General features: G+C 43.0%; 2 long non-coding RNA genes, 33 other non-coding genes and 5 pseudogenes across 42 annotated transcripts; all 40 read right to left on the bottom strand.

Annotated features, from left to right (window-relative positions):
- Positions 1 to 51332: 51332 nt before the first annotated feature.
- Positions 51333 to 51404, bottom strand: LOC126509148 (small nucleolar RNA SNORD113/SNORD114 family). The gene has a single exon (XR_007594068.1). It is a non-coding gene; the product is annotated as a small nucleolar RNA SNORD113/SNORD114 family (small nucleolar RNA).
- A 1725-nt stretch (positions 51405 to 53129) lies between these two features.
- LOC126509176 (small nucleolar RNA SNORD113/SNORD114 family) lies at positions 53130 to 53202 on the bottom strand. Its single transcript, XR_007594093.1, has one exon. It is a non-coding gene; the product is annotated as a small nucleolar RNA SNORD113/SNORD114 family (small nucleolar RNA).
- A 2964-nt stretch (positions 53203 to 56166) lies between these two features.
- On the bottom strand, positions 56167 to 56241 carry LOC126509169 (small nucleolar RNA SNORD113/SNORD114 family). The gene has a single exon (XR_007594087.1). It is a non-coding gene; the product is annotated as a small nucleolar RNA SNORD113/SNORD114 family (small nucleolar RNA).
- Positions 56242 to 56862: 621 nt separating this feature from the next.
- LOC126509158 (uncharacterized) lies at positions 56863 to 56939 on the bottom strand (annotated as a pseudogene).
- Positions 56940 to 57671: 732 nt separating this feature from the next.
- On the bottom strand, positions 57672 to 57746 carry LOC126509177 (small nucleolar RNA SNORD113/SNORD114 family). Its single transcript, XR_007594094.1, has one exon. It is a non-coding gene; the product is annotated as a small nucleolar RNA SNORD113/SNORD114 family (small nucleolar RNA).
- Positions 57747 to 58344: 598 nt separating this feature from the next.
- On the bottom strand, positions 58345 to 58418 carry LOC126509152 (small nucleolar RNA SNORD113/SNORD114 family). Its single transcript, XR_007594072.1, has one exon. It is a non-coding gene; the product is annotated as a small nucleolar RNA SNORD113/SNORD114 family (small nucleolar RNA).
- Positions 58419 to 59098: 680 nt separating this feature from the next.
- LOC126509167 (small nucleolar RNA SNORD113/SNORD114 family) lies at positions 59099 to 59173 on the bottom strand. Its single transcript, XR_007594085.1, has one exon. It is a non-coding gene; the product is annotated as a small nucleolar RNA SNORD113/SNORD114 family (small nucleolar RNA).
- A 632-nt stretch (positions 59174 to 59805) lies between these two features.
- On the bottom strand, positions 59806 to 59879 carry LOC126509156 (small nucleolar RNA SNORD113/SNORD114 family). Its single transcript, XR_007594076.1, has one exon. It is a non-coding gene; the product is annotated as a small nucleolar RNA SNORD113/SNORD114 family (small nucleolar RNA).
- A 680-nt stretch (positions 59880 to 60559) lies between these two features.
- LOC126509166 (small nucleolar RNA SNORD113/SNORD114 family) lies at positions 60560 to 60634 on the bottom strand. The gene has a single exon (XR_007594084.1). It is a non-coding gene; the product is annotated as a small nucleolar RNA SNORD113/SNORD114 family (small nucleolar RNA).
- Positions 60635 to 61266: 632 nt separating this feature from the next.
- LOC126509155 (small nucleolar RNA SNORD113/SNORD114 family) lies at positions 61267 to 61340 on the bottom strand. The gene has a single exon (XR_007594075.1). It is a non-coding gene; the product is annotated as a small nucleolar RNA SNORD113/SNORD114 family (small nucleolar RNA).
- Positions 61341 to 62020: 680 nt separating this feature from the next.
- On the bottom strand, positions 62021 to 62095 carry LOC126509165 (small nucleolar RNA SNORD113/SNORD114 family). The gene has a single exon (XR_007594083.1). It is a non-coding gene; the product is annotated as a small nucleolar RNA SNORD113/SNORD114 family (small nucleolar RNA).
- A 632-nt stretch (positions 62096 to 62727) lies between these two features.
- On the bottom strand, positions 62728 to 62801 carry LOC126509154 (small nucleolar RNA SNORD113/SNORD114 family). Its single transcript, XR_007594074.1, has one exon. It is a non-coding gene; the product is annotated as a small nucleolar RNA SNORD113/SNORD114 family (small nucleolar RNA).
- A 680-nt stretch (positions 62802 to 63481) lies between these two features.
- On the bottom strand, positions 63482 to 63556 carry LOC126509163 (small nucleolar RNA SNORD113/SNORD114 family). Its single transcript, XR_007594081.1, has one exon. It is a non-coding gene; the product is annotated as a small nucleolar RNA SNORD113/SNORD114 family (small nucleolar RNA).
- Positions 63557 to 64182: 626 nt separating this feature from the next.
- On the bottom strand, positions 64183 to 64259 carry LOC126509159 (uncharacterized; annotated as a pseudogene).
- Positions 64260 to 64981: 722 nt separating this feature from the next.
- LOC126509171 (small nucleolar RNA SNORD113/SNORD114 family) lies at positions 64982 to 65056 on the bottom strand. The gene has a single exon (XR_007594089.1). It is a non-coding gene; the product is annotated as a small nucleolar RNA SNORD113/SNORD114 family (small nucleolar RNA).
- A 602-nt stretch (positions 65057 to 65658) lies between these two features.
- Positions 65659 to 65732, bottom strand: LOC126509149 (small nucleolar RNA SNORD113/SNORD114 family). Its single transcript, XR_007594069.1, has one exon. It is a non-coding gene; the product is annotated as a small nucleolar RNA SNORD113/SNORD114 family (small nucleolar RNA).
- Positions 65733 to 67814: 2082 nt separating this feature from the next.
- On the bottom strand, positions 67815 to 67888 carry LOC126509147 (small nucleolar RNA SNORD113/SNORD114 family). The gene has a single exon (XR_007594067.1). It is a non-coding gene; the product is annotated as a small nucleolar RNA SNORD113/SNORD114 family (small nucleolar RNA).
- A 551-nt stretch (positions 67889 to 68439) lies between these two features.
- Positions 68440 to 68514, bottom strand: LOC126509161 (small nucleolar RNA SNORD113/SNORD114 family). Its single transcript, XR_007594079.1, has one exon. It is a non-coding gene; the product is annotated as a small nucleolar RNA SNORD113/SNORD114 family (small nucleolar RNA).
- Positions 68515 to 69136: 622 nt separating this feature from the next.
- LOC126509174 (small nucleolar RNA SNORD113/SNORD114 family) lies at positions 69137 to 69210 on the bottom strand. Its single transcript, XR_007594091.1, has one exon. It is a non-coding gene; the product is annotated as a small nucleolar RNA SNORD113/SNORD114 family (small nucleolar RNA).
- A 680-nt stretch (positions 69211 to 69890) lies between these two features.
- On the bottom strand, positions 69891 to 69965 carry LOC126509162 (small nucleolar RNA SNORD113/SNORD114 family). The gene has a single exon (XR_007594080.1). It is a non-coding gene; the product is annotated as a small nucleolar RNA SNORD113/SNORD114 family (small nucleolar RNA).
- Positions 69966 to 70772: 807 nt separating this feature from the next.
- On the bottom strand, positions 70773 to 70846 carry LOC126509170 (small nucleolar RNA SNORD113/SNORD114 family). The gene has a single exon (XR_007594088.1). It is a non-coding gene; the product is annotated as a small nucleolar RNA SNORD113/SNORD114 family (small nucleolar RNA).
- A 728-nt stretch (positions 70847 to 71574) lies between these two features.
- LOC126509180 (small nucleolar RNA SNORD113/SNORD114 family) lies at positions 71575 to 71649 on the bottom strand. Its single transcript, XR_007594096.1, has one exon. It is a non-coding gene; the product is annotated as a small nucleolar RNA SNORD113/SNORD114 family (small nucleolar RNA).
- A 6858-nt stretch (positions 71650 to 78507) lies between these two features.
- LOC126509168 (small nucleolar RNA SNORD113/SNORD114 family) lies at positions 78508 to 78582 on the bottom strand. The gene has a single exon (XR_007594086.1). It is a non-coding gene; the product is annotated as a small nucleolar RNA SNORD113/SNORD114 family (small nucleolar RNA).
- Positions 78583 to 91133: 12551 nt separating this feature from the next.
- LOC126509125 (uncharacterized) lies at positions 91134 to 128719 on the bottom strand. 8 transcript variants are annotated; one of them, XR_007594057.1, is made up of 19 exons: positions 128656 to 128719; positions 125545 to 125615; positions 123730 to 123835; positions 115084 to 115149; positions 112331 to 112402; positions 107211 to 108096; positions 106503 to 106632; positions 106313 to 106397; positions 105545 to 105631; positions 103474 to 103662; positions 102775 to 102822; positions 102153 to 102235; positions 100848 to 100932; positions 97753 to 97837; positions 96732 to 96816; positions 94457 to 94507; positions 93617 to 93697; positions 92807 to 92891; positions 91134 to 91848 (listed from the first exon to the last, which is right to left on the bottom strand). It is a non-coding gene; the product is annotated as an uncharacterized lncRNA (long non-coding RNA). The 8 variants fall into 8 exon arrangements; XR_007594059.1 differs by lacking the exon at positions 106503 to 106632 and adding an exon at positions 99450 to 99538 and having other exon boundaries at positions 91379 to 91848; positions 100848 to 100927; XR_007594056.1 differs by lacking the exon at positions 106503 to 106632 and adding an exon at positions 99450 to 99538 and having other exon boundaries at positions 91381 to 91848.
- Positions 93302 to 93373, bottom strand: LOC126509143 (small nucleolar RNA SNORD113/SNORD114 family). The gene has a single exon (XR_007594064.1). It is a non-coding gene; the product is annotated as a small nucleolar RNA SNORD113/SNORD114 family (small nucleolar RNA).
- Positions 94131 to 94202, bottom strand: LOC126509146 (small nucleolar RNA SNORD113/SNORD114 family). The gene has a single exon (XR_007594066.1). It is a non-coding gene; the product is annotated as a small nucleolar RNA SNORD113/SNORD114 family (small nucleolar RNA).
- On the bottom strand, positions 97167 to 97238 carry LOC126509175 (small nucleolar RNA SNORD113/SNORD114 family). The gene has a single exon (XR_007594092.1). It is a non-coding gene; the product is annotated as a small nucleolar RNA SNORD113/SNORD114 family (small nucleolar RNA).
- LOC126509184 (small nucleolar RNA SNORD113/SNORD114 family) lies at positions 99063 to 99134 on the bottom strand. Its single transcript, XR_007594099.1, has one exon. It is a non-coding gene; the product is annotated as a small nucleolar RNA SNORD113/SNORD114 family (small nucleolar RNA).
- On the bottom strand, positions 100451 to 100518 carry LOC126509172 (uncharacterized; annotated as a pseudogene).
- On the bottom strand, positions 101327 to 101398 carry LOC126509160 (small nucleolar RNA SNORD113/SNORD114 family). The gene has a single exon (XR_007594078.1). It is a non-coding gene; the product is annotated as a small nucleolar RNA SNORD113/SNORD114 family (small nucleolar RNA).
- Positions 101753 to 101823, bottom strand: LOC126509157 (small nucleolar RNA SNORD113/SNORD114 family). Its single transcript, XR_007594077.1, has one exon. It is a non-coding gene; the product is annotated as a small nucleolar RNA SNORD113/SNORD114 family (small nucleolar RNA).
- LOC126509178 (uncharacterized) lies at positions 102611 to 102686 on the bottom strand (annotated as a pseudogene).
- LOC126509144 (small nucleolar RNA SNORD113/SNORD114 family) lies at positions 103207 to 103277 on the bottom strand. The gene has a single exon (XR_007594065.1). It is a non-coding gene; the product is annotated as a small nucleolar RNA SNORD113/SNORD114 family (small nucleolar RNA).
- LOC126509151 (small nucleolar RNA SNORD113/SNORD114 family) lies at positions 105148 to 105219 on the bottom strand. The gene has a single exon (XR_007594071.1). It is a non-coding gene; the product is annotated as a small nucleolar RNA SNORD113/SNORD114 family (small nucleolar RNA).
- On the bottom strand, positions 105971 to 106042 carry LOC126509142 (small nucleolar RNA SNORD113/SNORD114 family). Its single transcript, XR_007594063.1, has one exon. It is a non-coding gene; the product is annotated as a small nucleolar RNA SNORD113/SNORD114 family (small nucleolar RNA).
- Positions 106839 to 106910, bottom strand: LOC126509150 (small nucleolar RNA SNORD113/SNORD114 family). The gene has a single exon (XR_007594070.1). It is a non-coding gene; the product is annotated as a small nucleolar RNA SNORD113/SNORD114 family (small nucleolar RNA).
- On the bottom strand, positions 107774 to 107845 carry LOC126509179 (small nucleolar RNA SNORD113/SNORD114 family). The gene has a single exon (XR_007594095.1). It is a non-coding gene; the product is annotated as a small nucleolar RNA SNORD113/SNORD114 family (small nucleolar RNA).
- Positions 116392 to 116468, bottom strand: LOC126509181 (uncharacterized; annotated as a pseudogene).
- Positions 119865 to 119935, bottom strand: LOC126509173 (small nucleolar RNA SNORD113/SNORD114 family). Its single transcript, XR_007594090.1, has one exon. It is a non-coding gene; the product is annotated as a small nucleolar RNA SNORD113/SNORD114 family (small nucleolar RNA).
- Positions 128720 to 131997: 3278 nt separating the features above from the next.
- Positions 131998 to 137607, bottom strand: LOC126509053 (uncharacterized). Its single transcript, XR_007594039.1, has 3 exons — positions 137514 to 137607; positions 135234 to 135371; positions 131998 to 132086 (listed from the first exon to the last, which is right to left on the bottom strand). It is a non-coding gene; the product is annotated as an uncharacterized lncRNA (long non-coding RNA).
- Positions 137608 to 142399: the final 4792 nt, after the last annotated feature.

The raw sequence follows: 142399 nt of genomic DNA, 5'->3' as shown, positions 1-142399 counted from the left end.
CCCCTGGCTCATCAGCCCAAAATTAATGTCAACAGGGGGGTGACTTCCTGCCCTCGACTTGTCATGCAAGGTGTAGTAAGTCAAAGGTGGTGGAGCCACACCCACAGCAAAGCACAAGTTTGCAAAACAGGTTGTCCTGGGGCTGTTAGATGAACCCATGCTCCCATTTCAGAGACTTCACTTTAGGAATGGTATGACTACTGGTAAGTCAAGACAGGGTCACACCAAGTCCTGGCTCCCAGTCTACTCTATAACCTGAAAGTTAACTAACAAAAGCCCCTAGATGCTCCTCTGTGATATAATTAGGTACTGATAAAAACAGAAGCTAGCCAGTATATTTCAATATTTAAACAGAAAGAAACCTCCAACAGCCCTTGTGGCCTTTCTAAAAATCAGAGGGGTCTTAGGAAGTTGTCTTAGTGTTAGCTTGGACGCTGGGCTTCATGTGGGTGAAACATGTCAATGGAGGGAGAGCCTCATCAGCCACCAGAAACCCACCTTGGAAACAGCAGTGGCTCAGGAAGCTCTCAGAGGCAGAGTTTGACACTAAAAGAGAGGAGAGCCGTGTATGACTCGCTTAGATGAATCGAATCCATCACGGCCAGCCTCTCTTCAAGTATCAGACATGAACATCAGCAGAGAAGGCATCGGATCTCTCAAAAAGGTGACCGCATCCACTGTCCTGTGAAGAAGAGGAGGGACAGCATTGGGTAGTGGGCCGAGCCGAGTGACATACACCTACATTAAGTGCATGCTCACCCGAGGCACACTTACCTGAAGGGGATGCTGGTGACCTTGGAGCTGGGTCCAGGTTTAGATCTCCTGGACCAGAGAGGGCGCCATTCTACAGCTTCCATGAAAGGAGCACATATTCGAAGCTCCCATGGTAGTGTGGCGACAACTATGACTTCTCAAGGTTGGTATCTCACAGACGCTCCTGCAGAAAGACAGGATATTGGGGTTAGAGGACCAGATGACAGATATATCAGCTAAGTAAGGCACATGCTTAGTAAAGTGCAATTCAGTCACACACCCAGGAAAGAAGGGACTTCATGTCCCTCATGGGAAGTCAACATCATGTCCGCATCTGAAGCCAACACTTCAAGTAGGCTGTGATAGTGATGCAGCAGCCACCTTGGATGCCTCATGGCATCTTATGTAAACATACACCCCCAAGACTACAGTCCGTCCTGGTCCACTGAGCAGGCATAGCCATCCAGTCCATTGACACTTCCCCAAACTTGACAGGCTCTCTGGAGAGTCTTCTTTGAGTGGATTTGATGCTGAGGGTTGGTGACTAGGTGGCCCACAGGGTGAAGAGAGTGCACGCCCCTCTGGTCAACCAGTCACACACCCTGAATGGTGCTGGCACCAACATCTCTTCTGGAAGATGGCCTCTTTTCAAAGTCTTGTAAGGTGATTGATGCTGGTAGCAAAACCACAGCTGCCTCCCCAAGGTTGGCACGGCCGACTCAGGGGCCTACAGGTGGGCCAGATGCTCAGGTAACCAGAACAGGTGACTTACAGCTAGCTCAAGCAAACTGTCCATGGCCAAACATCCATATTTGGCTTCTCTACAAGCTTGACTGAAAGGCCATCTTTCTGCAAGTTGCCATCATGTCCAGGGAATCCTTAGAGGTAGCATTTGGTACTGAAAAAAGTGTTGTCCGTGAATGATTCGTCACAAGTAAAGCGAATCCACCACGAACAACTTCTCCTCAAGTACCACAGAAAAGCAGAGACAAGACAGACAAAGAGCCCCTTCCATTTCTCCAAGGGCTATGGTTTCCAACCACCAACCTGCGGGCAGATTGGATGCTGAGTGTTAGTGAGGTGGGGGACAAGTGTTGTGGAAGCACAGTGGAGTGGGGCAGTGGCGTCCACTCACCTCCCTTACAGCGATGCTGACAGTATTCCCTTTCTCTGAAGTCGAAACTTCCTTGGTTCCAGAGTCTGCACCGATCGATCAGCTTTCAAGATGAGGAGGGGAGGCCACTTGCTGCAGGTCAGCAGTCCTCTGCAGGTAGAGAGACCCAGGGTGTGTGAATGGGCCTTGCACTTCTCCATGGTGCACACAGTTAGCCACCAGACACATCAAGCTGCTGAGGGACCGCCGAAGTCCCACTGCAGAAGGGCCCATCCCAGGCTCCCAGCATCCTCAGGGGGATCAAGGGGAAGGTCACTGGGCTCTTGATCATCCCGGGAGATCTAGCGCTCCTATTTCTACTTCTTCAGCATTGTCTCACCTCGAAGACATCATCACTTTTAAGGACACTATCCCAAATGGCTTACCCACTTCCTAGAAGCACCCTTGGGCTAGTAGGACCACGAACCATTTCCTGATCCCAGTGGCTAGCCACTAGGAAGCTATCTATTCTTAGAGTAGCTTCCCCAAGCGCCAATCCATGTCCTACCTGACCCCATTGGTCCATAAGACATTCTACTAGCAAAGTCCCTCATGGCTTCACTTCTTTTCCACAGCTCTCCTCTGCACCCCGATGGAAACCTGGCTCTCCACTGAGGACACGGAAATTGTCCATCTCCTCATTTCCCACACTTCAGGCTAGGAGCGATGAATGCCTTAGCCCCCTTTTCTTCTTCTTTTCTTTGTAACAACCCATTTGTTGACACGTGATCTAACTCCCCTGTGTCAGTCCCATGACTTCCCCATTTTCAGCTACCCTCGCTTCCATCTCACAAGCCTTTCAAACCCCTGGGGTCCTTGCTTTAGCAGGGATAGCCACAGACTCTCTTGAGGACCATAGCTCTGAGACACCATGCCTGTACAACCTCTGGGTCCCCCTCTTCCTACCTGTTCACTCCTGATGTGGGGTCATCCAGACCCCACCTTGAGGGTACCCCGCAGTCTCCACACTTTCGCGTCAGGAAGACTTCTCATCCTGGAGATGTTTTTATCAGCTCTCCGCGATCTGCACAACAGCTCGTACGGATTCTCATCACTGTGCTTGCATTGGAGGGCTCTTCACAACGTTAACGACAAACTGCTCTCTGGTGCCTCCTTCCCCACAGCCTCGGTCTCTCTCAACACAAGAGCTCAGAAGTCTCCGAGGGCCAGCAACTTTGCCCAACTGTACTGCTCTTCTTGCTTTTCCTCATCAAGGATGCTGGAGGCATTTTCATGACCTATGCCGTCCTTCGAAAATGCTCTTGCCATAGATCTCCACCAGGTCCTCTTCCCACAAACATGGGGCTTAGTTCCAGTTAAGGAGCAGGCTGTGAAATAGGCTCTCCTGTATTTGGAGAAATAGCTGTGTCCCCTTGGCTGGGATTATACCTGCCAAGATGTGGCAGAAGGATCTCATGTGCCACTAGGGTAGCCTGGGTGCTGAGGGTCCGGGACAAAGCAGCCTGGGACTTTCACGGGCATGTCCTGTGGCCTTTGGTCCATCAGTTCTTCCTGGGCTTTGGGCTTCATTCCTGAGGGCTTCTTACATAGACTGGCCATCTAGTATGTGCATTTGGTGGCTGATGGTACTTCTCTCTGACAAAGAGAGGGAGCAAGGCTGGGAGCTGGAGCAATCTGACTGCAGAAGTGTTCTGTAGATGGGGTGGATGGGCTATAGGTCACAGGCATCCCTAGTGTCTGGGTTTACCGGGACTCACTCTACTCTCATGTACCTCGGACCAAGTCTGATGGGGCCCTTGTTTGAAGCTCGCATCCATCTCGAACCGATTCCAAACAAGGATTCAACAGGACTGGACATCGCAAGGGGAACTGTCATCTGGAAGGCGGGGGCTAGGCTTCCCATCAGGCATCAGTGTCATCCCTGAAAATGATAGGCCAAGAGAACAGTGACTTTTCTTAAAGCAGGGGTACAGGCCAACCTCCCTTTCCCAGAATCTAGGGTCCCCTCACCAGCTGGGTGTGATCTCCACTAGTAAGGAAGGAAAGGAATCTAGTCTCTCCCAGAGCCATGCAACAGGGCAGGAAGCTCCATCGGTGGTGGCGGTGACTGCACCTCTCTGTTGTCCATCAGAGGAGGAAGTGGATGCTGAGCACAGTGACCTCAGGGAGAAAGAAAGAACAGGGCCAAGTTGGCTGGCCTTTTTCTTACCTGAGGAGAGGTCAAGCCTGAATTCCTGGGGTGTTCTTGAGTGGGATGGAATCTTGCAGACCAGACTGTTCCCAGGGGAGTCTTTATAGAGGATGTGACCAGCTATCATGGCTTCTCCCCACTGCCTACCCACCATGAAAGGCATTTGCCCACATGTTCTGAACTAGGCAAGGGTTGCGGTCCTGGGGTCAGCTCACCCAGTGAGTGCATCCAAGCATTAAAGAATAGTGAAGCAGAATTGAGCAATGGTGATTGGAAACACACATCCACTGTAAGCAGGATCAAGTTCCCTGGAGCTCTTCCCCGTCAGCAAAATAGCCGAGAAGCGCCGTGAAGAAGGCACAGGGCTCTCTGGAGGCTCACACAAGGCGCGCCATCTCACATCTCTCATGAGGAAGAAGACCTTCAAAAAAGTTTGATATTCGAAGATTGATATTCAAAAGAAGTTTTTAACTGTGTATTACTCATGAAGAATAAACAAACATGACATTGATGACCTCAAATATCCTCAGAGAGCTCTAACAGGAAGACCAGGGCCTCTTGTCCACTGCCATCTTGGCTTCCAATAGATTCTTCCCATGATGAATTGGATTTCTAGCCAGAGAGGCGCATGCCCACAGCCTGTAAGAAAGCACGTGAGCTGACGTCAGCCACTCACTGCTACACATTGGTCCCAGGGCCAACATCTGGTCTACAGCAAGACTCATACCCACTGGAGCCATGTTCAGGAAGTTTCCTAATGTAGGCCAATTAAAAAGAAAAAAGAAAAAAGACACCGTCTCTGGTTCTCCCTGAGAGGTTAGTAGGATAACCAGAAGCCAGCAGCTGGAGGGGTATGTATTATAGCAGGACAATGCTAGCATAAATAATACCTCTTTTGATAATGTGGAGTGTTGCTGGTATCTGCAGCTAGGATTCCTCTGGGCCCAGCAGCTGTGGATCCAGGAACTGCTCCGTAGGATTGACTGGAAATGGAGGGTTGCAGTCATCAATAACACTCAAGTTTGTAAACCTGGGTCTGACAGATATTTCAGAGGGCTGACATGGGCAGCCCCTCCCTGAAGTAGCTCTGCTGTCTGGGAAGCCCACGGAGATATGATTTGATTTGAAAGATCAATCTTATGACATTTGTGCAGAAGGTGGCTTTTCACAACTGACCACAGTTTGATCACCCAAAGGTTGGCTCCAGGATGTTCACACATGATGGATGGTGTAGGGTACATGGGGAGATGGACCATACACACCACAATAACACACAGCACCACCTCCAGCCCCCAGTGGCTACACGTGTTGTCCACAGAGCAGCAGCATTGGCATCACTTGAGAGCTTGCTAAAAATGCAGAATCTTTGTCCCTCAATCAGAATCTGCTTTTTAACAAGATCCCTAGGTAATGAATATCTTAGCAGCACTGAGCAGTTGGAGAGACCCTACTCTAACCAACAATTTATACACCCATGCACACACTGTATGTACACACACACACACACACACACACACACACACACACGTCAGGTGCTGGAATGAGTTGAAAAGGTGTGCTATTGAACACAGTATCTTAGTCCAGATATGTCTAAGATAAGGTTAGCCCAAAAGAAGGCATGTTGTATCCACCACGAATAAGCCATAGGAACAGATAGAGTGACTTAACGCAGCAGTGGCAGGAAGTGTCCTCATTAACACCTCTATCTCCCACAGGAAGCCTGTGCTTAGAATGGATGCTAAGGAGAGTGGGTGCTGGACCTAGAAGCCCCTGGCCAAGCTCTGTCTAGAGAGATGCTTGACCCCAGTACCTCCCTCAAGGAGTTTTCTGAGCTGAGACTTAGCAACAAGAGCAGACAGGTGAGTTATCCCCAGTATCTTCCAGACCAAGCGTGAAGAACCAAGCCACCAAAGCTACCACCACCTCAAAGCTGTCATTGTGAGAGCACACAGGGAGGGGGTTGCATTCTGAGGTCATTGCATTTGATTAAAAAGCTGCCTTAATAAAGTCACCCTCGCCTGGTACAGGCACCGGTGTCCATGAGTTGAAGTCAGCACTGTGCTCTAGTACCTTCTGAAGCAAATTCAGAACAGTGACTGTCCGATATTCTCTAGGCGCCAGAGCATTGATACAACCTCAGTATCTCCTCCAAAGCCAGGGGCTCCTCTGGCATGATTTCCCACACGGTCCAGACCACACGGTTAGTTAGTGGGTCAGTGTCACTCAATGTGAGTTGAGCACATGCTTGTGGGGTCGGTCACACTCTCAGTAAAGAGGCAGGGGTCTGGCTCCAGTGGCTATCTCAGAGATGGATATCCATCTTTCTTTCATATCCAAAAGGTAAGATTTGCTAAGCCATGAAAGCAGGGTTATCTTACTATAGCCAAACCATGTAGGTGGCACCACCTAGAAGCCCCTGGATCCTTTGGTAAGGTCCTGAGGTGGGAGCCCAGTGCACCCTCTACACATGAGCTACGCATTCTCTTGCCCGCTACCCCTCCACCCAGGAATGGCTAACCCCACGCGCCTCTTCAGAGAACTACCGTGGCATCCAGGAAGTCACCGAGGTAGTATTTGATACTCAAAAAGAAATTGTCCTTGTATGATTCATCCAAGAAAGCGAACACACCAAGGATAATTTCTCTTCAAGTATGAAACAGTAGCACGGCAGGAGCACCAGCATCCATCGGCCTCCTGGGAGTGGCCACCGCTCCTAACACCTGGCTGCACACGACACACACATGCACCATGCGTGTGCTACCAGTGGCTCCGCTAAGCTCCTCCTCCCCACTCAGCAGGGCAACTTCATGTGAGTCTTCTAAGGGTGATGGTGGCTGGGGTCAAGTATCCAGATGCGGCCATCATAAGTGAAGCAAGTATTCTGGTGGCCTTCATGACCTCGCTGCATGGGGTCTCCCGTTCCAGAAGCCACAGTGGGAATGGCGCCACCACTGCGCACTATGTAAGGCCAGCAAAAAGTCTAAGCTCCAACACCCACTCGTGTACTGGACAGAGAACTTCTGTCTCAACATGGATTCCCAAACCCAAGGAGAGGTTTCGCTGACACCACCACAGCTGCCGCTAGTCAGCTCACGGCGTCCATGTTTTGGCTAACGCCTAAGAAGGGATGAGCCTGGGCGCTAAGCCTAGCCCTATGAGAGCCTGATCCAGTCGCCATATGCAGCAGACCCCACGTGGCCCCCAAGGGGCACAGCACGACGACGCCCTTGCCCAAGGGTGTGCGGTGGGGAGTGTCAGAGGCAGGGTCCAGGCGTAGGAAGCCAGGCTGCAGCGTCTGCGCACTTGATACTGAAAAAGTGGATGACCCTGTACGATTCGACATGAGTGAAACGAAGAGGACAGGGATAACCACTCTCCAAGTACCAAAGGTTGGCCTGGAAAGGAAGGCCACAGCCCTGGGTGGACTTGTTATTTCTTCCAGGTGGGGTCCTGGGGATGAATTAGATGCTGAGGGTTAGCGGACCATGACACACACACACCGAGCAAGAACATGCACACTCGGGTGCCACATCACGACGGAACATCAAAATAAATAAATAAATAATAAATAAATAACACCTGAAAACAAAACAAAACAAAACAAAAACCACAGCCCACACCAGCACAAACCTGACCATGAGCCTGGGCTGGGGACTGCCCACCTGGGAAGCAGGGACCAGGCTACACACACAGTGCATGCTTTGGATCCCACCCACACAGAACAAGGAAGGGGATGTTCCCAAGGTCTTTCCTGAAGTCATTACAACCACGAAGCCATCAGTGCAAAACGGAGACCCAGGAAGCAGTTTGTCACACACGAGATAGAACACACGGTCATGCACACACATACCACATCCCTCGCTGAGTGTGAACTGGATCCAAGATAAGGTTTGATACTCACAGAGAGCTTGCCCTTGTATATTCCATGTCAATAAACCGAATATACAAAGGGCAACCTCGCTTTAAGTACCAAACAATAGCATGGGGTGGGTTCCGCTCTAGCATTCACAGGGTGAGCCTCGTCGCCTGGGACTTAGCCTGGGGAGGGATGGGAGATTCAGAATCAGCCGACCAGGTGGCAAACACTATCTGCCAGATGTGTGCCCACTGGTCAGCTCTCCATCCAAGGAGCTTGGGCTGGGACATAATCGGGACCTTTCCTGAATCTCTCAGGAAATACAGAACTCAGTTTCTAGCTTTCTGAGGGAAGATCTGGCTAGAACCACAGTCTTTTCCTTAGCAATGGACCCTTAGCCTTCTTCCTCTATGTTGCCCACCTGGTAGTATACTACACACAGAGGACAGGAGGACTCAATGAATTTATAGAAGAAATAAAGTCAGGGTCCTTCCTGCCTTCCTAAGCATCGTGGCATCATTGTTATTCCCAGGACCAGACCCTGCCCCCTAACTTGGTCAGACACTGGTATGGGACAAAACTAGGAGAAAGTCAATACTATAGAAGAGTCAGACTGCATCCCAGTGAATGATGGAGGGAACCACCTTCCCTCTTTGGGATCTCTTCCCCAGAGAAGAACCGGCAGTGGCTGCCACAGGATCATGGCCAGGAAAAACACTCACTTTTCTTTGACAAGCTGGTCTGCTTCCTTAGGTGGCGGCTGTTTGTTACAAATGCCTCCTTCTGATATAGGCGCAGTCACAGAAGAGCCCTAGATAGGCGGCAGGTGACTGCAAACTTCAGTCTCTTCCCAAAGACAGACACCACATCCAGGAAGTCCCTACCGGGAGATTGGTAGATCAGGCCTAAAACCATCATAAATAAAAGCAGGTCCCCGTGACACTCACTCCATCACTTGGATCACAGTTGGGACTCCCCAACATCAGTTTTCCTTCTAAAGTTAATGCCATGAGCAGGAAGGCTCTGAAGATGGCTTGGTGCAGACAGACGGTATGTCTGGGTGCCATTGCCCTTTACAGAGAAAGCCACTGTTGGGCTGTGATACTCAATGCAGGTGCAACAGGCACAAGCACCCCCTCGCCCACTGTGCCAGCATGATGCAAACCTGAGGGTGTCCTCCAGAGGAGAAGAGTCAAACACCAAGGGAGCAAGGAGGACCTAAGACCAGTACTTCAGCTGTAGTTCCCACCCTATAACCAATGGAACGTACCTGGGAGAAGTCTAAAATCACACTGGAGCCAGAGACTGTCCCAAAGCTGGAGCAGGGCTGGAGTTTGATATGAAAATAAGTGTCTCTCCCTGCATATTCACCATCAATAAAGTGGAGGTACAGAGGGCATCTTCTCTTCAGGTACCACAGAGCAGGTCAGGAAGGCGGAGGACTGGGCCAGGGAAGAGCAGAGCAGAGGACTCCATCCGTATGCCTGGGGCTGAGCCCAGGGACTGGGAGAGCAAGCCTCAGCTGATTGACCCTAGAGCTGGCCCTGCACTCTGCACACTGGGACCCAGCCCTGAAGCTGGTGTACTTCTCAGCATCAGTCGAGACGGGATGGTCTTCCAGAAGATGGGGAAGTCCTGTGTAACTTGACAGAAAGCAATGGAGAATGATTGGCATTTCTGTTGAGCTTATAAAGCCACCCTGGGAAGAAAAGCTCCAGCTGTGCCCATAGCCGCGGCCTCCAGGAAGTCTTGCAGATGTTTAGAGAGAGAGCAGGATTAGAACCCACAGCGACATGCATCATTCGAGAGAGAAGAAGAATCAGGAAACGAGTTCTCTGAGAGCCTCCACCCCGCTCCCCAAATCAGAACGGTGCAGAGACCCCTGGCCCTTCTGCTGGTGCTGGAGAATTCAGAAAACCACAGTGGAGGTGAGTTATCCACCCAGTGCAAGGTTCAAAGGGAAATGAGACACCACCCCGCCCCCTCCCCCAACACCAACTTTCTTTAAAGAGCCTTATTTATTAGTAACTCATGCTGTGACACTATAGTGAGCGTAGACCCCTGGGGATGGAGTCCGCATGGCCTTGGTAGCACCTGGGGCCATCTTTACTTTGGATATCCACCAACCCTTCCCCTTAATTGGACAGGAAGCGCTAAAGGGGATTGTGGAGGGTAGGTAGGGCCTATGACCCTGACTAAATGGGCGCTGGCTTCCACCTGACACTTTCGCACTGAACAAGGAGCTGATACGCACATCACACTGGGAAGAGATGCCAGAAGGGGAGGCAGTTTTCTTGATAAGCTCAGCTTTGCCAAGAAAAGCCCATATGATCTCTCCAGTTGGCGTCTTTTTGAGAGAGTTCTCAGAAACATGCACGAGACCCCGAGAGTCAGATGCGGAGAGAGAGACCATGCGCAGTGGCCCACCATGCATCTACTCACCCTGAAGTGACAACGTCCTTCTGCTAGGCCCAAGCCGCCAGCCTTGCTTCCAGGCAGCATTTGCTCCTCGAAGAGAGCTTGCCCTTGCATATTCATTTCGCGTAAAGCAAACACACAAAGGATAACCTCTCTTCAAGTAGCAAACGATAAGGAGCGCTGGTGGCAGCGCTGGTCCGGAGACGGCGGGTGACGGTAGCGAGCCTGAGGTGGACAAATTCGGAGTTTAGCACTTACAGATGACACGCGTCCCTTTTCCCCTCATCCCCCAAAGGGTTAGTCCCAAGGTGCCCCTTACCCAAAATGATGGCCCACCTAGGCGTTCTCCAAGATACACTGGCTACAAAGAAAGAAGTCATTTCCAGAAAGCACATTACAGACATGAGGATCTTACAGAGAAACAACTTTGTTTGAGGTCAGGGAAGAGTTACTAAGAATACAATGGTCCCCAAATACATCATTGTGAGAGCTACCATATAAGCACACAGCACACAAAGCGCACACATCTAACTATCTATCCCTGCCGAGCCCAGAAGGGAGACGGATAGCATGCTTTCTTCCGTGATGAAGTCGTGTCCTCGATGGTTTCCCAAGCAGCATTTGATACTGAAAACGTGGATTTTCCTCTACGATTAGTCATTAATATTGTACTCATAGAAGGAGAATCTACCTTTTAAATATCAAAGAACGATTCGATCCAGGAATCTTCAAACTTGTGCTTGCGTCGATAGAAATGGAGGTCCCATTGGGCAGGCAGGCTGCCCTGAAGACACAGTATATTAGACCCCCATCAGTTGGCTTCTTGAGACCATTCCTGGCCACATCCCATTCCTTAGGAACTTGATGATATCTCCCCATCCCCCCCGCCAGACCCTACAGAATCTTCCAGAAACAGTTCCAGAGCGACATTTGATACTGAAAAAGTGGATGTTCCTCTATGATTATCCAGGAAGCACGTAACCATAGAAGGAATATCCACCTTTTAAATACCAAAGAATGACTGTGTTCCGGGAAGGACCAGCCATGGCGCATGGCTCCTCTGCAACAGATAGCAAGACAGAAAAGTTCCCATTGTCAGGCCCAAACATTACTGTGATAAGGAAACATCACCTCTTTGTCAGGCCGGCTCCACAGGCAAGGAGACCCTTCAAGGTGATGGCCAGCAGACATATGAAATGAGAAACACACATGTTCTGCAGCCCACCATCTTTCCACTTACCCGGAGGGCGCGGAGCCCAGCCTTACTTCCCTGGTGGATCATGGCTCCCGAGAGGCTGAAAACATGGCTGTCCCTCTCTCATTAACCAGCACTCACACAACCATAAAAGGAAAATCTACCTTTGCAATATCAAACAGGACTTCCTCCTGGGAGACGCGACCTAAGAACCACCTCTCTGCAACAGAAGGTGCACTATGGGAAAGAGACTCCCCAGCCTCGGGCCATGAGAGATTCTCTTCAAGATTGGCTGGTGGTCCTCAGGCACCTACAAGTCTGGCACATGCTCTGTGGATCACCAGTTTCCCACTTACCCTGGAAGGGGCAACTGTACTGTCACTGCCCTGATGGTGGCTTCAGTTCAGGCCCATTTCCCAGCAGCATTTGACACTGAAAACGTGAAATTTCCTCTATGTTTAATAATAAATACCATAAACATAGAAGGAATATCCACCTTTTAAATACCAAAAGGGTTTAGTCCTGAAGAGCAAGAGCCAAGGCCCAATCCGTCAGAAATGAAGAAGACAGCGGACAGGCGCCCTCGGCACGGCCCACAGAGGACACAGATTCCAGGACCAACCTTGCTGTGGAAAGCACAGGTTGTGGGATCCATCTCCCCTCAATCCCTAGGTAGGGGAAGAGGAGATAACTTGCTTTGTCCCTGGGCCACTTTGCATTCAGAAACAACCCAGGACAACTTGAGATACTGAAAATGTGGGTGTCGCCTCTATGATGAACCTGAGGCATAGAAGGAACACTCACCTTTTGAGTATCAGAAGTTGAACAGCTCTGGAGAACCCTGGCCTAGATGCAGCACCCTGACAACAGGAGAGTCCCAATGCCCACTTCACAGCTAAACATATTACCTGGGTGTCACGTGACCTGGTGGGGAGTCACCCTAAGCCCCCACCCACCTCCCACAGAGAGTTCATGACAAGGAGGTTGTCCCCTCATGATTCCCAAAACCAGTTCCATTTCCATTCAGCCCATCTTGGGCACCCACGGCGGAGATCCCATCAAAGTGTCTGCTGGAGCATCCATGCCCACGCCATGGAGCACTGGAGATATCAGGGAAGTTTTCTGAGAAGGGGGATGAGTCGGGAAGGCTCCAGTATATCAGTGTGCCGGACTGTTAGGGACAGACACAAAGGGTATTGATGCTCCTGAGTCCCTGTCACTACATTACCTCTCAACATTAGCTGAACTTCCTGGAAAATCCTTTTTGACCCAATCAGACACAGAGGCATTCCAGTATAGACACTGCAAATCTCTGATTGAAAGCCACGCCTCCCCAAAGCAAACAGGAAGCGCTGAGAACCTCAGCCCAGCCAACTGCCTCCAGAACTTTCCTCAACATAGCCTCAATGCTAAAAACAAATGGCCTAGGTGACCTTCCCCACACGAAGAACATGCATTCTAAGACCAGTCCTCCAATATCTGTCCAAAGAACTGGCCTCCAAGTTTGACCAGTTGAAAACAGTTGCTGTTCACTAAAGCAAAGAAACCATGGGTTCCTCAAAGATGGGTCACCAAAGGCAAGAGGGACAGACAATGCCTGATGGTGACCAGGAGCCAAGGCTCTTCTCTTGAATCTGCAGTTGGTTATAGAAGAACACATAATTCCTCATAAATTCCTTCAAGCTATACACATGGACATATATCCTTCACTTACCAGCAGACGGAAGCTGCTTCCCTGCATGGTACACCCTTCAAGAAGCCACAAAGCCCTAAGAAGAAACAAGAGAGTTGGTTAGGGGGATCTGAAGGTTGCATACAAATCTCTCCTGACCCAGGGGTAGCTGCTGACAATGGTGCTATGTGTGAACTGAGTTTGCTTTTGAGGAATAAATTCCAGCTAGGTTTAGGTTCATGTGTGTGTGTATGCCTGTGAACATGCGTTTTTGTGGGTGGGCTTGTTGTGTGTGCATGTAGCGGTCAGAGGTCAATGTCTGGTGTCTTCTGAAGATAGATACTTTCCATCTTTTTTCAAAAAGTGTGTGGGGGCATCTATCTGGTGACCAAGACGATGTAAGGAATGCATCAGGTTCCCGGTGCTGGGGTGGTAGCAACTATGAGCCACTCACCACAGGAGCTGAGATCTGAACCCTGGTCCTCTGCAAGAGCAACAGACACTTTTGAGTCGGTTATGCAAGCACATGCCTCTGGGGCAAGAATTTGGAAAGCAAAGACAGGAACATGAGAAGTTCAAAGTCAGCCTCAGCTACATAGTAAATTCAAGGCTGGCTTGGGGTTACATTGAGAACTTAATACAACCCCCCCAAAACAGAGTTATTAAAAAAAAGGAAATTACATAAGTTGTACAATAAATACCAGTTTGAGCATCACATACTCCTGAAAATTCCCACCTTCATCTTGGGATTCTTCTTGTCTTCAGGGTGTATTTGTTTGTGTCTGTCCATTCGTTCAGATCTTTGGGAACCTAGAAAGTGTAAAGTATATACTTTCAAATTCTCAAATTCTGAACAGCACGCTCGGCACGTTCCTGCTCATTTTCGTCAAATGGTTAAAAAGGAAGTGATGTGATGGGAACAAGAGTCTTACGTACAGATTTGCTCTGGGAAATTAGATTATAGCGTGATTCATTCAATAAGCTCTCCAGTCTCAAAATAAGAAAATAAACAAACAAAAACACTTGCCATCTGGCCAGCCACCTGCTCACACATCACCAATGATGTGCTCCTGAACCTGACACTGGGTACTGAAAGCCCTTCAAGGGAAGATTGTGTGCTCAAAAGAGGTCAACATCTAATTTCTTCCACTAACCGGCACCTTCAGGTGGACGCTGTCTCTTGGGGCCTCTCAGGCCAGCTGCTACTATCCTGTCCAGGCTCCTCCTGTGAAAGAGACAGGAGGTGAGGTATGTGTCCAGAGAGCATTCTACCCTCAAAGATAGAAGGCTCCCTCCAGGCCTCCACGTACCTGGGCTGGAGTGGTAAGAAATGGCATCCAGAATTCTGCCAGTAGAGCAAAGGATGGCTGGAAAGGGGACTGGAAAGTCAGGTTACCTTAGATGCCAAAACAGAGGCACAGCTGGGCAAATTCTCCTTTGCTTTCTTCAGATGAATTCGAGTCAGACTCCTCTCCAGACGCATGTGGGCCTAGGGGCCTTGGGCTGGGTGGCAGGTGTCACACATATAATGTATGGCGTGCTCACTGCTCCACCAGCTCCGAGGCCAGTACCCACTAGGTGGAAAGGAACTTTCAACCTAGGAAAATGGGATGACCATGCCTGTCCCATGCCCTATGTAGCCTTTCTCCATGGACGTAAAGGGGGAGTTGTTACTTCTACAGCGTTTCCGTCCTTTGCCGTCAGGACAGAGCACACAGGACAGGTAGAGCTATAGGAGGTTATATAAAGGTAGCACTGATCCATTGGAACCAAGAGCAAAGAGTGTGGCTGACGGTGGTATCTCTGCTAAAGTTGGTGCTGGGTTTTGATGATGGCTTACGACAGCAGCTATGTGTAAGCGTACCCAAAGCTTTTGTCGTAAATTAAGCAAAGAAAGAGAAATAACTTGTACCCTAGTACTCTAATAGTGTGGTCCTGGAGTGGTCCCATGACCCTTACTCTTGCTGAGACAACTTCAAGAAACGCATCCCCCCTCAGGGAAGGTGGATGCTGTCTAGATGATACCTTTCAACCACTCACAGAAGAGAGGCGCCAAGGGTTCACACTCAAAAAAAAAAAAAAAACCCACACACACTCAAAGGCAAATATGTTGCCTGGGGGAGGCTACCCGAGAACGTGAGCCACAAAGAAGAATCCACTGGGAAAAGGCTGTCTTCAATAGTGTCTCACACCCGCTCCAGAGGACAGCTCGCGGGGGGACTAACATCGGGGATCAGAGACAGACAGCAGTGGCTGATGACGGCTTGCTGTTCCCTGGTCCCGATCATAGCCAGCACCCACAGTCCTCAAGGCCTTGCTGATGGCATCAAAGACCACAGCCCGTGGAGAAAGGGCCGGATGCTGGAAAGGAACTGTGCTGGGCCCAGTCTCTTCTAGAGTCAGTGTGTGCGACACTCATCAAGGGACCTGTCTTGGTGTAGACGCCTGACACCTAGGCACTTGTCTCCAGAGGGAGTTGGTGGCTGGCTTGGGTTGGGTGTTTGATTATGTTGGCTGCCTGTGATTTTATTTTTATCGCTTTCTGGGCTTCATCCCCAAGAGAGCCTATGAGTGTGCTTCCTGGCTTCCCTTATCAACTATGCCTGCCCCAGGAGGTGGGTAGACAGACGCCAAGTATTCCTGAACAGCAATGTACAGAGCCAATGGGGTGAGGGAGGGGATGGAGTGGGGGGATGCTTCTTTGGGGCATCCCGTGTGCATGGAGAAAAGTATTAAGTGACCCTAAGACCCCTTGACACCTTCCTACTGGTCCATGGGGGAGCTCTCCAAGGTGACATTTGATATCGAAAAAGAAGTGCACCATGTTTGTTTCGTCACAAATACAAGCGAAAATAACACGGGCAACTTCTTTTCAGGTACCACAGATGAGCTCTTCCTTGCTCCTGCAGTGTGCCTGGGTGGGAAGGGATGCTGAGGGGCGGGTGGGCAGGAGGCATAGTGGGGGAGGCCGGAGGAGGGTATGGTAGGGTGGGTCCTGAGCAGAGGTGGACAGCACAGTGCTCATCATGGCCAGAGCAATCCCGTCCAGACCCCCTGTACCTCAGGATCCCAAAAGTCTCGCTGGGCAGAACTTGTCCATCAAGGTTGAGGACTCGGGAATGTCGGCTCCACCCCTGTCATTGTTCCTGGAGAGTATCACTCAAGGGCAATGGGATGGTGTCCAACTCCAAGCCAGACTCTCCTTCTTGAGTCCCATGGTTCCCTTCTAGAGCTAAGGAAAGAAGGACAGAACTGGGTGACAAATTCCAGGGCAGAACAAACCAGTTGTGTTTGTCCGCTGTGGTTCTGATTCCTAGGTCTCCCCACTAAGATGTCCCTCATCCTGGTTACCCTGAAGACAAGCTGCCCCTATACAGCAGTGACTTGTGATTTGACAAACACAGCAAACACCTTGTGGAGACATGGGAATCCCAGAGATGAGGTAGGAACAGTAGATTCTGGGATTTTGAGCTTGAGAGGTCTGGGAAGGTAATGCCTGTCCATCATCCTGCAGGTCTCCTGAAGAGGATGCATAGCGCCTCCCTGAAAATGAAAACACAGCAGAGTGTGTTAGTGTTAGTGCAGAGTTAAAGTATTAAGGCAATATATCTGAAGTACAGCTAGTAACTCCACAGAAGAAAGGAACCCTGTACCAACGACCTACCTTAGACAGGACTACAGGGAGCCAAGCAAGAGAACATGTCATTCAAAGGGTGCCAGTTACATTCACTAGTAACTCACTGAAGAGTCACACATTTCTCTCCCAGTAAGGTAAAATTCAAGCCAACTTACACAAAAACGAGGCATCCAGGCTCATATAACTTAAAGGTATAGAAACATGTTGAACTTCAGGGAAAGTTTTGACGGAGATCCCAGGTTGATGTTACCCAGATGTTTCTTGGTTCCTTTCTGCCTCTCCAATCCACCCCCATGACATAGTCCTGGTCGCCCACATCTATAAAAACCAGGGTACTGTCCTCTTGGATTCTAGCTGCCTTCAAACTCTCATTCACTACCACATCCAGTGGCTGAAGGGAACATGGAGGGTCCTTAGACATCTCTGATGGAAAGGAAGAACTATTCTCTCCCAGAAGCCTCCGCAAACATCTCCTTACATCTCATCAGTTATGTGGGCTAAGGGCTCATCTCTGAATCAACAGCAGCTGAAAGTGGAGGAATCAACTGATTCCTTTACAGCTGTGCTGTGGAGGAGGTGGGAAGGTCCAACCAACCCAAACCCATTCTTGAGACAAAAGCTCAGGAAACCATTCAAAAAGGGTGATTAACTCTCCTGCCAGCCCTCACTACATAGGCTAACATGGCTTTCCTGGAGTCAGCAGTTGTACCCCGAAGTCTTCAGTGTAGAACAGGATGCTGAAAAAGAAGTGCACCGCGAATGTTTCGTCACATATAAAGCGAAAAAAACACGGGCAACTTCTCATTAAGCACCGTTGGTCAGCAGCACGGGACCCTGCCGTTGGTGAAGTGTTCGCCGTCACTTTCTGTGCGTGAGCAGGCGATCACGCTGCAGCCCCGCTGTACTTAGGGGGCTCTCACAGCTGTGCCCGCTCCACGCAGGCAGAATGGGGATCTCGTAGGCAGCGTTTGGTTTAGTCAGCATTTGGGGGTTCTTTGGAGTCTCCTCAAATGTTGGAGAGAGATGATACAAGATTGACTTGGCTTCCCAAAGTCCAGCTGTGGATAAGACTGGAGGAATATCCCATGATCTCCTGGTGGATAGCAACCTGTGTACCATGGTGGAGCCCCAAGCCAAGCAGGTCTTCATGAGATGGGAAGCAAAAAGGTATCTGTGCTTATATCAGAACCAGGCAATGCTTTCTGGATGAAACTTTATGTAAATGGCATGGGATTCCACAGAACAGATTATGTTTAGCCTCAGCTTCCCAGGGAGAAATGGAAATGGAACATTCAACTATGAAAGGACACCAGTAAAGCTAGGTTTCTTAGGTGTTCTAGGTAGATGTTTGGTTGCCCATGCTTGCACGCATGTACCCAACATGACCTCTTGGGTGCCTGGCACCTCTCTACCTTTGGTCAATGAAACATGAGCTGAAACACAAGAGCCTCAGTCTTAGTCTGAGGGTCTTACTTTTTGTGTCTCTGCCATGGCTGTAGGAACAGAACCCCTTGCCAGGAACCTGGGTGAGGGGGCAAGGAAGCCACCTTCACCCCCAAGGTTGGTATGCATCAGGGATTTCTCCTAGGCATGGAAGGCATACCCAGCATTAGTAGGGTAGGACACATGTGGAAATAACATATATCCTTTCAGAACAAACACTCTGACTTACCTTTTCCAACGATGCTGACTCCGGTGTCCTTCCCCTAGGAGGCTCTCACTTCTGAAATACGTGTCCTAGGTAGGAACTTGTGTTGGGAAGCAGCCGATGGGTTTGATCCTCAGAAGACAAGCAAAATTGGACAATAGACGTGGTGATGAGCAAAGAGAGCAAAGCTTATTGACAGTTGTGGGCTTGATGCTGGGCTAAAATACCCACCCACCAGTTGTACGCTGGCACCAGTGCCCCTGTTTAGCTTATACAATCAGGAGGTCCTCCAGAATGGAGTACTTCACTGTGAAAATATGGACCATATGATACCAGTCACACCCACGGTAAGCTCACCACATGACTTTTCTTCAAGGACCACACAGGGCTGGGTACTGGCTCACACATACCACCCCCTGCCAACCCAAGGATTCAGTGAACCCATAGGAAGTACCACACAATCCTACATTAGCATCGTCTGGGGGGGGGGTCTTTCTGTGAGTACTGATATCAAATATCCCTTCTTGTAATTCATCTGTGGTCAGCCTTGCAGCCCCCTATGACAGGATCTGACATTACTGATTAATGAGTGGGAGGAAGAGGGGTTGGGGAGAAGAGATGACTCTTGCACAGAAGCACGAGGACCTGGTTTAAACATCAAAAGGCCAGGTATGTACACACCTGCAAACCCACAACCAGATTGGTAGAGACAAGCAAGAGCTCACTGGCCAGCCAGTCAATTGGGGAGCTTCAAGTTCAGCAAGGGACCCTGTCTCAAAAAACGAGGAGGACAGTGAAGACACCTGAAATTGGCTTCTATCCTACACACACACCTACACATACATACCAATGTGCCTATGGGCATGTGTGTGTGCATGCACGAGAGCATGCACGTACAAACATCATGTAAACACACAGTCACATGTACACATACAAGTAAAACAAGGATTCCCTTTAAAAGGTAACCCCACTTGAAATACTTCAGATTCCCACTGGCCTCAGCCCCACACATATCTTCTTCACAGCTGCCATGTGCACCAAGGGGTCATCCCACAGATGGTCTGGGTGCTGGTGGATAGCTAAACAGGTGACCTACATCATAAATGAAGTGTAGGTCACCGGTCTACCATCCTCACAGTCACCCTGGAAGCAGTATCGTCCCTTCAGTCATGTTGCTGGCCTGTCATCTAGCTACTTGGAGAAGGGCCTTGCTGAAAAGCTACCATATACCAAGAGTCATCACACAGTCCGAAGCCACAGGGAGCAGCCGCCCATCACCACTGGGACCCTGGCCCTTCTTCAAACCTGACTTCCCCTCCAGGGACGAGTCCTGAGCCCACAACCCCATGTCATACAGTCCAGGGTACAGAAGTCAAGTTCCCTTCCCTGAAGGCTTCATCAGGGACAGGAAGTGCCTCCAGGGTGGGATTTGATACTAAAAAAGAGGTTTCCCATGTATGTTTCATCATAAATAAAGAGAAGACAACACGGATTACCTCTCCTTCAAGTATCAATCAGCACTGGGCAGAAAGCAAACAAAGGCAAACAAAAAAATGGAACTGTCGCGTCTTCAGAGATGCAAGGCACCAGATGTCATAGGTCTTGGTAGGAGGGTCTGCCTTAAGTGTCTGGTTCAGTGGCCCCTTGAAATTAACCAAGAACCCTTTAAAATGTGACAGTTGGCAGCATCCTGAGAATAAATGCCACCACCACAGACTGTTTGCACCGCATTTCTCTTCAAGTTTAGGGGTTTGCAGAAGGGAACCAGGGCCTCCAGCAACGGTGCGAGCCTCAGGGAATACCCAGGGACTAGCAGCCTTCATCTTGAACAAAAGCAGTACATCGGGGGTGTTCAGGAACCATCCTCAGATTCAGGGTGCAAGAGGCAGGTGGGTGGTCTGAAGGAAGCCAGCCCCAAGTCCTATGTGGAAGCTGGCTGAGTCTGGGCAGATTCCAGGGATGGTGAGAGTCTAAAAACAGACACATTAGTGAGTGAGGTGAAGGAAAGGGAGTTCCTGTTGCCTCCTGCAGGCAGAGTGAAGCAGAGAAGAAGGCAGGAGTGGGCCGGGTAGCCACCCCCGAGATGGAGCCATACAGAAAGCTGTACTGCTGACCATGGAACTGAGTGGGATTTAGAAATAAAAACAAATGCCACTCTCTTCTCAGAGCGCACTCACCAAATGTGTGTGCCAACCCCAGGTTGACTTTTCTATTTCTAGAAAATGGCTGATCACAATTTTATCATTGCAAGGGGGGGGGGTCACTGTCAACAATCTGGTTAATCTTATCAGAACTGAGGAGAGAGGAGCCAAAAAACAAGGGACAGAAAGTTCCAAGTTGCTTCTTACCCACATGTGCCATTATGCCCTCTCTGTTGCCTTAAAGGGGCAAAGGAGAAAGACCCTGCTTGAGCCCAGCAGGGTGGCCTAGTGACGCTGGAAGAAAAGCACACCCTCCAGTCTCATGCTTCCAGCCTTTGGCCAGATGGAAGCAGCCAAGGAGATTATCTGCTGAACACACAGTGGGTTATGTTACCACACCGCCACCACATTGCTTCTGACCCAGAAACCTGGCTTCAAGTAGGAAGATCCTGGTCTTCCCCAGAACTTATTGCCTCTGTCGATACACATCATCCTCTCCTCAACAGCTAAGGATATAGCAGGAACCAGAGTCATGAACTACTGACTTGAGCCAAACAGACCAGATAGGGTCTGAAGGAGCTGAGAACCAGCCAACTGAGAACCACTGCCTCCTCCAGCAAGTTCTGCACACAAAAGATCCTGGTGTGTGTTCCAGCTACCATACAGAACACGAAAAAAGCCCTCGCCTCAGCTTGCTCACCCTGGCCTAGGGCTGGCAACCACTGTCTTGCCCAGGAAGCCTTCCAAGCAGGTATTTCCTACTGACAAGGGTCTGCCAGAATATTTGGCCCCAAGAGAAACACCACAAAGGAAATTTCCTGCTCATGTACTGGAAACCTACAGAAGTACAATTCTTCAATGCTAGCAGCGCCTCCTAAGAGCCTACTGGACACCACAGTCAACGGGCCACAGCCACTTATCAGTCAACACTCAACCCTTCCCAGATCAGGGATGAGGACAAAGAGTCTCTCCAGTCAGTTTAACATCAAGCATTTCTCTACAGCCAAAATAAGGACACTGTTGTATTCTGTTAGAAGTGGGGCCAACTTCGGCCACTCCCAGGGACGTCAAGGACCTTTTGATCTCAGAACCAGCTTTCATTCCCAAAGGTGTCACTGCATCCTGAGCATTTTTTTTTTCAGGATCATCCAGAGGCTGAAAGGCATGGGCATAGGCACCATCTGTCACAGCGGGTGTATTGTACAATAGACAATCCTGCATTGTGGGTTGGCTGATTGACAGCCCATCACAGTGCCTCCGAAGCACTCCAGATGTGCGTGGGTATGGCTGGGTCTAACCTGTTAGATGCGAGGTGAATGCAACCCACCTGTGGGATCCGGGGTAGAACTGCTTCACTGGGATCCTCTTCCCCAGATTTAGAATGCCATGTTGGTTGAGAAGTCCTCCTGAGAATGGACAAAATATTGAAGGTTAGTGGCACAGGCAACAGAAATCTGAGGTACGGGCTGGGCTCTGCCACTCTCACTTGTCTGAGACTATTTAGTCTATCCTCAGTGGAAGCTGAGGTATGGACTGTAAGTCTCCAAAGTAAGAGCTGAAGAGAAAGGAAGTTGACAAGGTGTGTTTCACACAGAGGAACCCCTCTCCGGCTTCCCCCGTTAACACTGACAAGGCTACCTCTTACACTTTCCCAAACTGGACCTTCAGACCTGGTAGGCCTATTAAATAGGCCTGGAAGGGTTAGAAGAGCAAAGGACACGAAATCACGATAATCCGCTGGCCTTGTGGCGAACCAGTTATTCCGGTCCCCTGGCTGGATGCTGACAGGACTATTCTTCCCCGAAACTGGGGTCTGGACCACGAAGCCTCCAAGATGGGATCTGATACTGAAAAAAAGGTTAGCTGGGTGTGTTTCATTCTCATCAAAGAAACAGAGACCCAGAAAACCTCTCTTCCGGTACCACCAATGAACACTGACAAGACTACCTCGGATACTTCCCCAACTTGACCTTCAGACCTGGCAGGCCTGTTGAATGCAGGGTCGCACACAGGATGTTAGTCAAAGTGCTCAAGCCATTAGTTGAATGCATATCTGACAGCCATTCCTTCACATGCCCCAGTAGAGCAGACCTCCATGGCATGATCCTGAAGTCGCATCACAACCAGAGAGCAGTGATGGCCACCATCTTGGGCCACCACAGAAAGGCACAGGTGCCCCAAACACAAGCAGATTCCACCCCTGGCTTTAGCATAGAAGTGTGCTAGGTCATGTGACCTATGACTTGTGCCATATATAAATTGCACACACTCTGGTCAGATGACAACATGATCTTTGCCTTGAACTTGGGTGGTCCCACATCAAGGAAGGACTCCAAGTAAAGAAACAGCATTGAAATCTCGTCCAACACCACCATATGAGGCACACGAGTCGCAAATGCTGAGGATGTTGTTTCCAAGTCTAGCAGAGTGCAGCTGGTATTTTGTCTCTGTCCCCAAAAGTTGACATCTCTTCCAGGAAGTTCTCCAAGGGAAGGTTAGATACTGAGGGTTAGTGGACCAGGTCACAAACGGCACAAATACAAGCGTGTGCTCTCTGGTCAACCACCTCACGTACCCACACATATGTCACATGCTGACGCCACTCTCCTCGTCTGCAAGTCACCCCTGCCCACGAAGCTGCCAAGCCAGAGAAGTTTGCTGAGAAGGAGGAGGCTGCCACGCAAGAGTTAGAGAGTCAGACACAAGAAAAGACAAACACGCCGGGTTGCACTGGCACAGACTGTCCCCACCCCACAGCTGGTGTTAGCTCCAGGAAAGCTCGCAAGGCGGGATTAGATACTGCAAAGAGGTCGACCGTGTAATGTGCGCCATAAATGAAGCGAACGCGCCACGGACCACCTCTCTCCAAGTACCAAGCAGCAGCAGTAGGGACACCGGGACACTGGCTCTTCCTCAAAGCAGATGTCACCTCCTGGAAGTCTTCCAAGACGAGATGTGATATTGAGAAGGAGTAGACCATGTGTCCTACGTCATAAATAAAGCGTACACACCATGGTCAACCACATCTTCAAATACCATGAGGTAACGCTGACCCCAACTCTCTTTTCTTAATTTGCTGCTACCTCTAAGAAGCCCTCACAGTGTGTGTCACAAACTATCCGCAGTTGGCAAGTGGGGCGATGACCACAAACTCATATTTAAGGCCACTATGACTTCCAGGATGCCCTGTAAGGCTGAGGCTATGTGTCAAGTACTGGGATTAAAAGACCAGGGTCATAGATAATGAACATGACCTGCAGTCAAGCCCTGGGAAATCTATGCTAGATCGTTCCTGCTGCCCAAGCCCTGTTCTCAAGTTGGTATGGCTTCTAGAAAGCCTCTGGAGACAGGCTGATGTTGAGATATGGTGGACCATGCTACACATGCCCTAAGCAATGTATACACTTAATAGGCTCCCCAAGTGCTGTGCTGAAGCCAGACCACGAGATCTCCCATGAAGTTATCTTGGTCTTTAGGAAACCCTCCACGATTGACTTTGATATTGAGAAGATGTGGACCATACTACATACGACACAGAGGTAGCGCATGTCCTATGGTCAACCATCTTTTCAGGTACCATGGAGAGAGGGTGCTGTAGGAACTGCTGTCTTTTCTCTCACGGCTATCACTTCCAGGAAGCCCACTGAGGCGAGATGCAGTGTTGAGAAGAGACCACCATGCATTGCCTGATGCAGATGCAGTGAACACAGCAGACAAGAGGCCCACAAGGACCTGAAGTGAAGACCCTGGAACTACTACTGTGCCTTCTAGGAAATATTACCCCCAAGAAGCGCCCAAGGTGCATTCGCCACTATGGGAAAGAGGACCAAACGGCATGCATTGTAAGTAAAGTGAGAAGCACGGTCAACTACTACCCCTAAGGTTAAGGTGACCTCATTGGAGAACTTCAAGGCTGAAGTTGATATTGAAAAGAGTAGGCCATGTTACACTTGCTGTTAACACTACACATGCAGTTTGGCTGAGCCCTCTTCAGGTACTGTGAGGTCACTGCTGATAGAAGAACCAGTGCCTGTCTCTGAGGCTGGCAGCATCTTCGGCAAGTTCTCAAAGGCTGAGTTGGAGGTAAGGAAAAGAAGGCCAAGCATCAGGTTTGACTTGAAAACCACACGGTGGGGGCACCAGGATATTCATGGAGGATCCAGGATGTGTCATCTTTCTTCAGATGGCTAGACTTGATACGGCACAAAGGGACTGTACACGAAGCATCCGTGGGAGGAAAAAAAAACAAGTGTATATCTTCATGTACCTAGCTTGGCACTGTGTCGTGCACACCTATCTGCCCTCCCCAGGGCAGAATGTCTTGAAGGTGTCTGAAGGCAACTTTGAAGACGATGAAAATATGCGGCATTCCTGGACCATGCGTGTTCGTGGAACCGATTAACACTTCTTCGAGCCTTGTGGAGGGAGGGGAATGCCCAGGTGGGATGTGGGACACCTTCCTGGTTGTCGTTGTTATCCTGAAGAAACCTTAAAATCTGCCCTGAAGCTGAGAGCAACACTGTGTTGCACAAAAAAAAAAAAAAAAGGACAGAAAAAAAGCACACAAAAAGCAGAGATGTTTGGCCAAGCAGCCCGATGTGGGGAGCGAGCTACAACAGGGCTTCTTCTCTCACTTGAGGCTCGCTCTGGGATGGTGTGGACTGGATGGCTGGGCTGGGTACCAAGAAGTGGTTTACCGTCCCACGTACATATTCAAAATGTATGTGGGGCGGTAAACCACTTCCTCAAGTACCACTGGATGGCAGGACAGCTGTAAGAAGGCTTGTGTCTGCCAGGGTGCCTCAGGACACCTCTTCAGGGCTGGTGTTGAGAAGCAGATCATGGAGTCTACTAACCAAGAGTTGCCTAGACACCCATGTCACTGAGGTCATGAATAACACTGATCCAAGCATTATGGTCTCCTCCCCAGAGGTGGCAAGAGTTCCCAAGGTGGCAGAGCTTGACAGAGGAAGAGGGAGATTACGTCATTTCCCATCATGCAGCAAAGAAAACATGCCATATGGAAACCATCTCTTCCAGTGTCATGGAGAAGCCCGGATGATGAGTCTAGTGGCATCTCCCCGAAGTCAGCGTCCTCTCCAGGAGCCTCGGGGATGGATTTGATACTGAGGGTTAGTGGACCGTGTTACATACGTCACAGATAAAGCGTACGCTATACGGTCTACTATCTCTCCAAGTACCACACAGAGACGCCGAGGACAAGGGCTGAGGGCACGTCCAGAAAGCCCTCAGGGCCACTGAGCTGGTGAAATGTCGAGTCTGGTTGGGCACAATGCATGCATCATGCAGCAGGCACACACAAGCCAGGAGTCTCATCTTCATGTCAGGATCGACACCAGCAATTCATCCCTGAAAAGGGCAACTCTTCCAAAAAGCCCATCGAGGCTGCAGACAAATGATGCTGTGTGCCCTATTGCAGTTTAAATGCCCACTGTGTGCTAGAGGGATGGGCAGCTGGACATAATGGGGGTAAGGGCATGCGCGGGGGGGAGGCTAATATGGGTGTGGAGGAGGGGTGCAAAATTAGGAAAGCCAATTGGCCTGTATGCAACCAAAAAGATAACCTAGCTAGTTAAAGTTGGCCACGCGAATGCATGAGGGCTTTTGCGGCCCTGTCCGATCTCCTTGGGAAACCCATTCGTAACCATAAGAAAAGGGAAATGGCACATCTGTTCCAACAAGGCAGTTCCAGGAGGCCCTCTGAGGTTTAGTGGGGAAAAGGTATTATTTGGGTCAACTACCTCTGTAAACTCCAAACCACTGTTTCATCCCCATACTCGGTACCGCCACTAAAAATCCCACTGATGCCGAACTTAAACTTGAGAAGAGTTTTGCACATTAGTGCAAAGGGGTAGCTTCACCAGGAACAGGGAGCATCTCTGCAAGGCTCAGAGAAGGTAGGCACATCACCCTCGGGGGAGAATCGTCTCCATGAAGCCTCCAGAACTGGCTGACTGGGAGATGTCCCACAGACATCTCGTGCATCTGTCACATGGAAAACCATGTCTTCGAGTACTATGACTGAAGGTACCAAGAGTTCCCCCAGAGGGCTCACTGAGTGCTCAGAAGATGGTCTTGCTGCAGGTCAGATATCAGCCATAATAACAGAAATCACACGGAGCGGTATGAGGATGAACCGATTCTCTTCCTCGATGTTGGTAACACCTCCGGGGTGCCCTCCGAGGATGGATTGGATACTGAGAGTTAGTGGACCATGTTACATAGGTCAAAAACATAACGCCTACGTTCCATAGTCTACCATCTCTTCAGGAACCATGGAATGGTGTTGACCCCTAGAAACCTGGGCCTCATCCCTGAAGCTGACGTCACTTCCAGAAAGCTTTTCTGAGGACTGATTTGGCAGTGGGAAGCAGGTGTGGTGAGAAACACACCATCCTTGATTGGTCGAGTGGTGCTGAAGGAGAGGCGTCATCTCTCCTAAGGTAGCAAATTCTACCAAAGCCATGCCAACTGGGAGAGGTGAACTGCTGTGCTAACCAGACTTTAAACTTTATGAGCTTTTGCTCAAACAAAAGCTAATGGTCAGCTCATCTTGACCAAAAGAGACACCAGAATGGCACAGATCACTATATGAAAGACTTCTAAGTGCTACCTGCCAGGCCCACCCACACTGTGGTCATCCTTGTCATGTAGACATAAGCTCGGGGCTCAAAGGCCCAGGATTTCACCAGCCCCTAGTAAAAGCCATCCCCTCTCAAGGTACCTCTGTTTATATAATCCTTCCACCATAATGTGGCTTGATCTTCTCCAGAGAAGGCCAAGTAGCTTCCTGTGCTTGACTACAGAATGTGCTTGATGACCATCCATCAAGGACTTGGAAGTCAGTGTCCACTGGGCCACAGCCCTGCATGCCTACTCTAAATGCTCAAGTCTTTAGGATGGTACTCAGGGCTCTGCTTTCTTCCCTGCTCCCAAATGGGTGAGGCAATTTTCTTCTATGCCATGTGGTCCTTTGGTCAGGCCACTCCTCAACACTGGCCAGACTATAGCTGCTTATATCATTCTCAAATCCAACAGTTGGCTGCCTTTCCAAGAGCTCTGTGTGATCCCATCAAATGCCTGCCTAGTGTCCTCCAGCTCATCCTATTGCCATACATCTATGCCTCTTCCTGACCCAATAACTTTCCATTTTGTTCTGTCTTGAAAATGAAACACCTATAGAATATGTAGTCAGGCCAAAAAGTCATGGCACTCTGCCTTCCTGCAGACTCCAGCTTAGCAGGGAAAACCCAGATGAAAATGAATTCTACAGAATGTAAATTTCAAGAGGCAAAGGCTGAAGAGTTACAAAGGGGCAGAGGATTCAACAAGACCTGGGAAGCTTCTTCCAAGTTTGGAGCAGCAGAGGCAGGTTGAAAGGATTCGGGGAGGAAGAGGAGATGAGAGTAGGCAGTGTAAGGAGGAAGCAGAGCCCTGAGTGGAGTGACAAGAAGAGAACAGAGCATGGGGCTGGTGGGTAGAGAACAAGAATCGAGAGTCTTTCTGTGATGGGAATGGGGTAGGTGGGACCAGAAGCCACCCTAATAGAGCACAGGTCATACAAAGCTTTGTAACAAAGGTAAAAACCTTGGTCTTTACCTTCAGACCAAAGGGAAGATATTACCAGTTAAGACCATAGTGAGTTTCATGTATCAAGGTTTCATGTATCAAGTTTCATGGTATCAAGGGCAGGTGCAGAGAGCAAGACCTCAAGAAGGAAAATGAAACCCAGGCTGCCAAGAGGGCACAGTGATGGAACAGAGAGAAGAGGCTTTGGATCACATGAAAAAAAGCCAGAGAGAAGTTGGCAGTACCCCAATGTAGGTGTGGAATGGCAGGCAGTAAGTTAGTGTCCACGAGCCACCCGCCTCTCACACACACACAAATTTTTGGCACAAGGCTGGTGGAGGGGCATCATGTTGAGCTGTGGCACTAGACAGTCAGGAGTGTCAGGTTGGGATTGACTTCACAGTGGGTGAAGCCTGACTCACAGGTGAGCATTCAGAAAAGAGTTACCAGGCTGCCCCTATGCAGAGGGGTCCAATTAGTGGGAGTGGTGGGCATGGAGCCACGGACACATGCGCTCTGCAAAGCTGCCAAGAGGAAAGGGAACTGTAGCAGGTTGGTGAGATGTCTAAGTGTAGAGGCACTCGCTAGAACATTGTAAGACGTGAATGGGTGGCTGACTCCAAAATAGAGAAGTAGAGGATGGTGTAGTAGGTTCTAGAAAAGAAGCGTGGGGAGGGGTGCAGGCTCAGAGCCTATGCCATTGGATGCTAAGCAGGAGGGACCAAGGGAAGGGGAAATATGGGATGGAATTGAAGTGGAAGATCTCAGGGGGCATTAGAGGGCAAGTCACTGGCATCTCTTCTACTTACTTTGGGGACTTTTCTGGTACAAGAAGGAGATGTATGGTCCTTAGATCAGCATCCCTTGTGCCAGGCACAGGGCACACACGCCACAGTGTAATACCAAAGAAAGAGCCAACTACAAACAACAGAGCCTAACTCTGAGCACTTCCTTGTCCTCCTAAGGTGACTGCAGAGCTGACATCCCACCACCCTGCTCACAACACTGTATCTTGTATTCTCCTTGGCCCTGAACATCTCCATCCAGCCTGGCTTCTCTTACCTCCCCAGGCTCAGTCTCTTCCCTTCTGGTCTCTCGTGAATCTCTGTTCCCCCAGGTACTCTTAACAATCCACTGTCACACATGATCACTAGTTGAGCTATTCTCATATGCGGATCATGTGTTCCTGGAGACTCTCAACTAGTGAGTGTGCAGTTCTAACCTGTGCTAGGCTGGCTCAGTGCTCCCACCTTATACCGGCATACAATGTAGATGAGGGAGAAGTGGGCGGGGTGGCGCCATTCCACACAGACAAGAGAACAGGAAGCATACCAGGATATAGCTAGAGGGCCATAGTATCTATAGTCTAGAAACAGGAACGAGATAATGCCCCTGTAGTAGGGCCAAGCTGCAGAAAGCAAGGTGGGACATTCACATCTCCCAAGAAAGCAGGGCGTGGGGCTGAAGAAAGGCAAGTGGAGAAACAAGCATAGATCCTATAGGACCCTGTCACTGGGGAGATGTGAAAGGCGTGGCTCCTAGCTACTTATCAGTCCACAGAAGAACAAATCAGGCAGACTATGTGTAACTAGGGACAAGTATGGTTTTGAAGATGCTGAACTCTAAGCCCACATAGATGCTGGAAGCTGGCTGAGAGCTTTCCGGATCAGCAGAGCAAAAGAAAAGAAAAATGTGGTTTTGGCGGTATAAGAAAAGATAGCGGAAGGAAAGAGGACAAAAGAAATAAGGCATCATTTTTTTTTAAAGCTCAAACATGACAATCAAGGGAAAAATGTAAATGGATTTATACACCCTCCAAGAGAAAGGGTTTTCAATTTGGATCAAAAGCCTCAAATCCAAACTATATGTTGTCAATTTAAGACAGATTATAAATAAACATAAAAAACTGCAAAGCCAAGAGATGGCCCAGAAAAATAGGAAGGCCTCAATTTTCCTGCATTCAACTCTGAGGCAGCCCACGCAGCATGCATCTCAAACATCAGGCAATTTAGTTAGCAGCTAACAGCCAGAAGTCAGTCTCTTCCAATGGCACCCTGGCTTGCCAGACACAGCAATGGGTTCAATTTGCTAGCGCAGTTGATGAAATAGTTAATCGCAGCCGTTTTCCAAGAACATTGAGGGGTTGACCCTCCCGCACACCCATTTCACTGTGAGCAATGTGCCCAGCACCCAACCCTCAGGGATATGCCCACCTCCAATCAAAACAGGATAGCTTGAACTTGGTCTCTTTCAGTGTTTGGGCCACAGGGTAACATTTGGTCCAAAGAAAGGTTTTAGCAACCCTTGCAAAATGTTACTGAATCATATTTTGCTTTTGTTTTTGCTATAAATATATGAAAGTGGAAAATAAATTGGCTGATTATTGGTGAGAGCCCTAATCGTGCAAAAATAAGAAGTCGATGAATATGGAAGTCACTGGACAGGTTCACAGCAGCCAATTTTGGTCGTTCATTTGAGACAGTTTAATTTTGTGGCTGAAGAGCGGAATGATGAAGCACCATGGGATATGAGGGACTACTTTGGTGGGTTCCCGAAGTACAAGCCTTCAGTTCAAATAGCATGTTGCCTTTGTTAGATGCTTCTAGAAGCAACTGTATGGAAAAGGCCACCTAACTTGGAAATGAAACAACAAAAGAAATTCTATAATCCCATGTCAGGTTGCAACACCTGTTAAACATGGAGGGGGCAGTCCATGACGGGGGCCTGGTACTCATGAATATCACACAAGGAAACATACGGCATCAAAATACGGAGAACAACATTATAGAAAACAGTTTTGAAAGCTTCTCAGTTCTAAGATCATCAGCTCGGCAGACACAAAAACAAAAAGAACAAATCCTCAAATCCAGAACCAACATCATATTTAACAGAAACTGAGAAATAAAAGATGCTCATTTCATCAATATTGGGTTTTCCTGCCCCAAGTGCTAAGCAATATAATAGAAAGATATTGCAAACTCCAAGAATAAGATTTAAACTCTGGTTATTTATAAAATTCAAATCCTTTCTAAGAAAATCCAAAAGAAACAAATGAAAACTAACAAGATTAAATTTCTTTACATCAAAACCTATATCCCATAAACAAGTAATACATCTTGCTTTAAGAGCCCACGAGACATTTACAAAGTTGATTATGGTATGCTTAAAAAGGTATCAACAAATTTCCCCAGAATAGAATTTATGTGCGCATTCTCTGGCCACAATAAAATATAATCACATTTGAAGGGAAAGCATGAAGAACACCACACAACCCAAATAAAGCAGAAGTGAGTTTAGAGGGAGCTCGAGTTTCACATTTCAGATAATCATCTAAGAACAAAAAAAAAAATCATAATTACAAATGTTCAAATTATTGAGGAGACTACATATTGAGGCATAGGACAGAAAGTCAAAGTTGCAACGAGAGGCAAATTCATACCATGAAATAGTTCAATAGTCAGAGAAGAGCAACAGTTAGGGATACACAGACAGACTGAACCAGCAAGAGGGAAGAGGAAAGCAGGGCTGGCAAAGATAAAGGCAGGTATCAGTGAACACGCTCTCACAAAACATTGACCTGAGAAAAATTATTCCAAGAACTGTGACTTTTTGAAGAAAAAAGTTACAGACATTTCTTTAGATCATATATTAAAGAGATAAAGTATGCACATATGAAATAAAGAGAAGGTAATAAAATCATAGAAATATAAAATTCATTGTAATATAACATTACTTGTGATTCTATACTAATAAAAAATTTAAATCTCAGAATGAATTATCTCCTGGGATTAGCGACACCGAAAGGGAACTGAGTGCTCACTGTGTCAGACACATGATCACATACTTTATCTCTTTATTATCTCAGTACCCCTTTTTAGGCTCTCATTTTAACCGCTTGACAAAGGAGGAAACTAAGAATCAGAAGGAGACAGTGTTCGCAAGAACTCCCCGAGAAAGAATGTAAGCTCAATATATCTCAAGGCTTAACTACTGTGATATATCAGAAAAAAAGGCAGAACTTTTAAAGATACAGAAAGTTAAAGACTCCAATAAATACAAAAGAAACAGAAAGCACTGTAAAAGATTTTAAGTTTTCATGGAAGTTGCACTCAAATGCTGTATGTATGGTACAGAATATAGAAAAAGATGAAGTGACACCTGATTCGTTTTACAAAGCCAACATAACTTTGACACTGAAAGCTGGCAACAAACACATTTGAGAAATCCTGAATTAAACACTTGCAAAGAAAATCTTATTTAAAGGACAACATACCACAATCAAGTAGAATTTGACCCAAAAATGCTTCACTGTTATGAAACATTATTATCATTCATTGTACTGACAGAGGGGAACAACACAAATATCTCTCAGACATAAAAAAAGCATTTCAGAAAATTCTAAATCCATTTCTGGATCATATATGAACTAGGAATACTGCATAAGGAAAAACAGAAAGAAAGAAAGAAAGAAAGAAAGAAAGAAAGAAAGAAAGAAAGAAAGAAAGAAAAGTCTAGTCTGAAAAATACTTTGTAATTGTACCGGACAATGAACAGAAGGCAGATTTCTATTACTAACAGTTTGTCTTAGAATCTGTAGCCAAAGCAATAAGATAAGAAAAAGTCATCAGCAAGACAACATGGAAGAGATAAACTATAAAGTTTTTGGAAAACAAGTGGCTCTACCTAGAGATTTAAAATCATTCAATGAAAAGCTTGTAGCATAAACAAAGTAATTCAATGATACAGATAGGAACAGGAAATATATAAAAGTTCCCAACATACCACTGACAAGGAGTTCAAAAATATGAAGAAAAGGGGCCAGATACACAACAGAGGTAACACAATTCTTTGAAATAATCTTGCTAACAAATTGCAAATACACCAAATTTGACAAGCAATTTATATATACATTTAAAACTGTAAAATAGCATGCAAAGAGTTTTTACTGTTTTATTGTTCATTCATTTCTTTTAGATAGGATTTCCCTATGTAGTCATTCTGGCCTTAAACTCATAATCCTTCTGGTTCATTCTCCCATTATAGACATGCATCACTATGCCCACCTTTAGTGGACAACTTTATAAAATTTCACAGAAAATCTACTATGCTGAAACTTCAAAGTATCACTAAAATTTACCTGAAAGAATAAACAAATGAGACTAACAAGAAAACGTTTCCAAAGAGAAAATGAAGGAAGATTATTATCCAGTGAACAGTGAGTCAATGTAGCATTAATACATGAATACCAAGTCCAGCTGGTCTAACATTTTAATAAGCCAAGGGAACTAGTGAAACTCAACACAAGAATCAAACCTATAGAGGTACATATGGGGGGGCTAGAAACATGACTCAGTAATTGAGAACATTTGCTGGTCTTGCAGAAGACCCGGGTTTGATTATCACCTTTAATTCTAGTTCCAGGTGAACCTATGCCCTCTCTGGTCACCATCAGCACTGCACACACATAGTGCACAGACACATGCAGCCAAAGCACTCACACGCATATTTAAAAATGATAAGCAAGGCAATAAATGTCAAAATTGGATATTTTTAATGATGGTTTAATGGGCTAAGCATTAAAATATAAAATATGAAATTACAAAAATCCTAGAAAAAAAACAAGTTGACTATATAAGTTTTATTTGGAAATACCTTTGTATCCAAATATTAAAAAAAAATTATAAGGGAAAAATGAATTCTATCATTCTATATAACATAACACTTTTTAGGAGTTATTTTAATATTTATGTGGGGGGGGACTGTGTGTGTGTGCATGTGTGTGTATACGTGTGTGTTTGCATGTGCTGGTGTGTGTGTGTGTGTTCCCTCCCATGTTCAGATGCAGCCAAGGCCAGAAAAGGGCATCAGATCCCCTGTAGCTGGAGATAGACTTTGTTGTTAGCTGCTCAGCATGGGGTGCTGGGAATCAAACCTTGGTCCTCTGTAAGAGAGTTGCAAGCTCTTAACTGCTGATCCATCTCTTCAGCCCCACTTTTTTTTTTAAATAAAAGGCTCCATGAACAAAATTGAATGAAAAGTGAAAAAAGGGAGGAGGCAGGAGAAAAAGCTAGTAGCATATGACAGAAAATTAAGAATGCAAAATTGAAGGGAAGACTTAGCAATATTATAGGATCAGTCAACGAGGCCCAATATATAACTTACGTACTCAGCAGAGGGGAAAAAGAGAGAGAAATTGGTTTATAAATTCAAAATAGTTTTTGGATCAAAAGAGTGAAAATGGATGAACATAAATCCAAATCAACATAGAAGCAATGAAATTCCCAGACAATGAGAGAAAACACAAAAATCCTACAAATTCCTGCTGGATTGAAGAATGACAAGGGCTTAAGGCTTTGTAAAACAGGCTAGCAGACAAGGCTTTGCATCCATTTTATTGGTTGGGGTCATATTCTCTCTCTCTCTCTCTCTCTCTCTCTCTCTCTCTCTCTCTCTCTCTCAATTTTGTATCCCCAGAATTTCTAAGCTCTTTTCTTTGTCATTGTTTTCCCATTTCTATGTCTATGTATCTCTGAAAATTGAAGGGGAAAATCTATAACTTAGACTTTTATACCCAACTGTTTTATACCAGTATCAATGCAGACATTTTCCTATTCAAATGTGAAAGGTCTCCAAAACTTTACTTCCCATGAACCATTTCTCTTGAAACTCTAGCAAAACAGAAAGTACCCCTCCCCCCCAAAACCAGATAATATGGTGTTTATAATAACCAGGGATCTATCTAGGGAGAAAAAACAAAGGGATCTATTCCCAGGAGGCGAAGATGGGAAAATCAAGAAGGTGGCATTTTAAAGTTAGCCCGTGAGAAGATAAGAAAGTTGACTCAAAATGAAACTCCAGCATGATATGCAAAGATCTTAAACAACTCGAGCTTGTATTATCCTGAGCCACACTTAAACCAAACCAAGACAAAACTGAACAACCAATTAGAAAGACACACTCTCTCTTTTTCCCGCTCCTTCTTTCTCTCTCTGCAGAAGAAAGGAGGAGATAAATACTCAGGATGCATTGTTCAGCATTGTGAACATGTTCATGCTCTTAGAGGGGTGTAAACTCTTGAATATTGATCAAAACAGTCTACTGGAAGGATAGCACAGGGGTGTGTGCACAGTGAAGACAAGGGTGGAGGGAAAAGAGGGTTAAGGCTTGTCTTCAACAATAGAACAATCAAAATGATGCTTAAGCTTAAAAATAAAAATCACATACACAAAGAAAATCAAGAAGTAAAAAAAACAAGACTGTTACTTAGCGTTATGGATGTAAATGTCAAGAGAATCAGTTAAAGTAGTTACAGGTAACGCATAATATTCGGGTGGAGCCGGGAGGGTGGGAAGGCTGATGCTTCCTTGACAATCTTGTAGAAGGATATGGCTCTTAAAATGATGTGTATGCATGAGTTTGACAAAAAAAAAAAAAAACACAAGAACTAAAGGAATAATGAAAAGTGCAAGGAGCCTGAGCTGGCAATTCATATACCAATACCCCACAAAGAGGGCGGAAAAGTGTTCTGTGCCACTGCGATAAAAGCTGTGGGGATGGAAATGGTGAAATGTCATGTTTTGACAAATCGGCAAAGGTTAAAAACTCTGATAATTCCCAGAGCAGCAGGCACTTTCTCAAACTAATTCTGAAAATGTAACGGGCAAAAAGTTTGCAGAGGGTAATTTGGCCACGTGCTCACGCCTCCTGACAGAGCCACTCTCTTGTACAAAGAACAGGAAGATAACGGTCAGAGCGGCAAAGGGATGGCACAGAGAGAAGCCTGCTAACATAGCTGGGCTAGGCTTTGCATCTATTTGTGGATGGCCACATGCAGACCAATTACGTCAATTAAAGTCACTAGACTCCTACGTGACCATTAAAAAAACCAAAGATGAGAAATTACTGAATGGCACCAGGCAGAGTTTAGGATACATAAGCAGATGAGAAAAAAATAGCAATGATGAGCTCAATTAAACACACACACACACACACACACACACACACACACACACACACACACACAAACACTGCATAGGAAAAACCAAACCAAACACTGTCAGCCAAATGTTGGCAGTGGTGTGGCTATAAAAATATTGTTTTTCTCCCCAACACTTTTGATGGTTTTCCAATGAACAGGAACTTCTTTTATTAATATTATATATTTTTAAATATCATATGATAAATGTGATTTCTTAGCTTAGTATGTTTTAGAGGGGAGTCACACATGGTTCCTGCTTTTGTGTTTCCTCTTGGTAGGCTGTAGTTATAAAATACAACTGTCTGAAGACCAGGCTAGCTGGAAACTCATAATCCTCCTGCCTCGGACTCTCCAGACCTGGGACCATAGGTGCATACTATGACACCTGGCTTGTTTGCATAAAATACTACAGGCAAGGGAACAGAATGGATCCTAGTATTGGAGTCATCTGTGATGACCAGAGATGTGGAAGTGGGTGACTTGTCTGACTGTTCCTGCCCTCCACTCAGAGAAGCCACAGCCAAGGGCAGCTAATGCTGGTAATACTCCAGGGGGAGCCAGTGTACCTGGCCTTCCTACAGGCTATACAGACACTCAGCTCAACTGAAATCTCATCTTTCAGTGCTTACAATCTAAGCCACCAAATCAAGCCTCATCCCTGACATACAGCATCGAGAGTAACCAGAGAAAGCAGAGCTTACCCAGGAAGACTGGTACTTCGCCCCTGGCATTTGTCTTCACAGGAAGCTGCAACAGGCGAGCCTTTAAAGGTTCTGTGTTGGGGGACCTTCCAAGACAAAGTGGGAACGTTATAAAACAAAAGCCAGCAGAGCATATTCCCAAACCTGTCTGCTTGGTAGACCCAGAGGAACTCTGCCCATTCTGAGCAAGGAGACTTGGGGAAAGGGGAACTGGGTCAGGCCCAGGTCCTATCTTCTAGGCTGTTCTTATGAGAGCTCCAAGGCTAACTCTGGGAATGGAGACAGAGGTATGAGTGGGAATGATGGGCCTCCCTGTAACCAGGAGATTGGAGCCCAAGTAGAAGGGGGAAGTGGAAAAGGCAGAAGGATATCCATGGAGTACTCATTGCTGTAGGATATGGGGGCAGCTGGCAGAAAGGTTAACAAGTAGGAGGACGTTATCCAGGTATTGCCTTGTGTATGTAGCTCAAAAGGTAGGGAGACTCAGGGGATGGAGGGATGCCTAGAACACAGCCTGGGTGAGACTTGGTGCAGGAGAGGAAGGACGGATGCATAGGCCTGTGGGCGGGGCTGGCCAACTACACCCTGCCTGAACTCCCGGTTCGTCCGCTGGCTTATTGCCACCATTACAACTTTTCTTCCTTGAACTCAGGCAAACAGAATTGCACAGGTGGGCGCTGTCGATGACATTAGTCAACCTTGGTCTATATTGCGTTCACTTAAGGTTTTAGGAATTCTAATAATGATCATCTTCAACCCCGTAGTAAGAATACTAACCGTGGCATGTCTGCAGAGTCCACTGCTTCCTGCACGGTCACCGTCCCATCTGCTTGCTGACCACCGTGGGTGCTTCCACAGGCACCTACATCTGGGACTTGAAGGCCAAGCAGCATGCATGGATGCTGGGAGCAGAACATTTCTCACCACATCACTTGTGGCCCAAGAGCTAAGCTCCATGGCTCTCATTGCTAGGGGAAAAAGCATGGGCTACTGTTAATGACAGGTGGGTACTCACAGACTCTGCCCTCATAGTCACAGAAGGAAGCATGGAGGAGCTGGTGAGAATCAATGGCCAAGCTTTGGGGTGGGGTAAGCTCAGAGAGGCAGAGTGGTATACAGGGTGGTTCTAATTCTACACAAAATAAAGACAAGAGAACCCTACTCTTGGGCTATGTGTGACCTGTGAGTGCTATGTCTTTAGAAAAATGCAACCTGGCAGGAAGGTTTGCTTCAGATGCTTCTTGGCATGGTTTTCATAGTGGTCACTAAACTAGGAGTAACCTAAGCTCTGTTATCCCAATGAGCAAATCATAAAATATGTTACAATACAAATGGGATGGAAGTTTCTAGAAAAATTGAGGCTCTGAGTAGAGACAGGAATATCCAGGCCCTGAACAAGATGACTACCTCAGAAGGTGGCTATGGGGAGAGGAGACACATCCCAGATGTGCACAGAGTGGGTTTCCCTCTGTGTATTTGAGCCTTTATTTTCCTCTTGGGGTGGGTGTGCCCATGTAGGCCACTGGTCTGTCACAGGTGGCTGCATTTACCCCCACCCCAAGCTGCAGGAAGGCTAGAGTCTTGTCAAACCCCTCCCTCCTTTCTGCCTTATAAATTGCTATTCTACCCGGTTGTACCCCTGAGAACTAGTCCATCCAGCGTAGCCTCATTTCCCTGCCAACCTTGCACCTGGCTGGTGCTTTTGTGTGACTTGACACAGCCAAGTTTGTAAGAAAAGGTTGAATGGAGGAAGAGCCCTAAGAGAAGCCGGAAGCCCTGCAATGAGAAGGCATCTGAACAGACTTCTCGAGCAGCCCGTTGGCATGACCATGTGACTTCAAAGGCCATGCTATGATCTCTAGGAATTGATCCTTCAGTGTACATGTCTAATGTGCCATCTCCATGTCCGATAAGCATCTACAGCTGAGGAAATAGTAGCAGGGTTCGCTGAGGTATTTAATATGTGGATGCACGGTGTCTATAGCGAGATAGGGTTCTTTGGAGGAAAGTGTGTACTATCTAGAGGGCCATGTAGAACAAGGTTAGGCATGAAAGAAGAGTGGGCCTAGACAGTGGAGTGATAGCAGGGAATTCTAAGAGGAAAACAATTGTTCAATTTTTTATTTTTTAAAAGAAGTCTGAGGTCTGACCTGTGGCTTTGGACTCCTCAGAGATCATAGGTAGATCCACCACTAAATGAAGCCAGGAGCTCAAATATACCCAATGCAGCCGAGTTGAAGGGACAGTTGGTAGAAAGGAGCCTGAGAGCCGGCAGGCAGAGAGCTACTGCTAACACTGTACTATGCTCAGAATGGGCTCTGGTAACGGCCAGGGATGACTTCTAAATAATCAGAAAAGACAATGATGGGGGAATGTGTGAGTGTAAGGGACCCCAAATTAAGAGCAAGCATATACAGGAGGGCCTGGAAGGATTGAAGGCAGTGAGTACGCACCTAAGTCTAGGCCAGGAGACGTGACCCTTAGCTTACGAGAGAGAGCTCATGTCACCATGGTGTCCCTGTTACATGTGGGGAAACTGAGGCAGGGCAGGCAATCACACGCACAGCTGAAGTCTCCAAAGGGAAGGGAAGCAATGTCTCCCTCTATAAAAGCCAAAGAAAAATGCTGAGGCATCCCGGGAGCTTGCGGGGGTGGGGAGTATGGGGGGTGGCAGCCTGCAGGAGCCAGGCAAAGGGGTCAGCACATTTCACTCCATCTGGAGGTAGAGACTTTCTTACATGTGCAGGCACAGGTGGCCTTGAAGTCTTGCAGGAGCTGGGAAAACATGCCTTCTCCCTGGCTAACTACTTATGGCAGTCTGCCAGGCAGAGCATGCCCACATGACATGGGGTAGGAGAAACACATGACCACGGGCTCACTGCGGCTTGCACACAGAGGCTTGAGCAGAACATTGAAAGAAAACCAGCTTTGTGCCTTAGAGCTGAGTTCTGGGACTTCTCCAAGTATGCACAAGGGTACCTCCCTGGGTGAGGAAAGAAAACACCTTTTCTACAGGTGGTCTCCTACCCAGCTTTAGAATAGTGAGGCCTTGGGACACAGTACATACTGGTCCCACCCTACACTCCACCCAGCCTGGGCCAAAATTCCACACCCAGCCTCATTCATGAGCTCTTAGTGTTTTAGGCTCAAGCTCCTTGCTGGTTAAGGGAAGATTGAGGCTTTTGCCAAAAGCTTGTAAGAAGAGCTAGGGAGGAGACAAGTCTCTCCCCAGTTCCATCAGAGAAACAAAACTAAACCCCAGGGGTTTTGTCCATAGGCTCCATGACAGGAGGGTTTGCTTCAGCCTTTGCTCCCTATCATTGGGAGGGGTCACAGCACATACATTCTCCCAAGTCAGACTCAGCTCTGGCCTGCGACCATGGGGTTTCAAATTTTGAAAGGCAAAATATTTGGGTTCCAAGCCGTAGTCTGATTGCCCGCATCCTGTCCAAACTTTGTGGGGGAGTGAGATTTATTTAAGCAGGGAATAAAATTCATGCCAGGCAATTTCAGGATTAGGGTTACACATCTCCGAACAAGGCACAGGCAAAGGCAGAGTGGATCTGGAGGAGGAGAGCAGGCCCTGGCAGTGAACAGCGACTATCTCTGTTTGGAGAATACAGGACCTGAGCTGGGCACATCCTCAGGATGGGCAGACAACTGTGTGTTTTGTCTTCATTAATCCTTCCCTTTCCTCAGAAATCCCCATACTTGAGATTTGTACCAAGTTCTGTCCTGGGCAGGGGAAGCCAGGGACCATCCAGTCCCTCAGCCAGGGTTGTCCGGGTCTGCTTGGGAGTGGTGCACACCCAACCAGTCATGCGTAACCAAGGTGGTGTCTGAATATGTGTCAAAGTCAAGGCCAAGAAAGAGGGCAGTACATAGGTGATGCATCTCAGGGCAAGATGAGTGAGAAGTCTCACTGCAATTGGCAGTGGCCATAGTATAATGGTGGCGGCGGTGGTGCAGTGTTACTGCTGTGTTGGTGGTGATGGTGGTGGTGGTAATGACGGTATGGTGGTGATGGTGGTAGCATAGGTTGTGTTCATAATGGTATGATTGGTGCTACTGGAGTTGACAGCATTGTTGGTAGTGGTGAGATGGTCATGATGGTTGCAGAGGTGACGGTGATGGTCGGGGTGGTGATTTGAGACTCAGATGTGAAAACTCTGCAAAGAGGGATTACCTGAGTTGGTCTGAAGTAGGATGGATAGTGGGAACTATTATCAAATCCTCATGGGCGAACCATATCCCATATTTAATCACTGGGCCCAAAGGGAGGATGCAGAATCGGGAATGAGGGCTGATGTCCAGGGTCAGGAACCACCATGGAAAGAAAGGAAGAAGAGCCCGAGACAAGCATATGGTGTTGCTAATCACAAACCAGTTCAAAGACAGGGAAGAAAAATGGAGGGAGGGGAGATAAGGAAGGACCATGGATGGTGGCTCTTAGGCAGGTGTCCCATACAGAATAAAAGTGTTACCAACGTACTTTTTAAGCCATCTGTGCTCTGGTAGAAGGGCATGCTGTGCCGTTTCTCAACAGGCTTGCTTTATTTGCTAACCCTCTTAGAACTTGGTTGGCCTTTCCAGTCTTCTAGGCTATGAGGATCTTGGGGAACACAAGCAAAGCTTTAGACAAACACAACTCAAAGAATCAAATAAATATAACCAGAACATGTTTTTTTTTTTTTTATTTTTAAGGGTAGCTCTTCCCTCCCAGGTGTGAAGCTACACACAGGAGATCCATAAAGTATCACTAACTACCCTACAATAAGCTCCTGCGGATGGTACAGATCCCTCATGAAGGAATCCTTGTCCTCCTGTAGCTAAGGCTGACTGTGGGAAGGTGCTTCTCGTTAAGCCCAAAGTCCCATGATTAGAAACAAGAGGAATTTGGTTTGCTTGGAAAGGCAAGGCATGTGCCCACTCAGCAGAGAGGCATAAAAACAAGCCTCGGTTATTTTTGATCTCCTGTTTTGGCAGAGGCAAGGCGAGCTTTCGGGAAGACCCAGGGCTTCTATTCCACCATGCCAAGCCAGAGTTACCCAAGGATGGGCCAGTGTCCCGGGCAGTCAGAACTGCCAGTATCCTGTCTCATTATCTGGCACATGAAGCCAGGCCCTGGCGAGAATCTGGTCTTGCAGGGAGGATGCCACGGACCATCTGACGCACGGCACTCCCTTCTAAAGAGCAGCTACCCGGCTGTACTGATTCCACAAAAGCACGTGTATTTTTAGTCCTTCACTCATTCATTCAGCAATAATTTCCTGGGCGTCTACCAGGCTCAAGGCTGGGCTGGGGTTATAAATAGAGAGAATTTGACCCAGTTCCCGGCCCTCAAGGCTCTCTCGCGTTTAGTGCTGACATGTCAACAGACGCCCATGATGGAGAAAACAGGGAGCCCTGGCTCAATATTTACAACTGGTGTGGAGCTGGGCGTGGCCACTCTCCTTGGAACAGTCAGAGAAAGAGTAGCTGTGAGTTCATTCATTGCCTCACGCCCAGGCAGCTGACTCATTCATATAGCAACTAACTCACTTGTTCCGTCACTCATTCACTACCACTCTACTTAGCCTTTAATTACATAACTGGCTGACTAATTCGCTCCCTAATCAATTTTCTATTCATTAACCATGATAAGGTCATTCATCTGTCTATTGACCTTTTTATTTACTTATCATTTCATCCAGTTACATGTTTATTATACAGTTATTATAATAGTTTTTCCTTTTATTGAGTCATACATTCTTGAGTGAGTCATTCATTCATTTTCTCATTCATTCATTCGTCCAGGTAAACAGTGACTTTTTTCTCGCATTAACAGAGCCAAACAATGACTCACTGTTTCATTTATTCATTCATTAGAAATGAAGGTGTATTTACCCATTCATTCATAAATCTGCTCAGGAGTCCATGGATTGACTGCTCCACTCACAACTGCGCATTCCCTTCTCCTGGGTTGACTCTCATTTCATTCATTCATTCACTGGACTCATCTTTCATCCCTCACTCCATGCTGACCTGCTTATTTATGTATCTACTCACAGATACACAAATCATGGACTCGTTCACTTTTTAACTCAGTTATTAGTTAGTGCATTTTCAATCTGCTCTTGGCACAATCCTTGACTGCCTTTCATGACGTCATTCCTTCCTTTAGAATCTTTCAGTCACTCGTTGGTTTATCCGTTCATTCTTTTTATCATCATTTATTTACCTACTCACCCAGTAAATATTTCATGCGCTCCTGGCACTGAGGTGAAGCTGTGAGGGACCTCACAGCATAGCAACGCCACCTCTCATAAAGCATCCAAAACTTGAAACTGAGCAGAGAGCTCTGCATCTCTGGACCACACTTATACTTGCGCAGTTGCATTGTGGGTGAGCTTGCACTGTCTAATCCCATAGAGTCACTGAATCAGGCTCCATGTTAGACACAAGCTCTGACATGGATGAAAGTGAAGTTACTGGGCAGAAATGACTACTTCTATACTAGTTCTCCTAGCATTCTCAGACGCTAAGTATCAGAAAAGAAAGACCATGGAGGATTAGAACCTTCTACCAAATCTGCAAACACAAAAGCCCACTAGAATTGGGGCTTGAGATAGGAAGACGATTTCACATCAGTATTGAGAAAGACTATTTAAAAACCCATCGTATTATATATAAAGTAAGCATCGTGTTCGATAAAAGCAAAGACTGGAGAGGCTAAAGTTCCTTTTGTAGATGTCAGTGGCTAAGAACTGTAATTTGAGTACTTAACACAAAACTTTTAAATCACTAGTCTCTGATTGATCCAGTTCTAATCTACTTTTTAAAGATTAGTTTACTAAATAATGATAACAACAGGTCCACAAACTCATGAAAGTGCCAAAAAAAAAAAAAAGCTTAGCATATTTAGCATTTGTTTTGGGATCCCTTGTACACAAAGTCAACAGATTAAATATTTTTGGTTAAATGGGTTTAAGAGAAAAAAAGAGTTAATCATGATTCTCATTTCATGGCAAAAGTTCTCAGGGGAGTAGCTCAATCATTTAAAATTTCTGGGTTGAAATTTTACTTATTAATTTAGTCACCCATTCAAAAAGAAAGTCAACAGAAAAGAATCTATAGTCAAACAGAACCGGGAGATTGGTTTTTCTATAGACTTCTTTAGCAAGCACATGACATGGCCCTTCTTAATCAAATCTTCCTTTTATTATACAGTTCCACAGTGGGTCCTGGGTGGAATACTGGTGGGTATTTCTATTTTTCTTTCTTAACAAGACCACCGTCTTTGGGCTGCAATTAGAATGTGATCTCTCTGTTCCAGAATGGAGTCCAAGCCTCCTGTGTATACGTCCCACTTGTCCACAGAGGACACCTGACGACTAGTATATGTGTGGTCCTCTGACTACATGATGCATAATGTCAGTTTGAAATAAACAGTGATGCCCTTGACCAAAATGAACAAGCAAGAACAGGAACTTTATCTGCTACTCACCCGGCTCTCTATTGCCCTTGGACATACAATCAATGTTGATACCTTTGTCCTGAGGTGGCGACGAAAGGAACCCATGTGCATCCATTCTACTGAGTACAGAGACGCACACAGAGAAGTCTGAGCCGGTTTCAGTGCCGCGCTCTGCTCCCCGCTCACTCCTTTAATTAACCTTCATCTATTTGCTCGACTTTTCCCATAACAAATTAAATACCAAGGAACCTTTAGCATTTCAAACTGAATGGACCAAGACATTTCAGAACTGAACTAATAATTCTTGCCTGAAAACTGGTCCTTAGACTGGGCTCATTTTCCTTCCTCATGAATATTTTTATCGTTTGAGACATTTATTCAATCTCTGTACGAAATCAATGCCCAAGAGCCCTCACAAGCTCCAAAGGTAGATTCGTAAACTTTACTGAACTCATTCACAGCACGTTTCCTCCTAATTCTTTCATGCTACGGACCTCAGTCGCTCAAAGTGGCCCTACTTTTCCCTCATATATATTCCGCTCTCACCATTGGTCCATTTGCACATTTGTTCACGCCGTCAATGTGAACAGGTACCCTGGAAGACTGTGCAGCTACAAGCCTAGCTCCCTAAGGGGCAGTCTCCATCCAGGAAGAAGTACTCAATTCAACTTTTAAAAATTAAAGCAAGAACCACTTTGTTCTTATACTTCATCTGTATTAAAACTGAATTAATGTAAGTTCATAGAACATTATCATCATCACAGACCATATAGAGCCCACTGCTCCTCGGCTTTCTTTTGTAATGACACAATAGAAACCACAAGACAATAGCCCAAACTGAGAAGTTCATTACCTACATTTTAGAATATTCTCTCTCCCCAGGGGGTGAAGGCAGAGATCTTCATATTAGGAAAAGATCAGCTGTAGTACAGTGTCCTGTAGAACAGAAAAGGTACATTTGGAAATGATATGGTTTAGGTGTGTGAGTATGGAGGGGGGGGGGTAAAAAAAATACAGTACATATATATGAAAATAAAAAATTAAAAGGTATTATATTAAATTCTCAGAGAATGAATAAAATGTTGAAATTTTTAAAATAGGAGAAAAATGGATAAATCATAACTATTACTTCAAGAAATGTTATTTCTGCACCTGATTTAGTGAACTGATTTTTATCCTTAGTCATTTATTCTTTAAGATGATAAACTCACTATTTTAAACACTTAAGACAGTATCAAAAGTAATGTAGCCACAGGGACAGTGCTCATTGCCAATGTGGCACAGACTCAGCTATGGACAGTTAATGACAGCAGTTAGTGGGCACTGGTATGAGTTCTGGACTCACAAGGAGAACTCTATGGTCACTCATGGTAATGATGGGACTCACATGTGATAAAATGAGGTCTGAACACGAGCACTTGGTGATCACTCACGGTAATGATGGGATTGTCGTGCGATAAAATGAGGTCTGAACTCACGATGAGCACTCGGTGGTCACTCATGGTAATGATGGGATTGTTATATGATAAAAGGAGTTCTGAACTCACGATGAACCCAGGGTAATAGTCTCCCCCAGCCATCAGCAGCTACTGATTCTTGGAAACAGAGCAAAGCCCATTGGTCCATTTACAACCCCTCCACATTCTATCAGTGTTCTTCTTTTGGCACATCAGTTAGGAGTTTGAGTGCAGCTATCCATCATATTTAATCCATTTCATTCTGCTCGCTGATTACCAAGGACTCATTTCTACTCAATATAAACACGAGATCCATGGATACATCTCAAGATCTTTCTATGGAATTTTTTCCCTAACATTCCTATTGTGTCAGAAGTTCATGTTCCAGATACTCTTCCTGGTCCACAACTCCTAACCATTATGGACTCAAGCTTGTCCTTGCATTCTTTATTCATGTTTACATGGTTTGATTGACAATGTAGCTGTATCAATAAGCTCACAACGAAAAACAAATCATGTAAAATCATCAAACCTTGTGATCCCTGAGCAGCGCTAACACCCTTCTGCGTAATTGCTCCCCAGAAGACCACCTCTCTTGCTAATTAACCTCAATGTTGCATACGTGCACAGCACAGTCAGTGTGACAACGCTTTGAATTAAGCCCATTATCACAATTGGGTCAAAGTGTCTTCTAAATGATTCTAATTCACACTTTTAAAAAATTAATTTTGTGTGAGTGACTTTAAAAAAAAAATCAAGAAAATCATTTCAACTGTCACTCTTCCTGGGGCTCTCCACACACATAGCCCATAGACACATCCACAGATCGCACCCAAGAAGAATGGCTCAACACAACAGTGTTATTTCAGGAAGACAGAGCAAAGAAGATCATTAGCAAGAATGAGACCTCATTTGCATTGGTTTTGTATTAGATCTTTCATTAGTCAGACATTTAGACAATTTGGGATGTCGTTCATTTGATTTCGTGTGTGTATAAACAAACAATATTCGCTGTGCCACAGACACAGACTCTGTTGTTGGTCCCCTACCTGGTGCACAGCAGTGTTGTCACTACATAGAAATGTCTTCCTGCCTTGCAAGATATTCTTAGAGTTGAGGAAGGCTCATTTGATTCCTTACTATCTATCCATTTGGTTACTGGCTCTTTCCTTGAACTACTTGCAGCATTAGATTGAAAAAGCATTTTAGCAAAAGCAAAAATGAAACTCTTATATCTTCCTGATCTCGTTCTACACTGTAACTTCAAGAGGGTGGGACTTGTATTTCTTCTATGATGGCCCTCAGCTCTGGACAGTTACCCATTCATCTTTCAGATGAGAGAGAGAGTTCTGCCAAAGCCAGGATGAATGCTGGTCTCTTTTCATTGCTCCCCTGGTTAATTGTTAACTCACTAATTCACCATTGGCAACTTTTAAGTAGTATGGCTCCCAGAAAGCCAAGAGGCTTGCCATTGGAGAATTGCCCTTGCTATAATCAATTATAGCTCATTCTCAAAATTCTGCTTCGCCATCACATTGCCCATCTTCTCCAACGTGTGCCCGCCAGTGGAATGCTTCATGCCCAGCCCACATTAGAAACTGACCTGCCCGTGACTTTCTGCCATTAAATAATGACACAGGATAATATCATGATATAAATACATTTGAATACATGTTTAAGAAAACAATACACGTTAAGAACAAGAATTTTTGTCTAATACTTACATTTGCCTTCGTGAGTGAATAAGCAGCTCTCCTTCCATTAGCCCACTCTAAGAGACAAAGAGCTGAAGCCATGACAAAGAAAATGCTATTTTCCTCTCCACTGAGCGTTGCTTTTCGGCTTTTAGTAACAATCACTGTTTAACAATCATTAATTGAGAGGACACTTATTTCATTTTCCACTGAGAGAAAAAAATGAAGAATTTTGAACTCCCCCTTAGCCTAGAAGTAGAAAACGTCTATAATTTATACTGCCGGTGTCACCATAGCCAAGGAGTTGTATGTACCAACGCATACGGATTTCAAAATCTACTGATGATAGTTTTGCTTCATTGTATATTTAAATTTAAAATTAACTACAGTTTTTATTTTGGTATAGCTTAATTTATGATTCTAATTTATTTGTTTATTATGTCTCACACTGGCCCAATAAAAGTAGAATAAAAAGCATAAATACAAACTATACAGTGTAATGTGTTCTAATCCCTGACACTTTATTGAGAGGAGAATTTGAAACAAAGAGTGCACTATTAATCTTTGGGATGGATCTGAGAATTCCACCTGTGGATTCATTCCTGACTCTCAGACCAGAGTGGTCGTCACTGATCATGGGCTAGCCTATGTTTCTCTAGTCATCTCCTGGCTGTTGGCTACGCCATCCTCTCGCCACCAATGTCATCTCTATGAATTGCACAAGATGGAGAAGAGCCCTTCTGGCCCGAATTTGCATACTTAAAAAAAATCAATCATCCTCCATGTTTCATGTCTGCCTTATCGTTGCAGACAACTTTGCATCAACCTCTACTGGCCACTTGCTACTGTTGGCCACTGTTACATTAAACACTTTATAGTAGTACAGTAATTGTCTTAAGCACATTACCCAAATCAAGAAAAGAATGTTGGCTTCAGCTCACATCCAGCAGGTATTTTTTCTTGGGAAAGGTACAGAGCCCTTGACCACGACAGATCCTTCCATCACATCACAGAGTTCCTTCACTCGGAGACAGAATATGGCAGAATTAAGGCAGCTCCACTATTACTCATCCTTGTTTTGTAGCTTTTGGACACATTCAATCACTACATGGAGTCATTTATTTTTTAAGAAAATAAATAATAATAATTTTAATAGCCATTGTAACAGTTTGAATACTTCCTAATCATACTGTCTGTATATCATTAACCACATAGGAAGGAGCAGTGACTTTCTCTTTGGCTTTTACTACTTCCCCTGCATATTCAGAATTCTCTAAACTTAACACATATTTTTATAACTATATTCATTGTTTTTGTTTATATATATTTGTTCATCCCCACATTGAACAATCAGGAAAATATATAAGCACAAAGATCAAAAAGAACTACATATTGTATATTCCTGGTATCTAGGTATGTGACCATATAATACAAACATAAATATACAAACACAGACAATGGGCTATGGGAACTTTGTAATAAAACTCATAATATGTAAATACATTCATCGTACTAACTACTATTCTACCAGCAGTCATCATTGATTCAAGGCTGATGATCTATTTCCCTGACTAATATTTGCCTTTTCATTGACGCACTGATGTTAGAAATAAATGTGAAGTCCTATGATTCACAAAACACCAAGAACCCACTTGATATTTTTAATCTATATTGAGAGCAATCTTAAAGTAATAGTAATTCATTCAGGCATCCATAAATGTATAATCAATAGAAAACTTAATTCCAGATCAATTAATGGGATTTGGTTGGTCATCAGGAATCATATACTTGTAAATAATGTATTGGTTATTCTTCTTTTGGGAGGCATGTTTTAAGACACAGTTTTACTGAGTAGGTCTAGCTATCTTAGAATTGGCTTGAATTAGCTTAGTATTGGCTTAGAATTGACCAAGTTGACCTTCTTTCTATTCAGAGTTCCACCTGCCTCTGTCTCTAGAATACTGGGATTAAAGGCATGTACCACTACACCTGGTGATATAAGGCATGGAATTTTCTTAAGAAAATCACTCAAAATAAAATAGCACTGGAAGATATCTCACACTCCTCAAGGCAGTGCCAACAGAACTCGCAGCCATGGAGGATGCTCCAATCACACAGTATGTCCATTTTGGGGAGTAGTGAGAAGAAAACAAAATTAACTATTTTTAGGGGGTTTCCTAGTTATGACATGTGCTTTTCACCTGTCATTGGCCTTCTGGGCAACCATTTTTGGAATATATTCAATATTATCTCTTAAAAAATGAAACTTTCAAGCTTGCTCAGAATGTGGGCATTGTCTGTAATTTACACTGTTAACATCATCATTAGCAAAAAATGTATCTTAAAGGTGGCATAATGTATTCTATAAATACTGATTTATTTATTGGTTCTCCTATTTTGAGAATTAGGCAATGCTCTATACATATTATTTCCACTTATTTTTAAGACTAATTGATTCTCACATTGCTACAATTAAAAGAATGGAATTTATAACATCATAGAAAAGTGAATACATTCTACAGTTCTAAAGAAGACTCGAAATGAAGGGGATAGAATATGTTTTATCTTTAGTAGATCTCAGAGTTCTAGAAATGTCATCATCAATGCGACTCAAGTGCTACCTGAGACCATTGTCCATCATGACTGCTCCTTTCTTTCTAACCACTACTCCTTCGTTGTTGCTAATTAGTTCAATAATTGACTAATAATAACTTGAGCACCCATCATTCAAAAAACCCTACAAAATCTTTGTGATTCCTAATCTATACGGAATTGTTCTTAGCTTAACAAGTGTCCTCAGCACTTCATATATAATTGACAGCTTTCCCTCACTCCAGGGGCTCTCACTGGTATGGAGCGGCAATTCCTGGTGCCACACTAGATTTTTCAGTCACACCTTGAGCTCTGCTAAGAAAATGAAAGAATCCTGACCATTGCTCACCGTGGTCTGTCTAGCCTCGCCCATGATGACAGGAGAGCTCCCAGCCAAGGAGGCGTCCACACGTCAGCAAAGGTTTAAGGAATGCAAAGCAGAAGAGATAAAGAGAAAATTAAGACACTGCTACTGACCTCTGACTTTCACTTACTCAGCCCTAGGTAATCATTCATAAGATAAGGATATCTATTTAATTAGCTCTTAAATAAATATTGGCACGCTTAGCAATGATGTGGACATTCATAATGTTAGGCTTTATGACTTTCGTCATTTGCTGAAAAGCAGGTGTGAAGGATTCTTATTGTCCTAAAAAGTCATTCTTCTCCATCAGGTAATTTTTAATTGGACCACACTTATTAATTTCTATTCGTATATTTATTGATTCTTGTACCGATCCAATTAAAAGAAGATTAGGAAAGGCATCTATATGAGGACAGAAGTTGAGGCCACCTCTACTGTTGACAACTGGACTTTATGATGGAACTCAGAGATGCAGTCTCTCTTTGCAACTCACATATGCCAACAAGGTCACCATCAGTTTCCATTGTGAATATAAATGTGTCTCCTTCGAGAACTCCCCTCCTTTTTATATGTAAGTATAATCTATCTGATATACTATTTTATACTAACTCCATGTATGTTCTTTCTTACACTTTGACCTAATGGAAACACCTTTCCCATCTTAGAAACACAGTGACTAACCTTCCACAAACCATCAAAACCATGACAAGAACGTTGGCCAGGTCTCACATCATCCAAGACACTGATGAGCTGGCAGCCATTAAAGATGAATAGATCCCCTTGGAAGACTCCATTCTAAGTAACACAGAATAAAACAGAGGGCAAAACAATGACAATGCTCCTAGCAATCTTTATGTCACCACGTATCTTCTGTGTTGGATCTTGGTGTTTCAGACACATAGTCATCATGTATGATTCAAATGCCACCGGTGGTCATCATCAAGCCAAGATTAGCTTCGTTTTCCTATTTATTTCTACTTTGCCTATTAATTAATTATAAGCCCTATGATTAGTAATCCCAACCCCCACAAAATAATCTTTTTATGGACTCTCTTTAATATATGCATCACATTAATAATATACACTAGTTACCACATTTGTATTAAGAATGACAATTTCAGGTAGTTCCCATATCTGCCACTGGTCTTCAGATAGCCATCACTAACTCTAGCATGCACTGTTTAAACACTATACTAAACCAGTCAAACAAGGACAAGGAGATTCTTGTAACTCACACTGGTCTGTTTTCCTCTACAGCAGGGTGCAAATGGAGCCCTTGACCTTTGGAGGATCCTCTAATTACATAGTTCATCCTAAGAACAGAAGGGAGATAGGAAGGGAGGGGGAAGGAGAGGAAATAAAGGAAGAGGAGGGGAAGAGATCATGATGAAATACTTACAAGAAGGCAGCAAAAGTGAAACACTGGAAACTGACATCTGTTACAGGCTCTATGAGAAGATACCAGCCAGCGCTGTTGACCATGGACAAACATGTCAGGCACTCAAGAATGTCCACTCCAAAATAGGGTTTTTGTTTGTTTGTTTGTTTGTTTCTTTGTTTTAAAAAGTCACATTTCTCCCTTTGTCTTCTATGATTAACTGACATTTGAACCATTCATGCCAGCCATCATAATTTTAAAATATTTATACGAGTGTCTTGTAAAATAATTATCTACAAACTTCCATCTAACCACGAAAAAAGATATTATCTGCTATTGACACTATTTCCTCTGTATACAAAAACAGTTATATGCTACTTGCTTCTCTTAGGATTACATATTTTCAATGTGCTAAGGGTTGTTTTTTGGCATTCAAACTCTGGTTTATAACTGAATAATGTTTCACACACTTATCTTGATTGTTTTCCATATTTATCAGATATTCAAGGAATTAAAAGAACAGTATGAAAGATATGAATACAGAAATCTCATCTGCTGCAGCATGAACCCCAGAGACAAGCACATGTACAACATCCTGTGTTCATCATCAATCCAGCTTGACTCCAGTAACCTCTGCTCACTTCCGTTTTGACTTCTGATTGAATCATTAATTCACTAGTAAAAATGGAAACTTTATTATTCCCCCAAACACTGAAATATACTAGATGTCATGCCTCTATAAGGAACAAATTTACCTCAAACTTTGGTGAGGAGCCAGGATTTATCAAGCAAGGCCAACACAATGTCCTATTTCATGTTAAGTCCATATATGTCATGGTTATACTTGGCATAATGCAATCATAGTTAAAACTTAATTTTTATTGAATATATTCACTCTCGTTTATGAGTGTGCATGCGAAGGACAAGTGCATAAAGGCCAGAGTCCAATATTTGGGAATCAGTTCTTTCCTCCCACCATGTGGATACTGGAGAACAAACTTAGGTAAATAGATTTGCAGCCACTGCTTCCTGCACTGAGCCATCTCATCAGCTCCTATTGTATTCTGTTCAATAACGAAGTAAGTAACCTTCAACAAACCACACAAAACACAAGGACACGAACTAGTACTCACGGCCTCCCAAGTACAATGCAGCCATAGAATGTTGTTCTGGTGACCATGAAAACTGGCGAAATCACCTCAGCAGCACCCATTCTGAGGAATAAAGAGCAGAACACAAGATAAAAAATGGCACTCTCCTTCAAGGATCCTGACTTGTCTACTTATCTGCGGTGTCGGACCTTAGAGTTTCAGACAGGTATTGTTCGTCATCTCTCTCATACCTTGGTAGCTGTCATCATTGGTCCAGCAAAAGCTTGATCTCTCCTCCTCATCATCATCACTGTTTACTGCCCAAGCCAATAGTTCACTAGTAATGCCTATCATGCACAGATGTACAACAGGAACACAGCTCGTATGTTTACATTGGAGCTCATATCAATGTGTGCACATGTACTACGATCCATGCTCAGACTACGTGCATGCTTAGGACACAAGCCCGTGTTCATTCCAAATGATGAGGTAAAAGGGGACTTATAAGGTTATATTTCATGCTTTGTAAAACTAAAATGTCTACCAAAATATAGAAAAGAGCTAAGGCTACCATCCAGACTTACCTTGATATAGTTAATACACATAGGGAATTACGCTGCCAGCTTATCCACACCCATTAGGGGAAAGCAGGGGAAAAAAAGAGAAGATAGATGATAGTTAAAGGCAGATAAAAGAATGGTTTTCAACTTTGATTTAAAGAGTGATATATCTAATCCTTAACTAAGTAATACAATTTATCTCTTAATAAGACAAGCAAATTTAATTGTGTCCACAGACTCAGAACATAAACTATGGCCATGAGATATTCCGTATGTACTATCCATAATGAAAGGACAGTACAGGATGGCTCCATACAAGTGGACTCAGTCCCATCAGGCATCAGTACAGGATGGTAAGGAGTTATGACTAATGCTATAGTCTGTGTGGACGTGCGGATGTCACAGGGACATAAGGGTACTTGTAATTTTAGCTAGTAGCAGCTGTGTTGGTACACAGGAACTTTGTTTTGGATTTTGAGCATCACTAGCTGTCCGTGCAATGTGTGTTATAAAAGTTTCTCTTAGAACCTAAGACCTAGAGCTTCTGTTGTACTTTGTCAACTTGATGACAGGCATTCTAAGCAGGTTAAGGTAATACGGGACTGTGGCTTGAAATTTAGAAGAGCCTAATATTCACCAATATGAATCAGAATATTGACACAAAAACATAAGTGTAAAAATGGAATATGAATATAAATAATAATTCACTGTTTGGGACATTTGTAAGTCTTCTTTTGAGAAAAGTCCACACAATATTATTGTTCATTTTATGCAAATGACTAGTTTGTATACTACTTTTATGTTGGGAAACTCTACAAGGTGGAGGTGTAAACGCTGTGTCAGATACTATTCGTCCACTATGAAGACTAAATGGAATAGGACTGTTCTAAACAAGAAGCACAGATAGAAATATGAGCATAGGAAAAAATGAGGGACAGAGGAGCAGGTAGAGTATGGCTGCACCTACTTGCAAGTGTCTAAAAGTGGTATCTGGAAAACGGAAAGAGGGATGCTGGTGACCCAAGTTTGGCATGTTCTTTGGAAGGCGGGAGGGACTTTGTGACCTGCACTGAGAAAGGTAGAAAAACTCTGGGGCAGAGCTACAGATGGGACAAAGGAGGCTAAAAGAGATGCAGCGATGTTCTAAAACAGGACAAAGAAATGGGGGGAATGTGAGGGGGGGTTGGCTGACTAGAATATAACCAAAACAGGATATCAACATTATGAAAGTTGGAAACTCTCTAGAAAAAAACAATTCTAAGAGTAAATATGATAACATTGATATGAAATACAAAGGCTATGAAATGATGTGAAAGTTGCATTGGGGCTTCAGTTTTCCAATGTGATGTCAAAATTATCACTACATTATCAATGTTTTACATGCTGCTTAGGAATAAAGGTATAACATTCCCAACATCTTACCACCATCTGGACAAAGTATGCGTCTAAATGGGGTATCAGTCACAGTGCTCGGTGGGTGTTAGGTGGGTGTCAACGTAACATCAGAGAAAGTCTCAATCACTGGAAGCTTCTCTGGTAAGCTCAGTAATTCAATCAGGCTGTCAGGAGAAAAGAAAGGAAACAATGAAAAGACATCTCCTGGATGGAAAACACAGCTATTAACCATGACAAAATGGAGCATGATTTCATTCTAAGAAATTGGGTACTTAGAGCCAATTTGGTGAGATTGTCTCAAATATTATATTGATTGAGAAAATGAAGACCAAGTTCTGTAATGGCTTGTACTGATTATGTTTCACAATTTTTAAGTATGAGATTCTTAGTATTACTATCAAATAGCTGCCCGGAAACCAAAGAGAAGTCCAAAAAGGACGGGCATGTGCCTATGGGCCTCCATCCACAGCTTAGCATGGTGAGGCAGGTATCCGGTTTTTCCTCAGACTTTTGGACACATGGTGTTCATCGAATATCACTCAAATACTAGAGGTCTCACCATGCATCGCAGATGGGCTCCTCTCTTCCTGACCGCCTAAAGGGCTGGACTTCAGAGGTGCGCAAGAGACCAAAGAATGGGAAAGAAGGGAACGTTGTTCAGCCTGGTGATCCCTAACAGGTTCCTGTGAAAACAAGTCATGACTCAATACTTTCTGGACTCAACTAATGTAGAAACACCTTACTGCCAATGCACACACCTCGAATCTAGTCGCAAAGGAAGGTCAGTCAGCAGGGCTCGGGCATCTCACAGTGGCCACAGTGGTTGGGGTGGGTGAGGGAGTCCTTGGTAACAGCACGCTGGCACCATAAGGTGTCTCAGTTCTTCTAAAGGGTACAGAGAAGAGAAGGGAGAGACAATATTGAGACCATGTAGGATACCACTTCGTGCCCTCTCTATTACCTAGGGTATACCTCTATAGTCTCCTAACGGGAACACTAATTTCCTGTCATGTTTAGGGAAAAAGGACTGGATCTTTTCGAACTTAGCACTGCTGACCTGTATTAGATTAGCTTCTCCCCTTCCCCAATACTTATCCAAACCCTACTTAAATACTAAGCTGTGATTTATTCACCTAGTCACAAGTCACATTACCAAGCAATTTACATCAAACTTGGTACCCAAATATCAGAGGAAAATGGGCATTAGTCTGGTAGTCCACCCAACCTTGTCTACTCTCTCTACCTGATATGGCTACAAGGACGGCCAAAGAAAGATAAGTCTGTGCCTGACCTCAGATATCTGTTTACATGGCTGTCATTGAGAAACACTCAGACGCCACCAGATCTCATCATCGGTCCCTGGTTGGCCGCTCAGTCCGGAGCCATCGGGATTGGCTCACTCACTGCTCAGTGTGGCAGCTCGGGAGGCCACACTAGAAGAACCTACTCTGCACTGGGAGACCTCACCACCTGCCCATACAGCCCACAGTGAGTTCACTGCTATTTTCTGTGCCCTGACATCCATAAGGCTATTTAATGTGACCGTACCTACCTGCCAGCAGGTGCCAACAAGAGGATCAATGAAGTTGCTGTCAGTCACCAGGGGCTTCTTTACTGACACCATGGCATGCTGGGATGTCACCATCATGGCCAAGTTCTACCATCACTTCTGAGGGTACAAGGCAGAGAAAGGAATAGAAATATTGAGACTTTCTCTTCCCATAGATTCACACTGTCTACCTATCAAGGGCTATAGCATACATCTTTCGCTCTAAGGAATTGGCCTTAACATTGCAATTTTTAAAATAGATGGTCAACCATAGGCTAGCAAAAATACAAGGCAGACCACAGGCTGCATGACCTTTGAGTCTAAGCAGTATTGTCACACTGCTATCCAGCCAAAAAATTCACAGTCCATAAGGGACAGGCATGTGCCTATGAGCCGCCATCCACAGCTTAGCACGTTAACACAGGCTTTGCAAATGACCTCAGAATTCTGGATACTTGGCATTCATCGAGAGTATCACTCCAATGCCACCAGATCTCATCATCGGTCATGGATGGGACCGCTCCCTCCCTGACCTCCTACAGGGCCGGATTTCATAGGTGCTCTGTGTAACACAGAGATCACAGAATTAGATGCATTTCTGTTGGTTCTTCTCAACAGGTTACCATCAAAGCCTGTCTTACTCATTCCTTTTTGGAATCTAGAATTATAAAACTAATTAATGCAACTGTACTTACCGTTAATCTGTGACCCAATGATCCTGAGATAGTTTCTTCTCATTCGTCAGGGCTCTAGGCTATCACAGTATCACAGTGGTTTGATTGGGGTCTCGATTTCATCGCATTGGTACCATCAGTTGGGTCAGTTTTCCTGAAGGGTACGAATCAGAGGATGGAGAGACCATGATGAGAATGTTGGTCATTAGACAATGCCCTCTTGTTTTCCTAGGCTGCATCTCTTAGGTCTCTTGACAGGGAGCACTGATTTCTAGGCGTTTCCAAGAGAAAATGACTGGTACTCTTCAAAGTAGAGTGTCCTGTCCTGCATCAAAACAGCACCTCATCTCCTGCACCTTTCACAAGGCCTGTGGAGACACATGGCCATGATTTTCTCCAGTCAGGAAATTTCTCTTTCCCAGGGACTTTTTTGTAATCTTGACTAACACCCAGTCATGGTCTCTTGGTCAATTACCTAGGAACTGATTACAGAATTGGTCTCGTTCATTCGTCCCAGACGAGTATCTTGGGTAGAGGCAAAGTTGGGTCAAGGTTGACTCCTCTGTGCCTGACCTCAGACATCTGTTCACATGGCTGTCATCGAGACACACTCAGATGCCGCCAGATCTCATTATCGGTCCCTGTTTGGCTGTTCTGTCTGGAGCCATCAGGATAGATCAGTGTGGCACCATGAGAAGCCGCACCAGAGGAACCTACTCTGCACTGGGGGACCTCACTACTTAAAGCCCGCAGTGAGTTCACTGCTATTTTCTATGTCCTGCCTTCTATAAGGCTCTTGATGTGACTGTTCCTACCTGTCATCAGGCGCCAAAAGGAAGATTAATGCTGCCAGCCACCATGGAATCGGTACTGAGACCATGTTATCCCAGGAAATGATGAAAATGTCCAACATCCGCCATTACTTCATCTCTGGAGGGGACAAGAGAGAAAAGGGAAGAGAATTATTGAGACTTTCTCTTCCAGAGACCCACAATGTCTACCTTTCAAGGGGAGTTGCATACAAACTTTCTCTCTAAAGTATGGGGCATATCGTCCTGCATATTAAAGATGTTCAACCTTAGGCTAACAAAAATACAAGGTAGACCACAGGTTGCATAGCTCTTCATTCTAAGTAAAATTTGCATATAACCATGCAACCCACAATCCACAGGTCCATAAGGAACGGGCATGTGCCAATGGGCCGTCATACACAGCTTAGTACATTATAGCGCGCATCAAGATTGACCTCAGATTTCCGGAACTAGGCATTCATCGAGTATCACTCAAAGGACACCAGATCTCATCATCGGTCGTGGATGGGCCCCCTCTTTCCCTGACCTCCTGCAGGGCTGGAATTCCTGGGTGCTCTGTTGAATGCAGTGATCACATAATGGGATACATTACTTTCTGAACTCTGTTAATGGAAAATCACCTAAGGTCAATGCACACACCTCTAATCTGGTTCCAAATGGAGGTCAGATGGTAGCCTCTCAGTCTTCAGGGTTCTGGGCTCCCAAAGGGACCACCATGGTTTGAATGGGTTCCCATCTCATCATGCTGGTACCTCAGAAGTGTTGTTCTTTCTGAAGGGTAGAGAAGAAAGGATCGAGAAATCCTGATAAGAATGTCAGCCATTATTCAATGTCCTCTTCTATACCTAAGGTGCACCTCTTTGGTTTCTTCACAGGGAACCTAATTGCTTGCCACTATCACAAGAAAATGGCTGGCACTTTTCTAAGTAAAGGGTGCTACCTGCATTGGGACAGCACCTTGTACCACTGCTTTGTTGCACGAGGCCTGTGGGAACTCCTGAAAGAGATTTTCTCCACTCAGGAACCCATAATGTACTACTTGTTTTCTTGCAAACCTGCCTAGCTGCCAGCCATATCCCTGAGCTAATGGGCTTAGACCTGATTCCAAATTAGCCCTGCTCTTTCCTCTTGAACAAGTACCTCAGGGACCACCATAGGCGGTCAAAGAAAGATTGTTCTGTGAATGACCTCAGATATCTGTTCACATGGCTGTCATTGAGAAACACTCAGACGCCACCAGATCTCATCATCGGTCCCTGGTTGGCAGCTCAGTCCGGAGCCATCGGGATTGGCTCACTCTCTGCTCAGTGTGGCAGCTCGGGAGGCCACACAAGAAGAACCTACTCTGCACTGGGTGACATCACCACCTGCCCTAAAAGCCTGCAGTGAGTTCACTGCCATTTTCTGTGTCCTGCCTGCCAGAAGTCTTTTGATGTGACTGTTCCTACCTGTCATCAGGTGCCATCGAGAGGATTAATGAAGCTGCTGTCTGTCACCAGGGGCTTCTTTCCTGACACCATGGCGTCCCGGGATATCATCATCATGGCCAAGTTCTGCCATCACTTTGGTTTCCATTCAGGAGGGGACAGGGCAGAGAAGGAAATAGAAATATTGAGACTTTCTCTTCCTGTATATCCAGACTGTCTACCTTTCAAGGGCTATAGCATACATCTTTCTCTCAATGGAATTGGCCTTTTCATTGAGAATATTAAAATACATGGTCAACCATAGGCCAACAAAAATACAAGGCAGACCACAGGCTGCATGGCCCTTGAGTCTAAGCAGTATTTTTGCACTGCCATATACCCCATAATCCACAGGTCCACAAGGAACGGGCATGTCCCTATGGGCCAACATCCACAGCTTAGTACATTATAGCGCGCATCGGGATTGACCTCAGATTTCTGGAACTTGGTATTCATCAAGTATCACTCAAAGGACGCCAGATCTCATCATCGGTCGTGGATGGGCCCCCTCTCTCCCTGACCTCCTGCAGGGCTGGATTTCGTGGGTGCTCTGTTGAATGCAGTGATCACATAATGGGATACATTACTTTCTGAACTCTGTTAATGGAAAATCACCTAAGGTCAATGCACACACCTCTAATCTGGTTCCAAATGGAGGTCAGATGGTAGCCTCTCAGTCTTCAGGGTTCTGGGCTCCCAAAGGGACCACCATGGGTTGAATGGGTTCCCATCTCATCATGCTGGTACCTCAGAAGTGTTGTTCTTTCTGAAGGGTAGAGAAGAAAGGATCGAGAAATCCTGATAAGAATGTCAGCCATTATTCAATGTCCTCTTCTATACCTAAGGTGCACCTCTTTGGTTTCTTCACAGGGAACCTAATTGCTTGCCACTATCACAAGAAAATGGCTGGCACTTTTCTAAGTAAAGGGTGCTACCTGCATTGGGACAGCACCTTGTACCACTGCTTTGTTGCACGAGGCCTGTGGGAACTCCTGAAAGAGATTTTCTCCACTCAGGAACCCATAATGTACTACTTGTTTTCTTGCAAACCTGCCTAGCTGCCAGCCATATCCCTGAGCTAATGGGCTTAGACCTGATTCCAAATTAGCCCTGCTCTTTCCTCTTGAACAAGTACCTCAGGGACCACCATAGGCGGTCAAAGAAAGATTGTTCTGTGAATGACCTCAGATATCTGTTCACATGGCTGTCATTGAGAAACACTCAGACGCCACCAGATCTCATCATCGGTCCCTGGTTGGCAGCTCAGTCCGGAGCCATCGGGATTGGCTCACTCTCTGCTCAGTGTGGCAGCTCGGGAGGCCACACAAGAAGAACCTACTCTGCACTGGGTGACATCACCACCTGCCCTAAAAGCCTGCAGTGAGTTCACTGCCATTTTCTGTGTCCTGCCTGCCAGAAGTCTTTTGATGTGACTGTTCCTACCTGTCATCAGGTGCCATCGAGAGGATTAATGAAGCTGCTGTCTGTCACCAGGGGCTTCTTTCCTGACACCATGGCGTCCCGGGATATCATCATCATGGCCAAGTTCTGCCATCACTTTGGTTTCCATTCAGGAGGGGACAGGGCAGAGAAGGAAATAGAAATATTGAGACTTTCTCTTCCTGTATATCCAGACTGTCTACCTTTCAAGGGCTATAGCATACATCTTTCTCTCAATGGAATTGGCCTTTTCATTGAGAATATTAAAATACATGGTCAACCATAGGCCAACAAAAATACAAGGCAGACCACAGGCTGCATGGCCCTTGAGTCTAAGCAGTATTTTTGCACTGCCATATACCCCATAATCCACAGGTCCACAAGGAACGGGCATGTCCCTATGGGCCAACATCCACAGCTTAGTACATTATAGCGCGCATCGGGATTGACCTCAGATTTCTGGAACTTGGTATTCATCAAGTATCACTCAAAGGACGCCAGATCTCATCATCGGTCGTGGATGGGCCCCCTCTCTCCCTGACCTCCTGCAGGGCTGGATTTCGTGGGTGCTCTGTTGAATGCAGTGATCACATAATGGGATACATTACTTTCTGAACTCTGTTAATGGAAAATCACCTAAGGTCAATGCACACACCTCTAATCTGGTTCCAAATGGAGGTCAGATGGTAGCCTCTCAGTCTTCAGGGTTCTGGGCTCCCAAAGGGACCACCATGGGTTGAATGGGTTCCCATCTCATCATGCTGGTACCTCAGAAGTGTTGTTCTTTCTGAAGGGTAGAGAAGAAAGGATCGAGAAATCCTGATAAGAATGTCAGCCATTATTCAATGTCCTCTTCTATACCTAAGGTGCACCTCTTTGGTTTCTTCACAGGGAACCTAATTGCTTGCCACTATCACAAGAAAATGGCTGGCACTTTTCTAAGTAAAGGGTGCTACCTGCATTGGGACAGCACCTTGTACCACTGCTTTGTTGCACGAGGCCTGTGGGAACTCCTGAAAGAGATTTTCTCCACTCAGGAACCCATAATGTACTACTTGTTTTCTTGCAAACCTGCCTAGCTGCCAGCCATATCCCTGAGCTAATGGGCTTAGACCTGATTCCAAATTAGCCCTGCTCTTTCCTCTTGAACAAGTACCTCAGGGACCACCATAGGCGGTCAAAGAAAGATTGTTCTGTGAATGACCTCAGATATCTGTTCACATGGCTGTCATTGAGAAACACTCAGACGCCACCAGATCTCATCATCGGTCCCTGGTTGGCAGCTCAGTCCGGAGCCATCGGGATTGGCTCACTCTCTGCTCAGTGTGGCAGCTCGGGAGGCCACACAAGAAGAACCTACTCTGCACTGGGTGACATCACCACCTGCCCTAAAAGCCTGCAGTGAGTTCACTGCCATTTTCTGTGTCCTGCCTGCCAGAAGTCTTTTGATGTGACTGTTCCTACCTGTCATCAGGTGCCATCGAGAGGATTAATGAAGCTGCTGTCTGTCACCAGGGGCTTCTTTCCTGACACCATGGCGTCCCGGGATATCATCATCATGGCCAAGTTCTGCCATCACTTTGGTTTCCATTCAGGAGGGGACAGGGCAGAGAAGGAAATAGAAATATTGAGACTTTCTCTTCCTGTATATCCAGACTGTCTACCTTTCAAGGGCTATAGCATACATCTTTCTCTCAATGGAATTGGCCTTTTCATTGAGAATATTAAAATACATGGTCAACCATAGGCCAACAAAAATACAAGGCAGACCACAGGCTGCATGGCCCTTGAGTCTAAGCAGTATTTTTGCACTGCCATATACCCCATAATCCACAGGTCCACAAGGAACGGGCATGTCCCTATGGGCCAACATCCACAGCTTAGTACATTATAGCGCGCATCGGGATTGACCTCAGATTTCTGGAACTTGGTATTCATCAAGTATCACTCAAAGGACGCCAGATCTCATCATCGGTCGTGGATGGGCCCCCTCTCTCCCTGACCTCCTGCAGGGCTGGATTTCGTGGGTGCTCTGTTGAATGCAGTGATCACATAATGGGATACATTACTTTCTGAACTCTGTTAATGGAAAATCACCTAAGGTCAATGCACACACCTCTAATCTGGTTCCAAATGGAGGTCAGATGGTAGCCTCTCAGTCTTCAGGGTTCTGGGCTCCCAAAGGGACCACCATGGGTTGAATGGGTTCCCATCTCATCATGCTGGTACCTCAGAAGTGTTGTTCTTTCTGAAGGGTAGAGAAGAAAGGATCGAGAAATCCTGATAAGAATGTCAGCCATTATTCAATGTCCTCTTCTATACCTAAGGTGCACCTCTTTGGTTTCTTCACAGGGAACCTAATTGCTTGCCACTATCACAAGAAAATGGCTGGCACTTTTCTAAGTAAAGGGTGCTACCTGCATTGGGACAGCACCTTGTACCACTGCTTTGTTGCACGAGGCCTGTGGGAACTCCTGAAAGAGATTTTCTCCACTCAGGAACCCATAATGTACTACTTGTTTTCTTGCAAACCTGCCTAGCTGCCAGCCATATCCCTGAGCTAATGGGCATAGACCTGATTCCAAATTAACCCTGCTCTTTCCTCTTGAACAAGTACCTCAGGGACCACCATAGGCGGTCAAAGAAAGATTGTTCTGTGAATGACCTCAGATATCTGTTCACATGGCTGTCATTGAGAAACACTCAGACGCCACCAGATCTCATCATCGGTCCCTGGTTGGCAGCTCAGTCCGGAGCCATCGGGATTGGCTCGCTCACTGCTCAGTGTGGCAGCTTGGGAGGCCACACAAGAGGAACCTACTCTGCACTGGGTGACATCACCACCTGCCCTAAAAGCCCGCAGTGAGTTCACTGCCATTTTCTGTGTCCTGCCTGCCAGAAGTCTTTTGATGTGACTGTTCCTACCTGTCATCAGGTGCCATCTAGAGGATTAATGAAGCTGCTGTTTGTCACCGGGGGCTTCTTTCCTGACACCATGGCGTCCCGGGATATCACCATCATGGCCAAGTTCTGCCATCACTTTGGTTTCCATTCTGGAGGGGACAGGGCAGAGAAGGAAATAGAAATATTGAGACTTTCTCTTCCCGTATATCCAGACTGTCTACCTTTCAAGGGCTATAGCATACATCTTTTTCTCTAAGGAATTGGCCTTTTCATTGAGAATATTAAAATAGATGGTCAACCATAGGCCAACAAAAATACAAGGCAGACCACAGGCTGCATGACCCTTGAGTCTAAGCAGTATTAACATATTGCTATCCAGCCCACAATTCACAGTCCACAAGGGACGGGCATGTGCCTATAGGCCTCCATCCACAGCACATTTATGCAGGCATTGCAAATGACCTCAGAATTCTGGATACTTGGCGTTCATCGAGAGTATCACTCCAATGCCACCAGATCTCATCATTGGTCATGGATGGGTCCCCTCCCTCTCTGATCTCCTGCAGGGCTGGATTTCATGGGTGCTCTGTAGAACACAGTGATCACAGAATTGAACACAATTCTCTTGGTTTTTCTCAACAGGTTCCCATCAAATTCTGTCTTAGTCAATACTTTCTGGACTCTAGAAACTCATTAATGCAACTGCACTTACCTCTAAATTGACTCAATGATCCTCTGATGGTTTCTTCTCATTCTTCAGGGCTCTAGGCTCTCACAGTACCACAGTGGTTTGAGTGGGGTCTTGATCTCAGCATGGTGGTATGATCCGTTGGGTCAGCCTTTCTGAAGGGTACAAAGCAGAGGATAGAGACACCAGGATGAGAATGTTGGTCATTAGTCAATGCCCTCTTGTTTTTCTAGGCAGCATGTCTTAGGTCTCTTCACAGGGAGCACTGATTTCTGGCCGTTTCCAAGAGAAAATCACTTGTACTCTTCCAAGTAGAGTGTCCTGTCCTGCATCAAGACAGCACCTCATCTCCTGCACCTTTCACAAGGCCTGTAGAGACACATGGCCATGATTTTCTCCACACAGGAAATTTCTCTTTCCCAGGGACTTTGTTGTAATCTTGACTAACACCCAGCCATGTTCACTTGGTCAAGTACCTAGGAACTGATCCAAGACTGGACCCGTTCATTCATCCCAGACGAGTATTTTGGGTAGAAGCAAAGTTGGGTCAAGGTAGACTGCCCTGTGCCTGACCTCAGACATCTGTTCACATGGCTGTCATCGAGACATACTCAGATGCCACCAGATTTCATCATCGGTCCCTGTTTGGCCATTCTGTCTGGAGCCTACGTGACAGCTCAGTGTGGCAGCTCGGGAGGAAAAACTAGAGGAACCCACTCTGCACTGGGAGACCTCACTACTTGCCCTTAAAGCCCGCAGTGAGTTCACTGCTATTTTCTGTATCCTGCCTGCCATAAGGCTCTTGATGTGACTGTTCCTACCTGTCATCAGGGGCCAAAAGGAAGATTAATGCTGCCAGCCACCATGGAATCGGTACTGACACCATGATATCCCAGGAAATCATGAAAATGTCTAACTTCTGCCATTACTTCATCTCTGGAGGGGACAAGAGGGAAAAGGAAATAAATATTGAGACTTTCTCTTCCAGAAACCTACAATGTCTACCTTACAAGAGGAGTTGCAAAAAAATTTCTCTAAAGTATGGGGCTTATCATCCTGCATAATAAAGTAGATGTTCAACCTCAGGTTGACAAACATACAAGGCAGACCACAGGCTGCATAACTCTTGATTTTAAGTAGTATTTGCATATAAACATCTAGCCCACAATCCACAGGTCCACAAGGAACGGGCATGTGCCCATGGGCCGCCATCCACAGCTTAGTACATTAAAGCGCGCATCGGGATTGACCTCAGATTTCCGGAACTTGGCATTCATCGAGTATCACTCAAAGGACACCAGATCTCATCATCGGTCCCTGGTTGGCCGCTCAGTCCGGAGCCATCGGGATTGGCTCACTCTCTGCTCAGTGTGGCAGCTCGGGAGGCCACACAAGAGGAACCTATTCTGCACTGGGTGACATCACCACCTGCCCTAAAAGCCCGCAGTGAGTTCACTGCCATTTTCTGTGTCCTGCCTGCCATAAGTCTTTTGATGTGACTGTTCCTACCTGTCATCAGGTGCCATCTAGAGGATTAATGAAGCTGCTGTTTGTCACCTGGGGCTTCTTTCCTGACACCATGGCGTCCCGGGATATCATCATCATGGCCAAGTTCTGCCATCACTTTGGTTTCCATTCTGGAGGGGACAGGGCAGAGAAGGAAATAGAAATATTGAGACTTTCTCTTCCCGTATATCCAGACTGTCTACCTTTCAAGGGCTATAGCATACATCTTTCTCTCAATGGAATTGGCCTTTTCATTGAGAATATTAAAATAGATGGTCAACCGTAGGCTAACAAAAATACAAGGCAGACCACAGGCTGCATGACCCTTGAGTCTAAGCAGTATTTTTGCACTGCTATTCAGCCCACAGTCCACTGTCCACAAGGGATGGGCATGTGCCTATAGGCCTCCATCCACAGCACGTTTATATAGGCATTGCAAATGACCTCAAAATTCTGGATACTTGGCGTTCATCGAGAGTATCACTCCAATGCCACCAGATCTCATCATTGTCGTGGATGGGTCCCCTCCCTCTCTGACCTCCTGCAGGGCTGGATTTCATGGGTGCTCTGTAGAACTCAGTGATCACAGAATTGAATATATTTCTCCTGGTTTTTCTCAACAGGTTCCCATCAAAGCCTGTCTTAGTCAATACTTTCTGGACTCTAGAATTATAAAACTCATTAATGCCACTGCACTTACCTCTAATCTTGACCCAAAGATCCTCAGAGGGTTTCTTCTCATTCTTCAGTGCTCTAGGCTCTCACAGTACCACAGTGGTTTGAGTGGGGTCTGGATCTCAGCACACTGATACCATCAGTTCGGTCAGCCTTTCTGAAAGGTAAAAAGCAGAGAATGGAGAGACCATGATGAGAATGTTGGTCGTTAGTCAATGTCCTCTTGTTTTCCTAGGCTGCATCTCCTTGGTATCTTCACTGAAAACACTGATTTCTGGTCATTTCCAAGGGGAAATGACTGGTACTCTTCAAAGTAAAGTGTCCTGTTCTGCATCAAGACAGCACCTCATCTCCTGCACCTTTCACAAGGCCTGTGGAGACACATGGCCATGATTTTCTCCACTCAGGAAACTCCAGTTTCCCAGGGATGTTGTTCTACTCTTGCCCAGCACCCAGCCAATGTTCTTTCAGTCAACTACCTTAGACCTGATTCTAGTTCTGGTCTTGCTCTTTCCTCCCAGACCGGTAACTACGTTATAGGAGAGTTGGGCAAAGGTAGATTGCTCTCTGCCTGAACTCAGATAATATCTGTTCCCATGGCTGTCATTAAGGAGCCATCGGGATTGGCTCACTCACTGTTCAGTGTGGCAGCTCGGGAGGCCACACTAGAGAAACCTACTCTGCACTGGGTGACCTTACCATTTGCCTTTAAAGCCTGCAGTGAGCTCAATGCTATTTTCTTCACCCTGCTTGGCATAAGGCTCCTAACATGACCATTCCTACCTGTCATCAGGTGAGAAAAGGATCAATGCTGTTGTTGTCCACTACCATGCGCTCATTACTGACACCATGGCTTCTCAGGAAATTATGATCATGGCCAACTTCTGCCACCACTTCATTACTTCACTGGAGGGGACAAGGTAGATAAGGGAACAGAAATATTGAGACTTTCTCTTCGCGAAGACTCACACTGTCTACCTTTCAAGGTGGGTGGCACACAAGCTTTCTCTCTAAGGAAATGGGGTTATATTGAGAATATTAAAATAGATGGTCAACCTCAGGCTGACAAAAATACAAGGCAGACGACAGGCTGCACAACTCTTGATTCTAAGTAGTATTTTTGCACTGATACCCAGCCTACAATCCACTGTCCACAAGGGACGGGTATGTTCCTACGGGCCACCATCCTCAGCTTAGTACATTTAAAGCGGGCATTGGGATTGACCTCAAATTTCTGGAACTTGGCATTCATCGAGTATGACTCAAATGCCACCAGATCTCATCATCGGTCGTGGATGGGCCCCCTCTCTCCCTGTCTTCCTGCAGGGCTGCATTTCGTAGGTGCTCTGTAGAACTCAGTGATTACATAATGGGATACATTACTTTTTGGACTCTGTTAATGGAAAAATACCGAAGGTCAATGCACACACCTCTAATCTGGTCCCAAATGAAGGTCAGATGGTCGCCTCTCAGTCTTCAGTGACCTGGCTACCACAGGACAACAGTGGTTTGTATGGGTTCCCATCTCAGAATGCTGGCACCATCAGACATGTAGGCCTGTCTAAAGGCTACAGAGAAAAGGATCAAGGACCATGATGAGAATGTTGGCCATTATTCAATGTCTTCTTTTTTTACCTATGTTGCAGCTCTTTGGTCTATTCATAGGGGCACTAATTCCAGTCAGGAACCCATAATGCCCCAACCATATTCTTGCAAACCAGCCTAGCTGCCAGCCATATACCCTTGGTTAATGGGCTTGGACCTATTTCCAGGCTGGCCCTGCTCTCTTTTCTGACAAAGAACTCAGAGAGCACCAAAAGTGATCAAAGAGAGATTGGTCTGTGCCTGACCTCAGATATCTGTTCACATGGCTGTCATTGAGAAACACTCAGACGCCACCAGATCTCATCATCGGTCCCTGGTTGGCCGCTCTGTCCGGAGCCATCGGGATTGGCTCACTCACTGCTCAGTGTGGCAGCTCCAGAGGCCACACTAGAGGAACCTACTCTGCACTGGGAGACCTCACCACATGCCCTAAAAGCCCGCAGTGAGTACACTGCTATTTTCCATACCCTGCCTGCCACAAGACTCTTGATGTGACCATTCCTACCTGTCGTTAGATGCCAAAAGATGGATCAATCGGTTGTTGTCAGCAACCAGGGGCTGTGAAACGAAACCATGGCATCCTGGGATATCACCATCACGGCCAACTTCTGCTATTACTTCTGTTGCCTCTCTGGAGTTGACAAGGCAAAAAGGGAATAGAAATATTGAGACTTTCTCTTCCTGTAGACTCACAATGTCTACCTATCAAGGGGGTTGAATACCAGCTTTCTCTCTAATGAATTGGGCTTATGATTGCGAATAATAAAGTAGATGGTCTAATTCAGGCTGATAAAAATACAAGGCAGACCATAGGCTGCACGACTCTTGATTCTAAGTGGTATTTTTGCACTGCTATCCAGCCCACAATCCACTCTCCACAAGGAACGGGCATGTGCCTATGGGTCACCATCCAGCTTAGTACATGAAAGCATTGGGATTGACCTCAGATTACCAGAACTTGGCATTTATCAAGTATCACTCAAAGGACGCCAGATCTCATCATCGGTCGTGGATGGGCCCCCTCTTTCCCTGACCTCCTGCAGGGCTAGAATTCCTGGGTGCTCTGTTGAATGCAGTGATCACATAATGGGATACATTACTTTCTGAACTCTGTTAATGGAAAATCACCTAAGGTCAATGCACACACCTCTAATCTGGTTCCAAATGGAGGTCAGATGGTAGCCTCTCAGTCTTCAGGGTTCTGTGCTCCCAAAGGGACCACCATGGGTTGAATGGGTTCCCATCTCATCATGCTGGTACCTCAGAAGTGTTGTTCTTTCTGAAGGGTAGAGAAGAAAGGATCGAGAAATCCTGATAAGAATGTCAGCCGTTATTCAATGTCCTCTTCTATACCTAAGGTGCACCTCTTTGGTTTCTTCACAGGGAACCTAATTGCTTGCCATTATCACAAGAAAATGGCTGGCACTTTTCTAAGTAAAGGGTGCTACCTGCATTGGGACAGCACCTTGTACCACTGCTTTGTTGCACGAGGCCTGTGGGAACTCCTGAAAGAGATTTTCTCCACTCAGGAACCCATAATGTACTACTTGTTTTCTTGCAAACCTGCCTAGCTGCCAGCCATATCCCTGAGCTAATGGGCATAGACCTGATTCCAAATTAGCCCTGCTCTTTCCTCTTGAACAAGTACCTCAGGGACCACCATAGGCGGTCAAAGAAAGATTGTTCTGTGAATGACCTCAGATATCTGTTCACATGGCTGTCATTGAGAAACACTCAGACGCCACCAGATCTCATCATCGGTCCCTGGTTGGCAGCTCAGTCCGGAGCCATCGGGATTGGCTCTCTCTCTGCTCAGTGTGGCAGCTTGGGAGGCCACACTAGAGGAACCTATTCTGCACTGGGTGACATCACCACCTGCCCTAAAAGCCCGCAGTGAGTTCACTGCCATTTTCTGTGTCCTGCCTGCCATAAGGCTTTTGATGTGACTGTTCTTACCTGTCATCAGGGGCCAAAAGGAAGATTAATGCTGCCAGCCACGATGGAATAGGTAATGATACCATGATATACCAGGAAATGATGAAAATGTCCAACTTCCGCCATTACTTCATCTCTGGAGAGGACAAGAGAGAAAAGGGAATAGAATTATTAAGACTTTCTCTTCTTGAGACCCACAATGTCTACCTTTCAAGGGGAGTTGCATACAAACTTTCTCTCTAAAGTATGGGGCTTATCATCCTGCATATTAGAGTAGCTGGTCAACCTCAGGCTGGCAAAATACAAGGCAGACCACAGACTGCACGGCTCTTGATTCTAAGTAGTAATATTTTTTTCTTTTCTTTTTTTTTTTTTTTTTTGGTTTTTCAAGACATGGTTTCTCTGTGTCTTTGGAGCCTGTACTGGAAATAGCTCTTGCAGACCGTGGTGGTCTCGAACTCACTGGGATCCGCCTGCCTCTGCCTCCTAAGTGCTTGGATTAAAGGTGTGCGCTACCACCTCCCGGCCTAAGTAGTATTTGCATATAACCATCCAGCCCACAATCCACAGGTCCACAAGGAACGGGAATGTGCCTATGGGCCGCCATCCACAGCTTAGTACATTAAAGCGCATCGGGATTGACCTCAGATTTTTGGGAGTTGGCGTTCATTGAGTATCACTCCAACGCCACCAGATCTCATCATTGGTCGTGGATCGGCCCCCCTCTCTCTCTGACCTCCTACAGGGCTGGATTTCATGGGTGCTCTGTGTAACACAGTGATCACAGAATAGGATGCATTTCTGTGTGGTTTTTCTTAACACGTTCCCATCAAATCCTCTCTTAGTCATTACTTTCTTGAATCTAAAATTATAAAACTCATTAATGCCACTGCACTTACCTCTAATCTTGACCCAATGATCCTGAGAGGGTTTCTTCTCATTCTTCAGGGCTCTAGGCTCTCACAGTACCACAGTGGTTTGAGTTGGGTCTCGATCTCAGCACGCTGAGACCATCAGTTGGGTCAGCCTTCCTGAAGGATACAGAGCAGAGGAAGGAGAAACCATGATGAGAATGTTGGTCATTAGTCAATGCCCTCTTGTTCTCCTAAGCTGCATCTCTTTGGTCTTTTCACAGGAAGATTTCTGGACATATCCTAGAAAAAACTAACTGGTATTCTTCCAAGTAAAGTGTCCTGTCCTGAATCAAGACAGCACCTCATCTCCTGCACCTTTCACAAGGCCTGTGGAGACACATGGCCATGATTTTCTCCACTCAGAAACTTCTACTTTCCCAAGGACTTTCCTCTAATCTTGCTCAGCACCCATCATGTTCCCTTGGTCAACTACCTAGGAACTGCTTCCAGTTCTGGTCCTGCTCCTTCCTTCCAGATCAATAAGTATGGTAAAAGGAAAGTCGGGCAAATGTAGACTGCTCTGTGCCTGACCTCAGCTATCTGTTCACATGGCTGTCATCGAGACATACTCAGACGCCACCAGACCTCATCATGGGTCTCTGGTTGGCCGCTCTGTCTGGAGTCATCAGGATTGGCTCGCTCACTGCTCAGTGTGGCAGCTCGGGAGGCTACACTAAAGGAACCTATTCGGCACTGGGAGACCTCACCACCTGCCCTTACAGTCCGCAGGGAGTTCACTGCTATTTTCTGTGCCCTTCCTCACCATGAAGCTGTTAAGAGGACTCTCCTTACCTCTTCTTATGGTCTGCATGAGGATCAATGCTGTAGTTGTCAGCCACCATGGGCTCTGGACTGATGTCTCTCTTTCTTGAATTCTTATCATACTGGAGTCTGTCTGCCATTTTAACATATCTGTGTAGTCGAAGTTATAGAATCCAATTGAATATTCAAACTTCCCTTCTTAAATGCACTCCCCATTCTTATTTTAATGTGTTAAATGTCCTATTTTCTTTTGCCTGTCCTGTAGACCAGAATTCCCTTAAACTGAGACTGAGGTAAATTCATGGCTAATCACTTTCTTCACGACCCAGCTCCTGTGGATAATCTGTTTTTCCACTTTTCTACTCTTTGTGTACTTTGGTAATATCATTTTAGCTACCTCCTTCCATACAGTTAATTCAATTTTGTCTACCTGTCTCGTTATCTTTAGATCATGACAAGTGCCTGAACCAAAGAGTGACAAGTGCTGGGTTTTCTGCATAGCTGCCTCTGTCGCTTGACACTGTAGGCTGCCATATTCTCTGGGCTTTTATTTCTATCTCCCCTTTATTCATCAATCATCAATCAAATGCCAGCACAATATACCAAACTTTCATAATCGGTCAATTCTCCTTCACATCTACATTGAATTATTGATTATTTCTACGATAAACTCATATAGTACCAAATTATTGAAAGGCAAGTCCATTAACCTCGAAACTGTAGAGACTTAATGCATCAGAGATGCCATCTTTTCTATATTGTAGATAGTTTGCCTTTACAGAGAGCATATTTCCCTTCTACCAGTATCATAGTAAGAGTGACTTGACAGGAAACCTGTAATTCCATGTCACTACCCAGATGGTTAGCTCCACCAAGAGAAGCCTGCTGCTCTTGTCTACCCTCAGCTGTGCCCAGCACTGTCACTCCAGGCTACTGTGCATGGACAAGCCTTTGAGTCATTTGAAAGCATTTCTTAGGGTGTTTAGACCACATTAATGCACCTCTCCATTTGTCTTTGATGTTTTCTTACATTGAATGCATTATATCATTATTTGGAAATTATTTATATTATCTTTTACAAAATGACCTACTTCCAACTAAGCAAGAAGACGAACATTATCTATAATTTTCTCTATCCCATCTTTACACAAAATAATGATTCACATGACCCTTGCTTCTTTTTGAAATATGTTGGTATTCTGTAGGGTGTTTTTGTCTTGTTCCTTATGTTTATAATTAGAGTAATCTTCCCTCTTTCCTCTTTTTCTATGCTTTTCTATTTTTATTGTTTGACTGATATTCAATACACAATGCGTTAAATTAAAACATGAAATAGGTGAACATGGAGTGCACACCTGCCGCCAGATGGACCTCTGAGACTGATTTGTGAGTATCATCCTGGACTCGTACCAACTCATTTAATGTTGACTGTTTATTTAATACTTTATTCATTAATTACAATGGAAATCTCTATTATCCTTCCTGAATACTGAAAGGAGATAGAACCTCCTCCTGTGCAAAGAAACAGCTCTCACTAATTTTCCTTCTGTGATGAGCATTGGTCTTACAGGCACATCCAATTCAATGTTCTAATTCATGACAATTTAATTTGTTTCATCAATCACAATTGACCTAATGAAATCATATTTCACGTAATTGTTTATATACTTATTTATCTGTGTTGGGAATGAGAGCCATGGAAACAGCAGGAAATCTTTAGGGTTCTAAGTATCCAGCTAAGGACATCAGGCTTTTGTGCTGAGGCATCTCACTGCCCCATACCCCTCACTGCTAAACAGGGCAGTAAACAGCCTTCACAGACCACCAAAATCATGTCAATACAACCAGCCAGCAGTCGCATTGGCTCTATGCTCTAACACAGGCAACTGTTCAGCTGGTGACCATGGAAGATGGCGTGATCCCCATAGAGATGCCCACTCTAGGGAGCGCAACCGATAGAGGAAGAGAGGCAGAAATGGGAAACATCCTTTCCTAAGTTTGATTATCCACTTGTCTGTGTGTGGCATCTCTTATCGCCAGACACCTAGGCCTGTCACCTGACATGCAGATGCTGACAGTCGTCATCCATCAGGCCACTTAGAGCCCACTCTACTGATTCCTGTTTATCTGATTGTTTTATAATAAATAAACATAAAATTTTTGAACTTTGTATCAATTATTATTTAACTGTTAATTTATAGGTTTTTGAATGCAAATTATATCTGTTCATATGGTGCATAATAACAACAGTGTAGCTAACTGTTTTGTTTTGTCCAAACTTTTTTTTAAATTTGAGTCCAGCATGTAAGAAACACACATATTATTGTAGATTAGTTTGTTATTTGCTGCCTAAGTTTCACTTGTGAGTGCTAAATTCGACGCGACAGGTATATGGGAACTATAGTCATCATTAACAAACTAGTTTCCCTAAATCTTTTCTAAAAGGTCTGGATCCAAATGCTGCCACCCCGAGTATAGCTGTGATACAGACCCAGAATAATGCCCATGTTAATATAAATCTTAACATCGTATTTGTAGCCACAGTGGCCACATGATAAGGAAGACTTTAGAGAAGGGAGCTCAAATTCACCATCCATCCAGGACTGGACCTGTTTCCCTCTATAGCTTCTACTTTGTCTACCGATTAATCACTAAGTCGCTTGTCTTGTAAAGAGCTTTCTAATGTCAGTGTATTTGCTCTGATAATAAATCTGTTTTCTGTATCTGCGTGACTCTATATGCTACTACATATGAACTGTAGGTATTACATATACATGGTTAAATGTTACATTGTCCATTGATAGAAAGCATAACCTTCGATGTCATCTACACAATGAAAAAGCGTAACCACTGCTTACCCTTGTCCCAACATCTAACCTAGCAATATGACTAAAGAACGGGGACAGTGGAATACGCAGACATCTCCCTGGGAGTAGCAACTCCTGTGAGCACAGAACGGAACAAGGGATAAAAAGTGACTTTCTCTTCCACAGGTACTTATCATTTCTGTGGGACCTCAGAGCTTCAGACACACCATTCATCATCAGAAACTCATGGACTGGCAGTTATGGTCACTGATGGAGGGACAGGCCAATTTCTCTTTATTCTTATATACAATGCTTGCTTAGTAATCCATTAATCCACCAGTGATGCGTCTTGAAGCCCATATATGAAGAATATGCTATCTGGGAGATAATATCCACAGACTTTGGTTATCTAAGGTCAACTCTTCGGTACATCAGTTACTCAGTTAAAATATTCATCCTAGGCCCCAAATCTATCTCCGCATATTTTTAAAACAGAGAGTAAGCTGTCCATGAAAATCAAAGCAAGACCTATTACTCACCCTGATGTCCGGATACCAGTGAGAAAGCACAACTGAACGCCAGCCATGGAAAATCCCAGCCCCAGCTCAGATGATTCCATCGGGAAGAACACAGAGCTCCATCAGGAAGAACACAGAGCGGGCAGATAAACAGAAAAAACAAAAAGCTGGGGACATTCTCTTCACAGACCTTTGGTTTTTAGCTTTGCTTTCAGAATTGACTCATTTAAATTAATGATGCAAGCTTTACCTTAACAAACGATGTAGAAACAAATTTAACACAGCCCCACATCCAGACGATAAACAAGGCCTGACAATCTGGTGCCTATGGTAGCTGAGGATGGAAGTGTAGGAGCTACACTCCCTGCCCACTGCGCCTCACTGTTTTCACAGCAACATATCCAAGTGTCCCTGACACACTGCAGGTTTATATTTGACTAATACATCAGTAATTGATGGAGTTATGGTTCCACTGCTTAATTCTAATGTCATAAGCAACAATTACCAACATATGCGCCAGCCTTCGACTACTTAAAACTTTCCAACTATGTCCAGATGAGTGGTTCTCAAACGTCCTAACGCTGCAACGCTGATTCGGTTCCTCACATTGTGGTGTCTCCCAACCATCAAATTATTTTCATTGTTACCTTAGAACTGTAATTTTGCTACTGTTATGAATCATAATGTGAGTGTCTGATATGCACCATATCTGATATGCACTCCCAAAGGGGCTTGCAACCTACAGGGTGAGAACTGCTTTGCGAAGACATCTCACAGGCATGCAGTCCCTGTGATAAGGTCATTCAATCCCCAAAGGATTTATGACCCACGGGATGAGAACCATTGGACTAGAGGATATCTTGTACCAAGAAAAAGACGATCCTCTATTTTTGTTAGCTACTAGAGTCCAGATATGTTTCATGAAGTGTGTGAGGCTCACTCTCAACACCCCCTCTCACCATTGCTTCATACTGTAACCTATCTTTCACTTGAATTTACTTTATTCTAAGCTAATAATTATAGTAAATCAATAAAACAGCCTGATCCACAAAAATGAACATGACGTTGGACAGCTTAATATCTGTCTGTGGAATCTTAGCCACCTGAGATTTTATCTTTTGTTAATTGGCCTCAGCGTGGCAGCGATCAATCAGGAACCACAGCAGCCGACATCAATCTCTCATTAGCCTCCAGCTAAGTTTTATTTGGATGAGCGGTGTCCCATGCTATCTGTCACATTCCTTTATCCCCTCATGAGCTAATGGCTACTCGAATCTATCCCCTATCGGCAACCAAAGACAGTAGCACAGGGACTATGGGAGAGCAGGTGTCTCTGGCACAAATGCGTCATTTCCTTTTCATCCAGACACACAAGGCAGTTGGACTATAAGGCAATTCTATGGGTTTGTTGTTGTTTTTTATGAATCTCCATGCTGTTTTCTATGATTTTCTACTAAATTCTCATTCCCATCAACAGTGTGTACAGGAAACCCTCTATTTACCCCTTTACTTATCATTGCTAAACTTTCTTGATAACAGCTTCCTTACTGGAGTGAGGGGGTCTTGCTGTGGTTTTGATTTGCATTTCTCTGGTGGTTGATCATGATGAGCATTCTTTCATAGACTGCTTGACTGAGACATACATACTTCTGTCTATTAAAAATCATTTACTGTTTTCTATTGAGTTTTAGGCTCCTTATTTACCCTGGATATAAGTTTCATGTTCGAGACTTTCAGTCATAAGGAAGAATGGCATACAGTAATTTTTAGTGATATGGACGGCAATGGAGATGATCACATTGAAGATGGGCTAAGCACAGAAAGACAAATACAATACTGTCTCGTTCTTGTGGGACGTGAAAGAGTTCATCTCCTGGGAGCTGAGAGTGGAGTGATGGTTACCAGATGGGTTAGTGGGAGAAGAAAATGGAGAAAAGTTACTGTTATAGTTCAATGACCTTCAGAAACCCCAGGCTGTTATATACTGCGGAGAAAGTCTTGTTCATAGTTTCTTAATATCTCAAAGGAGTAGAAGACAGCAGAATTTCAGGATAATAAGGAAATTATTTGGGGGGGGCGGTATGGATATGCTTAAACTTCCTGAAAAATTACTAGCATGTATCAGGATGTCACTTTGATCATAACTATCTGTTTGGTTTCAGACAAAATGAGAAAACAAAGACAGCATCGAGTTGCTTCATTTTTCTTCTATCCCCCTCCCCCATCTACTGTTAAAATCATCAGGGCATAGTTAACTCATTGTCTACTTCTTCTAAAGAAAATAATTAACATAACACCATGGCTACTTTTAATCAGTTAAGCAAGGAAAATAAGCCTGCTGGCTGCTACTCACTCTGCAGGCACACAGCACAGCAGGGAGCGACAGAGAAGGGCTGTTCTTGTTCAGCACCTCCATCTGGGGAGTACAAAGCAGAGCAGAGAGCTGGACATGGTCTCTCCAGTGACTCATGTTTCTACCATTCTTTAGCATAACCTTCTACGTGCTCACTGCAAATGTATTTATTTTCTCCTTAAAGAACTTCAAATTTATAATTGACATAATGTAATGATTAAAGATTTCTTATCAACATCATTTTAGTGCAGGATTATAATACAATTGATCAATTTCTGCTGAAATTGTGTCAAATGAATAAAATCCAGCACTTGACTGACCTACATAGCAGAGCTGGGAGTTTGAGGCTAGCCTGGTCCATATAGGGAGACCTCAATAGAAAAAAAAAATATCTAATACCTATATCCTGATTGCATAAATGTACACAATTGTAATTTCTTCATCTCTGTTCATCTGTATACTTGTTTATTCAATCTTCTTTGATGTGTTTATAGTAATAAAAAGGCAGACATAAACCAGTGATAGTGGTTGCTGTCGAATGAGGTAGCGTTAGATGGGGGATGGTTCTCCTTTCTCTAACACTTGCTATCCTTGTGTATTGTTTGATGAACCAAGAGAAATATATAAACTACACGATGCAAGGCAAATATGAATTAATGTCCCTAAATTCATCTACAGATTGAACCTGTTAACCCTTAGACTGTTTTAGTTACTGCCTTCATTTCTTACTATAAGGAATAATCCCTAAATACTTCTAATAACCTTATATTATAGATGATCTGCTTTGATACCTCTGAGGGTTTTTTTTAGATTAAAATATGATTTCCTAAAATACAGCAAAAAAAAAAGAACATTAACTACTGCTCACAATGAATAGTAGGGATATGAGCAACAAAGAGGGGAGTCACATAAGAATCCATCTTCTTATGGCATCTATCCTGAAAAGTACATAACAGAACAGAAGATGAAAAATTAACAATCTCCTCCTCCAGTCCTGCTTATCATTTCATCCGTTGTGTTAGACCTCAGAGTTCTAGACACATGCCATTCATCCTCTGCAACTCGTTCGCAGATAGCTGTTATCACTGGTCCAGGGAAGGCCCAATATCCCTTCCCTTATAATTCTATAGTGTGTGCCGACTAATCTATTAAGTCACTAATACTATTCCTAAAAAGCCTATGACTGGAAAAATCCAAAACGAACAAAGCTATTGTAATCCAGACTGATGCCTGGATACATACACACCTTCAGTTAGTTATCCCTAGCTCTTCATACATATGCTAAGCAGTACAATTATTCCTTAGAATCTAAAATGTAAAATGGGTTCACTTGGTCTTATATGACTACACCGTAAAATCCTAAAAATACAGTGTATTCCCCACTAAATCAAGCACCCAACCCCAAATAGGAATTATAAATATTACTTACATTTTTCTCCAGGATCCTGAGAAAGATGGACTATGGAGAACATTACCATGGAGAATCCATCAGCTCACACAGGACCATAGGGAAGAGCAGGGAAAAGAACATATTATTTAAAAAAATCTAAGAAAACAAAAATTGAGACTTTTTCCCCATTGGCCCTTAACTTTAATCTTTGGCTTAGTGTGGTGGTTCTCAGCCTCCCGGAAGCTGTCAACCTTTAATACAGCTTTTCATACAGCCATAAAATTATTTGCATTGCTACTTTATAACTGTGATTTTGCTACTGTTAGAAATTATAAATATTTGATATGCGACCCCTGTGAAAAGGTCGCAACCCATAGAATAAGAACCAGCTCTTTAGAGTCATTTGTATAATCATTTACTTAACCGTGTGAGGTTTTTGTCTTAAGAAGAGAGAATTTTAAATTTTTCCATATGTTGAGAACACTGGCTTCACCATATAGTCTGAACCATCCTAAGCCAAGGAAGAACGAGTAAGGGAATCAGACATCCAAATCAGGATCTTACTGTTTTCTTAGCATATTATAATGTTCCAAGTCATGTATTTTCATAGTTAAACAGTATTTCATTAATTGAGTGATTGATATTCTGATTCATCTAATTTTGACACAAAGGCCAGCTTTGAATTTTGCCAAGTCTGAATTGAAGACACCTTCTGATGATACAATGAATTGTATTTCTTTTTCATTTAACTCCAGAGTCTGCACGCGTTTTATTTACCCTACAAGGGTCATTGGACAGTGGCCACCATCACTGGTTCATGTTTGACTTTTTACTTATAACATTTCTATTTTTATCCTAAGTGATTAATTAAAGTAAATCAATAAACATGATTCATAAGCTCAGAATATGATGCGTGGCGCATCTGACCTGACTGTCTTTCAAAGGGAACAAAAGACCACTGCATATATTAAAGCACACTGTCTGTTCTCTCTCTGATAAGGTTTTTTTTTTCTTTTCAGTTTTCTGCAGTATTATGACTCTTTAGGTTAATGTGTGTGTGTATTTGTATTGTCTATTCTAAGAGAATTTCCTACTCCCTTTAGGATGACCCCTGTGTCTCTTTCAACTTTATGGCCTTTTTTTTTTTTCATATAACATATGGAGTGTAAAACTAATGCTACCTAAATGTGCATGAGTGTGAATCCAACCACTGAAGAAAGTTACTAGGCTATTAAGCCCTTGTCAGATTCTATTGGGACACAAATTAATTTTAAAAAATTGACATTGTGGATGGAGTCAAAGACATTAATGTAAAGAGAAATAATTCAGGCACAGAAGGGCAAGTAGTACATGAACTCATTCATGTTGGAAACTGACATCAGGGCAGTTGGGAGTTGAATGGTAGTTAGCAGAGACAGGGGAGGGTATAGGGAGGCAGAAGAGGTAAGGGAGAGTCAAGGGATGCTGAGTCACTGTTAGATGGCTTTGGTGCAGGATGCATAGGAAAGTGACTTTAGTTAACAACCATATTGGTTCTCTTTCTCTATTTCATGGTAGTTTGTTGATTAATTCACAGACTTAAAAAATATAAATATAGTAAAAATAGACTCTTGAACGGTCACCAAGATGCTTCTATATAATTGCTTCCAAAGCATTCAGAAGGATACAATAAACGAAGCTAGGTGGGTCATGCACAAAGGGTTCAACATAATAGAGAAATCCAGTCTACCAAAGGCACATTTCAGCGTCTCTAGTGAACTGCGATTCTTTTGAAAAGTCAGAAGAGTCACAGCATATTATTATGCCTCATTTCGAGCTTCTGACACAGGCATGTAACCATGGAGCTCAAGCCCATGGAAGGACATGTGCCCCGGCTCCTAGCATCCAGGCTCGGGGCATCAAAGCAAAATAGCTCATTAAAAAGATGGGGTAATCTATTTTCGTTTTGCTTACCATTCTTCCCTCAGTTGGCTATTTAGGAAGTCATTATTTGCGGGCTCTTTATGCTCCTTTCTTTGACCCAGATGCGGACTATTATCTATTAATTATACTGTCTACCTCATCTCTAGCCAAAGAGGACGTGAAAGTACAAGTTATTTCTAGCCAGACAACAATGCTTTCAAACAAACAGGATGGAAATAAATGAAGACGTAATCTGAAAACAAATACATCCCATCTTACTGATAGAATGATTTCAAATAGAAAACTGAACCCGAAGCTGGGCCCGGAGTCCATTGCCTATGAGTCAGAAGGTACCATTGATCGATGATCCAGGATCGAGTCTTCTTTTCTATATACAGTTCTACTTTTCATATTGATCAATTAGTATAAATAGAAATCCTATGATATTCGACCACTTACAAAGGGTGCTATTATTACTAATCTATAGATGGAAGCTCTCTAACACTGACATATGCATTACATTAATCCATGACCGTTTCCATATTATCATTATGAATAAAAAATTTCGTGAACTTGCTTTCACCATGCTGTCATCGTCTTGGGTCAGGGTTTCAACTTTTCCTTTCCCCTTACTACATTTATCTGTTAAGTTTCTAATTAGTTAACAATAACAAACACCTGCCTTCTGATAAATCAATTTATTGCAGTATCCATTAAAATTGTCCATACGGCGTCATCTCACTCACAAGGCCAGTCATTCAGGAACCAACCACACTGCTGTAAAGTCCACTGAAGAACAGATTTGGATTGATCCCTTAGCAGCTTCTGGCTGAATTTTCTGACTACATATTTGGATTTCTTGAACAATTTGGTGAATTGTTTTTTTTTTTTTTTAAAAAAAAAGCTACTAATAGGGAAAAAAAATTCCCTATTGCTGGTTGTCATCTCTGTGCTCTTGGCAGCAGGATTTTATAACCATGCTTTAGTTAACTCAGTGTATTTATTCTGAAGCGCAGATGCAAGGATGCTAAAAAAATATTAAGAGAGGCCAAGTGTAGTAGCACTTAATCCCAGGACTCAGAGGTAAACGGATCTGGGTCAGGACAAGGCCAGTTTGATCTGCATAACCAAATTTCAGGACTACATAGCGAGACCCTCTCTCAAAACAACAACAATTTTTTAAAAGCCACAATTTTCCATTAATGCATGCCTTTCAAATTCCATTTTCTTAGTCATTTTAGTATTTATTACTATGTGGTATGGTGGGGTTTTTTTTTTTCAGTTAAGTTTGTTGTTGCTTTTCTTCAGCATATGAATACTTGAGCTCTTATTGGGCCCAAAGTGAGAACTCTGACTATCCCATGACATGACTCAACCCAAACCCATACCTGTACCCTGACAGGCAGCCTCCCCCAATCCACTTCCTGTTTGGTGAGCTTAGGGACCAAGACATATGAATACTGGTCTTGTCTCACTCACCATGTGCTCTCCTGCTTGTAGATACCATTCTCTTCATGTTACATACTTCCATGTTTGTTCTTCAAAATCAAACCTGCGATGCGACAAAGACGGAGAGGATGATCCCTGAATATTACTAAAATCTGTGTGCTCATCCCCACAGAGACAAACATGCAAATCCCCGCTTGCATCAGACCTCGGAAGGTCATAGATGCTTTGGCTATAAAAACATTTGGGAGGCTAGGTGCTGCACGTCCTGGGTTGTCCTTCCTTGCTCTTCCCTGAATAACCGGTATGTTCTTCCAATTACAGCATGAGCCACCATCAGCTCTCTGACTTGGAGCAGAATTTACATCTCTGTACTCCTGCTTCACAATAACAAGTACCATACACACTTATCTCCTAAGGACTATTTAGAGGACACATCAATTCTTTACAAAAACACACACAGTCAAGACACAAGAGTAAAAAGGGACAAAGGGAAAAGTAAGGGATCAGTGCGATAACGGATGCTAACCGGGGCACGAATGTGATCAAACTACGTTATATACATAGGTGAAAATGCCATAATGGAGCCCGCTACTACATACAGTTATTTATACTAATAAAAAGTTGGGGATAGAAAACTACTTTTTTGGGGGAGTTGGCCACCAGCAGGTGGCCCATGCTCCAATGGATAACCACACACCTAGGTAGGTGTATCTGGGAAGTACTATTCTAACTCTATAAGTTAAAAATATTTTAAAGACATGAAAATAATAGAGAGACATGTGTCTGGGAGCAGATAGAACCAAGTTATTGTATATACATATATGACATTTTCAAAGAATAAGAAAAAATATTATTTTTAAAAAATTAAAAGAATTAGTAAACTAGATTTGACCTTTTAAAATTTTGTGCTAATATTTAAATAAATTCTGAGTGTTTACTCATAGTTGTTCAAATAGGCTTGGTTTCCTGCACACTGATTCTATGTATGGTCACATTTTTAACACATACAGTGAGCAAAAATTCCAATGAAGGAAGAGCATTGGCTGGCCTCTTGGCCTCATCCAAATTACAACCCTTGTGCACATTATTAAAAAAAAGTTTAAAAATGTTATAAAAATCTATTCTCTCCATTCTACCATGCCTTTATCCTATGAATGATTCTTTAATGTCTTCTTTTTAACCAAACAGCTGGGAACTCACAACTGACCAGGACAAGGACGTTAGCTATGACATACTCCTGACTGTACTCATGATTTCACTCCTCAGATGAAGGAGGGGACCTTGTAGCTCCTTGCACTGGTTTCGGCAACGCCTGTATACTGGGACCATTTCTATCATCCTGGCCCAGGGACTGTGAGGTACATGGTCAAGAGCACAATTTAACCATCCCATTTACTATGCAACACCACTGTTTAATTTACTTTAGACACCGTCTCTATGCGCCATACTATGTTTAGTATGAATCTATCATAACTCTTCAAATCTCTGAGCTATGGATCTCTTAAGGCAGAAATTTGGAACAAATGGGGAGATCTCAAATGGAGCAATGTACAGCTAGGAAAATGCATGAGAAAACCTAGACCTCTGGAGGAGCACAGTGATGAACTCATAATCTGTGGAATTAAACACTCCCACTTGATGCATAGAGAGCTCGCAATCTCATCTTTAAACGTTATTTTAATTTGGATATTTGCATACCTTTGTCTAATTTACAAGAGGTCAAAAGCATACAAAATCACAAGTACCTGTGACTGAGACGATGAACACTTGCACATCTGGATGAGCTGGCTGCTGACATGGGTCACAGGCTTCTTCTATCTTCATCTACAGACAGCGGTGTTAGAGACATGGAATAACAAACCCTTTGCTGGTAAACAAGCTCATAACGTGGCTGCACTTTAGTAGACTCATCCATCTATCCTCATTCACAGCACTTGTGTTTATTGATTTACTTAAGACACATTAGCACACTGGGACAAGCTAGCAAAGGCCCTAAACAATTGTCCTGAGTGCTCCTATTGTCTGACAAGAGATTCCTTTCCAATAAAGAGAAAAGGAAAGGTTTGTTTTCAATTTTGTTTCGTTTTGTTTTGTTTTTTTAATTCTGGTTTTTGTTTTGGTTTTTGTAGTAGGCTATGAAGTGACATTGAACTATAATGATTTAATACTTGAGTTAAGACTTGATTTCATCCATGACTTTGAGCCGTCTGTGTTTAGACTGTAAATTCTGTGTGTGTTGTGGGGTGGGGGCAGGGATCGAGACAGGGTTTTGCTGTGCAACAGATCTGGCTATCCTGGAAATTGCTTTGTAGACCAGGCTGACCTCGAAATCACGGAGATCCATCTCTGCCTCCCGAGTGCTGTGATTAAAGGTGTGTGCCACCACAGCCTGGCTAGATTGTACATTCTATTGAGATGCATTAATAGATCAGAAAACTGTACCACTTCACTGAAAATAAACAAATAAATTTTTATGTATCATTCACATCAAACCACTGGATCATTAGCAAATGAACCCAGGAAGTGGACCACACTTCCTGTTTCTGAAAACCACCCAGCCTCGAGATATACAGGGTAACAGATCCTGTGTGACCACTAATATACCACTAATTGTAATCACTGGCCAAAACTTTGATGTGTCTTTTTTTTCTCATAATAAATCTACACTTGTTTACTAATTTATTTTTCAATTCTCTAACACCATTAACTGTCTATGAACCATCACTCATGGGAAGCAAACCTCCACAGTTATCCGTAAAGTTAGCCTATTTATGCCATGGAGTACATCTCTTTTATCAGCATTCACATTATAAAACTAATTAATCAGTAATCAATTCATCAATACAATGTTTCAGAGCAAATCCGTAATTTCATTGGCCATCATTGGCCTTCTTTAATTATAGTTGCTACTCACCAAACAGCAGTCACTGGGTATCTCTAACCGACCACCCAAACACATCATTGCCTCTCTTGCCACTTCATCTCACTCTTGTGTAAGAAGGGCTACTGTGCAGCTCGTAGCTTCTCAGAACAGTATACAAGGGTCCATCCTGAGAAGTACAGAGCAGAGAAGGCAAAATCAATACTGAGGTGACCTCCCCACCTGAAGCACAGTCAACAGCCTGGATTCTCCTTGTGCAAGGACTCACTGTAGTAATTCATACTAAGCCGATAGCCAGCACCAGTCCATTCATGCATTTCCCTTTCCTGATTCACTTTTGCATTTTCATTGAACAAATTATTAGTTTATGGATTCTACTGAAACACATGATTTAAAAAAACCAAACCCAAGACCAAGATATGTAAATCCCTCACTTTTTCTTTGTAGTTGGTGAACTTGGTGCCTTACATTATCAGTCAGCACCACATGTCAAATTCTATTGCCCTCTGACCCTAGAACTTATCCTATTTGGTACACAATGAGGTACATAGAATGATTTAGAACAAGGGCCCCAAATCAAACAAGACCTTAATTACTCACAGGGGTCTGCTATATGCTCTCGGTTTCAACACGTTGTTAAGCAGTTAGTGCGTCCATTGTGAAGAGGGCCAAACAGAGATAAAAAAAAAAAACAGAGAGAGAACAGTTCTCCATTAGTTTTCTTTTCAGTCATCTGATAACATAGTCATATAGGTGTCCATTAATGAGCAATAATATTTACTCATTTTCTGCCAATACAATAAATAAGTCCATGTCCAACACAAGACCATTGGCTGTCACTGGGAACTATGCACACCCTCCCCACCTGAAGATATAACACTATAACCCTGGGCCATCCATTCCAAAAAGCTTCAGTATTCTTAGTGTGCATTTAAACAGCACAGGACAATTGCCTCTCATCTCCTCATTAATTCATGTGTTTTATTTATTCAATACCTGCTACTTCCAAAGAAATCTAGAGGAACAGTCACTGGCATGCTGTCCACAACCCAGTGGATACCCTGATCTAAGGCATAAATGAGTAAATACTGATTAGATTTGATGAGTTATACTTTAAAAGACTTTGTTTTTAAAAAAGGAAAGGCATGGTGTTGGAAGAAGATGTGTTTAGGGGGCATAGATTGAACTGGAGGGAGGGAGTGGGCGGTAAGACATAGATGCATTATATACATGTATGAAATTTTCAAAAGAAAAATTTGTAATGTTATTCTATTTAAAAAGTATTTTTTATTCATGGGCACTAAGGTGAGAAAAGAGTCCTTGTATTTTCTTGAAAACTGTCAGGCCCAAACATGAATTATTCATCTTTTTTGACTCACATGTGACCAATTCAACAATGGTTCTGGGCCATGATTCTTTTCTTCATCGTCATCTACATGTGATTGTTATTTAACTCATTAACAATAAAGTTGGAGCTATGGATAAAAAGTCAAAAGCAAGGCCCTTAAATGTGCTTATCATTTATATGGACAATCATTTGTTGTCTTAAGATATGCTACATATATTAATCAATATGATGTTTGATGCCAACACCACATTTTTTACTAGGGCATTGTTAACATGCCTTGAATACATTTAATGCTTTCTTACATGGTACAATAAATGTCTTAAAGCAAACCTCCTACACCTAGACCAGAACTTCTATTACTCAGCATGCACTACATGCTCCCACACACAGGGAAGAGCCTAGAATTCCAGAACACTAGAGAATACTTAAGCCTATTTGTTCTGGGGTATACAAAGAAAAGCAAACAAAATCCCAGTCAGATGCCACAGCAATATCAATCTGCCCTCCACTTGCCCGGGCCTGCCATTTCTAGTGATATATGAAAACATTTGCTGGTTCTATCTAAAGAAAGTCGGCACAATTGAAGTTTCATTATTTCTTGTGTCTACCATCTTTAAAGAAATAAGACACATGGATTGTACATATTTCCTATTAAAACTTTCTGTTTAATGTATAGTAATGTAATGCATGTGCATATAATTTTACAGTGGTAATTTTTTTGGGTCAGGTCTAAGAATATTACTCTCTCAACTTCCCTAATACCTATCTCTAAAGTCACTAACAGAGATAATAAACTGTATCGATTGTGTAACCAGACCTCAGCATGACAGACTTAAAACACACATCACTGCACCTCATTAAACCTATATTACCATCATTGGCCTTGTTTGGGACCTCTTTATTCACACTAATTTACATGTGTTTATTAAACAAGTAATTTAATTCAATAGTCCTAATTTAAAAAACTAAGATTCGTGAAACTTAAGAGCGATATTCTTCGTGCCTTTAGGATTCTCAGCAATCCTCATCTCATGTTCTCTAATTATCATCATTGAATTTATAAGTGTAATATTTCATGCTAATTCCTTCTTTATCATTTCCCAGGGCTGGCCTTGTAGAGACGTCTTTCTACTTTTAATAATGTCATAAATGCTTTAAGAAAAACTCACAAGGTACTCACCATTCAATTCGCACTCCACCCATGAAGCAAGCCGCGTGGCAGGGTCCCTCGCTAGCAGCAATGCGTGGTTCCTCGGAGAAAAGACAAAGAAGGTTAGAAAGACTACCCTCCTGTAGTCCTCTCCCATCCTCCTCACTAAGTCACTCATTCATGGATTTATGAAAACTATTGTGCCATAAATACCTGTTTCAAAATGACCATATTTGTGTGACCATATTTGCATTGTACGGACACATGATCATAATATTAAGGACTGTTATTCAATACACTGCCGATATGATCCTTAATAAAGAAGTTGGGCCTTTGATCCATGCTTCTTCTTAACATGCTTTAATACACAGTTGACATTAATGTTTCATGCCTCCTTGCATATATTCATAGTAGGGCGAGGCTTTATTTACTTATATTCAAGTTTACTGGTCTACAGGATACTTTTATCAATAAAAGGAAGTATGTAATGACAAAAATTAAAAAAAGGTCCTGGACCAGTGAGATGATTCAATGGGCAGAAGATCCTGCCCGAGTCAGATGACCAATCTCTGTGACCCACATGGTAGAAGGAGAGACTGATTCTCAGAAGTTTATCCCTGGCCTCCACAGGTATATGCTGTCAGACAAACTGCCACACCCCTCCTAGACAAATATACATAACAAATAAGATCATTGTCTATCCCTAACCCTCCTCCATAGAATCCTTAACAAGACAAGTTAGTGTCTGGGCCTCAGTCTCCCAGTGGCACAGACAATGGAGGAGCCCTATGCCACTGAATGACCACCACTGGGCTTAGTCTGAGCCCATCTTTGTTCTCATCTGAAGTTGTTTATTGGTTGGCTCATTGATTTACTAATAATATATGAATTAATCACAAAAGCTCAAGGACATCCATGTCCCTGCCATTTGTCTTTGGAATTAATCTCTAATTGAATAAGCCCGTCAGCATCAATTATCCACAGAGTTGCCAATATCAATGAATCAAGGTACTTCATACAACTACTATTCATCCCTTGGACCATGTTTGTCTTTGAAAAAACATAGTCATACTTATTTTAAATGCTACCATGAGTATACTTAAAAACAAACAAACAAGTAAATAACTCTGTTACATTGGACAGAATGCACCTACCCAAAGAGGCAACGATGAGGACCAGTCCTGTAGAACACAGAAGCCAGTTCACATTTTAGCCTAGGGCATCAAAAGCAAAACAGACAGAAAGGAGATTAAGACAGTCCATGTTCATTCATCAAGTTACTTATGCATATAGAAATTGAAATAATATATTTTAATGCTTTTTCGGTTTTGACACCTAGTTTACAGGTTTTATACTTGTTAATCTGTATCTTTACATCTACTCACGCAGTCACATTTATCTGTGTACAGTACAAGAATAAATCTGCTTAAAAACAATCTAAGGAAAAGGTCCCTTTGCGCTCCTAGCATCCATGCCTAAGGGCCCTTCAAACACAAATGATACATTTTATTGTGACTTTACCGGACCTGACAGCTTCAAATAGACCCACTGTGGGATTCATAGGCCACTATCAGCAATGCTGGGCTGACTACACTATTCTCATCTAGTTTGTTAATTAATCTCTCATGACAATACAACAAATATCTATTAATTATAAAAACAGTTTTCAAAAAAAAAACCCTGTGGTGTTTCCATGGGCTTTGCAGAGGGAGGGTTAGATTAAATCAGACTCACCTGTCTGATACTGCTGCACTGTGTACTAGGAATGGGCACAGACACACCCTTTTCCCCACCTTTCCTTACTTACTGTTTGTACTGAGTAATCGAATTTTCTTAATGGCAAGGACTTATGTAGCCCAGTGTGGCCTCAACCTGACTGCATACTGAAGTGGACCCTGATAAAAATTGAGACATTGCTTCCATTGACCCTGGTACCTTTGAGTCACTGTTTGGTCACTTGGCTGTATCTGATTTTGCTTAATGTATATTTCATAGTCTAAGAAAAACCAGACAACGTTGAACATTTACTAACCCAAAGCGAGAATACCAGCCATTGCCTAGATTCTGTCATTACTATTACCCACAAGAAAGATCTCTTCTTACTTGTCCCTTGGTCAATTATCACTATTCATTAGCATTAATACTCTTCATAGAGCTCTTTTTTGTTATAAATATATGACAATATGCCCCTTCGTTACTTATTCATAATTATCCATTGATTCTTTATACTTTTCCATTACTCACAATAAAAACATACCTCTTTAACATGTCCGACTGAGTGTTTGATTGTACACTCTCTTATTGATTTCCTGACTGCAAAATAATCAAAACCTGTGAAAAACAAACTCAGACAAGACTCTTAGGAAACCCTGACTCTATCTATAGCATTCATTCTGGAGTGGGGAAAAGTTAGAACTATTTTTCTCTTGGGCTTCAGTGTCCCAGATGCAATTCACCACCTGTGACTCACCCCAGCAGTCCTATTGATCCGGATTCTGGCTACTTCAGGTCTTATTATCCAGCCTCGCTTACCAATTAACTCTCTAGCTACCTGTAAAGACTCAACAGCTACAGACTAATGCGCTCTAACCATGAACAGACCTTGCCAAGATCTTCACCAATGTAGGCAATCATCGGCTGAAATGATATGTAACTCACTGGGACTCATTAAGATTCTAGGTATAGACTGACCAGTGCAACACCACATATCAATTCTGTGTTCACCATGGCTGCTTTTGTTCAGCTATATTTGATAGGGTTCAAGTGAGCCACGTATATACATCAAAACATTCATGGCAACACACATGAGTTCTACGCTCCAACCCTACAGAGCTACTCACATAGCAATGGCTGGAGACAAATCTCAAACTCAGCCCAAGAGTGTCCTTTTCAAGGAACATAATGTAGAATACTTCATTTAAAAAATATGCCCCTGTCTCTCTTAAGTCATTGCTGCCATGGTTAATTCATTTGGTGACTTAAATATTTATTTTTCAATACTTATATTTTCTGGATAGAACACACAAATGTTATCATTTGTCCATATTCGGGGAGGGTCATTAACAAGAAGGTCTACTTGGATCATTGGCCACTTTCTTTTTTAGTACTGGAGAGAGAACCAAGACCTTGTGAATAATTGGCAAAGGCCTGTCCCACTGACTGAGCTTCCTCCCCATGTGGATAGAGACATACATGTATGTATACTCTCAACTTTTCATAGCCCAAAAGACAACACTTTAATATTTTAATTTTCTTCTAATAGCAAAATAATTGCTTCTACCTTTCTTTTAAAAGATATTTTAGTTAATATTCATACATACATGTAATACCTTAGGGTCAGGTCTAACCACATCCCACAGGGACATCAGTATTCTCAACATCTTTTATCTTGTGATGTGAGGATCCATTCACTCATATTATTTGTTTACATTTCCAGTGATCCATCCATCCAATTTCAATAACTGTACTTCACACTTTTTTTAGGGATAGAAGAAATGCTTTTATTGACAATATACTTTTTCATACAATATATTTGTATTATGGTTTCCCATCCCCCAACACCTCCCATCTCCTCCCTATTTACACACCCACCCAAATTCCCACTAATTATTCTATTGTCTCATTACATTTCCTCCTAAACTCATTACATTTCCTCCTAAACTAAGGAGGAGGAAATATAAAGGCAAACAAAACAGAATAAGCCAAAAAAAAAAAAAAGAGCCTATGTAAAATCACCAGAAACAAATACAGGCTCTGAGACGCATACAATCACAGACATATAAAACTCATAAAAACTAATACCAGAAACCTCAATATACAAGCAAAATGTCTGTTGGGTAAGAAAAAATACCCAGACAAAGCAATATGTGTCACAAGGTCTTCCAAAAATGCCATCGAGTTCATTTTGTATTGGTCATCTGAGCATGGAGCCTGCTCTTAGGAGTGGTCTATGTATCCAGGGAGATTCCATTGGAGAAAAAGAGTTTTTCCTCTGAGCGAGTCTATCGAGTGGAGATAGCTTCCGAGTTAGGGATGGGGGCTTGTGTCCACTGCCCCTTTCAGTGCTGGGACCCCATCTGGCTTAGACCTGTGCAGGCCCCATGCACACTGTCACAGTCTCTATGAGTTCAGATCTGCATCGGTCCTACTGTATCTAGAAGGCCTCGTTTCCTTGGTGTCCTCCATTCTCATTGGGCCTTACAATCCTTGCACCTCCTCTTCCATAGGGTTCCCTGATCCCTGAAGGGAGGGATTTGATGGAGACATCTCAGTTAGAATTGAGTGTTCCAACACTAGAGGGAATACTTTTTAAAACAGCATGTTCAGGCAAATGAGACATTACTGCTCTAACTAGTTTCAATGTGACAATCAGAGGCATCTGCCACCATCTTTGTCACATTGATGAGTAGGGGTACAAAGCCAAAAGGTGGCGTGAAACTATGGTGGCATGCACTCACTGTCCTTGCTCAGTTTTCTCCATCACCCAGATAAACATTAGCTTTCCTAACCAGAAATGACTGCGCATGCGTGTGCATCACTATTGTTCATTTGTCTATTCATATTCATAATTTAATTATCAGCCAAAAAAGTAATATTCTTAAAGGTCGTATCTATTTGTTTTTGTGGTGTTGAAGATAGAACCCAGGTGAGGGTGCTATACCACTGAACTAGCAACTGCACTTGCCCCTATGTTACCCTTAACTTATTTCAGTGTTGTTAATTTGTGACTATAGATTGTCTTCCTTCATGACATTTTCGTAATTGCATGATGCTTTACTTTTAATACTGACAATTGTTTATTGACCCTTTTACTAATGTTAATACAAATTACAAAAATAGTATAAAAGCACATGAATATACCCATGAATCTTTTCACCAACTCACTACAGGAGTATTATCAACAGAGGTAGTACCTCAAGTTTCCTTTGATTTTAACATCTGGTATTTAACATCTGGTATTCACCATATATAAAGTGGTGGTAACAAGGTATTTTTTATTGGTTCAGGTCAAACCTTGAAAAAATTCTATGATTCTATATTTATGGTTAATGACAACTGCCTTTTACTGACCATTGTAGGCACCTCAGATCTCTACATGGAATATACTCTAGGAAAGCATTTAAGTGTAAGCACATCATATCTCTACATGGAACATCCTCTAGGAAAACATTTAATAGATGACGGAATCATTACTCACGATTGTAGCCATGACCCTAACAACACAGGCAACCTTGGAGGTGAGGACCAGGCAGAATCCACCCATTGTTCTGGATTTGGCCTTTCTGAGAAGGACAGACAAGAAAGGACTGAGAAGTTGTTCTGCTCACTCAATTTATCATCCAGTTACCTAGTCGTGCGTGCTTTCTCTTGGGAAGCGAAATAGCACTGAATTTCCTACGAACTCAAAACCAGAACATTGGCCTGTGCTTCTACAATCCACGTCAGAGAGAAGGGATATATAACAGCTACTAATGAAATATTAATACTTCCAATATATAGTAGTAATGACTATATCCTCATTCAATAATTTTAAGAAGTGTGATGCCCCATTACTTATAATTGTATCTTATGAATCTATTGATTTTTCATGGATCTATTTGCAATATAACCAAAACCATTAACACGAACAGCAAGGACATATGTGTCCTCTGTTCTCACATGTGTGGAGAGGACCACTTCTAAGAGTCAGTGTGTGGACCTCAGCCTTCCAGAACTGTAATCAGGATGTGTGACTTACAGGCTACCAGTGGTCATCACTGACCCAAAATAGGACCTTTCCTTTTCAATTAATTTCTACATTTGTTTATTAATTAATCTGTTATTTTATCAGTAACTTTTATGTGACTCTGAAGCACAAAGTGTTAAGTGTTGATTAACTGGCATAATGTTTGATAGCCAGAGTTATTTCTCAGTCAGCCATAGTTGGCCTTAGTGGATGTTGGATGATGCTTTTACCAATAGTATAAAGAACCCCCCCAACCGAATCCAGGGATTTTACTGTACTCACATTGGTCTCTGTCTTCCTGACATGTAGGGTAACTGTCGACTCGTTGACCAGAATGTGAACATCAGTCAGAAAGCATCTATGCTGACAGTGCAAAGAAGAATAATTGCAAAAAAATTATATTCTATCCTTTATTCTTTCATTTTGTATTCCATTTTTAAGTCACTTGGGTAGGACCTAAACTGTCACAGTTTGGTTTACTTGATGAAACAATAATGAATACCCAAGCCCCAAACAAAACGAAGGCTCATTATTGTAACTAAGTGTATTGCTCTTACATAGTACATCACTATGTCATTCATTTTGAAACAAGCATGGTGCCCATGCTTGTACTATTTCTCAACTAGCATGGTACTCATGCTTGAGCTGCTTACTTTTTATTTATATATTTGCACAAGGATTCTATAATTAACCCAATTTTAAGAACAAAATGAAAATTTGAAAGATGAATGACATACTTCACCATCCCTAAGCAGTGCCATTAGAATCAGAACATACACACTAGATGCCCGAAGGTATGGAACTCAGACTTCCAGACCTGTTGTCATGATCCACGGCTCATACCCAACAAGATGTCATCACTGATCCAACCTTGGCCTCTAGTTTCTCTTGTTCTCTTGTTTACTAGCTGGTGATTCATTCACTAATGAAAATTATATAATTATGAATCATGAAAACCAGCTATCTCTAGGCTACTCAGTGACTATATCAATCTTAATTTCAAAGGACTGGTTAGTTAGTCAACCAAGTATTTCATGATATTTCTCACTGGGCCATGGGTCCTTGGGTTTCTTTATGAAAACAGGGCAAAGAATTAAAACGAAGACAAAAACTTTGACTCACGTGGGTCCCTATGATGCATGAACCCGGTGACCAGTGATGAAGGCGTCTATTCTGAGAGTATAAAATAAAACAAAATATGAATGGAATCCTATTGTGTCCATATTCATTTGTATTTTATCTTTCAGTCATTAGTCATTCAAGAAAGACCAACTCGGAGATGACTAACAGATATATTTTAGAGATTTTTAATCCCATAATGCTTTGTCTGCGCATTTTAATTTGAACCTTATCAGTGTTTTATTTATATATTGTAATTTCCAATTCGGTTTTTATGGGTTTTCTATGTGCATGTTTGTCCCTGCATGTGAATGTCCTTCATTAGCTTTTCTTTCTTTGGTTTTTCTAATGTTTTTTTTTGCTGTGTTCTATTCTGGTTTGTCCACTTTTTGCTGTTGTTGCTATTTGCTTGTTTGTTTTCTAAAGAGATGGAGAGAAAGAAGAGAATGTGTTGGGTGGGTCTGGAGGTAGAGAGGATCAGTGAGGAGATAAGGGAGGGGAACCATGATCAGAATATATGGTATGAAAAAAACCTAATCTCAATTAAAAAAGAAAGTATCAAGGGCCAAAAATAAAAACAAACAAAAGGTAACTGGTGTGTGACGGTACTTTCTCTTGAGAAATCCACTGGACCCATGGAGGGGAAAAGTTTCCTTGTGTTCTCATTCTAAGCCATGATTAGAATACCTCAGAGTCATTTATCTCTGAATTAACTACCATTATTTTAAATATCATTATTATTTCTTGCTGTAACAAACAAACTGGCCTTGAAATCCCAGTCCTCTGGTCTTAGCCTTTGGGACCACAGGGATATCACTAAATCAGTGTTATTATTGGTTTTTGATCTCATTTTATTGGTCATTTTGGAACAAACAGAATATAGTTACATTTATTTTGGGGGAAAATAAATAGCATTGAACATAGCCTTGACCCTAAAAGAATAAGTTCCTTATTTACTATTTTAGCCAGAAATATAAAACTTTGGTCTTTTTATGGATTAATAGAATTACAGTGTTTTTGAATTCATAAACAGCATCATTCTTATATGTGGGAAATACTTCTCAATCTAACTATAATTATGAATAATCTTGTTATAACTTATTCATTGATCCAATTAGAAAAAAAAGAAAAGAAAAGTCATGAACATGAAAAATAGTATTGTCAATGAAAGAATGAGTTGAAAAACAGGACCCTTTAACATGACTGACTTTACCCATATCACAATGTGGATCTCAGCCTTCCAGACATATGGTCATGATCCCATAAAGGTTTAAAGTATAATCAATGATCTTGTCCTCAGATTTCTTTATGATTCAAAATTACCTCAATAGTACCAACGATCAATGTAGATTAGTAAAGAGGAGGGTTGATGTTGGATCAATGATGGCGCTTTACCCAGCTAACAAGTGCTGAGCGCAAAATAAAGAACAGCTTGAAAAAACACTCAGACCAAAACAAGAACACTCACCATGCTCACACCATGTCTGTTCTACAAAGACAAGACCACAAAGTTCATGACCAAGAACTGGAAATTGCCTATGGTTATCCATATATAAAAACACAGGAATATAAAAACACCAATGTTCTGCTTACTCATTCAAATACATTGCTTGCGTATACACCACCCTTCTTCTCAGCCATTTAAGTATGTGTCCCATTATGATCTGTTGTTTTAAAAATACACTGGATATGGCTTTGGCCGTGCCAAAATCATTATCTGTAATTTTACTTCATGTGGTATCCTAATTCATCATATCTGAAATAAATTTTTGGCTTGTTGCATATTATCCACATTCTTGTAAATAACTGAACCTTAATTTAAATATGCTGTGCTGATTTATTTTATTTATATTTATATCCAATTATTAAGGCACAGCATCCCTCACAGCTGATGCTAGGATAACAAGTATAAACTATATACTTCGCAATCTGGATCTAAGATATTCAGAGCTGTAGTGATGATCCACAACTCATATGACACCAATGGTCGTCAGTCTGGCCCTTCTCTATTAATTTTTATTTTATGTTTATTGAATTATAGGTAACTAGTACTACTGAGAACGTAAACAATACATAGTTTGCTCTACTGAATATTTCTTTTGAAATATTACGAATCAAAAGAGTTGATCACAAAACTCATACATACGCTTACTTTGGTTTTAAAAAAAGTGTTGTTTCATTCACAGGGCATGTTAACCATTTGGCAAGCAATGATTCATTAAAAGTAACTAGTATTAAAAGTAACCCAAATGAAAACGTGAACACTGGCCATACTCACACAGCATCTATCATATGAACAGAGAGCAGATCACGGGCCTCATAATGAAGGATGAATGTAGAAGTCAGCTGTAGTATATTCATCTCTGAGAGTACAAAGCAAAATAGATCATAAAAAGATTAAGATTCTATTCACTTCTCCATGTCCCTTTCTTCTTATCGTCTAAATGTGCATTACAAAACTATACATTCTTTCTTGATAAAACAAAGGGTTATGGGTATAACTCTAAGAACACTGCATATAATTTAATTTAATATGGCATCCTCACTCATGTCTAAAGGAACAACTGTGTTTGGTATATAGTTTCAGCACTCCTATAGAAGTACGAGTATAAGATGCCTTCTAATTTATACTTATTAGTATTTTATATAATTTTAAAAATAGACAATTCCTAAGATTGTCACAAAAATCGGTAGGTGCTAGCTCTTTTATGATGTGGACCTCAGACTCCCAGACCTGTAGTCATGATCCACGACTCATACGGCACCAATGGTCATCACAGATCCAACACCATACCTCCTCTTCTTGTAATTTATGTTTGTTTATTGAGCAATTGATCAGGGCTACAGTTAATATAATTATGAATCATAACTATGTAAAGGACATGATCATGATACATACATTCGAGCCCTATAGGATCTTTTGCAATCATGGCTCTTTCTTTTGTTACATACTGCAAAGTGTCAAACTTTTTTTTGCTTTTTTTTTTATTGAGAAAAGGAAAAGTTTCCGCCTCCTCCCAGCCTCCCATTTCCCTCCCCCTCCTCCCACCTTTCTCCCCCTCCCCCACTCTTCTCCCCCTCCCTCTCCAATCCAAAGAACAGTCAGGGTTCCCTGCCCTGTGGAAAGTCTAAGGTCCTCCCCACGTCCATGTTCACCTTCTTAAACTGTCAAACTTTTAAAAATCTATTCTGTGCTACGATTTGTCAAGAGCTCTTCATTGGAGATGATAGTCTTTATCAATGCAGAGAACAGCCTTTGAGGAAACCCAAATCAACACGAGAACACAGACCGTACTCACACTGTGACAATGTTATCAATCAATAGAGTTGATCACAATACTCATGACAGAGGGAGAATGTAAAATCAGCTCAATGACATCCATTCTGAAAAAAGGAAGGGAGATCATAAATAGATTGACAGTCCATCTTCCTACCCAGGTAGCCTCCCTACTTTCAGTACTGCTCTCTTGGTCCTACATATTGATGTATGCGTGACATTAGGATGTGTTCTCCATGAGAAAACAAAGAATTGACTCTTACACTACCAAGGGCATTTCCTGTAGTGTTAATTCATATGCTATCCGCAGTCATCTGCTCTGGAGGAACCACTGTGTTGGGAATACATTAGCACTCTTAATGTTGAGTTAGGCCTTACTTAGAAAATTCATTAAAAATTTATTTTATTTATTTAACTATAAAAGTAGACTATTTCTCATGTCTCCTGCCAGGATCATGGTATGATGCTAGATATTTTTTTTTATGTAGACCTCAGGCATCTAAACCTACAGTCATGATCCACATATCATATAATACCATTGGCCACCATTAATAATTTAGGCACATTTATTGAGCAATTGATTGCTAGTACTATCAAGACAATTATGTTCACAAAAATTTAAGGACAAGATCCTTAAAAATACTTAAGAGTTCCTCAAGATCTTTGCTAAGCTGAGTACCCATTTCATTACACAGTTTAATTTAGCAAAATCTTTTTAAATATTGGTCTTACTTGTTCTTCCCAGATAATAAGTAGTCCTTTATCAGTAAAGGAAATAGGCTTTCAAAGTAACCCAAAACAATATAAGAACACTGACAATATCCACATTGACAATATCCACATTGTCTACATTACAAACTCCACATGCTCATCAAAGCTCAGGCCCAATGTAGGACGTATAAATTGCCGTGGGGGTATCCATTCTATGACTACAACTCAGAACATGGTGTAAAAGAAGAACATTGTCTTTACTGCATTTTATTAGACAATTCGTGCAATCTATCTGCTTCTCTTGCCCTTTTCATCTCATCCTCATCCATGTGCACTGTTGTTATTATTATAAATAACCACCATTTGTTATTCTTTGAGGAAACAGGCAAGTATGGCGTAGACACTACCATGAACACTGGCTATCATCTTAGTTTACATGGCACCGGTTAAACATACTGACAGAAGAAATTACTTTGTTTTTGTATATATAATTAGAACTCTTATTGTGGAGCTATGACTTATTTGGTAAAGCCTTATGCAGGTATTTTTCATCTAATCAAATGTAGGAAATCATTCATAACTGCAGCTATGATCATGGGTATAAGGTAGCTATTTTATGATGTGGACCTCAGACTCTCAGACCTGTAGTCATGATCCACGACTCATACGGCACAAGTTGTCATCACAGATCCAGCATCAGCCCTCCTTTCCTTGAATAATTTACGCATGTTTGTTGAGCAGTTTACTGTTAAGATATTATGAATCATAAGTATATCAGGACAAGATCTATGACTTTATTTGAATGTTCCTCAGACTCTTTAGACATGCTGAGGATCTAGGTTCATTGTACATTCTTAATTTAATCATTTTTTAAACATTGTGCATGATGCACATGCCAAATTTTCTCTGTTGGACCTAGATGCTTTTCCAGGATCTTAGAGTATTTTATCAATACAAGAACAGCCATTATAAGCAACACAATCCAATATAAGAACTGATTGTACTCACACTGTGTCTATATTACGAACCCAAAGAGCTGACCATGAAGATCATAATGAAAGCAGAAGGTGTAAATCATCTTTGGGTGGAAATCCATCCTGAGAGTACAAATCAGAAGAGAATATAGAAAGATTGACATTCTGTTCACTCATCCATGCACTATGCTACTTGCCTTACCCATCTCTTATCACTCATATAATTATGCGTGACAATGAGATGAGTTCTTCATGGGGGGAATTAGACCTGGCTGTAACCCTACCAAGAACATAGTTTTAATTCATGCGGTATCCTCAGACTCGCTGCATGAATAAACTATTACATTCAGTATACCTCAGCAGTACTCTTCCTATGGAATTCTGTCTAATTGAAGGATGTCTAATAGGCATGCCACAGTGGTTGGGTAAAGCCCACAAGGCCTCAGTCCTACACAATTAAAGGCAATTAAAAAATTCTGAAATTGGAAGCAATAGTCTTCATGGAAGAGCAAACCAATTGGTTAACCAATACCAAAGGGTCAGCCCTGAAAACATATATATGGGAAATGTTATATATAAACTGAGCAGATTATATTAAGGAATATGTGTGTGTTTGTGTGTGTGTGTCTGTGCATGTGCGCACACACATGCGCACATACAACAGCATAAATTTGAGTCAGACTAATGAGGGGTATATGAGATGAGAGAGAAAAAAAGAAAAGATGATATAATTCAATTTTTTTAATGTAATAAAAATATTTAGTATAAACAGTTAATTTTGTTCGTATTTTTATTAAGTGTAAGAGTAGGTTATCGTATACTTCTGCTACCATAGTCGTGGGTATAAGCTAGATTTTTTTTAATTTATTGATTTATTATATATAAACTTTCCAGGATACAGTGCCAGATCTCATTACAGATGGTTGTGAGCCACCATATGGTTGCTGGGAATTGAACTCAGGACCTCTAGAAGAGCAGCTAGTGCTCTTAACCTCTGAGCCATCTCTCCAGCCCCCAAGCTAGATAATTTATGATGTGGACCTCAGACACAGACTTGTAGTCACAGTCCGACTCAGAAGCTACCCACGGTCATCATTGATCCAACATCATCCCTCCTCCTGTCTATTAATTTCTGGATGTTTGTGTAATGATGGCTAATTATAACTTTGGAAATGATCATTAACAACAAACATCCAAGACGAGATCCCTGACTATACTTCAGGACTAGTCAGCATATCTGGCACATTGGTGATCCCTTTGGTTGCACAAACTTAGTTGAGCAAAAAATTTTAACTATCGCCTTAGACCCATACGCCATACTGACAATTGGGCCATGGTTGCACTTGTGGATGACAAGAAGCACATATTTCATCAATACAATAAATAGCTGGTAAAGTATCGGAACAAAGACGTGAATATTGACTATACTCACACTGTATCTATGCCACGAACAAACAGCAGATCAAGAAGCTGGTAACAGAGGACGAATGTCTAAAATCAGCTTTGGGGTATCTGTTCTGAGAGCACAAGACAAAAGAGAACACACAATAAATTGATGTTCTGACTACATACCAATGCAATCTATCTACTTCCATTACCCCTCTCTGTTTATCCCTATGTATATCAATCCACTATCATGTGTTCTTCTAGAAAAAAGAATTGGCCAAGAGTCTGAAGCAAAAAAGAAAGAAAGAAAGAGAGAGAGAGAGAGAGAGAGAGAGAGAGAGAGAGAGAGAGAGAGAGACATTGCCTACAATTTTAACTCACTGGGTATCCCCAGTCATCATGTCCAAATGAAATACCGAGTTAAGTATATGCTTTAAGTAGTACTCCAGCTGTGCAAGTTATAAATATAGAATCTCCTTAACAACTGTCAGTAGGATCATGGATATAAACTAGGTCGTTTATGATGTGGACCCCAGACTCCCAGACCTCTTGTTATGATCCATGACTCATATGGCACCAGTGGTAATCACAGATCCAACCCTGGCCCTCTTCTTCTCAATTAATTTGTGCATTTTATAGAGAAATTGATTGTTAGTACTATTGAGATAATTACAAATCAGCAATCAGCCAAGGCTACATAGAGAAACCAAGTCCCAATAAAGGAAAAAAAAAGAAAATTACTTTTTTTTTTCATGGAGTAGGGGCTATATTTCAATGTGTATCCCCAGCTGTCCAGAGATCTACCTTTCTCTGCCTCCTGAATAACGTTATTAAAGACATGAGCCACCATGCTTGACCTATATTTACTTTTATTGATATTTTGTCTGATTGAAAAAGTAGGTTATTATTAATATCATTAAGATCATGGGCATATATTAGGTATTATGTGAGGTGGACCTCAGACTCCCCAGACCTGCAGTCATGGTACACAAGTCATATGCCACCTGGTCATCATTGATCCTACATTAGTGCTCCTGTTTGTGTTAACTGATGTTTATTGAGCAATCAATCACTGGTATTATAAAGATGTCTGTGTATCACAAAAATCTAAAGACAAGATCCTTAAGCATATTTCAAAGCACCTTGGGATCTTTTGATATGAGTGTCTCTTTCATTACACTTTTTAATTTGATAACATTTTTGAAACAATGGGTTTCATGCACAAGCTAGATGAACATGTTGGCCACAATGGCTCTTCCACGATGATAAGGAGACCTTTATCAATACAGGCACAGACATTAAAAGCAATAAAAAGCCATCATGAGGAGAATGAATGTAAGAATGTACTCACACTGTGTCTATATTATGAACCCAAAGAGCTGACCATGAAGATCACCAAAGAAGGTGTGAATCATCTTTGGGGAGAAATCCATCCTGAGAGTACAAAGCAGAAGAGAATATGAAAAGATTGGCATGCTGTTCGCTCATCCATGCACTGTTTACTTGCTGTACCTGTCTCTTATCACTCATATAATTATGTACGGCAGTATGATGCGTTCTTCATGGGAAAACAAACATTACACCAGGCTTTAAGCTGACTGTCAACATTGCCTATGATTTTACCTCATGCGGCTACCTCAATCATGCTGACTGAATAAAGTATTGTATTTTGAATATATTTTATACACTTCCTGTGGGGTTATGTTTTAACTGGAAAGTGCCTTGACAATTTACTTTAATTTACATTTTTGCCAATTTATTAAAGTAGACTATCACTCATTACTTCTGACAAAGACAAGTGGGTATGATGTGGAACTCAGAATCTTAGACCCATCCGTAATCATGATCCACGGCTCAATCGGCAAAGTTGTTCATCATTGGCCCAACATCAACCCTTGTCTTCTGTATTTATGCATTTTATTGAGCAATTGATGAAAGAATAGTACTAAGAGAAGAACATTGACTGTACTTACACTGTGTCTATATTGCTCATGACCAAAGATCAGCCTGGTGGCTCCATTCTAGGAGTACAAAGCAGAAGAAAATGAAACATGGTTGGAATTCGGTTCACCCATCCATGCATTCTATCTGCAGGTCTTTCCTCTTTCTTTCTAACTCTCATCGGAGTCTACATTACACTATGTCTTGTTCTTATTGACAAAACAAATGGCAATGGTTCTGACCCGACCAAGAACATTGACTTTACTTATAGTTCATAAGGCATCTCAAAGGCTCTGTCAGAAAAACTGGGTTGATTTAGTATATATGATTACTACTTGTCCTGTGGAACCATGTCAAATTTAAGAATGCTTTACCAGCTTATTTATTTTGTATATACTTATGAAAGTAGACTATCACTCATATCTGCTGCTGAGATCTGGGACATACTCTAATTATTTTAGGATGTGGACCTCAGACTCCAGACCTGTATTCATGATCCACGAATCATATGCCACCCACTGTCATCATAGATCCAACATCAGCCCTCTCCTCCTCTATTTATATCTATATTGTTAGTGAGCAATTGATCAATTATAAATCAGGAAAATGTCCTTGAGCAAACATCAAACATTTACAGGATCTTTTACCTTGTTGGGCATTTGTTTGATTTTAAAATCTTGATTTGGAAAAACGTTGCTAAACACACTATTTTACATAGAAACTTTATTTACCGTTTGGACATAGTCGGTCTTCCAGTGGACGAGTAGTCTTTCAACAATAGTGTGCATAGTCTTTAAAAGTACCAAGTTGGAGGCATGAACACTAACTACATGCAAATGTATCTCTCTTCGGGCTACAAGGATTAGAGCAGGAATCTCACGAGCAAGGAAGAATTTATACATCAGCTTAGGGCAGCCATTCTAAGAGTACACAGAAGAAGAGAACATAAAAAAAAGATTGGCATTCACTATTCTTCTCCACGCAATATGCCGACTTTAAATTTCCACTCTCCTTATGCTTTCTATATGTATACAGTTAATACAGTCATGGCACTGACCCTACCAAGAACATAGCCTATGGTTTTAGTTGATGTAGCATGGTATTCTCAGCCATCAAATCCAAAAGAACTGTTTGATCTAACATTTTAGTACTATTCTTGTAAAATTATGTATTGATTTAAAAAATATTTCCTCATTTATTTTCATTAATATTTTATCTAATTATAAAAGAAAACTAAGATAATGGGTATGAAGTAGGAATTTTATGCTATGGACCTCTGCCTCCCAGACCTGCAGGCACAATCAGCAACTGATACAGCAATAGCAGTCACCATTAATCTCTTTCTCTATTGATTTACAGGCTATTGGCCACTAATGCTACTGAGATAATTATACATCACAAAAATCCAAGGACAAGACTCTTAAGTATACTTCAGAGTTTCCAAGGCTCTTTCGCCATGATTAGTGTCTATTTTATTATGCACTCTTAATCTGGAAAAAATGAACACGGTGTCTCCCTCATAGGGTATATTAACCCTTTGGTGATGGTGATTCTTATTAAACAATAAGTGAGTCTTTAATCAAAATATGCAGTCACTAAAAGCGACATGAACCAACACAGGAATGTTGACTATATTCATACTGTGTCTATACTATGAATCCAAAAAGGGCTGAACATGAAGCTCACATCAAAGTGAGAATTTGCAAATCAATTCGGGGAGAACTATTCTGAGCATATAAAGCCGGAAATGTAAATATATTGGCATTCTGCTCACTCATCCATGTTCTCTGCGCGCTGGTCTTACTCCTCTCCTCTTATGGCTCATTTACATATGCCCCGCACTACTGTACGTTCATATTGAGAAAACAAAGGGCTGTGCCTCTGACTCTAGCCGGATCATCGCCTATAATTTTAATTCATGCAATGAACTCAGCCGTCTCATCTGAATGAGGGATTATTTTGGGTATATATTTTAATACACTCATGCAATTAAGTCTTGATTATAAAATGACAGAAATTGTATTTATATTTTATGTAACTGTTAATGTAGATTATTCCTAATACCTGTCACTGAGATAATGAGTTTATACTAAGTATTTAATGAGGTTCTGCAGTTCACTCATCCACGCCCTTCACTTGCCTGTCTTGTCTCTTTCCTAGTACTCTACATCAAAGTACGTATTAGACTACTATGTCTCCTTGAGAAAGCAAATGGCTTTAATTATTGTTCAGATGGCATCCTTAGTCATATATTGCGGTATATTATTAGGACTCTTCTTGTGAAGTTACACCTTAATTGGAATACATGCTACAAAATATGTTTTAAACTAAGCATAAGACAAGACGAGCACTCATAATTGCCATAATTGCTGCCAATGACTGTGGTACAAGCTAGCTATTGCTATGTGAACCTCAGACTCCCAGATCTGTAGTCATGATACGAGAATCATTTACCACATCCGGTCATCATTGATCCACCATGAGCCCTCACCTACTCTGTTAAGTTCTATGTGTTTTTGAGTAATTACTCAGAATATTAAGATAGTTATGATCACCAAAATCTAATGGCAAGGTCCTTGAGTATAATTCAGACCTCTGCAGGAAGGTTTATCCTGCTGAGTAAATAAATTAAGATTAATATAATTTTAATTTGGCAATATTTTGTTAAACATTATATTTCATACACTTGCCATGGTTACAATTTTGCCAAGATTGTTTCTCCATATTATAGCAGTGTTCCATAAATACAATGAGCAATCTATGAGCAATATGAACCAAGACATGGACACTGAGGATACCCACACGGTGTCTTTCCTGCGAACACAGAGGCTGGATCACGAGGTTCCGTTTCAAGTTAGACTGTATAAAACAGCTTGCAGGGTATCCATTCTGAAAGTATAGAACAGAACAGAAGAGGTTATAAAAAGATCAACATTACTCTATGCGGTTTTCTTCTTATGAAAACAAATGGTCATAGCTGTGACTTACCAAAAAACACTAATACAATTTTACTTTATTTGACACCAGAGTCATCGCTGATAAATATATGAATGTATGTAGCATATATAGGTTGTTCCTTTGTGGAATTGATTGAAAAAAGAGTTACTAATATTTGTTTATATTATTATTTTATATTATTGTATCATGTTACAATAACATTTATACTCATCTATTGATAAAATAGGCTATCCCTTACATACATCACTAAGATCACAGAAATTTTCTGATGTGAACCTCAGACTTCCAGACCTGTAGTCACCATCCACGACTCATACAGCACCCGCGGTCATCATTGATCCAACATCAGCCCTCCTCTATTAATTTAGGCACATTGATTGAACAATTGATAACTAGTACTACTGAGGCAATTATAACTCACAAAAAAACTAAGTACAAGATCCTCAGGTATAATTAAAAGGACTGTTTTCATTACATATCCTTAATTGGACAAGAATTTATCAAATCTTGTGTTTCAAATACATTCAGCATTGGCCATGGCTGGTCTTTTTAATACAGTAAATGGCCTTTAAAGCATCAAGAAGACAACATCGGAAGACAAACAGTACTCACACTGTCTGTGTTACAGTCTAAAACAGCTCGTTATGAAGCTCATGAATGAGGGAGAGTGAAAATCCGCGTGGGGGCGGAATCCATTCTGAGAGTACAAGACAGAAGAGATCATTAAAACAAACAAAAAGGACATTTTGTTCACTCCCTCATGCACTCGCTTGTATGCAATCTCAATATCTCAATCACTCACCTAAATCTGTAGGACACTGTCATATGATCTACTAAGGACAGAAACACTGGACATTGCTCTGACAATACAAAGAAGGTTCTTATCATTTTACTTCCTGTGGAATCCTCAGGCATCCTGTCTTCATAAGCTCCTGTGTTCATGAATATGTTAACAGCACATTTACTAACAGACTGCTAATATTAATACTCAGTATTACTTTTGGAGACTGCCTTGCCCTCTCATTTATTATATTTTACTCTAATTACAAATATGGAAAAACTCATGAACACAAATATTATGATAACACGCTATACCATATCTAACATTTTCTAACAGTTCATCTACACGTGTTCTGGTGTGGACCTCAGACTCCCAGACCTGTAATCATGATCCCCAGATCATACATTATCGGTGCTCATCATTGATCCAACACCACCCTTTTCTTTCTCCTTCACTCTCTACATTTGTATTACTTATGTGACTAGCCATGTCACCGACTATTCATCACAAACTCCTGATGGATTAAAGCTATATATATTCAACAGATCTATGCCACCCTGACTCTGTCTTTTCTCTTAACTTTGGAAATCCTCAACACTGTGTTCATGGTCATATTTAATTGAGAACACAGTTACAGATGCCTAACGGGAACCTATGCATGCCTTTACTAAGACAGGAGCATTTTATCAAGGCCACCCAAAGCAAAAGAAGAACTTTGCCTCCACTTACGTCAGTTCCCTTGATCGTTAAACGTGAGGCTAGGAAAACCATGGACCTCCCAGCCAGGAAACAATGGGTCAGTCATCAGCCATCCAGAGAGTACAACGCCGGAAAAAAAAATAAAAAGATTTGATATTTTTCAAATTATGTCTACATTTCTCCTTTCAATATTTGTTATTTAGGATTCAGGTTGTTAGGATGTTGTCTGGAGAAATCAAGTAAGACTCAAAATTAAAATTAAGGTGTTATCCCATACTGGAGCCTAACCCATTAATTACACTTCGTATGTGAACTTGGATACATTTTATATAATCTTTATGCCATTAATCTTAACTGGCTTCTGTGTTTTCTCCATGTCGTAGCAGAATTTGTAGTCAAATATTTATTTTCTAATTGATGTCTCAAAATGTTCATTTACATTTGCATTTTTGTATATATTTGTATCGTGTTTCATTGATCCACTGAGAAAAGAAGATGCCTAAAAGTGCCTGATTCTGATGCACAGTGCGTACTCCACAGGCCTAACTTCCATCCCCTGGCTAACGGAGGGAGCACCTGAGATGTGTTGTTTTGTGAACCTCAGACAGAAAAATTATAGTCATCGTCAGTGACTTATAGTGCTGACCCTTGTCATCATCGGTCCGTGTTAGCCTTCTTCTTCTCTAGTAATGTGTGCCTATGGCTGTGTTTTCTTCTTCAGAACAACCAGATCATTTGCTCAGATATCACTGATACTCTATAATAAAACAGAGCATCCTATTGAGAAAAACAATACTTTTAAATATTACTCACACAGGTTTTGTGGTCTTCGTGTAAATCGAGAAAAAGTGTAGGGTTTGTGAGCGGGGTCCAGTGCTTAAAGCAGACCAAAGCCATTGCTTCTGAGGGATGAGCACTGTGGATGATGAAAATGTAACGACTTAGCTTATGTACGCTTAGCGAAATTTTTCCTGTAGATGTTTAGATGTTTGTGAATCTATGTATTTTCACTTAATAAAATGTAAGTCTTTGGGTCTGGTTCATTTCAGCGAGTAATAATTTTTGTAACATATTTATAATGAAATTTTAAGAAATTAATGTCAACTTTTCTTTCCTTTAAGTATGAAAGCTAAGACCTACAATGCACCAAGACTGCCCATGTGTCTGTCTGCTACACATCCCCTGCTCACTATGGGAGAGGAAAACCTAGTGAGGGAAGCAATGGAGAAGGAAAGAGATCCTGACTCGGTCTCTGCAGCTGTCAAAAGGAAATATGCAGAGTCATCTGGATGCATATGGAATTTTTTTATCCCTGCAACTTCAAGGAGATGGACAGAAGCTGTATAATTCTATAGTGTGTCTAAACAAATAAATATGATTACTATGGCAAAAAAACGTGAGGCCTGGGTTTACTTGCCTTCTCTAGAGAATCGGGACCAGACTAATCATGAGTGGTATTTTATAACAAAAGGTCCTCCCTGGCCTACACTTAGGCCTCATTAATTGAGATACTAATATCCCTAGGCTATGTTTGATAGTGCTCTTACTGCTGTCAGTTCAGAGCCATCGGACAATACTAGCATCAGATAATATTGCATGTTCAGTAATTTAATTGTTTAATTAAACAGAGGAATGGAATTGAAATGCAGTAAATAGTTCACCAGAAATCCCAGGCGTTCACCTGGGGCATGCTGTCAGCCTAGACTCATGGGTGAGCCCTCTTCGACTGGGATTTCATTTAGTGAATCATCAAATTAAATATTTTGTCCTTTCCTTAATTAAAAAAAACCGCACAACATATCAGAAAAGAACAAACATTTATCCAGGTATTCCTTGTCTTGCAGCATCGGCCTTAATCGATGCGTTCCTAGAGCTCAGAGCCTCATAAATACATTAGTAATGATTCCTATCGCGATAAGCACTCACACGTTTGGAAGAGAAACAACCCATGTTTTTGTGTGTGTTCATTTATAGAGTCCTCGGTTGACTTACACACTGCTTTAATGCACAGAAACCCAAGAGTACAACCCGTACTATTTTTGATTTCTGGATTAAGTGCATATCCTTAAGAGCTAATGAATGGGATTTTTTTTTTTTTTTGCAATGGAACTCAGAGTTACAGGGCTTAATCAAAGTCCTCTGCTCAGACATTCCAGGGTATTCCTCATTGATCCATAAGCAATCTTTGACCTCTTTCTTTTTCTTTCAGAAACAATTTTGTTTATTGACCCATTCATCATCTCACTGGCAGCAAATGCAATAAATATTCATGTATTTAAGAGAAATAGCCAGAAACAATAAGTTTGTGAGGACCCAAGGGCTCCTCGTAGGTTCTTTTCTCCTAGCTTAGCTCTTTCCTAACCTTTTCCCAGGGGCCTTCAGTGAACTATGGGGGGATCAACTCACAAGCCTGCCTCACAGTCCTCACGTGTGTCCCTCTTTCCTCTTCTGTGTGATCCTACAGTATGAGGGACCCTCTGATAGCACTTTGCAGAATAATGCAAGCATGCTACTAACTGCATCTCCAACACAGCCCCCCAGAACCTCAGGTAGCTGCCAAGTACGTGAACTGTGGACAGTGCAACTGGGAAATTGAATTTTACATTTCACTTCACTTTAATTACTTTAGATATGAGCAGCCTTGTGTGTATGGTGGCAGCCCCATTGGACATGCAGCCTGAGATGTTATGAGCAGATAACTTATAAGGAAACTGCAGTACACAAATAAAATGTTTTGTGAGTAATATATGCCAACTGGACTCATAGCAATTGTCTCATAATACATTCATATCATTGGTCTGTAGATAAACACTTCAATGAAATCAGCCCTGATTGGCAAGACTCACTGATTGTTATGTAGTCATAAAGTGTCTTAAGCATAGTGGCAACAGCCAAACTCCCATCTCAAAGAGGAATTCAGTCACCTAGATTCTTCTTTCTGTGGTGTCAGCTACCAAGTTTTAAAACAATGAGCCATTTAGATTGAGAACATTTTAAAAGCCATTAATTTCGTACTAAAATACTCACAAAAAAATTCGCACTTTTCTCATTGACCAAAGAATAGGCTACCTTTGCAATTGTCTATTGTTGAGGAGGATGGATGTGCCTATCAAGCAACACAAAGTCAGAGAACTTTTAGGAGAGAAACTTTCACAGAATGGGGTGCATTGGTTCATATTCCATTAGCAACTGACCAATGAGCTGCACTGTCATGCAATCGATGCATTTACTGATTCATGTATTCCAGAATGCGAAGAACCACATATTATCTATTGTCTTATTCTGAAGACAACACACACTGATCACCGTTCCTTTTCAGATTTGCTGCCGTCTGCAATCTGGACACTAGCCCTGTCTATCAGGCTACAACACTCTTCAGTGTGGTAGCCACCATGGGCGTATGGCTTGGGAAGTGCCTAGTATGGTTGAGAAACTTAATTATATTTTTACCTAATTTGAACTTCACTGTTTATCATTAGATTCATCTGAAGAGTGGGGTTTGATTAACTAGTTCAGAAAGTAGGTGCCTAGTCTTTGTCTTGGGGAAGTTGAAGAGGGTGGGGATAATTGGTCAATGGATTAATTAATTGTATGTTTGCTTACATTTTTAGTTTTTAATTTTAAAATTAAATAAATTGAAATTACCTTTGAGGTAAGGTCTTGTGATGTAGCTAAAGCGAGCCTGGAATTCGCAGTAATGCTCCTGCCTCAGCCTGCCAAGGATGGATTTAGATTATAAGCATACACTACAGTTCTTATGCCCCTATATAATGGATTCAGGCATGAAGCAAAATCTTTTAGAGACTTATAATAATAGCAACCATGTTCATCAACCCTCAGGATAATGTGCCAAAGCATTAAGTGATGTTTCTATTTGTCCATTCATTTGTTATAAAATGACCCGCAAATCCATTTTAAAATAGAACAATTAAGTTTCTCAGCCAGCCATATTATTGTGTTGCACTGTTCTTTCCAGATGAAAAGGAGTGGGAGGCCCTGCAACAATCATTCCCTTACAGGGTTCAGGCTTTGTCGGGCCCCTGGAGCAATGGTTAGTCATTAATTAGCCTTTGAGGGTCTGTTAATTGTGTTGTTTACCAACATACTTTTTAGTGTGCTTAGGAAAACAGCTCATTGTATTAAGCTGTTAATGAATGTGTTTATTTATACAGCGTTACTAGTTTGATAACTATACTAAATGCATAACTTCATTATGTAAGAGTATTGGTACATTTGAAAATAAGTCACGCTATGAGCGACTCAGCACCAACACCAAACAATGGCAAAGGGGCTAGCTAAGTCCTCTCACAGAAATGAACAGTAATCTTTGCTTTATTGGCCCCTTTCCTAACTGAATAAGGCAGAGCCCTTTTTGTCTTTTGCTGGTGAATTGATTGACATTAATAGTAACTCAACCCATGTAAACAATGAAAATCCAAAGGCACGTTCCCCATGCGCACAGCAGACCCCACAGTCACAGTCTAGGATTAATCAAGACATTGGATTCAGATACCCCAGGCAAAGCCATCGTCAAGCCACAGGTGGTATTCTCTACTTTTGTTCAGGCATATTATTCTCAACTTATTCATTGATTCACAAATACTACAATAAATATCCATGAATTAAGGAAGGAAAGAGCCTTGAAGACACAAACACGTCTCGACAGTGCATATCCCACAGAGCGCCAGCCTGCCCATTCTGCTGAGAGCTTCAAGAGGGCAAATCGGAATGAATCCAATTCTGTGCACCCTATCAATTGCTGTCATTCAAGGAGCTGTGCCTGAGCCTCTTTCACTTCGTATTTCTATTTCACAGGTGGCACAATGAACCACCATCTGATGAGAAGATCTGCTGTTTTATTACAGTTGCCCCTCAGTGAGGGAACCGTGAATGCAATACAATCGAGAAGTGGCTGTGTCCATTATGATCTAAATCACATTAAAATATTCTGGAAATGCTCGAAAAGCACTCATCTTTTTATCCCGAGGAATTTGGCTGTGCTGAAGTGGATCCATCCTGATTGCTAGCTCACAAAATATTTCCATCACTGTCAAGCTCATAGCCACCTGGAACCTGAACCTCGGGGACCATTCTATGGACAGGATGGCATCCCTCTCCCAACAAGGACAAGGTCTTTCATGAGCACTTACATCTTTTCCAGAGGGAAACAGGCAAGATCTTCCCCAGAAGGTAGCCAGGAAGCCACATCAGCTGTGCTCATTCTGGGGAGTAAAAGGCAAACATGCAAATGAATTAGTGTGGGTCAGCTTCTGAGGAGGAACCACAGTTGTGGGGTGATCAATTAGCCATAAACGGTTTGCGTTCCGGTTGTAACACTCTGGAAGGCAGCAGTCCTTTATATTTACTGCTTTATGGGATTTGGAAGCAAGAACAGCACTTTATATTTATGAACCTGTATTAGTTTTTATTTTAAATAATGTAATGAACACCACTGAAACCAGCAGTTAAAAAAAAAGAAAAGGAAAGAAAAATAACTCTAATTATTAGGAACAGCTGGTGTGTTTGTTACCAACATACATAAGAGCAAAGTTGTCCTTTCAGTTGGACATTGCGAAAAGCTAGAGAGGAGAGATTTACCATATGGTACAATCCCTGTGATGGTCCAAGCTCAATTTTCCTGGGTAAGTGCAGGCTCATGTTAGCCAGTGTATGCATGCATGTGTGCATGTGTATGCAAGCATGTGTGCATGTGTATATGTGCATGTGGGAGTGCACGTCTGTGCATAAGTGCGTGTGTGTGAGTGTGAGAGCATGTGTGTGTGTGCGTGAGTGTGTGCATGTATGTATGTGTGTATGCATGCGTGAGTGCATGTGTGTGTAAGGCCAGAGGACAACTTTGGGTGCTGGTCAGAAGCTAACCATCTTGTTTAATAAAGTTATGTCTCTCACTGGCTAGCCACAAGAGCTAGAAATCTACCTGCCTCTGCCTCCCCAGCACTGGGGTCACTGGTACATGCCATCATATACCCACGGATGCCTCCCCAGCACTAGGGTTTCTCATATACATCATCACACTCAACCTTTTTAATTTACATGAGCTGGGATGGAAATCAGTTTCTCATGATTTCAAGGCAAACACTGACTGAGTTAGCTTTCTCCCCCGCTCCTGCTTACTTCCCTCACTAACTGATGTGTTTAATTTCTCATGGGATAATTTTTCTAGCAGAATTTTAAAGTTTGCCGCCATCAAGCCAACACTGAAACATTAACAAGGTAAATTCCCAAATGCAATGCTGGAAAGGCCCAGAAAAATCTCTGTCTTCCGGTGGATTTCACAAGTGGATGGCGTAACGATCCCAAGGGTGTAAAGGTTTCCACTGGTACATAATGGCTGAATTCAAACAAAAAGGACTGGTTAAGATACAAATTTAAGAATGTGTCTCTTCTTAATCACACCGTGTTTGATGGTAGTCCACCCGTACTGTAGCAGCCCCTGAGTGACATTTATGTTTTTCCTATGTCACCGCTTTACGAGAAGCAAACTTATTAGACTTGACTTAGCGTGTGTTTATTTCAATAAAGTTGTCTAGATTTTATCCAAAGTGGTGTGTGTGAAGTCTCATCGTGGCCCTGTGTATGAGTGTTCTTTTTTTAGTCCCTAATTACAGAAATGGCTTCTTTTCCTTGACATATGTCAATTCGTCTCAACTTGTCTCCTTTTGCAATAATTAAATAGCATGATCTCTACGGATGCTAGGCACCTAAACTAAGGCTCTCAAAATGACTAACCACCCACACTGCATTAAATGCTCAATAAAGTACAAGTATACCATTGGTTTCTTCTCTTTTTTGTTTTAATTAATTTGTTCATTTAGTGCACAAACTTGGATGTGTGTGCGGGGCATATGCATAGAGATCAGAAGACAACATATAGGAGTCTGTCCTTCTTCATGAGTATTTCAGGTGATGGAATTCAGCTATCATCGGGCATGGTGGCAAATGCCCTTAATGTAGAATCATGCCACCTACTTCATTTTGTTGGTTTTGCTTTTTGTTGTTGTTGTTGTTGCTTTATTTTGGTTTTGTTTGTTTTGTTTTGGGGAGAAATGTAACCATGGTTTGCCTCAAGCTCCTGATGCCCCTGCCTCAACTCCCTAAGTGTTAGGACTGTAGGCATGTGCCATCTTGACCAGTCTTATCCTAATTTTCAGTCACTGATAGAGTCTTTATTCATAGCTAGTTTTATTGCAGGAATGTGGGTTGTGCCATGAATCCACAAAGATCGGGCTTTGGGGACTCGTTTCTACCGGCTGCAGACACCACGTTGCAATAGTCCTCAGATTTCATAAGGGTTTAATCACTGTCCGCGGTCAGAAACCCCATGCTCCTCATCATTGGCCCATGCTGGGTGTTTGCTTCATTTCTTAACTGACTGATTCAGAATTAACAAAACAGAGTCCCCGAAACCAGATCTTTGGGTTGGGGCTCCTTTCTCAGATCATACTAGCACACTATGGACTGTTAAACATGTCTGCTTTGGAGCAAATCCCCATCTAGTTTTGGTGTTGTCCTCTTTTATTTAATCCCGCCATATGCCAAAAATGGCTCCATGAAACATAATGTACTGTCTTCCACCTCTGAAACACTCATAAGCTTGTGTACTGGGCCATCCCCAGGGAGCTACTTTTGTGCGTGCTGAACTCAGCCACAACACGAAGAGTAACGCTAAAGGCCAGGAGAACAACCTCTCCATTGAAAATCATTTCGGTTGCACTAATTTGGATTAAACATGCTTTTGTAAATAACCCTGCCTTCCCTCAATTAGGACATAGTTGGAGAGGGGCGCCTGCTTTAGTAGGTATGTAGTACTCATCTTGAAATAGATCAGCTACCATCTATAAACAGAAGACTCCAAACAAAGAGCGGGAACAAAGGGTCTTACCTTTATTCTCATCTACGCTCCTGACTCAGGACAATGATTCCATATTAAATAATTAAATCAGGGGTCCTACATTCACCATAGGAGGGAAAAGGAGAATTAGGATGCATTTATAATGTAATGGGACAAGCAGAACTAGATAAAAATAAACTTGAGATTTAATATAGAACTTGGGATGTTGAATATTGTAAACATGGACGTTTAACCTTGTAAACATGTAAGGAACTGTGCCCAAGAATAAGTTCTCCAGTAATTAGAAACATCTGTTAATCAGGGGGTATTTAACAAACTGTTGGCTGCTGTGCTTTCGCCTTTCCTAATGAACAGTAAACACCCAAGCAGCTCTCTCAATTGCAGCTACTAATATGCTCAGTATGCAAAAGGACTACAGACTCCATTCCGCTCTGCCCCAATTAACAGCTGCTCTTGCTGTTTAGCAAGCAATAGCATTACTTATTCTTCGCTTATTAGACGGCTTGCTGTACTCATAGGTGTGCCTCTCTTATGTAGTGTGTCTTTCTTTACTGTCTCCACTTCCTAGGTACATGTTGATTCTCTTGAAATAACACACTTCACATTGCTGAATCACAAAATTCGGAGGGCGTGTTGACTGAGTTTCCCCTCAACTTCTGCACACAGTTTCTCCACAAAGCATGGTCCTTCCCTCACTGAGTAAAAGATATCAGAGTTACAGCCAGGCTTTACCAGGGGTGTTAACTCGCAGATCTCTCCCAACAGGCACCATAGATACAGCTGTGGCCCTGGGGTATAAAAAATGTTTTCATCTGGCTATTGCCACTGCCCTCAATAATGGCAGGCTTGGTTCTTTATATACTTTTATTAAGAAAACCAAAAAAAAAAAAAACCCTGAAGGTTTTGAATTAACATTCTTATCATTGGTCTGTGCTCATTTGGCAATTATGTGGACATTTAACAATTTTTTACACCAATGAGCGGGTGTCACTTCCCTAAAGGAACTATCCAAGACCAGTTACCAATATATGGCAAACACTTTTACATACAAATGACCACATAACCCTGAATAATGCTAAGAGCCTTTACTGTTGGTTAGATGTAATAATAATCCATGTCTCATTATGTTTCTTTGTAATAATTTTATAACTTGTCCTCTTTTTTATTCTTACTTTTTAAAAATTAATGAACTAATTTCAAAATAAAAGTTGAAAACCAAGCTGAGAATGTACGCAGCTTATGCGCCCTATCTACCGCCTTCCCCAGTCAATGTATTCCCCCAACAAAAGCCAAGGACATGGCACCGGGCACTTATTCCCTACAAAAGGACTACTTCTAAAGGACCTCAGAGTCATACACGGGTTTAATCACAATATCCTTGTTTCAGATACCCCGTGGTACTCATCATGGGCCCAAACATGCCTTCCTTCCTCTACATCTTTCTTCTCTTGTTAATTCACTGGTGCTTACCACACCACATAAAACTCCAGAGACCAGAGCTCCCTTTTCTTACACAATAAATCTCCCTTAATCGTGGACTTCAGGGAACAAAAATGATTTGCCAGCACCTAGGCCTCATACCACTCTGCTCTGACAGGTGGTACCCAGGCCTTTTCACTGATGGATGTGTGAAGATGGCCCAATGGAAGGTAATAAAGGCAGCACCTCGCACTACTTGTGATTTCTTCCCTATCAGCCAGGGTCAGACTGACAGACAAATGTTTAAATCGCGTGTGGTAGAAAACGGCACCCTAAACAAGTCAAATACAAGCTAAGATTACTTATTTTAGCACCACAATATAGAAATATTTAGGCATGGAATGAACAAATTGTGTGGGTCCATATGAATAAAATTATAGGACTCATTAATAAAGTGAGGTTTATCATGAGATAAGATAACTTGAGGGGAAGAGCTTTCCCATGTTCATGGACAGGAAGAGCCAATCTCATAAATATCAACTTTTTTTCCAACTTAACTTAGAGATTCAGTATATTCCAATTAAAATATCAGCAAGTTATTTCTATGAATATTGATTCACTTATCCTAAAATTTGTTCAGAAAGACAAAAGCCCAGAATGCCCCAAGTCAATTTTTCTAAGATCCTAAAACTGATCTAACAAAATAAAATAGTAGGGGAGGGGAGGTGTGGGGAAGAAACATTTAGAGAAACAACTGGCTGGCACCAAAAGCACCCAATTCTTCAAGGGCCCTCTTCTTATGTCCCTCACCTCAAGAGTGACCCTTTACATGGAAATTCAATTAATCCCATTTCTCTTTCCATGAGATCTTCCTGTCATCACACACCAGGAAATGCTCCATCCACAGCTCGCCTTAATTGTTTCTATTCATCTTCATATTTTCCTCATTTATTCATGTGTTAACTTATAAATTGAAATAAAGAATCTTTGGGGGGGGTGGGTTCAAGACAGGGTTTCTGTATGTAGCTCTGGCTGTTCTGGAACCTACTTTGAGGATCAGGCTGTGCTTGAACTCACACAGATTTGCCTGCCTCTGACTCCTAAGTGCCTCTTAAGTGCTGTGATTAAAGGCATGTGCTACTACTCCCCAGCTTGAACTAAAGAATCTTAACAGACAAAAAAACAAAACCAAACAAAAAAACCACCAAACTGAGTCTTCCCATACTCTTTCCCATGAAAAAAGTAGCTGCTTTAGCTTCCCAGCAGTCCTTGGGACTTCGGGTCTAGTTAAGTTCTTCCTGACATGCTCCAAGATCACTGGCATAGGTTTGAATGCTTTCTTCATTCATTTAAACCATCCTTTGCTCACCCACAGGAAACAACAACAACAACAAAATCAACAGACAATCAGTCCCAACAACAACAAGCATGATATTGTTAATAGAAAACTGATGGCTTCCTCTTTCCACAGTGAATGTCCATGTGACAGGGATGCTTAGCTTTCCTTAACCTTAGCAATCCTGTGCTCATTAGATCAATGCTGGTTCCTAACTACTGAACTTTCTGTATTTTAACTACAGTTCAATAAACAAGCATGAATTCCCCATCCGCTCTCTCCTTAATGATGAAGAACAATGCTATCAATTTCTCAGGTCTCAGTGTTCCTGTGTGAAGGGCTATCAATCAGATTTAATAAATTTATGCTGGAATTGATTGCCTTAAATGTATTCGCAATAGTACATAAATTCTGTAATCTCATGAGGAGGCCATAAACAGCTGTGTTTTGTCCTTGACTATTTAAAGATTTACGCATTTAAATATCTGCCTAGTTGTATTAATTTACTTACAGTGAAACAACACAGACTTATGAAACTAAGTAGCTAAAGAACAAAATTGAAAATGTTTCTAACTGTAATGAGATTTACTAAACAACTAAAAAGGTGTCTATTCTTTTTACTTGTTAGGTGTGTTTGTGTGTGTTATGTATCTTTATCTGTGTGTGTATTTGTGTGTGCTTTGTGTATGGTGTGGTGTGTATTTCTTTGTGAGTGTGTCTTTGTGTCTGTTGTGTGTCTTTGCTGTATGTGTCATGGGCTATGTGATTATGTCTTTGTGTGTGTCTTTGTTATTGTGTGTGGGTCTTCTGTATATCTTTGTGTACATCTTTGTGTGCATGTGTGTCTTTGTATGCATGTATGTATTTTTATGTGTGTTGTCTTTGTCTGTATCTATCTGTGTGTGTCTCTGTCCATGTGTGTGTGTCTGACTATATTTGTGTATCATTGTGTATGTCTTTGTATGTGTTGAGTCTTTGCATGTGTGTCTTTGTCTAAGTGTGTGTCTTTGCCTATGTGTGTGTCTTTGCCTTTATGTGTGTCTTTGTGTGTGTCTGTGTCCTGTCATGTGTCTTTGCCTAGGTGTGTGTATGTGTGTCTTGTATGTGCCTTTGGGTGAGTGTCTTTTTCTATATGTGTTTTGTGTGTGTCTTTGTCTATGGGTGTTTTTTGTCTGTATGTGTGTGTCTTATGTCCTTGTGTGTGTTTTATGTGCTTTTGTCTGTATCTTTGTGTGTGTGTATGTCTTTGTCTGTGTGTGGGTGTTTTGAGACAGGGTTTCTCTGTAGCTTTGGAGCCTGCCCTGGAATTAGCTCTTGTAGACCAGGCTGGCCTCGAACTCACAGAGATCCGCCTGTCTCTTCCTCCCAAGTGCTGGGAATACAGGAGTGCACCACCACCGTCCAGCAGTGAATGAGTCTTTGTGTGTGTTGTGTGTCTTTGTCTGTATGTATGTCTTCTGTGTCTTTCTGTGTGTCTTTGTTGTGTGTGTCTTTTGTGTGTATCTTAGCCTGTGTGCATGTGTCTTTATATGTGTGTATCTTCTGTGTCTTTGTATCTATGTATATCTTTGTGTGTGTGTGTCTTCATATGTATATTCATCTTGTGAGTATTTTTCTATGTGTGTGTCTCTTTTTATATGTGTCTTATTAGTATCTTTGTCTTTGTGTGTCTTTACTTGTATGTAGTCTGTCTCTTTGTGTTTGTGTGTCTTTACCTATATTTGTGTGTCTTTGTGTGTGTTCATTTGTGTGTCTGTAGTGTGTTTGTCTATGTGTCTGTGTGTGTTGTGTGTCTTTTTGTCTATGTGTGTCTTTGTGTATGTGTCTTTGGATGCATGTTTGTGTGCCTTGCATGTGTCTCTGTCTATGTGTATGTTTCTTTGTGTGTGTATGTCTTTGTCTGTGTGTAGGTGCATGCTGTAGCACACATGGGGAGATCAGAAGAAAACCTCGGGAACAGTTCTCTTCCTTCCACCATGTGGACCGGGGATTGAACTCAGGCTCTCGGGCTTGGCAACAAGTGCCTAAACCCACTGAGTCATCTCACCGGCCTCCGATGGACCTCAGAGTTACAGGGTTAATCAAAATCATTGATTGAGACACCCCAGAATTCTCATCATTGGTCAGGGTTTGGTTGTCTTGGTTTAGTTAGTCCTACCTTTGTTTACCAGCTCCCTCATTTATTGAATCATGACTACAAAGTCAATAGTGAGAAAATGGGAAGCTGAAATCAAGCTCCTGCAGTGCACTGACAGAGACCTGATAGCTGATTTTCTGTGGGACTGAGACTCTCGTGGCAGTGAAGAGGACATGTGATTATTCAGCTCCCTCACTTCATGTCAATCCCTCTTGGGAACCTTCCTTGCTCTTCTCAACCTCCAAGATGATGGCCAGGTCTACAGCTTGTGGCACACAGCCTGTATGATCTGTTCACATTGGGGATCATGGCTGTCTATGTGATCAGTAGAACAATATGGAAGTGTTGGTTTGTGCCTCAGGGAGTTAGGCTGTGTGATACATGAAGGACCTACCTAATTCTGTCCTGTACTGATGGCTCAGGGGAAATTAGCTGCCATGTTTTAAGGATTCTTACTGAGGAAGGCTTCATGTGGAGAGGAAGGATGGTCCCCAGCAACAGCCAGCCATGGACATGAGCCTTGCAGGCAGATCAGACACACACATATGCACACGCATGCACACACACACAGACACACACACATACATACAGACACACAGACACACACACAAACACACAAACATACACAGACACACACACAGACATACACACAAACACACATACATACATACAAAAACATACACACACACAGCCAAGCAACTATTTTGCTTGGCATCTTGTTGTAAGTTGACAAGACAGCACATAGAAACCCCTGAATTCGTGCTTCATGGAAACTGTGAGACTAGTGTATTTCATACTGTAGCCATGAAATCACAGGATGCGGAACTCATGCCAGAGCTATCAACAGTCACGGCTGAGCATCCTGCTTCTGACTTGCATGGTATAAGTGTGGAATTTTTCTTCAACTTTTGAAAATTTGCACAAACATAACCAAATATCTTAAAAACATTACCGCAAAAGAAATAAGATTCCTTTGTCACCTAGTCACCTGACACCTGTGACCAGAAAGACGTTTTTAGAATACTTCAGTGAAACCGACCGTATTTTAACTATAACCATCATGAGGACACGTGTGGAATCTTCCACATGCACCAAAAGTCAATGCTCAGTAAGTTTCAGATTTAAGAACACTTTCTGATGTTTCAGATTAGGGGAACTAAACGTGAACAACCACAAACCACACTCCAATCACATCAAGGACCTTAGCACTGCCTGCCGCCCTCATTCTGCACGCTCCCACCTCAGTGAGTTCTGGGTCCAGGCATTCATCACTGACTGAGTGTGTAAACTACTAAGGCCGCAAAGCAAATCTTAATACTGAAAAATTCTGAGAACAAACCAAAGCCGTCCATGATTAGCAGAGTTAGGGATGCTCAATCTTATTAACGACAAACTCTGGGCAATTCCCTCTGCTGTCCCATATTCTTTCTTTTATTTTATTCATAGCAAGCATCTATCCGCTTGATGTAATTTAGGAGTGAACAAGCTACTGACAGAATAAAGATGACGAGCCGGCCAGCTAATGCATGAAACATGGGGCCTCTCGGAGCACTGTTTCAGGGGAGACCCATAGCAATGCACAACCAGGTCCCTTGAAAAAGATAAATGAGGCTAAGGTGTCCGTGGGTAGTAGCACATGGTCTTAATGACTGCATTTGTTTCCCTTGCGCAGGGAGGTGAAGTTTAGTTTCTGTTGTATGAAACATTAAAGAGGACATGAGTCAGTGCGTTAAGAAGTAGAGTTATTTTGGAGCCGATAACAATGGGAATGTAAGAGTCACCAAGTTTGGATTAGTCGCCCAATCCCTCATGACTCAGCCCATTAAAAGGTTTAAGTCTGTGGGCTCCATTCTGTGTAGAGTGCATGTGTCACAGAGCAGAAACACCTTCCACTCTCCACAGAGTGAGAACGCCACAGCTGACGTGCAGCGAAGATGGAGATGCTGGCTTCCACCTGGGTGCGGAAGGGACTCAAGGACTTTTGTACTTGTACGTTCAATAGCTTAGGCGTAGGTGGTTTATTGCTAACTTGTGTTAAAGGCATAAACGGCCAACATATAAATAAAATCAGAAGATGTGGTGGGGGCCAGGCACAGAAATGAACTAAAAACTTGCATTTAATATGATGCAATCCAACAAAGGTCAGTTAAAGATGGAGGGCTTTTATTAATCACTAATGAGTCTAAATTAATCAGATCTTTGACTGGCAAGATGATTAGTGGGCAGAAGTACTTGCTGAGAAAGTCACGGGACTGAGTTCTATTATCACACACTACCATGAAAAGGAGAGAATCAGCTTCCAAATGGCTGTCCACAGACCTACATACATGCGTACTAGTATGTGCACACCCACGCCACAACAATAATAAGATGAAAATTTTCTATTCAAATTTTTCCTTTATAAAACTTGCTCTTAACTGTACCTGGGTCTACATCAGCTGAGCTGTGAGCTCATGCCTTTACTCAATTTTAAGGGTACATCAAAAGGGAAGGTGAGACACTGGACCAAACATTAGCTATAATCTTAGGCACAGTGATCAAAGACACAGTGGACAAGGTCCTTTTTAAGAGAATGTCCTTTAGATCAGTAAAGCATATAATAATGTACACAGAAGTCTCCCATGCTTAGCCTTTTTTCAAGTAGACAATTATTCAAACAATCATTTTCATACATATAATTTATTTCTTGTCTAAATACAACCAGTGGCCACAATCCAAACAGCAATACCGTGGTTCACAGGACAGGACATGTCCTTCAAGGCCATGGTCAGACAGACTGCATCTATGTGTTATGAGGGTTGGAAAGGAACCATGAGTAATAATGCTTCTTTCCTTCTTTTCTTTTTCTATTTTTGCCAAATTGGCCACCTTTATTCGTTCTTGTGCTCGCCCCATTATAATAAAATAATTCAAAGAAGGGATGAGCGGAGGCCCAAATCATTGTCTGTGCTCATCTTGTGCAAGAAGCACACCTCACAGCAGAAATGAGGGGGGTGGAGGATTGTCTTTTCTGACATTTTCCCGAGTTACAGATGAGTCAAAACTCTTGTATTCAGACACCTGGGGAAGCTCACTGCTCTACAAGGCTATTGATACACTCTCTCCGTTTGCTCGCTATTCATGCATCAATGTGCTAAGCTATGCACATGTCTACGTATACACATGATACATGAACAAATCAGAAGGCCCAAGAGCAACATCTCTTCACAATTCCATTGTCCATTCTCCACTTAGTTAATAAATCTGGTCACTTTCCCCCAAAATGTGTATCCTTTTTTTTACATTCTAGCCAGTCAGTGTTCTGACAACCATTCATCTGTGTTCACCATGGACCCTTTGCCTGGACGCTTTGGGCCTTAAGGGTGGCACCATGAATAAGTGATGCCCCATGATCTTACTATGCAACTAGAATCAACAGATCATTTTCTGTCCCGAACCCTTTCTCCTGTTTTCACGCTGTTAAGAAATTAACAGTGTGATTGTTACGAGTGAAAAAATACATAAGTGAATTGCAGCATGAACGAAGAAAATGGAATATTAAGCAACCCTGAAAATGAATGACCTAGCACCTACCTTCTTCTGTTGGATTTTAATGGCGCTAAATCACATTAATTAAACCCCCCCCCCAGTCTGAGCACATTCCCTTCCACGCTTTTGATGCCTACCACTGGCCTTTGTTGGTTTTACTTATGAATTACATCAATTCATTACTTTGGGAAGGTGAAAGCAACACCCATAAGCCAACCCCCGAACCCAAGAACATAAAATTTGAGCTATTACTCACATTAATCTCTTCTTTCCTTACCCACAGAGGTAAAATCTGAGACCTTTCATGTTCCAGAATGATTTAGTTGGAGGGGGCGCATCCACTTGCTGTAGTCAAGCACAAACTTTCAAAAGAAAGAAAAAGCCCAGAGTTAGATTGCTAGTGTGTACTTACACACAATGGGGCTCAGGACAGTTTCATACGTGTGTATCAGATAGTCTAACAATAGTTCTGTCCCTATTACTGACACTCAACCCCCATTCCAAGCCCTGCTGCTGGTTCCATTCTAGACCTCTCTATTTTTTTCTTTAGATTCTACATGAGAGAAAAAGCAGGGCCAGCACTACAGACAACATTCTCTCTGTTGACCCACACTTGTTTTTAGTCCATTACGTACTTTCAAGATTGCTTATGTTTTTATCCTTTCTCCTTAGCACAAACAACATCTAGCCACCTTCTACAACCCTTAAAAGTGTCTGCGGGGACACCTTGATGCACCTGTGCATGTGAGTCTGTGTGTCTGGGAGTATTGCATGCCCCAGAGGGGCAGCGGTTTTTATTGGTAGAGGGTAAGGGAACCCAGCATTAAAAATAGCTAGCAGCTGTTGCTTCGCACTGTGATATCCTAACTTACCATAGTTGACATCTCTCTATTTTCCTCACAAACTCCTACAATGCTGATTCAGGAGCCACTGGGGCCCATGAGCCAAATGTCACACTGGCCTGCATTACTATCAGGAACTCTACCCCTGTCCCAGACCTGCCAACTATGTGTGTTTCCAATAGACCTCGGTTTACTGTTTATGCACAAGTATTGACACATCCACCAGAGGTACTCATTGTTGGTCTGTGCTCAATGCATTTTCCTCACTATGTATCTGTACATTAATATATCTACATAAGTTTTTTTCATTCAGAGTTTCTCTTAGTGCCCATGAATCATGGAAATCCAAAACCAAAATCTTTCACTAACATAGCAAGCAATTTCCAGGCTCATGTCCTCAGAGTAGGTAAATAAGATCACTTCTTAATTAGACCTATAGCCTGACCATATATATTAATCAGTCACATTGCTTCCTGCCACTCTGGTGCTCACGATTATTCGCTCAACTGCTTCAGTGGGGCCAAGGAGTCCACCCCAGAGATAAAACATGGCATCTTGCTGGGGTCCCTCTGCACAATATTTAAAAACTTAGATCAGATCATCTCCTGAAAGGCAAAATTTCTACAAACACAAAAACAGAAGAGAATTTTAGTTGGGCCATGTGCGTCAACACAAGGTCCCCCAGCCCGAGCGCAGCAGGTGCCGGGCTATGCTCAAATCAGTAAATCTCAGTCCCCACCAGCAACTGATGCCTGGCAGGTTTGCTCACTTTTGTTTTGTTTTGCTTTTATAATTGAAAGATGAAATTGTGCACATTAAGTGCACACATTATGTTTTCAAGGACTTAAACACTACCGAATGACTAATTCTAGCTAGTTAAGGTTTGCATTACCTGATTGTCACAGCTGTGCTAAAAACCCTTCACATCCCTCGGAAAATGGCATCGTAATTTTTTTTGTTCCTTTTGTTTTTTTGTTTTGCTTTGTTTTCTTTCATGCAGCTATTTGGTTTTGGATTGAAGCCTTTTTTTTTAATAATACAAGATCTCATTATGTAGCCCAGGATGGCACCAAACTCAAAGCAGTCCTTCTGCCTCAGTCTCCCAGGTGTTAGAATGATTGGTGTGCCCCATCACGCCTCGCTAACTTTTTATTTCGTGTCTCTTGGCAGCTGTCATTCATCCTCTTGATGTGAGCCCATGGATGGCACAGTCACTCAACACTACTTACCTGAGTCCCTTTCTTCCTGCCCCACAGAGGCTCAGGGTCTTCCAGGTAGCATGAGGAGCGCAACATTGAACCTGTAGAGTAAAAACCTTAAATGAGTTGCAATAATCTTTATCTAAAGAGTGACAAACATATTAGAAGCAATTAACATGTTTGATATAAATTTTGGAGATTTTGAATTTAGAAAAAATACAGGTTTGGGCCTGGAGAGATGGCTTAATAGTTAAGAGCACTTTCTGCTCTTTCAGAGGCCCTGGGTTCAATTCCCAGCACCCACATGGCTGCTTACAACTGTCTGTAACTCTAGTTCCAGGGAATTTGACACTCTGAGACAGACAAATGTGTGAATAAAATAAAAAAAAAATAATTAAAGTAAAAATACAGGTTTAGGAAATTCGGGCAGCAATAGAGCATTGGGCCTTCTTCCTGGTACCTAGTCTCTGCAAACCAAATCAAGTAAAACCACAATGTTTACACATGCCGATGAGTAGTCAAAGAATGACTCATCTAATTTATTGGACTCTTCAATCATTAATTTATGAGATATGATTTATAATGCCCCATATGCAGATCCTAGTCTATAATGTTATATGCAAGCATATGCAGACTGATTGAATAATAAAAAAGATAAAGCACATACTGAAGAGTTTGTGCAAGTCCTTTGACTCATTTCTTAATAGCTAAGACAGGTTCAATTCAAAGTAAGTCCTGAAAGGGGCAGTGTCCACATATAATTCCACCAGGGCTGTTACCTTCCTGCGAGATCTGAATTGGAAATTACATTATATTGTTTGGATATTCCTGTAGGCTGTAGCTCTTTGTCAAAGCCATCAAATCTAGTGTGATTTATGCTTTAAACATGCATTTTAGATATATCCTTAAAATAATCATAATTCTGAAATTGCAGAGAATTCTGATTCCTTTCCTCCCAATCTCGAAGAGTAACAGGAATTTGAAAACAAAGAAAATTGCTTTTTTCCGCTCTGTGTCACAACTCTAAACTGTATCATTGTGGCAAAGTAAATAGTGTAATAAATAAGTAAATAAAGCTGACCAATCAACACACTTATTCAAGAATAGCTACATTGGGAATTTTAAATGGCGATCACATCTATGTTAAAACACTGACCGTTCAACTGCTCAGTGTGGCTAGTGGCCCCCCTCTCCTGGAAAGTGCATGTCTATAGAATAACACCCCAAAATGTGGACTTTTTTGATTGATAGATGGATTGCATAATCAGTCTATCTCTTTCTAACTTTCTCTCTCTCGTTTCTTCGCCACGGCTCCAGGATGTCACTATAGAGTCCAGGCTAACCTTGAACACACATTCCTTCCTGTCAATATTACTGGCGTCACTACCCTGGTGTTACTAACCAGGTGTCACTACACTAACATTCTTTTTCTTTATTTTTGTTTTTAGAGAATGTCTTTCTTTTTAGCCCATGATAGTCTCAACCCCCGCCTTAGCAGTCCTAGAATTACAGGCATGAGCTGCTGTGCCGGGCTCTCGGTCAACATTCTTGAATACAGGGAGTCCATATTCATCACAAGCCTATCTTTATCGCTTTTCCCCTTAATTTGTCTATTTTTCAAAGTTGATACAACAAGCTATTATGAACATGATCAGTGGATTAAACCAACTGTGGTGTAAAAGTAATGTGAAGTATGGAAATGCTAGTAACAATATCGTCTTACTCTGTGTAAATAAATAAAGTGGTCTTACTTACTATGTGTTAATAGATAATGTTGTCTTACTATATGTAAATAAAGTGGTCTTACTATGTGTAAATAAAGTGGTCTTACTATGTGTTAATCAATAATGTCTTACTATGTGTAAATACAGTGGTCTTACTATGTGTTAATAATGTGGTCTTACTATGTGTAAATAAATAAAGTGGTCTTACTATGTGTTAATAGATAATGTCTTACTATGTGTAAATAAAGTGGTCTTACTATGTGTAAATAAAGTGGTCTTACTCTTACTATGTAATCTTATTATGTATAAATAAATAAAGTGGTCTTACTATGTGTTAATTAATAATGTTGTCTTACTATGTGCAAATGAAGTGGTCTTACTATGTGTTAATAAATGTCTTAATCTGTGTAAATAAAGGTCTTACTATGTGTAAATAAAGTGGTCTTACTATGTGTTAATAAATAATCATACTATGTATAAATAAAGTGGCCTTACTCTGTGTAAATAAAGTGGTCTTACTCTTACCATGTAATCTTATTATGCGTAAATAAATAAAATGGTCTTACTCTGTGTAAATAAATAAAGTGGTCTTATCATGTATAAATAAATAATGTGGTGATGGAGGAAGGACATTGGTTGATTATAATAAAGAAACTGCCTTGGCCCATTTTATTGGTTAGAACATAGGTGAGTGGAGTAAACAGAAGAGAATGCTGGGAGAAAAAGCTGAATCAGAGAGTCGCCATGGTTCTCCCACTCCAGACAGAAGCAGGTTAAGATCCTCCCTGGTAAGCCTCCTCGTGGTAAGCCTCCTCGTGGGCTACACTGAATATTAGAACAATATCTGAGAGCTTGCCAATAAGAGGCTACAGATAACGGGACAGGCAGTGATTAAAAAAATACAGTTTCCATGTAATTATTTCGGGGCATAAGCTAGCCATGTGGGCGGCCGGGTGCCGGGGACGCAGTCCCTCCGCTCCTATCGCAACAATGTGGCCTTACTATGTGTAAATTACTAAAGTGGTCTTACTATGTGTTAATAGATAATGTGGTCTCATTATGTGTAAGTAAATAATGTGGTCGTGCTATGTGTGAATAAAGAATGTAGTCTTACTATATGTTAATAGAATTGAGTTGTGTTGAAGTGGAGTGGTATTTTTCATTACTGGATTACACTTCTGTTGATCTAAATTAATTGAAATCATCATATTATCACTTTGTGGCACAGGTAGACTCAGTGTTATCGTGTGGGGCTGGGGATGAAGCCCAGAAACTTGCCCACAATAGGCAAGTATTCTCTCACTGAGCTCCATTTCCAGCCCTTTGTAGCCACTAATCATTTGCAGAAGTCATTTGATAATATAAAGAATATACTCAAAACAATCACTTAATACACCACTAGCAAATTTGACAATACCTTTGGGGTTCTTGTCCATTAAGATATATAAATCTTCAATATTAGAGACAGGCTCGCATGGACTATAGAATACAAAGTCAAGGAAATGTTGAAAAGTTAATGAAAGAAATAAATACATGAACCAAATATTTTTAGCAGTTAAATGCAGCTGTACAGCACTATATTAATTATAATACTTCTTTTTAGCACATTCGGCCATTAAACTACAATTAATATCCATTAAATTATGTATATTTATCACTCTATAGAATTTTTTTTTTGGTTTTTCGAGACAGGGTTTCGCTGTGGTTTTGGAGCCTGTCCTGGAGCTAGCTCTTGTAGACCAGGCTGGTCTCGAACTCACAGAGATCCGCCTGCCTCTGCCCCCGAGTGCTGGGATTAAAGGCGTGAGCCACCACTGCATGGCTACTCTTTAGAATTCTTAAAACTCCCATGAACCAATCACCTAATACAACTAGCAATCACCTAATACAACTAGCCATGGAGGGTTATTTAAATCTAAATGAATTTAAAAAAAAAAATAAGCAAAAGAAAGCCTTACTCTTCATAACTACATCTCAAGTGTACAATATTCCTGCAAGGCTAAAGACCACCGCTCCTCATGGAAGCAATCACCAGACCTCCTCTCTGCACAGAAATCCATGGGGCAGGGCTGGGGCCTGCTGTTTATCCTAAAACATCCTGGGTCTTTTCCTAAGGAACTTAGACAGACAGGTAAAGAGTTTGAGTCTCAACACCATCCCCAGCTCATGCTGACTCTCTTGCATTTGATTTGATCATATCTCGTTTTAAAAAAAAATTGTCTTCATTATTTTTCTGTGTCCATGTGTGTGTGACCTTCTGTGTATGTGTGATGTGCTGTGTGCACCTTGTCATTGGAGGCCAGAAGAGGGATTTTGGCACCCTGGAACTAGAATTAGAAGTAATTACAAGTAGCTTGACACAGGTGCTGGGATCTGGCCAGGAAGCTCTCCAAACCACTGAGCAATCTCCAGCCCTGTGATTTGGTCCTTTCTAAGAAAACGTTAGTGAGCAAGTGCCATCCACGACTTTTTAATGCAGGGCAATGGCTTTCATCTCCTTCTTCTCACTCCTAGCTCAAAGAATAAACAGCCTATAATAATATAATAATAAACATTACTTATGGTCGAATGTCCAAACAAATCATGTAATATACACAATAAAACCCAAACCAGCTGGCTAAGAGAATGGGACGTGCAGGCTGTTGTTATGGGGGCAAGGAGCACATTAGAGAATTGCAATCCTCTCATGCTTGGACCATTCTCACCACCAATCCATGTTTTGGGCTTTTAATTCTTCAATGCATTTATGTAATTATTTACTTTTAGTGCTAAAATTAGCTCCAACACACCACCTTGTTTGCATGGTTACAAGCATATTGGCTAACTCCTTAATCAAAATATTTTTAAGGACTTGTGATGTATATAATTTGGATCATAATTCTAGGGTGGTAAGTGTTTTATCTTACTTTAATTTTGCTTTTAGGTCTCTGTCAAGGGAGAATCTGTGAAGTCTAGTCCTGCCATGATGGGACTTCGTGGAGAGGGTTGACCTGGAGAGTTTCCTACAGAGGGGTTAGGAAATGGCATTAGGCAAGCAGGTAGACTCATGGGGCAATTCAGCAGGCAGCACTTGCCCATTGGGAAATGGCTACCAGCAGGTGAATGGAGAAGATATTTGGCTCTAACACCTTTAAGATCTGGGTCACTGAGCCAAGGAAGTTAAACTCATGTTCAAAATAAAAACTGAGGCAACATAAAATGGATTTTTAAAAATTCAAGGGCATTGTATCATCTTTGCCTTATTCTTGCCCTCTCTTAGTTTAATTGCTGGTTATTTTTCATTCATTTGATTACTTGTTTGTGAATTCCCTTGAACAGCTCTCTAAAGACTTTAAACCATGAAGACAAGGCCTGGAGAAGTGGCTCAGAGTTTATAACACTTGTTACTCCTGCAGCGGACCTGGATTCGGTTCCCAGCACCCATATGGTGGTTCACAAATATCAGTAGCTCCATTTTGGTGATCAAACATTCTCTACTGACTTCCATGGGCACCAGGCATGCATTTGATATAAATACATATGTGCATGCAAAACGCTCATGCACATAATATAAATTTTTAAAGTTGTTTCAAAACATGATGGCATCAACGCTCACATTTTATGTACCTTTTATCTCCAAATAAGAGTAAAAGTCCCTCACAAATATTACATGATTGAATAAACTCCAATGCACTCATTCTACGTAATGGAAAACAGTTATTGGAAACATGCAAGCTGGGTCAATTTTCAGACTCATCCTTGCGTGTCATTGATGAAGAAGTTTAATAGTTGTCCAATATTAGCCTCCTTAGCCTAAGGTTGGAGCACTTGGGTTTTGTTTTCATATTAAAAAAAATCATGAAGCAACCTATGTGAATCTTACATAAAAACTAGAAACCACCAACTGCCCCTTCCAAATACAGAGGGCTAAAATAGCTGAACTGACACGTGTCTAGGCACTGCACACAAGCTAACAGTGGACAAAGCTGAGGCACTTTGGCTCTGATGCCTCTCCAACTGGGAGAACTGAGTGATCATCCTCTCGGGTCATGCTGTCTTATATTTATTAGCCCATTGGTTCTGTTTCAGAAGTGAATCAACATTTTTAATAGAACCATAACCATGCATGAACACATCACCCTCACAACAATAAAAAAATGTAACACATAACATATACATTGCATATGGCATGTGTGTGTACCTAAGTACATACATACTTCCTGTGTAATATGTGTGCTCATTTTGTGAAGGTGCACATGTATGTGCATGCATATTTAGGCCAGAGAACAAAAGAGTATTCTTCCTCAGTCACTGTTCATGTTGTTTTTTGACATGGAGACTCTCACTGGCCTGGAGCTCCCCAAGTAGGCAAGTGTGACTAGCCAGAGAACCCCGAGCTCGTCCTGTTTCTGCCTCTCCAGGACTGAGATTATAAGCATGCCACCATGCCTAGTTTTTGCATGTGGGCACCAGGACTTTGAAGGCAGGCCCTCGTGCTTATAAGGCAAGCACATTACCAATTAAGCTGTCACCCTAGACTGAGCTATTCCATTTTTCTTTGCTGTTTTCCACATAGGGAACAGCCAACTCTATAATTTCTAATTTGGTAATTATTATGCCTAATTGGATTAATTACCCTTGTTTCATGACTCTCTCATCACTGACTAGTGCTTTGGCCATCTTTGATTTTATTTACAAACTCAATCATGTTTAATAATGCAACAAATACCCATCAGCCAAAATCCCAAGTTCAAAAATAACAAAAGGAGCCATTACTCACATTGTTGGTCGATGGCTCATTGCCCACAGTGGTCACTGCCAAGGTCTCGACCAGCAGACTAGGTCTCCATTCATATTAGGGCCTCCACTCTGCAGAACACAAGGCAGGTATTACAAAGTAGGAAGACCTGAGCAAGGCAGCTAATCTTAGTATCAGATCATGATACTGGCCCAAGCAGGTATTCATTTTCATTCATTCATTCATTCATTCATTCATAGTTATTTTTTCAATAAATATGCATTAATTGACCAACTTTAGAAAAAGGAACTCTTTCTACAAACATTGATCCCTGTACTTCCTGTCCACAAAGGAAAGAACAGACCCTCTTCCAAACAAACCTAGGTACAGAGTTGGAAACACAACCATTTTGGCTCCAGATACAATCTCATCGTTATTGCCTGTTCATTTTCCCCATGGTTTTTATACATCTTCAAATACAATAAACACAGAGGAACTGAGCACTAATCCCGAGCAGATAGCTCCGTACGCCCACATGATTCTTGACACACAGAAGTAAGGTTTTAACAGGGCTACAATTACACAATAATAGATAAACATGTTGGGGGCCACTCTTGGGCTCCTGTCATTGTGCCCTCATGCATGCATTTAAAGCATTTTAACCACAGACCAAGAACACGTAAAGGCACCAACCAACCTAGGACCATTGACCGTTCTGCACACCCTAGTGCCTTCTTACTCACAGGCCAACAGTTGGCTGAGTTCACTCTCTTAATAATGTCACCCAAACTCAGAGCAGAATGGCGGTTAGCAGAGGTCAGTGGGTGTGAAGAACAGGAGCTGGTCAGACAGTACAACTTGTTTTTGTAAGAACATTGAGTTCTCAATGGACAATGTACACAGCAGCAACTCTAGTTAACAGAAATGTGTATTTAAAATTAACACAGAAGGTCCATCTTAAATAAATATTCTTCTCCCACACATGAGCAGGACAGTGTGGGGAGTACTGGACACAAACAGCAGACATCGAAGCTTAAATACATACAATTTCGATTGGTCAATTAAATCATCTTAAAACAGGACAGAAAACAGCACCTCATGGTCGGTCTACATAAACTGCTCTTTAATTTTATGCATAATTAATTAAATTTATGCATAATTTGTTTTATACATAACTTTACATCCTTATTACTTCCTAAAGTACCAGGCCTGCCACCTGTGCAGAGTGGCCATGTGAGGCTCCCAGAATGGAAGGAAATGGTTGCTGGGCCCTTATGCTCATGAGGTTAGCAGACCTGGGTCAGTCTTGGGGTTTATCTGAAGGACCCTCATAGCTGCTGGATTCAAGGCATGAGGACATTATTTTATGTTCTTTTAATTTTTAATAAAAAAATTTAACTGCCCCCAATCTTTCTGAGTTCTTTTTATATATAACCCACTGGTGATGCGTTAGCCCCAGTATTTGGTTTGTAGCCCACACACGTCCTCAGGCCTTATACATATCTTATTTTACATACTATGAGGCTCACTTAGGACTAACTACACAGAGCCCACGCTCTTGCCCCCATTGTACAGCTGGTTACCCATTTTAACCAATGGTTCTTCCCTCCTCCTTTTATACAAATAACATTTAAACACATGTGTGTTCTTAAAGCATATTTTTTTTAAGAGCCTGCAATCTGCTAAGGACACGCAGCTTGACTTTAGGACATGCCCACCCTGTTGGTGACAGGATTTTAACCCAGACTCTCACAGACATATGCTGCCTCTGCTTACAATCACAGTCATGAGGACAGAGTGGCCGACAGAAATACCCACTGATGCCCACCCGCAAATTCAGCCTCAAATTCTAGCTAGCTGGGTGACATCAAGATAATTAAGGACCCTCTCTGTGCGATGTTCCCCCGACCACAAGACATCCATAGCACTGGCCCCTGAGTAAAGTTAATCATTCTCTTCAAAGCCAGAGAGAAGCCCCTCCCATGACATCACTGAGCCCCTTGTCCAAATCTTTGCTCCCGCAGCTGCCGAACGATGGTGACAGACAGACAAACCAGGTTCCACCCCAGCAGGCACTCATGAGCTGTGTGACTGCAGAGACGTGACCTGGTCTCTCTGTCTTAGGCCCAGGACTCGTAGGATTTGGAGAGTGAGGACAGCGTCACCTTCCTGGGTCCAACATGGTGAAGGACTACCGACCGACCGACCGATGGACCAGGTGGACTGACGGGTGGACTGACAGACCAATCCTCAAAGCAACGGCCGCCCTGTGCATACTCTGACCACCCCACGCACCTATCTGTTCGAACAGTCTCCTAAAGGTTAAACAATCAGACCCACTCTGTGCTCAGGCCTAGCCATAGGTTTCAGGAAGAATGGCTCTTAGGCCAGACATAATTGGCAGCTGTTCCTTTGGGGTCAAGATATCATAGTTAAAAGAAGAAATCCACCCAAAGGGATGCGTTTTTTTTTTTAAAAAAAATATTTATTTATTTATTATGTATACAATATTCTGTCTGTATGCCTGAAGCCAGAAGAGGGTGCCAGACCTCTTTACAGATGGTTGTGAGCACCATGTGGTTGCCGGGAATTGAACTCAAGACCTTTGGAAGAGCAGGCAATGCTTTTAACCACTGAGCTATCTCTCCAGCCCCCAGGGATACGTTTTTGAAAGTCAAAACAGTGTAGGAAACGAATAGCTCTCTGGGAGAAATCTATGCTATCAGACTTGCTGTTTTGATTTGTTAGTATTTGTTTTTCTTTAGACGGGGTCCCCTAAAACCCAGGCTGGCCTGAGGATGGCTTTGAACTCCTGATCTCTCTGCTTCCACCTCTGGAGTGCTTTGATTAGAGGACTGGGCCGCCACACTTACTATTGTGCAGTGTTGGGGGTTTCAAACTCAGGGGTGCCCAAATGCTAAAAAAAGCACTCTTCAAAATGAGCCCTGATTTGCCAAGAAATTCTTGAATTACAAATTATTCCCTCTTGACCAAAGGGGGCGCTCACTGACCAAGCCAAGCCAAGTCTACACTCTGCTCCCAGCTCCCAGCTCCCAGCTCCCAGCTCCCAGCTCCCAGCTCCCAGCTCCCAGCTCCCAGCTCGGGGCCTCAGGTGGGCCCCAGGGGGCAACAGCACAGTTCATCCCACACCCAGCACAGAATACGCACAGCACACCACACGAGAGCATAGATTATTTTCACTTCATTCCTACAACAGCCCTGTCAATTAGACATAATAGTCATAATTAGCCAATAGTTACTGAATGCAGACACTGTACCGAGCCCTGAGCAGTCAGCTGTGCACACGCAGACACTCCTCGGGTGTGGATATCACTAGGCACCAGACATCCTTGCTCCCGTTCTGTTCCAGGTCTAGATGCTGAGAATAGGGCAAAATCTTCTGAGAATGATCAGCCCTGTGGGGGAAGGCAGAAAAGGAGAACACTCAAGACTTAATAAGCACAAAGTGTGGGGCTGACATAGTAACTCGAACTGTGGGGGCAAAGAAAGCAGCTCTCGGGGGAAAAAGCACCACTGAGATGGCCATACTGGCACAAAGATACCAGAAGTCCTAATTTATTCATTGGTAAACTGAGCCTCAGAGAGGTTAAGTGACTGGCAAGTGGTCACACAGCAGGGAAGAAGCAAAATGGGGCAGTGGATGCCAGAAGTGGCTGATGATTCTTACCAAAGATATTAAATCCTATCTCAGTGGTTATGATTAAAACACCTTCTTGGGACAGAAGGGTTTCAGGCACCTCAACTGGCTTCGAATCGCTATGTGGTCAAGGGTGAACTTGAACATCTGATCTTCCTGCTTCCACCTTCTCAGTACTGAGATCACAGGTCTGTAACCTCGTCCGTTTTTATCATGGTGCTGGGGGTCAAACTCGGGGCTTTGGAAATGCTAAGGGAGCATGCTACATCCCAGCCCCCCTTTTGTGTACTTTAAGAGTTCAATTCACTGCATTTTATATATATTTTTTTAAACTGCGTATATATGAATTTGTAGTTGCCTGCAGAATCCAGAAGGGGGTGGTGAATCTATTTGAGGCTGGCGCAATTAATTGTATGCAGCCTGATGTGGGTTCTGGGCACTGAACTTGGCTCCTCTGGAAAAGCACTAAGCACTCATCTGCGCTGTCTTCCAGCCCCTCATGTAGTTTTAAATGCCTGTTAATACGGCCAGGTATTGTGGTGCACGTCTTTGATCCCAGCACTCAGGAAGTAGAGGCAGGTGGATCTCTGTGAATTTGAGGGCCAACATGGTCTACCTAACAATTTCCAGGACAGTCATGGCTACGTGGTAAAACCCTGTCTCAAAAGAAGTAATAATAACAACAACAATAATAATAACAACAACAACAATAATAGGTGCTTTTGGTATTCTGTGTTACAACTGGGTAAACTGAGGCCCTAGGGCTGCGGCACTAGGGTTAAGGCACACACAGAAGTGCTTGCTGGCAGAGCCTGGCTGAGCCTGGACCATGTGCAGCTTGGCAAAACCTAGCTGCTAAGACGAAAGCCTGTTCTGCTAAGAGGCCATTCCCAGTCCCTGTGCTCCCTGCCTCGCACCCCCTCGGGCTGGGTAGCCATTTTTACACCTACCCTATTAGCATTCAGTCAGAATAGAAAATGCAGGAAACCTCACTTGCTCGTTTTTCCCACGGGATGCCAGAGTACGTGTGGCCCCTGCTTGTGTGATAATTACAGATAGAATGTACTTGAGAAGATGTTGCTTAGAAAATAAACCACGATTCGATTGGATAAGAAGTTTAGCCCCAAAGGTGCTGCTGACATGAGGGAGTGCTGAGGAACACACAGATTTCTTTACAGGCGTGGCCATAGAGGAAAGGCAGTCTGTCAGAAGTGTGGGTTTGAGAGAAAAAAGGAGGCTGGGTCTGCATCTGCCCCCTTATATGACTTTTAGGACAGCCTTTTTCGCATCTCTAACCCTGTTTCTTCTCCTTTTGATTGACAGTGGAAAATGCCATCATGGAGGGTGGCTGTGATGATCTTGCATAGATAAAAGCACACCAAGTTCAAGAGGAGGGCTGAGCGTGAGGCCAGGGCTCTGGCTTAGTCATCCAGGAGAGCCGGTGGAGAGGCAGCAGCCTGCTGTTCCCCAGCACACGTGAAAGCAGCAGGGACTGAGAGCTGCCAGTGAGCAGCCCCAGCACCATAGCTGGAACTGGGTCCTCGTGACCTGGTCGGCCACCTGTTATCTCAGAACCACCTGAGTCAATCAATCCACTCGGAGGCTGCACAGAACGCAGGAGCTTCACCAGCAGACTGCAAAGAGGGAACTTCTCCTGGAAGAGCCAGGAAGCCTTTGATCTTGGTGAGAAACTGCCTTCTTCTATCTCCTCTATCTCTGGGTCTCCTATCTATAGGGAAGCTTGCTGGCCTGTGTTATCCATGCCCCCATCCCTCTGGCATTTATCATCCATACAGCTGCCTTGCTAGGCACTCACGTATATTCATGCTGGAACCTACTCATCCATCAGAACGACCCTCCATCCTTCCACTTCACTCTTTTGCAAAGGGATCATACAAACCTGGGTCGGAGCCCCGGATCCTGCTTACTAGCCGATCTTGGGCAAATCCTAGACCCCCTCATCATCCTTTTATCTGTAAAATAATGAGCAATCAGATGTAGCTAGGACGGAGAATTAAAAGGGAGGTGGGCTGTCTAGTGTTTGGTCTCAGCAATTTGTTATGAAATGTTTGCATTTTCTTGTTTCTGCTACTGGGCTGGGAGGGATGCAGAGAGGAAAAAACACTGCGTTTTGCATGGCATGTGGAGCTGATGTTTGAGAATTACCTGGGATGTTTTGGTTGTGGACTGGGTACCTTGGGGAGTGGTCTGTCCTGGACACATAGCAGAGAGTGCCACCTAGTGGACCAGCACCCGGTGGGGGGTCCCGGGACCCTAGCCCCCTGGGCTACAGGCTGCCCTTGTTGAGATGTAGTACACGCTCTGTCTAAATCACTCAGGGGCCCTGGCCTGCCAGGCGCCTTTTGTTTTGTGGATGATGGCCAGCTCTGTCTTGTCTACGCAATCCAACTCTTTCAGAGATTTCCGTGAAAAACGGATAATTCAAGTAACAGCTGCTGGCTGCCGTGTCTAATTTTTGTTTGATATGGGGCTGGGGGATATGTATGTACCTGTCTCCAATTTGCCTGACAGCCCTTGGAGGTACCCAGAATTGGGCCCATTTCAGGGAGAAAACTGAGGCTCACTAAATTTGTACTTGGTTAAAGCGCTGAATTTCAAGCTGTACTTACCTTTGAGAACCCCACAGGCCCCTTGAAAGTGCAGCAAGTACTTTGGACAGAGATCTGAATAAGCCAATCATAAAATAAATTTATGAGTCCTTCTGGAATATTTGGACACTGCGTAGAGGTTACATGGCAGAAAAGAAAAGAAGCCGTTAAGTGGTTAACTGTGATAATAGTATTACGCGTATTTTTATAAAAATCGGGGTAATGGATAGCATCTTTATGTTTTTATGAAGGGGGCAGCCCCATTTCAGAGATAAATATTCAAAGATGCACAGAAGAGACAATGTAATCTCTAGAATTTGCCTCAAAACAGTCCGAGGCTGGGGACTGGAGCGGTGGGGAGCGAGGGAGGGTCCAGAGCTCAGATGCAGCAGAGGGATAGATGGATTTGGTGGGCACTGCATCTAAATGATGAAATTTAAAAAAGTTAAAACGGCGGTGTTTAAGAACACATTGCTTTCTCTGCTTGCATTGTCTGAAAAATCTCCATAATAAATGCTGGCTTTCTTTTTTAGCAACAAGTGAAAATCAATGCTAGTCGGTAAGAAGTGGTGTTTAGGGAAACCCAAAGCTCAGAGGGGGCTTTGGGTCTAAGTTCAGTCTAGTAGAATGTTGTGGGTCTTCAGATATCGACTGAAGAAACACTTACTACAAATTGGGTGGACAAAAGGGTAAGTGCCAGTGCTGGTGGGCACTCAGGAATAGGCACACACCAGATGCACATCATCTAACTCCCTACTGGGCTGCTTACACCCCCAGACCCTCCAGACCCCCACCAGAGGCAAACCATCTAGCTCTCTGCTTGCCTGCGCGCAGCCCCAGACCCTCCAGACCCCCACCAGATGCACACCATCTAGATGCACACCATCTAGCTCCCTGCTGGCCTGCTTGCACCCCTAGCTCTAAAGATTCACAGCATCTCTCCTGAAGGCAGAAACAGCAGCCTGCGTGCCCTCCTGCTGGGATGCTGTGATAGTTTAGTTAAGAGAACGGCACTGTCACCTGTCACACAGGGAGTAACCAGCTCAGCCACACTGTCTAGTTTTCTGTTTTCTTTTATTTTTAATTAAGCCTCCTTGGAAAGATAAGAATTGATGCTTTTCTCCCTCCGACTGCTTGCCAAGCTGTCACAGCTGCTTGCCTCCACACTCTCTTTGCTCTCACTCATAGGACAGTAAACTGACTCACCTTGAAACCCTAAAACTGCCTGGTCCACTACCCCACTGTTCCCAGAGCCCCCACTTTCCTGAACATCATGCAACAGCCCCATCTTCGTTCGTCCCTTGTGTCTCCTGGGCGCCTGGCCACTGCGCACTCCCTGCAAGCTTTCTCCCTCATCTTTCATTCCTCACTCTGGGAAGCAGACACAGGACAGCTCCGACCCTCAGCAGCTTGCCCGCCGCAACCCCGTCTGCATTGCAGCGCAGATCCTGTGAGGGAAAGGGGCCGCCTGAAGCCACCCTGGGACACTGTCGCCCCCCTGCCCGCCTGCTTCCTCTGCATCTGCTGCAATTAAAGCGCCGCTGCAGAAATCCAAAGCACAGGTTCCCCTCTTCTTGCCTCCCCCTCCTCATTTAAGAATGCAAAAACTTGTAGCCCAGGCAGCCCCCTTGTGGCACTTGGGGGCGCCACAGACTCTTGGCTGGTGTCTGAAGATTTGGGACCATTTCCACTACACCCTGAGTTGACACAAATCTTAAGTGGCTTAACTCCTATCCAAAGCAGAACTTTGCTCTCTGCTCCTTTGGAGGAGTCACCTCTCCCCTCCCCTCTCCTCTCCCCATCTGCATCACCCTCTGTAGGGAGGGTAGCAGCCTGAGTTCTCCTGTTCAACACAGTTCTGACAAGCAAACAGGTGTCTGGCAACAGCAGCCATCACCAGAAAAGGTTATGGGAGTAGGATCATCTCTTAAAATGATGCTTGGTGCCTCTCTCTTACCACATAGGAGTGGAATTGTCTCTTAGAATGATGTTTGCTTTCTATTTCTCTCACACAGATGGCAAATTGAGATGAGAAAAGGTTCACGGTCCCAGTTTATATGAGGAAGGGGCTTGGGGTCCCCCCCACCATAAGTGGTCAGTCTAGGGTACTTCCCTGAGATGAGGAGGCTGCATTAGGAGGTCTCTGTTCCCAGCTCTCAGCCCCAGACACTTAGAGATGACACTTTGCACCAGGAAGCTCACCAGAACCCGGGAACATTTGGATATCTCTAGCTCGCCATCCACCCAAACAAATCCTAGCCCCCACTATGTCTGCAATTTGATTAAAGATAAGTAGGTGCCCTCTCCTCATCAGGTTAATAATATCATTTTCACAAGCCTCTTCTTATAGGTCCTTACACCTAATTTTGAACCTGCCATTCAAACTGATTGGGCCACAAAAGAGCCGAGATCTCAAGTACACTGGGAGGTGCTTAAAACTAATCAATCCCTCCTCTGCCCATCCACATCACCCCCCCCCCCAACACTCAGCACAACCTCGCTAGGCAGTCTTCAGCAGCAGGGTGTGGTGGGGAGCCTGGGAGAGCCTTGGGTTTCACCGTGGCCCAACCTTCCATCAGCTGAGAGACGGTGAGTATGGGACTTGGCCTTTCTGTGCCTTAGCTTCTTCGTCAATCCAATACAGATCATGGACTCCTATTTGTGAGGTTCCCCATGTGAGTGCTAGACAGACATCCCAGTTCAAGGCTTCTTCCAGGGGCTCCGTAGATCCCCACTGCTACCACCTGCCCTTGAGTGCATTCCTGTGTGGTAAACTCTTCCCTGTTTGTTTTCTCCTTCAGAATGATTGCAGTTCGAAGACAGGAAGCCGACTGACCGACCGACCGATCGACCGACCGACTGACTGACAGACCGAGCGATCGGCCGACCGGCCAACTGACATCATCACTTTAGCCCTAGCCTCGCGCTAGGGACATAGGAGGTAAGTGTGTTGCAGTGTCTGGGAGTGTGAATGAGTGGAGAGTCAGCCCTTTCCCACCGTCTAGAGGATGCCCTGAGCTTGCTGTTGTTTGTCCTCCCTAAACCTCCCTTTCTTAGTTGGCCCTTCATAGGAGTGACAGGAAGGAAATGTCTCTCTCCGCCTTACTGCTTCCCCCCAAATGCTGTTATCTACCATGCAAAGCTAGTAAATGCACATGTGGGCTCTGCATGGCATTCCTGCTGCCTGCTGCATGTCCCGTGAGTTCCCCAGGCTAAGGGCTGCCTCTGACTGGCTTGATTTGTGCGATTAAGCCAGCAGAGGGGCCTCTGCCAGGAGATATTGCAGCGTGTATGCAGCGTGGGGTCTTGAAAGGCCAGCCTGTTTTCTCTCCTATGACACTTGTTACGTGTCACCCTCCTCCCGGATCCCACTGCCGACTCCACAAGCGTTTATGAAGTGTCTGGTGAAGGCTCAGCTACTCTCATCTCCTTAAGTCCTCGCTTCAAGCTGGTGAGAGAAAAAAACCTCGCATCTCCATTTCACAGGCAAAGACCCTAGACTCTGACAACTAAAGGGAATTGTGTGGTCTCAGAACCACAGAGAGAGTCAAGCCTAGCTGTGCAGAGTGAGAGCCCCCCAGCCCTGCTGCAGCTGCTTCTGCAGCTCCCACTTCTGCAGGGCAAACAGAGACGGCCAGGCAGTCACCGTTCAATCAGGGAAAAAAAAAAAAAGCAGGGGCTTTGCATTAAGAGGCTTCTCCCTAGCAACTGGAGAAGGGGCCATAAAAAAGGGGGAGAAAGAGGGGGAGTGGGAGAGAAAGAGGGAGGGAGGGAGGGAGGGAGAGAGAGAGAGAGAGAGAGAGAGAGAGAGAGAGAGAGAGAGAGAGAGATGAAAAAATCAAGAGGGTTCAGAGCTGCTTAATAGCTACTGGCAGAGCAGCTGCCCCCCCCAGGGGAGATTACTACTGGGAGAACAAAGGGGCAAAGGGCTCTGCCCCAGGTGTAATGGACCAAGGGGAAAACACCCCCAGACAGGTGTAGAGGCCCCCAAAACTTATTCTCATGGTGGGTGGGGGTTTTGCTATTCAGCGCAGCACAGGGGGGACCCTGAAGAGAGGGAGTTTGCCTCCCATAAAGACCTGAGGGCCACGGCACAAGCAGGCTGCTGTGGAGCTGCGGAGGCTGATGCAGCAGACAGGGGAGGGCTGAGAGGAGCTTCTCAGTGCGCGAGCCCCCA

Source organism: Alexandromys fortis, unplaced genomic scaffold (assembly GCF_014885135.2).
Source record: "Alexandromys fortis isolate MF-2015 unplaced genomic scaffold, M_Fortis_MF-2015_v1.1 scaffold_91, whole genome shotgun sequence".
Lineage (NCBI taxonomy): Eukaryota > Metazoa > Chordata > Mammalia > Rodentia > Cricetidae > Alexandromys > Alexandromys fortis.
Note: the sequence above shows the minus strand (reverse complement) of the source record. Positions and strands in the feature narration are given on the sequence as shown.